This window comes from Meriones unguiculatus, chromosome 1, assembly GCF_030254825.1.
Source record: "Meriones unguiculatus strain TT.TT164.6M chromosome 1, Bangor_MerUng_6.1, whole genome shotgun sequence".
Taxonomy (NCBI): Eukaryota; Metazoa; Chordata; class Mammalia; order Rodentia; family Muridae; genus Meriones; species Meriones unguiculatus.
In genome coordinates this window covers 82,622,890-82,758,563 of record NC_083349.1, presented here as the reverse complement: position 1 = coordinate 82,758,563, position 135,674 = coordinate 82,622,890, and the positions used below count along the sequence as shown (strand labels likewise).

Genomic DNA, 135,674 nt, shown 5'->3' with positions numbered 1-135,674 from the left:
ACATCAACAGTTGTGCAGCAGAATGCCTAGCTAGGTAAGAAACAAGAGAAAATATTTCAATATACCCATCTGCTTAAACAAACAAAACTTTTTTTTGTTTGTTTTATGCAAATAATTTCTGAAGGCCATGAAGGTTCACTTTTCAAAATATGTCCTATTAAATGTGATTAAAAACAAAAAAAGCAAAAACCAAGGTCAGGTTTACTTAAGATACTTTAGGCTAAACAAAAACATTTCTTTTTTATGGTTGTTTTGTTTTGTTTTGTTTTTTGGGGGGGATTTTTGAGGCAGGGTTTTTCTGTGTAACAGCCCTAGCTGGTCTGGAGCTCTTCTAGACCAGGCTGGCCTTGAACTCACAGAGATCTGCTTGCCTCTGCCTTCTTAGTGGTGGAAACATTTCTTTTTGTAATTAAAGGATTTTTGGAAACTTCCATGTGGTAGTGGGCATTGGGAGTCTCCAAGAAGTAGATAAGCTTGAATAACACTTTTCTTTCTCTTTGGTCTTACCCGTTTTGGAGGAACAGTTGGTAGAATCGGTAAAGACACGCCTGGTTGGTATGGCTGAGACACAGAACAGCTTCTTCAGCAAAGTTGATGGGGACAGCAGGCTACCGCAGTACCGTCCCAGTGTTCGAGAAAGGAGGGGGGAAAAAGCTCTTCAGTAAGAATGCTCATTCGGGCTCTTCTGCTGCGAGATCCTTGACACGGAAGGGCTAGAAAAACGTCGAAGCGTGAGCCACTGAGATGGCTGGTGTTTCTCTTTGCACCAGCTGCTTTTAGTGTTTAACTCAAATAAGCTGGAAAAAAAAATCGCTTGTAAGTGGTGTCTGTAAACAGAAAAATATCACCTGATGTTCAGTAGTAATTGGACCGCTAAACATTCGCTTTCCAGGCTGCATGCCACTTTGTTGCTTAGTGGTTTCCATGGCAAGGCTGAGGGTGCTGTGTGGTACCCAACTGCGTTCTGTGCTGCGCTCTGCCTGCTACCCTCCTGGGGAGTTTTCATTCAGTGCACTTTTACAGTTGCTCTGTTTTGTGGGTGGTAGGTCAAAGACTCAAGTGTAGACCAGCACTTCTCAAATGCATTTCTGGGGTACTGGTCATGGGAAAAAGTTCTCTTGACCAAGTAAATCTAGGAATAGCTGTTGTACTTGAGTGCAGATTCTCAGTGCATATTTGCATAGTAGAGACTGCAGGAAAGAATCCGGTCTTTCAGGATCTTCCACCCCTGCCCATACACGAATCTTCTGGAATATTCTTTGAAAAAGTATTGGTCTGCAAAGGAGATCCAAACCCATCGGAAAAGGACCATTAGGGCGGCTGTCCTATGGCAGCGGAATTGGTCACTAGAGTCACGCAGCTACAGAGAAAGTGACACGGCTTCAGTTCTTTCCTTGTTGCTCTTAAATTTATTTTTATTATTTTTCTTTTTTAATTTATTTATATCCTGTACAGCCCAATCATAACCCCCTCCCTCCTCTCCTCTTGGTCTTACCCTCCCTCCACCTCCTTCCTCCCCTTCTCAGAAAAGGGAAGACCCCTACCCACCCACCCCAGCACATCAAGTCACATCAGGACTAAGCACTCTTTTCCCCTGGGGCCTGTCAAGGCAGCACTGCCAGGGGGAGTGATCAAAAAGCAGGCAACAGAGCCCATGTCCTCTTACTAAGGAGCCCACACGAAGCCAGAGCTGCCCATTGGCTACCCCTGTGTAGAGGGCCTAGGTCCAGTCCATGCATGGTCCTTAGTTGGTGCTCCAGTCTTCAGCCCCTCTGTGGCCTGGTTAGTTTGCTCTGTTGGTCTTGTAGAGCTCCTGGCACCTCCAGTTCCTTCTATCCTTCCCCTACTTTCCCTCAAGACTCCCTAATGTTTGGCTGTGAGTCTCCATTTCAGTCCGCTGCTGGGTGGAGCCTCTCAAAAGTCACCTGTCTGTGCACATAGCAGAATATCACTAATGGTGTCGGGTTGGCTCTCTCCCATGGGGTGCATCTCAGGTTGGGCACAGCATTGTCTGGACATTCCCTCAATCTCTGCTCCATCTTGATCCTTGTACATCATGTAGGCAGGGAAAATTTTGGGTCAAAATTTTTGTGAGGGGGTTGGTGTTCCCCTCCTCCCACTAGAAGTCCTGTCTGGTTAGAGGATGGATGCCTGCTACTGGGAGATCTTCCCAGAAGCCTACCCTGGCTTAGGTTGTCACAGAGATGCTCCCACCCACAGATTCTCTTCTCTCTGGGCCCTCTGTCTTCCTGCCCCCATTCTCCTGTGGTCTCCACCCTCATTCTCTCTGCGTTCCCTCTCCTACCTTATTCCCTCTCTTCAACCATTTCTGCTGTCTAATCTGTTTCCCCTTCTCAGTGATAATTAAGCAACTTCCCTTGGTTCCCCCTTGTTAATTATCTTTTTTGGGTCTGTAGATTGTATGTTGTACAATTTAGGCTGTACTATATGGCTAAAATCCACTTTAAAATCCATGGTGAGTATATACCGGGTGTTTTTCTGGGTCTGGGTTACCTCACTCAGGATGATCTTTTCTAGTTCCATCCATGTGTCCTGCAGATTTTATTGTTTCCTTGTTTTTAATAGCTGAGTCATATTCCGTTGTGTAAATGTCCCACAGTGATATCAAGGTCCACAAAGTCAAGTGATGTCCCAAAGGTTGAACACTCAGGTCAGTGACATGAGTCATGGCAGACCTAATTCTGGGTGATTTTGCTTTGTGTTTTTTGGGGAGAGTGTATGTCATTGTAAAGTTGTGGCTATCCTAGAACCAGACTGGCCTTGAACTCAGAAAATTCAACTGCCTCTGTCTCCTCAGTGCTGGGAGTAGATGGCTGCATCACCACTCCTAGCTTCTTCAATCTTTAAAGAAGCTTCCCATATTCTTTAAAATATTATATGGTGTGGTGGTTAGTGTTAATTTCAAGATCTGGTCCCCTTGGAGACACACCTGCAGGCACACCTGTAAGGATTGCCTAAGTTAGGTAACCCTCCAGGCCTACCTGGGGGCTTATGTCTTCATCAGATTAACTGAGGCAGGAAGACCAGCCACTGCAATGGCACAGCATACCCCCTCATGGGATCCTGGCCTGCATAGAGGAGGAAGTGATCCGAGCCGCAGCCTTCAGTCATCATTCTTCTTTTTCCTGACGGTGTATGGGATGTGATCAGATGCTTCAAGCTCCTCTTGCACTGAACCCCTGAGCTGTAAGCCAGAATAAACACTTTCTCCTTTGTGTTGCTTTAGTCAGAGCAACAGCAGCAACAGGAAAAACAGGCTATGAATGTCAGGCGGCTGTTTTCATCGGGAAACTTAGAGTATGAAGAAACGACAATAACAAGTATTTTTTGGTGGTTTGAGAAATGACTTTCTATGTAGTCCTGGCTGACCTAGTACTTACTGTTTAGCCCTGGCTAGTCTCAACTTTGCAACTATTTTCTTACCTTATTCATGAGCCACTGTGTCTAGAAGAATTACTGTGTGTGTGTGTGTGTGTGTGTGTGTGTGTGTGTGTCTGTCTGTCTGTCCCTCCCAGCTTAAACTCCTGACTCAGCATCCCAAGTATTTTGGTTTCTTGTACTGCTGCATCTGGTTAACAACAACATAATTTAAACCACCCTGATTTCTACCCTGATTTCAGTAGTTTTCATCAGAGTGAAAAAAAAAAAAGCTTTCTGGAGCTATCCATTTAGACATTAAGATATAGATAAGTGGGCATCTTTTAAGGAAAAGGAATATAGGGTGGATAATTGGTTAAATAAAAAAACTGATGCCCACATGGTAGTAGAAAAATAAATGTTGTCTTTTGACTTTTATGCACACACACACACACACACACTGTCAGCTGCAGGTGTCAGAATAGCAACTCAGTTACACAGCTCTGGCAGGTCTCCCTAGAACCACAGGGGGCTGTTTCATCCCCGGCTTGTCTTGGCTGCATGGGGATCACTGGAGAGCCCAAGCCTCGCTCAGGATGCCATCTCTGGCTGGGCTGAAGCATGAGCCTCTGTTAACAGTTCTCTGGGTCCTTATAACATGTGTCTCCAGCTGGGGCCTAAGAGGATCCTGTGACTTTAGAGACTCGTGAATGAGTCATGCAGCCACAGGTGTCTCATAAATGCTGTCTGCTGAGCAGGCTTTGCCCACACTAAGAACTCTACCTTTCTGTGACATCAGGTCACTCGAGCCGTTGACATCTAGGCAGAAACTTAGTAGGAGCAAGTGGACCAGAGTGGGGTGTCTACCTGGACAAGACCTAATCTTAAAAACAAAACCAACCAAACAAAAAATATCTAGCCTAGCTCATTACTAGGGTGACCCCACGAACCCAGAGTACCAAGGGCTTTGTTCCGGTGGTTTGCTCTCCCAGCGAGAATGTCCCAAGGTCAGATGTCCCCCGTTTTGGCTGCATACTCAATCATCCGGCAGACTGAAAGCCTGCTGCCCTCTTGGGTGTCAATAGCTGTAGTCAGGGCTATGGTCTGGACTTAGGGATGCCTGTGAGGGCCCAGGCTAAGAACCACTGTTTTGACTTTAAAAATGAGGTTCTGCCATAATTCCCCAGAGGTGTTCCTGTCAGTGAAGGGGCAAGCAGCAGGGCCACAAACAGACACAGGCTGTCATCTGCATCCCCGCCTGAGGTCCTGCTGGGCCAATCAAGGGCCAAACCCATCTCAAAAGTATTCCCAGCTTCTCTCTGCCCCCTTTCAGAAGTTTACATTTAACCAGAAGGGAGGCCACCAGCTCCCTTCCCCATCTGTGTGCACTCTTCTTGTTACAGTCCAGTCTCATCATGGTCCCATGGGCCTTGCTCTAGTTTTCTGGACAATCTGCGCTTTCTGCTCCCTCCCCAGCCACCTGAGACCTTGACCCCTTAATGACTTTGTGCAGATCTGCTCTGCCTTCACAGAATATCCCCATTACACTCCATCTCACCCTTGTGCCACTCCATTTAAAATAGCGCATGCCTACACTCCCAGCACTAGGAGGTTGAGGTCAGAGGGTGAAGAGGTCAAGATTTGCCCCAGATACTTAGTGAGATTCTGTCTCAAAACGCAAAATCAAATTCAAAGCCATTCTTCTACCTACATCACCCTCTAGTCCATGACGATTTTATTCCCTGGTAACATTGCAAGGTGTGGTAGTTAATGATTACATGGTGTGCTTGTCTACCCTTACACATAAGCCTCAGGAAGGTGAGCTCATGTCTCTGCTTAACGTTTCATCCCAGATTTTGTCACAGTTCTTAACTTATCACTTCTGTCTAGTACATTTTTTGTTGAGTTGAAGCATTAATTGATCAGACGGTACTGAAGTGTAGCAATGTGAAGGCCAGGTTGTAATGAACAAATAGGCCACTAGGTGGTGCCAAGACCTCATGAGTGAGCATAGGCTGAGGTTTTAAAAAAATGCAATTAAAATACAATTGGGGCTGGAGAGATGGCTCAGTGATTGGAAGCACTAGCTGCTCTTCCAGGGGATCCAGGTTCAATTCCTAGTACCACACGGCAATTCACAACTGTCTGTAATGCCAATTCCAAGGGATCTGACACCTTCACACTAATGCACATAAAATTAGAATAAATTAAAAACTACAATTCTGTTGTGTAATATCTTTGTTACTAAGGACATTTATGAGGCATTAAATTAATCAGTACTCTGCCTTTTAGAGAGCAGACTAATTTGATCAGAGTCCTAATTGGCAAGGTTTTGTTGTTCATCTGGTATGTGTTTATGGGTGTGTGTTTGTGTGTGTAGTGTGTGCAGTGAAGTGCACTCTGGAAGGAGCCCCAAACTGGCATGTACACTCTAAAGTCAGCTTTGCCAAATGCAGAACTGTACCCCTCAGTTGTTCAGCAAATTCTCAGACCCAGGGCCCTGGGCAATTTGTGACTGCTTCCCATTGTATACACACGGTAGTCATTAGAGACAAGGGTCAGGAAACGACAAACTGGAGTTCCCCTGCTGGCCTTGGACTTGGGTCATTCATTCTTGCCCAGCTAGCCTGCAGCCTCCGTTCACTCATTTTCTTCTAACTCAGTGGCTTCCCTCCGGGCCCTTGTCTCTGTTTCTCAGTAAGATGGGGCGGGAGGAGGTATTACAGAACAGTCTCATTTGTTCTGTGTTCCTGGGACCAGCAGCCTCAGCAATGCGACATTAGACTCTCAGGTGTCAGTTCCAGCCCTGGAGGAGACTCAGCATCCAAATCACTGAGTAATTCCCACCGGCAGGAATGTTCTGGGTGTTCAGAACCCCAGGTGTCCAAACATTGCTATCACACCACCCAGCTATCATCAGAGCTCCTGGGCACTTGCCAAAGGCACACATTTCTGAGCACCAGCCCCCAGAGAGTCCAGCTGCGCCAGGCCTGTGGGTGGCCTGCAGCCTGTGGTTTCATTAGTTCCGGGGGTGATTTTGTGGGGTGGCGTCAGAATCGCGAGGCTGGACTATCTTCTGCGTGTTTTCTACTTCTGGGATTCTAACATTAAACCATTGACTATTTCGAGGGTTGTTCTTTTCACACTCTTTGGATGCTAGAAATCAAGACAGGATTTGTGTTTGCTCTGACCACTGTTGTGTGCTTTCACACAGCCCTCAGTGGGCCTTGGTTTCTCACTGCAGACTGCTGAAGAGTCTGGTCTTTCCCCAGCATCTTGCAGTATCCCGAATTCCTGAGCCGTATTGCTCCCATGGCTCCCACACTGGGGACCTAAGCTCTGGTGTACTAGGATGGCCAGGACGCTCAGGGCTGAGCTGCAAGGGTTAGACTTTGGTGTTGCTACTGAGCAAAATGTCTGCTGTGTCCATGTCAAATCTAGAGTCATGGTAGTCGTCTGTACTGTACTGCCTGTGTGGATGCTAAGAAGGACGACTCTTGGCTGAGGTCTGTGGAGGTGCAGGTCCTCACGAGGGGGAAATCCAGTGGGCGAGGCAGCACTGGCCAGAGGTGCAGATCACCCGGGGCACGCAGGAAAACTGAAGACCTCCCAGGGCATCCTGCCAGGTCATCAGCTAAGAGGTAGCAGGAGGCTTCAAATCAGAACAAAGATCTCCTTAGAAGGCATTCCTGGCGTGGGGGTCCTCAGACCTCACCTCCCAAGCTTTCCCGAGCCCACTCCTGGGTGTTGTCTTGGGCCCTGTTCTTGAGATGGGGAAGGCAGGGGTAAGGTACTCCTTACCCCAGAAGAACTTGGTTCCCCGTAGGCTAGTCACTCATTCACCTGCTCTTTCTCCCACTCGGGGAGCTGTGCAGCAACACCTAAACCTGGCCCTGGGCATGGGGCCAACCAGGCTTGGGCCTGCAGTTTTATTTTTTCAGGGCCAGCTCCATTCAGCTCTGTTCTACCCAGAGGCTGTGCAGGAGGAGGTAGCTGATCTGAGGTACGATGTTGTAAGCCAGGTGGAAGTATCCACCACACCGTAGTGACCATAGAAGATAGCTTGAATATGGCCTTTAGCAAGAGTCCCCACACCCAGCCTGTGACCTCTTATGTAGCCTCATCTTCTCTCACTCAGTGGAAAAGTGTGGTTCTGTCAGCCTGGTATGTGGGCTAGGTCTGTAGGGCTCCCAGTGACCTCATTCAGTCACTAGCCTGAAAAGCGGAACGCTGAGAGTGTGATACCCCTTAGGACTTTCTGTGCCATGTTCCATCTAGTACAACCAGACTCTAAACAAGACTCCTGTTTTCCTTTTATAGACGAGGAGACCGACAAGGAGAGAGGTTCTCGGGCTAGCCGGCTGTGAAGGAGCACAACTCAGGCTGACCGAAGTCACACACCCACTGTGAGCTTGTCTCACCCGCCAGCCTTTCTACATCAGAGCCATGTTGGCGGCTCTCTGGTACCCAGCGCTCAGAAGAACATTAGAGCCAGACGTGGCCTTTCTCCTAAGGCGCTCAAGCTTTGGTGCCCTGTGAAGAGAGTTCAGGAGCTTGGCACTCAGGCTGTCAGTGAGATCTGGCCTCTTTCATCCTGATGTTTTTCTGGAAAGATGGCCACGGAGCCCTGATAGATTTATTTGCTTTGCTTTCACTTTGCCCTGATATGCTGCTGATATTTATGGCTCCAGCACCACCCACCATTCATCTTGCCCTTGTTAGGCATGTGTATATGAAATGTGTCCTAGTTGGCCCACTCATGTTAAAAACTCAGCCGAAAGCAAGATAATAACACACAGCCACCCCCTATCCCGGAGGAAGTAGGTGGCTGCATGGCAGTCTGGGCACTCTGCAGCCACAGCCTCTGCCCATGCGCTGCCCAGTGTGGGTCCTCCATGCTCGCTGGAGGCTTCTGATCTTGCCCATAAATCACTGGCCTGGCTCCCAGGCCTCCACAGACATTGTTACTCAGTTTCAGTGGGGATTAGGGGTAATCTCCTGCTCATGTGATAGAACCAGTTATTCTTTCCATCTGTCCCCAGTCCTCCCTGGGCAGAATTCTGGTTTCCAGGTGGCCCTGGTGACCCTCCCCAGATAGCTGGGGAGCATACGGAGGGCACAGACCTTGGAATGACAGGGCGTTTTGTTGGTTCCCTCGTCTCACTGGCCGTGGAAGAAGCTGTAGAGTGGACAGCATGCGTTCAAGTTGCTCAGCCACACAACATAGCTTCTGTGTGTGAGCTGCGGTTAGAACCAGACACAATGGGCACTCCTCTGGACCAGGGTTTAGAAAAGACACTACCCTCCCACCTCCGAGTAAAGATTTCACACCCGTAGTGGAAGGGAGTTGTGCTAGATTTAGGCCTGTGCCTTTCTTTTTCCTTTTGGATCTTTCCAACGTTTTCCCAGCAGATCTGCACTCAGGGACCTCCTTGGGATGCTGTCAAGATCTAGCAAGATGGTCAGGTCCTGCCATTTCCTGAGCGAAGGACCTTGGAGGAAGTCTCTTAAGCTCTCTGGTCCTCACTGTTCCTGTCAGCACAGCGGAGGTGGTACTAATGTTCCCCATCCTCCCACAGCGAGGCTGAGATGGAATAACAAAAACCTAAGTGCCTTGTGTTTATATCTGCTGAGTGCTTGCATGTGCCTGCCAGAGAGCTTTAGCTTATTTTATATGGATTATTTATTTTAATCCTCGTAGCCATTCTGTAAGCTGTATAATCTCTTATTTTGTGGAAAGGCTGCAAAAAAGATGTTTCACTGAGAAAGCTCTCAGAAACAAGATAATTGTCCAGGACAACGCAGCAAGAGGGTGGCATCCAACATCTGTCTGTCTTCATCCCGGCCAGCATGCTCTTTGGTAAAGGCTTGTCACATCCTATCAGTTCCCTTTATCTCCCTCAAATGTAACCTCTCATTAGCAATCTCTTGGCAAATGGAGACTTAGGACACAAAGGCTGGAATGGATTCTGAGATGTTATCGATGAAAGAGGTGGGGTTGAACATGGCCGTTTGGGCACCCTTAAGTACTGGTATGAAGGCTTGAGAACGTCCAGGGTTGGCCAAGGAGAATATGAAGTTCTCACATATGACCACAGGGTGGCAGTGTGGACCAACGGTAACACCCCTAGCGGTTCAGGCAGGGCAGCAACTCCAGAAATGAAGAGGCTGCTGTAGGCCAGGCACATGCTCAGGCTCGGGGTGCAAGGTGGGCAGGGCATCTGTCTGTTTAGATCCAACTGGTGCAGACCAAGGCCCACACTCGGAGAACCAGGAACTGTGTGATTGTTGCTGCCCCCAAAAAATCATCAAATGATGAGGAAGAAAGTAGGACATTGTGCTAGAGCCGTAAAAATAAATCAAAATTTGAATTTGCTTTGCTAAGGTCAAAGGACACTCCTCTGTTTTCATAGATCCACCAACCTTTCCTAGCTGCTCTCTCAAAGGTACCTGTCCCCAGAGCAAAGAGGACCTTTAGGGATGACGCAGGGCCCCACTGTCAAAAGCCTGTCCCATCATTCACAGCCAGTGCTGCTCATCTGTCGCCTGACTCGGTCAGCCTGGGAAAGGTTCTTTCTTCTTCACAATGCTGCCAGTCTGTGATTTTCTGCCAGCGTTGCTGCTTTCCTCCACAACTGCCTCTCCTGACTGTCACCTCCACGTTACACAGAATGTGTCCATTCACACAAGTGCCTCACTGGACTGAAATGTTACTGAGGGTGGAGTTGCTGTACTCAGCTCCTGCAACCTGTCAAGCAGGTAGGGCGCCTGCTCAGTGTGACTGAGCTACTGGAGAGAGCGTGGACACGCGCTGTTTTCACCCCACTCAGGCCCAGCTGCAGCCCTGTGCTTACTTTATAGATGTGGGCATGACAGATTCTTAGCTGCTGCCATGGCGAACAGACCTGAAGGCCTCCGTTCCTTAATGTATCCATGGGAGCTGGACAGCCTTCCACATCCTCCACCCAGACCGAGGCTGCTCTCAGGCTGGCTCTGGCTGCTGTGACAGAGTCCCACAGGCTGGTAGGTGGCTTAACAGACACGTATTTTTCACTGGAGGCTGGGAGGTTGAAGATCAAGGTGCTGTCAGACTTGGCGCCTGGTGAGAGCCCTCTTTTTCCTTTCATGCACCCCCAAATGTAAGCTATATTGTGTTCTATTTTGAAGAAAATGAGGAAAGTACACTTGCTGCAGCGTGTGCTAGAACATTCCACTCTCTCTTGCCTTTTCTCTCCCTCATAGGCTTCTCATCCTTCGACCTCATCTGAACCTGTTGCCACTCAAAGGCCTCATTTCTCAGTGCTACCACACAGAGTGTCAGGCTTCAACCTGTGTGGTGTGTGTGTGTGTGTGTGTGTGTGTGGTGTGTGTGTGGTGTGTGTGTGTGTGTGTGTGTGTGTGCGTGTGTGTGCGTGTGTGTGTGCGTGTGTGTGTGTGTGTGTGTGTGTGCTGTGTGTGTGTGTGTGTGTGTGTGTGGTGTGTGTGTGGTGTATGTGTGTGTGGTGTGTGTGTGTGGTGTGTGTGTGTGCGTGTGTGTGTGTGTGTGTGTGGTGTGTGTGTGCTGCGTAAGCTCACAAACATGGAGTCAATAACAACTCCAACCTCCACAGGGCTCTCAGTCAAGCTGCACGGCTCCAGAGGTAACTTGTTTACAATTAAGTTACCCAAGCTAGCCATGTTGCCGCAGCCTCCATCTCCTCTTCCTCCTCTTTTTGTGCAGTGGAGGGAGCCTGCACACCCTACTACACAATCTCACAGCCTGCATGAGTACGCCTACGTACTCTGGCACAAATATAAACAAGCGTCCTACACAGAAGCACCTGCAGTTAAAAAAAGACACAAGTGAAGTAACCGTACTAGAAAGCAAAAAGCCTGTGTGGCCTGACGACTTCCTCCCACTTCCGCCTAGCAAAGTGTGTGCTTAGGTCTGGGGAGAAAATCCGAGCAGCAGTCAAGGTGCTGGACAAAGGGGGATGGCCCTGAGCTCGCCGGTTCTAAGGAAGATAGCATTCTGGGGACTCCCAGGGAGCAGTGGGACATCACCTATGCATGGTTTAGTTCCCTTGCTTCCAAAGAGCTTGCACAGGGCAGTGCTCGGGCCCCAAGTCGGTCTCTGCTTCAGAGGTTGAACATGGCTCCAGGGAACTCGCTTTATTATGCTCTGGCATTGTGGTAGGTCTTTGTGGGATTTAAACTATTTGAATAAATTGTAAGATGAAATGTACCTTAAAGGAAAAAATAAGAAAAAAAAAAAAAAAAAGCTGTCTGGATTTGAAGCCTTTGGGAAGCCTGGGAAGCTTTAGTAAGGATTTGGGACTCAAAAGCATCCTTCTTCCGGGACTCTGCTCAGGAGGTCATGGGTCGCCTTGGAGTTCTTCATTCTCCTCCAGCAATCCCACCCACTTTGGTGAACAGCCATGTGGCAGCATGTGGCAGAGCATGGAGCCGCCTCTGTCTGCTTCTCCGTTGCACGGTGTTGGGGACGCCTTCGGCCGTTCTTGAGGTGGACTTCCACCTCTCCCAGGAAGCCCTCCTGATCTTCCCCAGCTGGAATTCCCCTCTGTGCTCCCAGCTGGCCCTGACCTCCCCCCCTCCCCGAGAATGTAAAGTGTGGAGGTCTGAGTCACCACTGGCTCCCCAGCATACTGCTGGTGCAAATAAGTCTATTCAGCACAGGGATGAATGGGCAGGGGAGCTGAGGCTGTGGCATTGAAGACCCTATGCAGCTTCTCTTCTTTTCTTGTCCCAGCCCCACTTCAGCTGGCCCATCGCTCATCCTCCCAGTAAACTTGTGCTTATGCCTGGGTGGGTGGAGGGAGAATCTTGTGACGTCAGCTCCAATCAGATGCGGCAGGTATGTAAGATTTAGTTGCTGTTCCACCCAGTGTACCCATCTCCAGGTGATGATGTGATGTCACAACAACAGGTCCAATCACTGGGCTCTAAGCAAGTCCCCGTGATCTTCATGGTACTCATGTACATGCACAGCCTGTTCTACACAGATTCACGAGTGGCCTGTGTGGTGACAAGACTATAGTGGAAGTAATTGTGGTGTGTAGAAGGCTATTCAAAGAGCACTGCAGCTGGACTCAACAGCACATGCCTGCAATTCCAGAGGTAGACTCAGAGGTCAGCGAGGATTGGGAGTTCAAGGCTAGTTGGGATCTATAGCTTAAGGCCAGTCGGGACTGCAAAATAAGACACAAGTAAGTAATAGGCAAGTCAATAAATAAGTAATCCATATCAAACAAAAGCAAACAATGGAAAATACGCTGGCCCTTGGCATCTATGGTTGCGGAAGCCAGTTGTCATGTATGAACACACTTTTGTGGAGAACGCCACATGGTCAGGGACAGAGCCCTACAACCAGCAAAGCACCAACTTGCTAGTCATCCACTGAGCCACCTTGAAAGGAGACCCTGCAGCCCACACTCTGTGTGTGAGTGTGCGCGGAAGCCAGAGGACAGTCTTGGGTGCCCAGTGTTAGGCGCCATGCAGTTTGTGTTTTGAGAAAAGGTCTCTTTCTTTTTCTCTCTCATATGCAGGTTTTATATGTGCATATATGTGTGTATGCGTGTATATATATATATATATATATATATATATAGAGAGAGAGAGAGAGAGAGAGTAATACAAGTTGTGAAACTAGAAATTGGACCACAAAAGGGAAAATAGGTTTTAAAAGAACAGAGGAAGAAAAACAGACAGAGTGACAGAAGACATGTGGCGTGGAAGAGACAAAAAGCTACAGGCCACTAAGGAATGCTGGGAAGCCCAGATAGTTATCCAATACTAAGGGGCCAGCTCCGAAACCATGCACATACGAGGAGATGTATTACGCGACATGACTGCTCCAAGGTATGGTTGAGGGGAAGATTTTATTGTAGATCTGAGGGAGACCCCTGCCAGAGGCATCTGGAAGAGCCCGGAGCCAGGAGAGGAAGTAACAGACTAAACGAGGCTAGTAGATTGGACCTGAACCATGGAGGGGTGTGGGGAGAGAGAGGAGGACCAAGAGAGGGACTGAGAAAGCCCATGGCCCAAATGGCAGGGTTAATGAGAATGAGAAGCTGGGGGAGGGAATCCTGCCAGCTGGACAAGTTTAGGGTAGGAGCGCTGTGAGCTGCCAGGATGCCAGCACAGACTCTATAACAAGTATTCACAAGGGTGAGAGAGCCCAGAAGCCAGCACGAGTTTTGTTATGCTATCTAGGCAACAGAGATGGCCTTTTGTCCTTTCTGTCAGATAAGGAAGTGGCTCCTTTGGTAGAGGGAGGTAGGGCAGCAGGATTTGGGAGAGTGGAGTTTCCTTTGGACCTGGCATTCCAGCCTTTTTTGTTGATGCTAAGGGTCAACACAGTATCTTCTGTAACTACTTCCTAGCTGAATTAGCAATGGGCCCTCAAATGGTCTGGATGCAGGCCCTCACGCTTGGAAGGCAGTCTACTGAGTGAGCTGGCCGTCTCCCCGGCCCTCCTGCCTAGACTCTGCAACCTTTGTTGAGTTTATTCCTATAACTCCACCAGGCACTCTGAGCCAGAACTGCCCAGTCAAACTGGCCTTCACTTTCTGACCCACAGACATGATACAAGCGAAGTATTGTTTTGGTTCAAGTTTCTCCAGTTTGGGGTTATTTGTTATGCAGCCTGAGTTAACTCGTACAGTCAGGGACTCAGCGACAGCAGCGCAGCTGCCTGCCCTGAGAGCATTTGTGGTGTGAGTGTATTAAAATCGCTTGTTGTCTGTGCTTCATGCTGCTGCCAGCTCCTTTCCCTTGGCAGGGCTGGTACTCCCTGGTGTCACCAGCACATGCTGGCCCCTGTCTCAGCACTGGGCCCTGTTGGCACAGCAACTCTTACGTACAGCACTCTTCTTGGTTCCCAGCTGGTTTGGGTCAGGACCATATGACTGCAGATGATTTTCTTCCTGAGACCTTTCAGAGGCTTCCTCATGGCTATGATTTTTTTGGGGGTGGAGGGAGGGAAGGATTGAGGGAGATAGGCTTCTCTGCTTGGGATCTGAAAGGGGGAGCTGAAAGTGTTGAAGAAAATGTCAATTATTTTCACTTAAATTTTAATTTAATTTTGTGTGTATGGTTGTTTTCCTGCATGTGTGTGTACCACACGCATGCCTGTTACCTTTGGAGGCCAGAAGAGGGGGATAGGATCCCCTAGGAGTAGAGTTGTAGACAGTTGTGAGCTGTAAGATGTCATGGGGGTGATGCGATTTAACCCAGGTCCTCGGGAAGAGCAATCAGCGCTCTAACAACTGAGCCATCTCATCATGTGCCCGCTCCATTACACCTGCTTACAACCAGGGCAGAGGCTGTACCTTTTCCATTAATTAACTTAATTAACTATCCATGCCCCGACCCATCTATCTGACCATTCATTCATCCATTCATTCAGTAGTGCACCTATAAGCCCCACCTTCTAGGCATGGTGCTATGCTCTGGGAGGTCGCATCAGTGGCACTCCCTCTCTCTGGAGGCTGACACTCTAGTTGGGGAAGCCAACAGTAAACGGAAGTACAATATTCTGAAATTTTTGGTCAGAAGTACTGAGAGGAACAAGGGAAAACAAGGGTCAGGTGGTGACTGACATTTTAGCACTACCTCGAGGGCTTGCTAACCAGTTGACAGAGGTGAAGGCTGAGCCCTTGTGATGGCCAGGGACAGAAAGTCCATTCAAGTAGGAAGCATGAGGAGACAGCAGGAAGCTGCAAATGGAGCTGCTGGAGCAGCACAAGGAGTGGCAGAGTAGTGGGGCTATGGCCACTGGGCAGGGGCTCCGGCCTTTACCTAGGTGAAGTGGGGAACTGTGACAGGGTGTTTGAGGACTTGTTACAGAGCATGCTTTCCCTGGGTTTCCTTCCTCCTGTGGCTGCCTGGCACACAGACAGGAGTCTAGCTACACCTGCCCACACAGGGCCTCAGCCCTTCATTTCCTAAGGGGGCTGAAGGTGTATTTATATTTTAGTCCTGCCTTCGGTTGCAGGTAACATAAACCTTGGTGTGATTCTGCTTATGGTGTCCCTGGCATCCCTTCTCCACAGGACCACTTGGAGCCACCCACTGTGGCTCTGCTGGCTCGCCTTGTGGGGAGCATTGGTGTGGGGTTCTGTGCCCACGCACACTGCTGTGGGAGCTGGATCACCCAGCTTTCCCCAGTGAGCAGTGCTCTGAGCTGGCCCTCTCCCACCTATCTGCCAACTCCATCTGCCAAGGCCTTCCAGGCTCACTCTCATGATCCTTTGGCTCAGCATGAACTCCACCCATCTTATCAGATACAGAAAGGCCTGGATTCTGGCAGGGGCTGTCAGCATCGGAGGCTGAGGCCCCAGCCAGATGGCCAAATTTTCTAGACATTCACATCTGGTCTAGCTGCTTTCTGAGGTCCCACCCCCTCTCGGCTCTCCGGTCACAGTTCCTGTGCCTGTTGCAGTTTGCTGCCCTCCCCGTGTCTCTGAGACACTACTGTCCTCCTAGGCTCTCTGCTTCTGCCATCCTTGCAAGATCCTGCCCTTTTGGATCTTCAATCTAACATCACTGTCACAAATAGGTGCCGATTCTGAAAACAGCCTAAGGCACCCGCTTCTGATTTTTTAGACACGTTAAGAACGATGACTCTGTGCTTATGATTTTCCAGTTGCACGTATATGTCTCAGTGACATGGGTTACTCAAGCCCCTTTGAAAAGTGGTTTTCAGGCTGGACTAATAATGTCCTGCTAGACTGACATGGAATCCATTATTTTCTTCTCCACCCTGCAGAACGCAAGAGAGATAATTCCTCAAGCACTCCACCTCTCCCCAGGCCCTGTGTGACTCAGAGGCCCCACGCTGGAGGACAGACAGGCCTTCCCTCCTTCCCACCTCTCCTCTGTGACCAGCTCTTTCTTTCCAGCGATGATGATATTGCAGTGATGGGCAGGACTTGGTCCTGGGATGGCGGCGTTATTAAAAACAGATTTAGTAATGCTCTAAGCAGTTAGCCTGCCTGGCCAGCGACAGTTCGTCATAAAGCTGACCGGGGCCACTGGGATCAGCTAATCTCTGCTTTCAGGCATAACCGCACCTACGTCATTCCAGAGAGATGGGATTATTTTTTATTTGTTATTTCTTAAAAACTTTCAGAGGGCTGGAGCTCAGAGTTCAACCTCCTTCAGAGATCACCTCTAGGGTTAAAATGTTTCCATGGCTAAACCCTGTGTGTGTGTGCACACACGTGCGAGCATGTGTATGTGTGTGTGTGTGTGTGCATATGTGTGTGAAAGAGAGAGAGAGTGAGTAAAGTACATGTGTTAGGGTTTCCATGGTGCCCTCTGTCTGCTCCAACATGTCCCCAGCTGACCTGTTCAGGCCGAGCCGACAGCAGTGGGAGGGTGCACCAGCAGTAGCTGTGCGGGCCCCATAGCGCCATGCCACCTTGATCATGCCTTGCTCTGTGATCTCGGTGGGCTGTTGCCTCACTGGGCCTTAGTTTCCTTGGCTGTGAAGGGGAATAAGAGCTCTGATGTTGCAGTTTTGTGGAACCTGAGTGGCTGTTTGCCGTGTGGCTTGTCCATTGTAGGAGCTCTAGCTACACCAGCGAGTGCTGGGGATAGAGAAAGACAAGAGAGTGGGAGGCACTGGTAACATTATGGTTTGAGAGTCTCTTGAGAAAAGACTGTGTGGTCTCGGAGAGCATTCATAGAACCAGTCTTTAGGGCGGTCTTTTAGCACACTGTGTGAGGCCCCTGGGGACCTCAAGGCCACCTAGACTGGAAAGGTGCTAGTATTATAGCCATTTGCATCCAGGATATTCAACTGCTAGGTTGGTGATTCCTGGACTCTGGCTGTGGAAGACATGGGCACATGTCCCTGTCTTCTGTGGGATGCAATATTTGTTGCTTGACTTGATGAGGACCCTGGGCTTTTGGTTTCCATGGCAACAGAAGAAAGAGGAACCACACAACCAGGAATTACACTTAAGGAAAAATAATAAGGCAAGATTTGATGATGGGAGGACCTAGTGACTTTGTAGCTATGTGCGCACAGAATTCAGAGATGCACTTATGTAACAAGTATTTACAAGCACACCATGATTTCCTGGGCTTCACAGATAACTACATTTTTTTAAGTCAAATGTGCAGGAGACCCTGTGTGAATGCTCACTCTTTAGCAATGTTCTCAGTATTGTATCTATTGTGATGACAAAAGATCTTACTTTTGTAACTGCTTTGGTGTGCCATAAATGTCACCATATTGATTGAATTTAATCTGTATATTCTGTAGTGTTTTTCTGCCCCACTGGCTGGCCATTCCCCATCTTTCTCCCTCCCCTGGATCCCTTTACATTCTGACATACAACAATATCGAAACTAGGCCAATTAATTATCCTACAATAAGCTTGCAAGGAAGAGGATTTACAGAGAAATGAGGAGAAAGGCATGGCGAATGCTGACATAGTCCCAAAGCAGGGCCGTTGGTGCCAGCCAACCAGCCATATTGTTAGCACAAAGCAAAACTTCTTGAAGGAAACTAAAAGCAAATGCACACGTGACAACATTCCTTTCAGCCAAGAGCAAGGTCCTGATTTCTTCTGTTCTGCGAAGGCTGACAGAAGTACAGAAGCTGCTGAGGCTGCATCTGCAGCCAGCAGAAGTTGGCTCACCACACCTAAAGAAAGGAGCTGTCTCCACAGCATAAGGCCAGGAGAGTCAGATAGTCCAGGAGAAGCAGGGGCCAACTCCAAAAGAGAGCTAGGCTAAGCAATCATCAAAATAGCTTCTTCCTGGAGGAAGAGGTCATCGGGACTTTCAGAGCTGCAGAAGAGAAGCCAAGGCTTGGTTTCAAAGCGCCATGACTCGCCTGGGGGCCTGTGCAGCGAGGGACTTTAAGGGAAGGCCAGTGCTCTTTGCTATTCCAAAAATGCCGGGGCCCTAACCGGTCACACTCAGCCTCCACTTGTGCGCTATAAGCTGAGCAGCAAAGCTTGCCTGACAGCACATCTGTTTACAGCATGGCTCTCTGAATGTTTTAAGTCCGCCGCTGAAAACAACTGCTCAGAAAAAAAGGGTTCCTTTAAAAATGTTACCACTCATTGGCAGAGCCTCTGGTCACCAAGAGCTCTGATGGAGACACACAAGATTAATGATGCTTTCATTCCTCTAACACAGCATCCATTTTTTATTTCTTTTTTTCCCTACAATTTATTCATTTTATATCCTGATTGTAGCCCCTTCCCTCCTCTTCACCCGCTCCCACCCCCCTCCCTCCACAGCATCCGTTAAAAGCCTATGGACTGAGGAGTTAAGTTTGAACTTTCAAGTCTTATTATTTAAAAATGCATTCCATGAGCCTGGAGCTAGATCTGGGCAAAGGAAAAATGTTCAGGAAAGGCTATACCATTCTAGATGTTAGCGATGCTTGTGGGGCTATAGGGTCATGAGGACCTGAGACCCACAGTGCCTGCATAAAAGCGGGGCACAGTTGTACACACCTGTAACCCTAGCATTGTGAGGGGGGAGACAGGCAGAGACCCTGGGGTTCACTGGCCAGTCAGTCTATGTGATGATGAACCCCAGCACTAGTGAAAGATATTGTCTCAAAAATAACAGAACAGCAGAGTAAGACACCTGCTATCCGCCTACAGCCTCCACAGGCAAACAGCCTCCACAGGCAAACATCCTCGCACACACATACACATGCCACACAAATAAAAGAAAACAAGACAGAAAGAAGAACATTTTGACTCATGGAAAAAGGTCACAACATCAGTCTTGACAGGTGCTTGCAGGTGCTTGGAAGCAGTTGCTAGCAGCCCTTGAGGGTGACTTTGAAGGAAAGGAGCTAGCTGGTGGTGGCGGGAGCCGCAACGGAGGTGGAGAGAAAGCTCAGCAGCAGAGAGCACTTTCCCAGCACATAAGGCCCTGGGTTTAATGCCTTAAAACACTTCAAGAAAAGCTGAAAAAGGACCAGTGAATGGAAAGAACCAAGATTCGAAGTGGAGTCTGAAGCTGCAGCTGAATTGCTGTCATCTCCTGCTAAAACCCTGTTGGAGGAGAACTTGTTGTGGACAAAGAAAGGGGGTGTTTTCTGGAGACAGACTCTATTCTTGGTGAAGATGATGGGATTGTTGTTGAAATGGCTACAGCCTTATACCAGGAGCATCACCTTAAGGGGCAAATCAGCTTCAAGAAATGAGAGATTGACTTTAAACTGAAAGAAGTTCTGCTGTGCACATTGCTTCCAAATGCACTCATACTGCAGACACGTCCCTCACGAAAGGAGGAGGGTGGGCACAGCGTACTTCACTGGTTCACTTACAGCCACCCGCCACTCTGACTAGCTGGCGCCCATTCACACGGATGCAAGACCTTCTGTCATTGGAAAGACTACAGCTCATTGCAGGTTCAGGATGCTGTTAGCATTTTTTAGGAACAAAGTATTATTAACATTTTCTTTTTATTTATGTGTCTGTGTGAGTGTATTCTCTCTCTCTCTCTCTCTCTCTCTCTCTCTCTCTCTGTGTGTGTGTGTGTGTGTGTGTGTGTGTGTGTGTGTGTGTGTCCCTAAAGGCCAGAGGATATTTTCGGAGTCCTCAGAACTGGAGTCACAGGTGGTTAAAAGCGGCCTGACACAGGGGCCGGGAGCTGGCCTCTGGTGGCCTGGGAAACAGAACATTAGAACCACTCACTTTACTGCAGTATTTATGCTGTGGCTACAGTCTGGAATGGAGCCTGCAGCACACCAGGCACAAGGACACATCAGTGACTGTAACAGCCAAGAAGATTGTTGTCTTAAGAGGCTGATCGTATGGCAGTCAGGGGTAGGTAGGCCAAGGACAGCACACAGAATAGGTCCACAGACCGTACAACTGCAGGCACTGTGGCTGAGCGTGGCTTTCTGCGGATAAGCATGAATTAGAGTGACTGCTGGGAAACCACAGACCCAGCGGGAAGACTGTGGGATTAGGCTTAGAAAGGGGGTGAGTCCAAGAGAGGACAAAGGGCTTCCTGAGGGCTGGCTTATGGCTGAACTGCGATGGGACAAGCAGCGCCAGAAGGCATGTGCCCTGCCTCCACTGCTGGTGGCCATTGACACACGTGAAACTGCCCCCACTCTGACGCCAGTGTTTCGGGAATGCAGTGTTAACTACCTCGGGTGGGGATGGAGGGAAGTTGTGTTTTCAGGGAGTAGAGGTCTCTGTCTCCCAGCAAGCCTGTTTGATAGTGGGGCCCAGACCTGCACCTGGGCATAAGTGCCAAGTGCTGAAGGACACAACAGCTCTTGTACTAATTTGCTACACCTACTGTGACAAATTACAGCACTTAAAAACAGATATTTCTCATTTTGTGGTTTGGAGCCTAGAATCTTGAAATCAGGGCAACACTGGGGTTCCCCTTGCTGAGGGGTGAGAGTGTAACCTGTGCCTTGCCTCTCTCTGAGAGATTTCTTCCTTGTTGGTGGTACTGCTTTGTCTGCACATGGCCCTAGTGCATGTATGTTTATGTCCAAACATCCTCTCTAATATAAGTGCAGCAGACATGCTGGGTGAGGGCTCCCCCTATCTAGGTCACATACTGAGGCAGTGTGGGCTGTGGAGGGCGTCCATGTGTCTCTCTGGGGGCTGCAGTTCAGCTCAGAGCAGTCCCTGTTGGTGAAGCTGGTTGGCTTTTTTGTTACTTTGCTTCATTTCTCTTCTACACAGGACAGGATTGCTTTCATACTGATGATTTTTGAAAGATATTTATGCAATTGACAATTTTTAAATTATGAAAATTAAATGTTTACCTTGCTGTTTCAATCATTCATTAAAAAAAAATGGTTAACAGGTTTGGGTTTGCTCTCAGCAATTTTCTGTTGATAAGTTGTAGCTCTAGTGTTCAGAGTATCCCTGGCCAAGGGGTAAATGTTTTTTTCCATTATTAACTTTATTCTTGTGGTACAAAAAACCATCAAGGAAAGTGATGGCGTGCTCACAGCTTTTGATGGAGACATGTGCAGCATGTGGGCTGTGGGAAGTGCCAAGTACCAATTTGCAAGAAAGACCTGTCACCCTTGGCCACCCAGAAATGGCTCGTTCATCACTTGGGCCTTCTGTCCAAACATGCTTGACATCCCAGTGGTTATAACACATGCCAGCGTGTGTTATATCTGATGTCTGGGGCACTGCTCCATCCTTTGCGTAGCTTTTCCTCCCTGGCCTGGGTGGGCCAGGGGTGAACTCTGATGTCACATGCCCGTCTTGCTGCAAAGGGAAAGGGCATGTTGGTGGCAGGCACTGGTCACAGGCTCCCTCACTCCTTTCACCTTTAGGTTATCTCTCTGCAATATCTTATCAGAAGCTCTGGCATAATTAGCTGTTGTTTATATGTGGGACCAGGAGGAAGTCAGCAAAGGCATATAAGCAGCAGCCGATCTGCCTCTCAGTAGTCCTAGAAAGAAGGACATGTGAGATTGAACCAAATAATTCCCCAAGTAAACTTGCATGTAACAAAAGGTGGAGGTATAGAAACATGGAAGAAAACAAAAAACAAAAAACTCCAGAAAGCCAAATATTTGGCTTTCTGTGTTCTCAGAAGAGGGGCTTCCTAGGCCAGGGCCAAGGAGACTGTGGAAAGGGTAAACAGGAAGTGCCAGGAAGTTATTTTTGTTTGGTGCTGTCTTTGCTTTACCTCAATTCAGGGGAAAATGAGTCTAGATTCCACAAAACTCCGGACTGAACAGCAAATACAGCTGGAGGCAGTACCAAAGCTGTCACTCCTCAGCCACGGTTTGGATGAAGCTCTCTGTGGAGACCTTGGAAGGCCAGGGCTGAGCGGGAAACGGGTGGTTCACTGTAGACAAGGCTGTGCCCCTGCAGACAGGCTGCTGCTGTCCTTTACAGACCTCGTATGCTGTCATTCCCTGGGGAGCAGCAGTGAGCTGCCACTGTGAGCTCACCATACCCGGGTGGAAGGTGACTGTGGAATGCCCAGCTCCCTACAGGTGGTGGGGAGCAAGTGGGTGGGAGTGAGGGCAAGAGGAGAGAGATGTCATCTGGTCTTGAAGGCAGAGTTTTAGAGTTCCCAGCTTGGTGTAGGAATTCCTAGCTGGCAGTGGGTGGTGTTGGTGGTGGTGGTGGTGGTGGTGGTGGTGTTCGCACTGCCTGGAGGGCTCTTCTTATTCTCATTAATTCATTTCTCTGGTTTGCCTTGACCCACCTGCTCAGTTGTCCACTCTCTGGTGGACAGAGAGGAGGGTCGTTGAAGGGCTCCTTTGTTGTTGCACTCTGGCTTCTACCTGTTTTTGTGACCAGGAGAATGATTTTTTTTTCTCACTTTGAAGAGTGTTCTCTTTCGACTTCATTTCCTCAGCACCCCTTTCTGGGCCTGCTTTTTCACTTAGCCATGCCTAACCCATCATTAGATGAATACTAGATATGACCTTGTGGTTTGAGTCTGAAATGTCCCCCATAGGCCTGCATTTTGAACATCCAGTTCCCAGCTTGTGGCAGTATTTGGAAAGCTGCAGAGTTTCTAAGAAGCAGGACTTGGCTGGAAGAAGCAGGTTTCTGGGGACAGACTTCTACATCCTTGTTCTGGCCCACCCTCTGCCTCCTTGTCTACTGTCATGTGGATGGTACCACTGTCACGGGGGGAGGGAAGGCACCCCTGCACTCTGCCTTCGACTATACTCGACTGAAACTTCTGACATTATGAACTAAATCAGCTTTTCCACTTGTGTTGTTTCTGCCATAGGTTTGGTGAACCAACCAGAAAGGTGACTAATGAGGGTTTTGTTTTTGCTTTTAGTGTGTGTGAATGTTCATACTGTGAATGCTGTGCGGGCCAGAGGTGAATTTGGGGAGGCAGGACATCACACATCTGGAGCTCATTGGCTGGCAGATTGAACTTAGGTCCTCACGTTTGTGTGACAAGCATTTTATTGACTGGGTGTCTCTCAGCCAGTAGAGCCCTGAGACAACATCCTTGTTCATGCTGCACCCTTAGACACGAAGCAGATGCCACCATTTTCTTCTCAAGTCTAATCCAAACTCTTAAATGTATACCAGATCCAGCCATGAGAGGCCTCTGGAATGGCTCTCCCCTTGCTACCAGCACATGCACAGCTTACCTTGAGCTACTATTCAGCCTGCTTGCCCGGTGAGGTTTTCTCCTGTGTCCTGGTGCTTCAGAAACCTGTTGATCGGTATATTCATTTTCTAGGTCACTGAAACAAGTTGTCCTTCTGGGGAAATAAATCCTAAATAAGGGGCTAGGAGAGAGTGAAAAGAAAATCCCCTAAAAGGGAGAGTTACCCTTGATTTCCTCTGGATTCTGTGGCTCCAGGCATTCTTTGTTATGATTTCAAGACTCCCATTTCTGCCTTCATTCTCAAGTGATTAATGGGCTTTCCCCTCTTCTACCATTTTAAGGGATACCTGCCACCCAAGAAATCCAGGTTGATTTTCCCTCCCAAGGACCCTAGTTATTAGGGCCAGGGAGATTGCTCAGTGGCTAACGGACATACATGAGAACCAAATTCAGATTCCCAGATCCACTGTAAATGCTGGGTTCTAATTTAGTAATTTATTACTTGGAAGGCAGAAATGGGAATTTCTGCAGCAAGGTGAGTAGAGTAGTCTGTCTCAATGACTAAGAGTGATCAAGGAAGACTCCAGACATCAACCAGGGGCGTCCACATGCATGTGTGGCTCTGAGCACACATGTGTGCTTACATATGTGTGAACTCAAACACAAACACATTATGAAAGGAGGGAGAAAGGAAGAGTCTTTGATAATTTTTTCAAAGAACCTTTCCCAAATAAGAGCTGTACCCATGAACTTTAAGCTTGTGGAGAGACCATCCATTTTGTTCCACTAACCTACGACCTATTCATCTGAACATCACCTAACCTATAGTGACCTTTTTCTCCATATAGCTCCTAAGTTACTTGTTCAAGTGCCCCAAGAAACACACTTCTGACATGTCATTGGGGCAATAGTGATAAGAATATTGTAAGAGTTACTTGTCAGGTTCAAATCCAAGCTCTGCTACTTGACATCTGAACAATACTGATCAAGTCATTCAAGCCCTGTGCAGGGCTGGGACAGAGTATGGCAAGTACGAGACTAGACCTAGGACTACCTTCCTCTTAACATTCTGTAAGCAGAGGACTGGCCTTCAAACAACCCTAAAAAAGATTTTTATGGCTTCCGTAAATGTTATGCTCTAGATGTCACTCTTGTCTTACCCTAATGTTGTTACTTGACCAGGTTTTCTAATATGGAAATGTAAAGAAGACCCTCCCTGCTGGATAAATTATAAGGATAAAAAAACCACTCAAATAGAAGATGAGGAATAGTGCCTGGCATGTACTATGGCACATACCAGTGAATAATACCTGTTATTTCCATGACTAGATGGTAAGCTCCCAAGACGTTGGTCTTCATGTCTTGTTCATTTTATGCTTGTAAGAACCATTAGCTGTCAAGATTGGAAGGCACGAAGATGTCCTCTGGTAGATGAATGAATAAACTGTGGTATATCTAGAGGGTGGCAACTTACTCAGTTCTAAGCAGAAATAAATTACCAAAAGGACATGGAAGGAAGATGAATACCAAGAAATGAACAAAGTATCAGGGCACGAAGGGCTACATCTTGTAGAAGAAAAACTGCATGAGTTTCCAGAAACAGCAAAACTTCCATGACAGTAAAAAGGCCAGAGGTTAAATGGGAAGGGAAGAGCTGGAAGAGCACAGAAACATTAGAGCATCTTTGATATGATACTGTCATGGTAGATGAATGTCCTAAGACCTTTAATCAAGCCACAGAATACAGTTCCAGTCATGGTTTCCTTGCTTTGAAGAGACATCATGACTATAAACAGCTTGCAGAGGAAAGGCTTTATTTTGCTATACTTCCATATCATAGTCCATCATTGAAGGAAGTCAAGGCAGGAACTGAAGCAGAGGCCATGGGAGAGTGCTGCTTCCTGGTTTGCTCTTCCTGGCTTGCTCAGCCTGCTCTCTCTCTCTCATACTCTTCTATCTCTTCCCTCCTTCCCTTCCTTCCTTCCTTCCTTCCTTCCTTCCTTCCTTCCTTCCTTCCTCTTTCTTTCTTTCTTTCTTTCTTTCTTTTTCTTTCTTTCTTTCTTTCTTTCTTTCTTTCTTTCTTTCTTTCTTTCTTTCTTTCTTTCTTCCTTTTGAGACAGGGTTTCCTTGTGTAAACAGCCCCAGCTCTCCTGAACTCACTTTGTAGACTAGACTGGCCCCAAACTCACAGAGATTCATCTGCCTCTGCCTCCGAAGTGCTGGGATTAAAGGTGTGAGCCACCATACCCAGTCCCAGGCTGCTTTCTTATAGCACCCAGGACCAGTCACTTTAATCACTAATCAAGAAAATGCTCCACAGGCTTGTCTACAGGCCAATTTTTTTTTTCTTTTTTGAGACAGGGTTTCTCTGTGTAGTCTTGGCTGTCCTGGGCTCAATTTGTAGACCAGGCTGGCCTAGTACTCACATCATTCCTCCTGCCTCTGCCTCCCTGCGTGCTGGGATTAGAGGTATGCCCAGTGAACCCAGCTACAGATCAATCTTATGAAGGCATTTTTTTTTCATCTGTGGTTCTCACCTCATGAATAACTCTAGCTTGTAGCAAGTTGACAAATAATGAATCAGAAAAAATACCTTAATGGAGATGAGGGACGAGGCATGATAAAGATTCATCAGTAGTTAGTACCATATTTAGATGGTACTAAATATGCCCCTATGAGGAAGAATGTTGATAAAGGAGAGGTTGTGCAGCAATGGGGACTGGGAGTATGTTGGAAATCTCTGCACTTTCTGCTCAGTGTTCAAGAAGCAATATCAAAAGTGCTCTAAAAAATTCATCAAACCAAATACACACTGAAAATAGTCAGCAATCAATTTTGATCTAGTGACTTCATGAGTATTTGCCAACTTGAGACACTTGGTATTTGGGTGAGTAGTCTATAATCAGGCAGCACCCTAAGCTCTGAGTCTCTGGATTAGGCACTCTCAAAGCTCATGATTTCTTTGCAGGTGCATTGTGTTCAGAAGGCTTTGGTGAGGTGTTCTGGACAGAGTGAGCAAGGCCCAAACTTCAGAAAATGTCTGAGGTTTGTTTTAAAATTAGAATCATGAAAGGAAAGGTTCTGGAAGTGCACAGCAGCTCAAATGTGCGAAGTGGCTTTGGTCCACACAAGCTGCTCCAATGGGAACAGGCCAGCTCTGTGTCCATCTGTGCACTTGCCAGGTCCTTTGGAAGGAGATCTTTTCCCGGAACATGGAGATTATCTTGCATCTTGCCAGGACTCTGTGAACTCTCTAGCAATGGCTTGCTCAACTGGTGCATCTTGAAAAACCATTTATTTGCTATGGGGTTGATATTCCTCCTTTATGCTGTGGTTGGGATTCAGTAACTCTCTCAACAAGGACCCAGACTGAAAGTGTTTTCCTAGTTGGGCCATAGCTCCTGTAACTGATTTGTTTTCCTGGCACAGGACAGCGTGTTGTGTAGTACCCTCAGGCTGGTAAGAAAGGGGGCAGATGCAAGAATTTCTGGGTGGGAAGGCTCCTCCCTGTATTTACAATTGCTAAAGCACTATTTAAAGCACTGAGTTCAATAGCCCCAGAATGGTCTGTATTTAATACTGTGTATGTGTGGACTATTATTATTTTTTATTTTTTGTTTCTAGATGACCATAATAAGAGCCAGGCTATTGATGAATATAACGATTAGAAGCAGTCTCAGAATTCCTCACACATTCATATTGGACTCAATTTTTAGCTCTTAGTAGTACGAAATGTGTGGTGTTTAGCAATCTTACTAAAAGACCATCAAGCCATGAAAGACAGAGTGTGTTTCAATAAATAAGAGAAATCAAGTTCAAAAGCCTTCATATTATAGGATCCCAGACATATGACATTCTGAAAAAGCAAAACTTTGACAGTAAAAAGGACTGAGTTGGGCAGAAAGAGGGATGGACAGGTGCCAGATACATGCATTAGGTTTACAGTTGCTTATTCAGAGTAAAGAAAACTGGATGGGTGCTGAGAAGGTTAATTTTACTAAGTGTTGTGTTTATGTCCTTCACATCACTATTAAATTGGCATCCTAAAGGCAGCCTTCACAGCGGCTGAGCATGTCCAGCCACTATTCCTGGATGTGCTATGTGCCTGGAAAACAAAGAGCACACAGAGGGTTCTTGGCTTTAGGAACTTAGCTTGCTATTTCCATTAATTTGAGTCATGTCCACCATCACACTTGCTTTCTTTAGAGCCAATTAGACCCTAAATGGGACTTAGGCATTGTCCTATTACTCTTGAGTACCATTGAACTTGTACTCGTCTACAAAATCTGCCTCCTTTCTTTTTTCCACTACAGAACAGAAACTCCAAGACTGCATGTAGGACATGTGAATGTGTGTATGTTGGTGGTCTCTCTCTCTCTCTCTCTCTCTCTCTCTCTCTCTGTCTCTCTCTGTGTGTGTATTTGTGAATACATTCTGAATCTCTTGAAAAAAAATTTTTTTTTGAGACAGGGTTTCTCTGTATAGCCTTGCCTGTCCTGGACCCATTCTTTGGACCAGGCTGTCGCCAAACTCACAGAGACCTGCCTGTGTCTGCCTTCCCTAGTGCTGGGATGACAGGCGAGGGCCATTGCACCCTCCATTTTTTTTTCTTTTTTTCTTTTTCTTTCTTTTTTTTTTTTTTTGAGACAGGTTTTCTCTGTGTAGCCATGGCTGTTCTGGAACTTGCTCTATAGGCCAGGCTAACCTTGACCTCAAAGAGATAAGTCTGCCTCTGCTTCCTGAGTATCGGAATTAAAGGCATATACCACCACATCGCCCAATCTTTTTATTGTATTATTTTTCAAAGGATTTGATAATAAAAAGTGTAATAGTGTAGGGAAAGCAAAGCAATTAGATGGTAGAGACCTCTGCATTAGTCACCTGCCTGAGAGATAATTCTTAAAGTTATTATCAGCATGGTGTGAGATTGGAGAAATTCTTCCAGCATGTTTAGTAGTGTCCAAAGAGCCAAAGTTGGACTCTGAGAATAAACTCAACAAATCCATTTATATCTTATATAAGCAAACTTATCTTAATGTAAATATCAAGTATCTGGTTTGTCATAAACATGAAGTATCAAAAAAAATTTTTTTTTCTCTTTTAGCTATCCAGTGGCCAAGAAACAAAGAAAAGAAAGTCATATATCAAGGGCAAAAAGAGTCTGGACTAGGGCTTGGCAAACTACCAACATGGATTGGTTACTATTTAGTTTTGTTGATAACTGCTGATGCACATCCATTCTTATTTGTTTACATATTGTCCATGGCTCTATTTGTGCTATGATGGAATATCTGAGTGTTAGGGGACAGATACCATATGGACAACACAATCCCCCAAATAATTCTTTAAGGTTTTACTGAATAAGTTTGCCAATCATTGCTCTAGAAAAATAGTCAGATGAGCTGAATGTTAGCCAAGGGTTCCCAGCTTACAATGCCAGAAGGAATGGATTGTCTTTGGTTGTTAGGTACTGAATACTAAAGAGGAGAAAAAAAACAACAACATATAAGATAAGCCAGCAGACTAAAACTTCTGTTCACCTTGGTTTGGGTACCACAATTAGTAAAATTAGGTCTAAAATATATTACATGTGTAACCTTTATTTCAAAAGCATTTCTATATCCCATGAGTGAATTTAATTTCTCAAAACCTCTAAAGCAAATATTGCAGCATACTGCAAATACTGCAGCATACTGTTGTTAAGTGTGTATATGTGCGAAATTCTACAGTGCTTTGGTCAAAACTGGGCACTGTAGCTATGAATGTGGTCCTAGGTCAAGTAAAACTCTTTTCCCAGTTTTTGAAACCAATGTCAAGATTTACTAGAAATCCATAGTTCAAAGCAATGGACACATAACTTATCTGAGCTTCCCAGAGCCAACGTATGTACCCATTCAGCAAAACATCATTAATTATATGACTGTTGCGTCTAGATTAATGGACACTTTTCACAGTGGCAGGAATTGTGAACAGAAGCCAGACATGGGCTTTGGGCTATTCCAGTTTGGTGAGGAGTTTACATTATAATAAAGAAAAAATTAAAGACTAGACATAGTTAAGGTTAGTATATCATTAGCTCCAAGTTTAGCACATGTGTCTTCAGTGACACTGGGATAGAATGGCTTGAGTGACCTGAGGTTTTAAAATGTCACTAAGGATGGGCCTCATTATTTGGTTACAATAAATGTGTCCCCTTTTCTCACTGTTTAAATGCTAGGTATGGCAAAAGGAAAACCATTATTACAGATTCTGTCTGCAAATTCATGTGAGTGGGCCCATGGTGAGCGGGCGCAGCGAAGTCACACGAGGCCTCCTATGTTCACATTTGACCGCTTGGCTGTATTCTAGGGCCAGAGTCAAGTAACTGAAACCCACTGTTCAAATCATCTCTAATTTTTCTAGAAAAATTGGCAAGGCCTCAGAGGACTTAGGGGGAGAAATTGCATGTAGTATGAATACCCTAAGAAACTAAATGCCACTTTGAGAATTTTATTGAAAGTTAATCTCACCTGATAAAGTGTAACAATTTAAGGTGTATGACATAAAGTTTTTCTCCAGTTTAAATGTAAATATAATAGGATCATAAGGTTGGAGAAAATGAGTTTTATTAAAAAAACATTGGCGTAACTTTTAACACTTTATAAATTTGTGTGTCATACTTACACAGAGGCCATGATAATATATGTATTGTTTGAGTTTTGGTATATATGCCACAGAGGTGAGCATAGTCATATCTTTTAAATGCTCCCAGTTTTTAGGCTTAAAAAAATGCCAGTAGCAGGTCTTTAAGTTTTTATCATACGCCATCACAGAACGCCACTTGTAAACTCTGTTTTTTAATGATGCCCTTTATTTTGAAAGGAAGATTTTAACAGGGTTGGTTTTCTGAGACGATGACTCGCCATCCTAACAGGGACAAGGAGTGAATTCCTTACAAGAGGCTTGTAGAAGACACCTGAGAACAAAGAGCATCAAACCTTTTTTTAAAGGCTAAAGCTGTAGCACTAGAGGGTGCTTTTGAAGCCAACGCGCAGACCCTGTGAGCCACATGCAGAAGAAACCCAGGCCTTCTATGGCCAAATTTCAAGCGCGCATTTTTGTGTGACACTCCTGCTCAAGCAGCCAGGCTCTCATTAAGATCCAGCCAGTCAGATGCTCGCTAGGGAGAGGCTCAGGGTGTGAGGAGCACTGAGTGACATTCCATGAAAGCATTAGACTGTGAGAGGTTAGGAAGGCCTGACTCTCCACAGGCGGAGAGGACTGAACTGAATGTGTGCATATGTCAGCATGAAATAGCTGCTGACACACTGAACGCGTGTCTTTAAAAGGTGGTATCGGGTAACAGGCCAACAGCCATCCCTCTCGGCATTTTAGGCTTCTTTCTTCTCTCCGCTTTGGCTCTTTGTTGAGTCACTTCCACCAGGCAAGGTTCCATAGGATAAGCCATTTGAATCTGGTTGTATTTTGTCCAACATTTGTTTCCCTGTGGAGATAATAATCATAAAAGACCTTCTGAGCTCTTAAAGATAAAAACATCCTAATAATTTCTCTTCAGCTCTGGCCACATTTTATGCCTTTAACTAATACTATGTGGTTACCCTCTCAATGAAGATAAAACATCAAGGAAGAAAAGGCCCACAAAAATCTCGCAGTGCTTGTCATGTGGTCACACACTTGTCCACATGATGTCTGCCCACCCTGTACTGGGCATAGAACAGGTTAGAGCAATCAGGAGAGCCACACAACGCAGTCCCTCATCTCTAAACCTTTCACCACAGTGTTTTCCCCCTCCCCCTCCCCCTCCATGTAACAGCACAGGAAACCAGGGAACAGAAGCTTCAGGAGCCACTACAGATCCTACACAAGAGGTTTAGTCAAGTGGGAAATAGTTTAAAAAATAAATATAAAAGCCCTCAGTGCTCTGCCTGCATGGCAGAAGAGGTCACTAGGTCTCATTATAGATGGCTATGAGCCACCACGTGGTTTTGAACTCAGGACCTTTCGAAGAGCAGCCAGAGCTCTTAACCTCTGAGCCATCTCTCCAGCCCTCATTTTTATTTCTTAAAGCTCCTCCCCCAAATCAATTTTAAACAAGCCATAATGAGTGCTGTTGCTACTAATGTCAGCTCTGTCACTGAGAACTCCCGATCAGGTAGCTCACATGGCACAGAAGAGAGGAGCAGATTCACTTTCTTGGCCTTCATTTCCCAGTCTTACAGGAACTGAATGATTTTTGTTTTAAAGGCATGATGCTAACAGGTGGTGGACAAGACTACCTCTACTACTGTATGGACACCTGTAGGTGAGCCCTCCCCCTGCCTGGGAGTGGGTGGGTGGGGCTAGGACGGGCGGACAGGAAGGACAGGCTGACTGTGTACTGTACATGCCCGAGGGGAGTTGCTTCGCAGTGAAGCTGAGCATGGGAAAGATGATACCCAAGGTCCCAGTCTGCATGAGTGAAGGAGGTGAGGAGGGAAAGGAGTGTTTACATTCTGGTGATTGTTGTGATGTCACTGTTGGGATCACAGTGAACAAGCTTCCTCAGGCCATCTCAGGAGCAATGTTCCTCAGTATTTGGACCACCAGTTGGTCTGCAGCTGTCATGGATTTGCCATCCCCAGGTATCCATGTCCTTTGACACTTTAAGAAAACCCAATGAAGATACCCTCCAAGTGGCCCACATCAAGGCAGCCTTGTCACTTCCTCAACAATCTCATTGTTCTGTACAAAACTGACTCTATAGATCATCAACATTCTACCTCCCTGGGCTTCATAAATACACTTCTTAAGGTAAAAATCATGTTTTTATGTTTTCATACAAAAATAATGCCAACAATGATTAATTTATAAGAATTTTTTTTGTTTTTGTTTTTGTTTTTGGTGTTTCGCGACAGGGTTTCTTTCTCTGTGTAGATTTGGCTGTCCTAGACTAGGCTGGCCTTGAACTTGCACAGATCCACCTCCCTCTGCCTCTCTGAGTGCTGGGATTACAGGCGTGTACCACCTTGCCCGGCTAGGATAAAATATTAAAAAAAATTATATTTATTTGTCAGTGTGTGTATGCATGCGTGGAGATAGGAACACTTGTGGGAAGTTGGTTATCTCCGTGTGAGTGTCAGGAAACACATTCATGTCATCAGGCTTGATGTCAAGCCCTTTTACCTGCTGAACCACCACAGGCCTAAGGAGAATCTATTATAAATTAGAGAAAAAATATACATATCTTTTTTTTTTTCTTACCAGGAATATTCCCAAAACCAATAAAAGGCTGTTGTAGATGTTCCTTTTCTCTATTTCTTGTCACTAAAAATACTCCAAGGAATGACAGAAAGCACCTGTAAGAAACATGTTAATAAAGATCACAGGAATACTGAAACAGCTTGTGACAATATTAACTGAGCTCTAACTTCCCCACAATGACATAAATTCCATCAGTTTTGTCTCCCAGTTTTTTTTGTTTTGTTTTGTTTTTGTTTTTTTCATTTTATGGTAGACTGCTTCAAACTAGTCTTAATTCTTACAGCCAGTAATAGTTATACCCAGAACCAAGGCTTGGGCAGTTTCCAATAAATCTCTGCCCCAGGTTTTCACCATCTGGAGGCTAATTCAGGCTCTAAACCCTTTGGGTAGACACTAGGTCTCGTTTTCTATCTATGCATGCCCAGACTCATTACTGGCATGCAATAAGAGTGCAAAGCAAGTTATTCTTTAATTTTCTAAAAATTCTCATTGTCCTTGGCCATAAGAATAGTCATAGTTTCCAGACCCCAGAAGTTTGGCTGTGCCCAACTGTCTTATGAAATTGAATTTTCAAGATAGATGGTTTCCTATGTTGAAAATAGACTAGGCTCAAGTTTGCATAACAATGGTCATGCTGAATAGCAGATCAAGAAGCAGCTAAGCATTAATGGGGTGTGCTTGGAGCCAATGGAAGTGGATATTCATTGGCAGCAAATCACAAAGGTTTGGCTCTCTGCTTGCTTGCAATGTAAGCAGTGACATCCACCACATCTTTAAAGGGGCTGAACTGGTGCTTTAAGACAGGAAGTCTTAACCTGAAGCTATCAAATCTAAAACTAAGGATCTACCACAGTCTTGACCTTTTATTTTTGGGTGATCCAAAAGGCATCCATGTTTGTCAAATTGAGATCTACCCTAAGAGTTCCCAAAGGAAAGGTGTGCCTGATGTAGTACTAAAAGGCTATGGAACAACCACAGAAACCAGTGGATTTATCGTGATTTTGTCTGCAACTAAAAAATCCCCAATGTTGGAGAACTCTCAAAGGGCACATAAGCCACAAAGCCAAGGGCAGAGCCTTGTGCAGAGTATTAAGTTGAAAAATGTTTCTTATAGTATGTTCCCATTTTCTATAATTCAGGTACAATGCCAAAAATCCTATACAAAATTAATAGAACTTCACAGACCTTACCTCTGAGACATTTACTCACCCAAAAAGATATATAAATACAGTGAGAAAAGCAGCACCAAGGAATTCCTGGTAAAATATGATGCCTATATAAGAACAGGAAACAAAGTCAATTTTAGGGTAGGGTCATTTACAATACCAACATATCATTTTTAAAAAATTGTGTTAATGCATTTTTTTCTATGTGTGATTTCCCTTAAAATGTATCTTTAGTATTTTAATTTGAAGACTCAGTATGCTATTCTTTTTTTCTGTTTATCTCCTTTAAAATATATTTTTATTAATTATAATTTATTCACTTTGTATTCCAGCTGTAACCCCTCCTTCATTCCCTCCCAATTCTGCCCTCCCTCTTCTCCTCCCATGCCCCTCTCCCAGTCCACTGATAGGGGAGGTCCTCCTCCCCTTCCCTCTGACCCTAGCCTATCAGGTCTCATCAGGACTTTCGGCATTGTCTTCTCTGTGGCCTAGCCATCAGGCAGAGGTGATCAAAGAGGCAGCCACTGAGTTCAAGTCAGAGACAGTCTCTGTTCACATTACCAGGGAACCCACTTGGACACTGAGCTGCCATGGGCTACATCTGTGCAGGGGTTCTAGGTTATCTCCATGCATGGTCCTTGGTTGGAGTATCAGCCTTAGAAAAGACCCCCTGGGTCCAGATTTCTTGGTTCTGTTGCTCTCCTTGTGGAGCTCCTGTCCCCTCCAGGTCTTTCTGTCTCCCCCTTCATAAGATTCCCTGCACTCTGCCCAAAGTTTGGCTTATGAGTCTCAGCATCTGCTTTGATACCCTGCTGGGTAGAGTCTTTCAGAAGCCCTCTGTGGTAGGCTCCGGTCTTTCTGTATGCTATTCTTACATTTTAAGTTACTCAAAAATTTTACACGGGCTTGCAGGCTTAATATAATTAGAAATATTATAAAACTAACATGGTTTTTGTAAGGAGAAATTTCATTTTTGTCTACATATGCATGTATTCGTGTATGCATGTGTAGTCATATGTCTGCACATACACTTGTGCTGTGTAGAGGCCAGGGCATAACCTCAGGGGCTTTTCTCATGAGCTGTTCACCACCTTGCTTTTAGAGGTAGGGTCTCTCATTGGCCTGCGGCTTATCAATTTGGCCAGGCTGGCTAGCTAGGGAGCCTCTGGGATCATAGTACAGCTTGCATGGAAAGCACTGTACTGCCTGGGCTGTCTTCCCAGCATTGGAAACAGAAATTTCTTATCCAGTCCAGGTTTTCTCTGTGGAACATGCAAGAGAACAAAACTCCAGTGTCCACTTTCTGCCTATGGTTTCATCAGGAGTCAGTAAACCCACCCTGAGAGTCTGGGTGGAACCTGAGGCCACTGGCATGAGTACCTGCTGCAGCCGTGCTAGCCCTTTGGCCATGTCCTGTGTTCTGTAATTCTGGCTAGATGCCCATATGGGCACTAGAAAAATCTCTGGCAACTTGGTGTTGCCCTACCTCCATTTTTCTCCATGAAGCTCCCTTCCATTTCCTTCTGGTTTTCTCCTGTAGGCTACAGGGAAATGCATATATCATTTGTTCCAATGAGCTTCTCTTTAAAAATGTTTTTATTAACTTCATACTATTTTTCTATAATGGCTATACTATATTTTTATTTATGTCATTTAGCAATGGTACAGGTGTTAGCATTCTAGTGTTTTATATCCTTGCTTCTTGGTTTTTGTTTGTCTGTTTGGCCTAGGGTTGGAGAAACTGCTCAGCAGTTAAGAGCATTAGCTGCTCTTCTAGGGGTCCTGAGTTCAATCCCTAGCACCCGCATGGTGTCTCATAACCATCCATAACTGTAGTCTCATGGGATCTAATGCCTTCTTCTGGTATGCAGATATACATTCAGACAAAACACCCACATACATAAGACACACGAGCAAACAACTCTTTGGTTTGGTGGTGCCACATTCTTTTAACCCCACTACTCAGGAGGCAGAGGCAGGCAGATTCTGTGAGTTTGAGGCCAGCCTGGTCTTCACAGTGATTTCTAGGACAGCCAACATTATGTAGAGAGACACTGTCCCCAAAACAAAACAAAACAACCCCCCAAATAGTCATCATTCTAATGGGCATGAACTGGAATCTCATTTTATTTTCTTGTAATTACTGACGTTGAACATTTTCATTTGCTTTTTGGAAATTTTATATTTTCTTTGCAGAGACACTTAGGTTCTTTGCCTGCCTGAAAATCAGGTCACTTGTGGTTTTGCTGCTGACTTGTAGAATCAGAGTAGAATTTTTTTTAAAGGTCCTTGATAAATACCATGACATTCAGTTCTAGGAGAGCAGTACTACTTCCCCAAGCCCATAAGGGTGCCTATGATTGTGCAGCCTTGTCCATGCTACTGTAATAAAACCACTAATTAACTCATTAGCAAGGAAATGGTGTCTCATTTCAACTTTAAGCTGTATCTTTTGTTGTGGGGAGGACAGGGCCATTGAAAAGCTTTACTGCCATTCCATAGGCAACCAGAAAATGAACTGCTATCATTCCCAGAAAGTCCCAGCAATAAATCATCAGTTTCTCAGTCTACTGAGCATTATATCTAACCCTATTAGCTGAAAAGCCTTCTGCTCAGGGAGCTACATTATTTTACATTTTACTGTATATTGATTATTATGCTGTAAGTCATGCCTGTAACTCTTTTTTTTTTCTGTAACTCTTTTTGCTTTGTTTTAATTTCCTGATGATTCTAGGAGGTACCAACATACAGTCTTTTCTCACCGTCACCAGAAAGCACCAGACACTAAGAAAGACAGATACCTTGGGATATAATCTTTTCTTTAAGCATTTCTTTGATGTTCAATTTGTTTTTTTGATTTTGTTTGTTTTTTTTTTTTTGAAACAGAGGTTGTATGAATTAATTCAAGCACTTGTCTGCTGGGCTGGACCTGGTGCTTCACATCTGTGATCCCAGCACTCAGGATGCAGAGGCAGGAAGATCATGAGTTAGGGGCCAGCCTAAGCTACTTAGCAAGTTCTAGGACAGTGTTGGACTATATAACAGTAGCCTGATGAGAAAATGACAAATACATCAAAAAGCCACTGAGCCAGGACCTATCATTATCAAGTTTATAAATGATTTCCTTGAATCTATTTTATTTTGATCTGGACCAATTTTTAAATTTGTACTTTTTAAGAGTCTTATCTCTGCAATGTAAAAAGTATTCATTAAAATACAAGAGAGGAAATAGCAAATGTAGAAGTCTGTCAGGCCTTCCCTGCAATGGTAAATTTAGATAAGGGACCCCATTTTCTCATTAAAGTGATGAGGAGTACAGAAGGATGAGTTTCAAAAAATTGGGGGTGTTTGCTTAGAGGCAAGACTCAAGAGGATTTTTCAGCCACTTTGATTAGCAGGAGCTACAAGCAGAAGACTCAAGAAAATAGAACAAAGGCAAGTATCGTGAACTCATAAGAAAACTAATTTGAGCTCCAATGCCAGGAAGCCCTTTATGGTCATTAGAACTCTCCAGCTAATAAGAGCCATCCCCAAAAAGACCTGAGCTGCCTCAGGAGGCAGAGAGCACTGGAGAACATTCACACAAAGGGGAGCACCATGGAGGAAGTTAGAGGCTGGTTGGAGGCTGGGGACATGGGCTCCCCAGAGCTTCCTTGCCATTCTTTCTGATTCCTGGGAGAATCCTGTACCTGTGGTGGGGTGGATTCACCGGCCGCAGAAGGCCAGCGCTCACCTGCGAGGATGGCACTAGTCGTAATGAAGACGTGGTTGACTGGCACCACTGTGGTCATCGTGTAGAGCTTTGTGGCTTGGTTCAGGAACCTAGAGAAGATGGCATTTATTGAAGCTCTGGTTTGGCAGTGTTCAGCAATGCGCTGACAATAACTTCAAGAGCTGTGTGCTCTGCAGCTATGACTACAAAGGGAAAGGAAGTGCAGTGAGAGGGCACTTCCAATCAGCAGTCACAGCTCAGACGCATCTGATGTACGAGATCAGATGTCAGGCTTTATGGTCTGTTTAAACCAACAACAATAACAATGAAAAGCAATTAATCATATTCTGAGGCCACAGAAGTTTGAGTTGGAAATGATTCAAGCTGCTGGACCAGTATCCCACCGGGTTGATTCGTTAGGATAGACCCTAGAATCTGTTAAATATCATATCTGGGAACATATAGCTATCCACTGACATGCCACGTGCCAAGAAAGGAGATGGAAAGGCAAAGGAATGTTTAGCGTTTCAAGAGCGATGCTGGGTGCTCCAGCTGCAGAGCATGTGTGCGAGCTGAGCTTCCTGCTGCGGCCGCCACCAGGAGCTCCAGTTCTCACGCTGGCTTTGCTGCTCTGGCGGTGGCAACGAAGTGCCGCCGTGCATGTGCATCCCTGGAGGTTTCAAAAGCGCTGCTGTAGGTAGGGCAAGTGACAGGGACTTGTCCAGCAAGGAGCAACAGATGTCTAAAATAACTAAAAAAAAAAAAAAAAAAAAAAAGCAACAACAACAAAAAAAGGTTTGTGGATAAAGCTAACATGTGTGTGTGTGTGTGTGCTAGTGTGTATGTGTGTGTGCATGTGTGTGAACACATTTGTCTAAATAAATCTTCTCAGGTAATTTTACTGGGAACTAAGGTTGAAGAGTATGCTTTTACTTTGTGATGGTGGGAGGGAGTTAAATAAGGCTGACAGGATGCAGTCTTCCTTCAATTGTGTCTGCCTTTAAATTCATGAAACATGGTGTAAGGATAATGAACTAATATCCCAAAAGGCACTGTCACAGTGCCAATTAATTTAGAAGACAGAAGTGTCGAAATAACAACATTCAAGTATGATAAACACACTCAGGCTTAGAAGGTGACAGATGAAGGCCTGGATTTCTCCTGTCACCCTCCTGCCATAGCCCTAGGACCTACTTAGAAAATATACAACTTAGACTTTGCTGCCGTCTATAGGACAAGCCCCCCACATTAGCAGCTTGAGCTCTGGCTTTCTTCTTGGAACAGGGGTGTTACTTTGCATAGCATTTTAGGGTGAACTCTGTCTAACTCAAAAGAACCTATCAGGCATAGAGCAGTTCACTTGCAACATGAAAGTGGGAGAGTGATTAAAGTAGATGGAGGTGGGACAGGGATTAAAACTGTCCCAGTCACCAGTATTAGTACTCAAGAGAAACATGAAACAATCATCCTGAAATCCTATGGGTATGAAGAAAAATCTGGCCAAAGACACAAAGTTATGGGGAAAGGGTTTTCCTCTGGGCCAAATGTCTGGTTTTGTCCATCCCTAGGCAATTAATGAGCATGAGCTAAGAGACGGAGGTGAAGGGTTCACGCATTTCTATATTTAGAATGAAACCCTGGACGTGGACCTGCCCCTTTGATTTATTGCTAATGACAACCTGTGTACGGGGTATTAATTACAAGCAGAAGAACATCAGGGAAGCATCAAGCACACTTAGCTGGACCAAGGCCGAACTTTAGAATTACAAGACACAAAGGCAGTGCTTAGTACAAACTAATTACTGACGGGAAGAAGAAAGCAAAGCATGCTGGCTGTGCAGAAGCTGGAGGTCCTTTAGCCTGAGAGACCCATTGCACTTCACCTTAATTATCATCTAAGCCAGTGCACAGAGAAGCACAGGAATCCTGAAAGGTCATCGAGTTTGTAGACACTGACTTACTTGACTTGGAAAATACAAGAGGCTATCATAATGACAAGCATGATATAGAAGATGGTGTCAGTCAGCTGCATTTTACCCGTCACAGAAAGGGTGATCATGCCTGAGACAGCTCTTACTGAAATCACAGTCAACGAGGCTGGAAGAAAAAACACAAATGAAATATTTGAGACAGATGTACAGATACATATCTTAAGTTTACTTGCTGGAGTGACAAATGTGCCGATTACTTTCAGAACAATGTTTGTGAGGGCACACACACACACACACACACACACACACTCACTCACTCACTCACATAGCTCTGCTCTGCTGCTCACACATCGCTGGCTTCATTCACCATGAGACGGGGTGCCCTCTACTGAAGTAAGGTGCTCACTTTCCAGCCCTGACTGTGGGAAGACTGTCATCACTAATGGATGTGAAAGGCAAGAGCCATGAAGGGAATCAATGGGTCTGAGTGCTAATGCAGCCTTACAGGGAAAATGACAAACACGTGAAAGTTCAGAGCTAAAACAGGCGAGAAGCCAGGAAATAAAGAGCTGCTCATTGAATAGCTGGAGCTTACTGAGGGTTGTGCTAAGATTTTGTTAGTGATGCTAAATCCTTCCTTGTCCATTCTGACAGACACAATAAAGAGGACCAGAACCAGAACTGGTTTCTCAGACTGAACCATAACTATGATGTCTACATGAGCAGTATCTACTGATTTCATGTGCTGAGGAGGGACTCTGGTGAACACACTTTTCATAGGTTCCAGAGAACAAGTAAGAAAAAGAGATTAGTAAGTGCACTGTCAGAGAAGTGTATTTTCTTCTCACACTCCTGTAGGATTCCAGTGCTTTCTATCTGTCTTAGATCCCTTGAAATTAGGTTGCAAACAATTCCATCATTTAGGGTGAAACCCCTAGAACATCCTCACATGGGAGCTCAGATGGCTCAGCAGGTGAAGTGGCTGCTGTGTGAACACAGGAGCTGAGTTTAGATCCCCAGAACTGCGTGCATGTGAGATGGGGTAGGGAAGACAGGGGGTCCTGGGGGTTCCTGGCCAGCCAGCCTCGCTGAAACAGCAAGCTTCAGGCTCAGTGAGATGGTCTCAGAGAGGCAGAGAAACAACTGAGAAAGACTGTTCAAAGTCCGCCTCAGGCCACTGGACATGAACACCGAAGCAAGGCAAACGCATGACACACACAGACACACCACACATAAAACATTCACAGATAATTTAACTGCAAGGGAAAGGTGATGTGAAAGAAAAGTACTCCTGTATTACTACTGCTCTACATGGCCATAAGACATCAGAATGTTTTCCTTTTTAGTTTTTAAAAAGGTCATATAAGAGACATAAAGAATGTGTTTAAAATAGGTAGACAGCCTCCATAACTTAATTTTTCAAATTCTGAAGATACACTATAAATTGAAAAGTATTAGGGCACACTTCCAAACTAGGCATTTTCTTTCAACTAAAAGTTACAGTTATCAGAGGAGATAGGAGATAAATTCTAAATGAATCTCCAATCTCAGCAGAGAGGTCTCCCAGCCTCGACCACACCATCTTGCAGTGTCTTTGCCTGGTCTGTTTACAGACGTCAGATATCATATCAGACTGATTAAGACAACTTTCTCATCTTAGCTCATCTACCAATTCTAAGCTCTATAGAGATTTGTAGGTTACTCAGTGGTTAAATGTGTTGAGCTTTTCAGAGACCCCAACATCCTCCTAAAACTCACTGATTGAAACTGGAGCACAATGGGGTTATGGGCCCATGGTCTGTATAGCTTGTTCTTTCAGTGAGCTAATTTTTTTCAATAGTTTTTATTAATTTTATTAATTAATTATTCACTTTGTATCCCCCCATAAGCCCCTCTCTCCTCCCCTGCCAATCCCACCTTCCCTCCCCCTTCTCCACGCCTGCCCCTCCCCAAGTCCACTGATAGGGGAGATGCCCCTCTCCTTCCTTCTGATCCTAGTCTATCAGATCTCATCAGGAGTGGCTGCATTGTCTTCCTCTGTGGCCTGGTGAGGCTGCTCCCTCAAAGAGCTAATTAATGGAGAAGGAATTGAATACATTGTTCCATTAGACTCAGAACCTCAGGGTTACAGATGGCCTTAGAGGTCAGCTAATTTAACCATCAAATAATTTCAAATTAAACTCGAGTAAAACAAACAAACAAACTAGAAATCTTTAGAAAGCTGCTAAACAAACTACCAACTTCTATAATTGATCATAGCTGGAAGCATGAACAACTGCTATTTTTGTAACTATGCAAGTTACTTCCTGGCTGGTATCAAGTACTACAAAGTACTTTTTTTTGCTACATTTTTTTAGGCTGAGGGAGAGTGGTTGATAAGAATTGTTGAAATTCAAAACTGTCACACAGTGTCAGTATAATGTACATCAGAGACCTACCCAAGCAAAAAGAGAAGGCTGGAGAACACTAAGATACTATCAGCTGTCACCTATGACACTGGAGTATAATAAAATCTAAATTAAAATATCTATAAAAGCTACATGTTCATTTAAAAATTAGAAAATGCAGAAATTAACTATCATCGTAACACTAACCCTCAAGTCATTTCTTAACATTTGGGCACATCATTATTTTACCCATTTCAAGGAAGAATGTGTTACAACATGTGACTCATACAGTTTACACACTTAGGAGTGTATTTTTCATCACCATTAAGTATTTTCTGTGACATGAAGCATCAAGCCTTGCATTGTCTGTCAAGAATGCCTTTGTGTAAGGTATATAATTTATTTTGACCATTTCCTATTTTTGGATACTTAGACTGAATCATTTCTTCTCTTACATTAAAATGAGGCTGCAGTGAATTTTCTTGAACATACTCTGCCCATCATCCTGCCTGTTTCTGTGGGAATCACTGAAGGGCAACCACTGTGTCGACAGCCACTGTGTGAGGCTTTGAACCAGCCTTGCACACAGCCTTCTGGAGAGTGGTGCCATGCCGTCACACTGCGGCAGTTGTCAGGGTGCTCACTTTCATTGTTTTCTATTTTCTTAGCCGCCGGTCATAAGCACACATTCCTGCAATTGTTGTCCCACATTTCCCCAGAAGCTTGGTCATTGCTGTTCTTGATGTCTGGCTCTCAGTTTAAAGTTAGTTCTAGGATTCTGGGTTCCCCAGCACTCTGATCCTTGAGTGGACTGTGTATAGAGGCTTCAGGTTTTGTTTTGTTTTTTAAAGAAGGAGGTCACAGATTGTCATTAATAAGATAGTACAACAAAACTCAAAACCACACCCAAGTAATAAAAACCCACCATATTTATCCTGAGATTTCACAGACGTTCAAAAATTGCTAAGAAAATAAAATTTCAATGCTCTCAGCACACACAAATGGTAAATGTTTGAGGTGATTGGTTTGAGGTGATTGGTATGCTGACTCTCCTGATGTGCTCCCAACAGTGCTTAAAAATTATACTACCCCTTTACCCCATAAATTAATATAGGTCTACACTATCACTTTAATTAAAGTCTCTAAAAATAGGAATATTTGAGGGGTATTATGGAAACCTAGTACAGTAGAAGCTTCTTAAATATATCCATCTATAGAGACAATCTAAATGACATCAGCAAATAATGGGAAGACACAGTCCCAGTGGCCATTCTTTGTCATCAAACAAAGCTTCTAGTCCTGGGATTGGGTTACAGTTAATTGAGTTGTTAGCCATGGGAATCCTCATGTAAACCAGGCTATCACTAAGACTATATGTTGCTCTCCACAAGTGATGTTAAGGGCTCATTGCTGAAGACAATACCCACATAGCACACTGAACATGGAGAAGCTGAGCTGGTGCCTGTATAGAGCCTTTACCCCTATATCCTAGAGTCTTTGATGTAGGACGCTACTATTCAGACTACCAAAAGAAACACAAATACCAAGGCAGCCATCTACAATGGCGTCCTGCCAGCAAGACATGATAGGGCAATGATGATACAAAGCTTGTGGGAGTAGCCAACCAATATTTGATCTGACTTAAGGCCCACTCCATGAGATGGAATTCATACCCAACACTGCTTGGGTGACTATGAATCTAAGAATAGCTAGCCCAGGGACCTAGAGCCAAATACTACTGGTCTAAAATAAAAGTAGCAATGAATTAAATGACTCCTGATGACATTCTACTCTGCTCATAGGTCAGGGCCTTGCTCAGCCATCATTAGAGAAGTTTCCTCCAGTAACAGCTGGAAACAAATACAAAGACCCACAGCCAGATGTTACACAGAGAGTGATAGACCTTGGAAAACTCAGCCCTAAACAGGATGTCTCCATCAAACCCCTCTTCTCAGGGATCAGGGTGCCCTGTGGAAGAAGAGGCAGAAAGCGTGTGAGAGCCAGAGGGGATGGAGGGCACCAAGGTTCTCTAAACCAACATGATGAAAACACATATGAACCAGGTCCTTTGCTTTGCATAATGGCTTCTGGTTTAGTGTTTTTATGGGATTCCTGAGTATGCCCACGAGTGAGTCTTTCTCATGCCTTTGCTCAGGCTCTTTTTCTTCTGGTTGTTTTGCCTAATGTGTTTGTTTCTGATGTGTTAGCTTTTGTGTTATTTTATTGTATCTTATTTTATTTTATTATCCTTTAGAAGCCAGTTTGTTTTCTAATGAGAGATAGAAAGAGAGTGGATCCAGATGGGAAGAGAGGTGGAAGAAACTGGGAGAGGTTGAGGGAGAGAAACCATAATTAGGATATGTTATATGAAAAAGTCCATTTCCAATTAAAAAACATGTCAAAAATTTGACTCTGTGTGTGTGTGTAAAGAAATGACATCATCAAGTACAGGCAAAGCCAGCTACTCATTGGAGACTCTCTTGTTTCCCCTTCCCTTTTCTTCCCTCCCCTCCCTCTCTCCTTTTCTTCTTCTTTCCTCCTTCTTTTTCTCAAAATTTTCTTTTCTTTTTTTTTTTTTGAGATAGGATCTCAATGTAATACAGGCTGGCCTCAAGTTCAAGCTGAGTCTGGCCTTGAACTCCTGATTTTCCTGCTTCCATATCTGAAATACTGAGATTATAGATATTTTGATATATTACAAAATCAATATTATTAGAGCAACAATGAAGACAAAACTACCCGGACACTTCCAACCCATCTTATTCACCTCAAACTTTGCCTCATGTGTGCCTTTTTATTTTTTTTAATTTTAGTTTTCTGTGTATGGATATTTTTCCTGCATGTATGACTGTGTATAACATGCATGCCTGATGCTTGGTAAGACCAGAAGAATCTCCTGAAAATGGAGTTACAGATGTTGTGGACCACCATGGGACTCAACCCAGGTCCTTTGGAAGAGCAGCTAGTGCTCTTAAACACGGTGTCGTCTCTCCAGCCCTTCATGTGCACTTCAGATCATGTACACAGAAGTACATTATATGCTACTTTCTTCATTTTATATAACAGTATAAAGTTTTCAAATCCAGCATGATTTCTATAACTAATTTTATTTTATTTTTTTGTAAAAGTCACTAGTGATCACTGTAAAATGTCCAGACATTGAGATGTGCACAGGCTATCTCTACTTTATTTATTTTTAAATTTTATATTAGTTTATTTACTTTACATCCTGTGGGTGCCTCCTCCCGCTCCTCCTCCCAGTCCCCCATTACCCCTCATTCCTCTCCCGTCTTCCTTTTTTGGGGGAAAGGGAGAGCCCCTTCCCCCTCATTCCCTACTTTAATAAGAAAACTTTTAGTATTTTGCCACCCAGTTCTTTAGCAGAAATGGATATTAAACTTAATGTGCCTTTTGACATATATTGAGACAACTATACAATATTTTCTTCTCATAAGTCCCAGGGACTGAACTCAGGTCCTCAGATTCAGCAGCAAATACCTTTACCTTTTGAACCATTTCCCTGGCTCCAATAATGAGTTTCTCTCAGAATCATCTTTTCTTAGTTAACTTAGATGTTTACTGAACACTCACTGGGCTTTCTTCTAGGTAAAGATAGTACAAATAAAATACACATTTTGTATCTTCACGGGATTACTCTGGCAAGGAAGCTAAGATCACAGCAATGTATTAAACGTATAAGTAGAATGCAAGTGAAAATGCCACAGAGGAAATCACCCAGTTTCATCAGGCTTCATGGTCCTGAGGCTCAGCTTTCTCTGGGTCCTACTGTTAATATTTCATTTAGGGTTTTTGTATCAATATTAGGCAGAGAAATTAGTTTATAGTATTCACTATTTGTGATATATATATATATATATATATATTCAGATTTGGAGGTCTGTATTATCTGGTCATTTTATTTTATTTTACTTTAATTTTATTTTTCTCATTAGTTACATTTTGTTAATTCTGTATCCCAGCTGTATCTCTCATCCCCTCCCCAATCCCACCCTCCCTCCCTCATCTCCTCCCCGCCCCTTTCCAAGTCCACTGATAGGGGAGGACCTCCTCCCCTTTCATATGACTCCCTTTTGTCGGGTATTTTCAGGACTGGCTGCAAAGTCCTCCTCTGTGGCCTAACAGTACTGCTCCTCCCTTGGGGGTGGGGAGGTCAAAGAGCCAGTCATTGAGTTCCTGTTAGAAATAGTCCTTGTTCCCCTTACTATGGGAAACCAATTGATTACTGAGCTATCACGGGTCACATCCGAGCAGAGGTTCTAGGTTTTATCCTTTCATGGTCTTTGGTTGAGTGTCCATCTCAGAAAAGACCCTGTGCCCAGATATGTTTTGTCCTTGTGGAGCTCCTATCCTTTCCACATCAAACTCCCCTTCTTTCATATGATTCCCTGCACTCTGCCGAAGGCTTGGTTATGAGTCTTAGTATCTACTTTGGAGCACTGCTAGGTAGAGTCTTTCAGATGCCTTCTGCTGTAGACTCCTGTCATACGTTCAATGCATATCCCATTTGTCTTTCTAAATGAGGATAGATCATCATACCCCATGTCCGCTTTCTTGATTATCTTCTTTAGGTGTATAGATTTCATTATGTTTATCCTATCTTTTAGGTCTATATAAGCGAGTATATTCCATGTTTGTCTTTCTCCTTCTGGGATACTTCACTCAGAATGATCTTTTCTAGATCCCACCATTTGCCTGCAAATTTCATGATTTCCTCCTTTTTGATTGCTGAGTAGTATTCCACTGTGTAAAAATACCACAATTTCTGTATCCATTCCTCCGTTGATGGACATCTGGGTTGTTTCCAGGTTCTGGCTATTACAAATAAAGCTGCTATAAACATGGTTGAGCAAATGTCCTTATTGTGTACTTGAGCAAATTTTGGGTATATGCCTAGCAGTGGTATAGTTGGGTCTTGAGGAAGCGCTATTCCTAATTGTCTGAGAAAGCGCCAGATTGACTTCCAAAGTGGTTGTATATCTGGTCATTTTAAAAGTGAAAGATTTCTTCCTGTGTCTGCATGGTCCCAGCATCAGAACAATGTCCCCTTAAAGGTTGAAGACATTGCCTTGGCACTGTCTAGACCAACTTCCTTTTAGGGCCTGGCTTTGGAGTAACTCTTTCCTCTCGTCCACCGTTATTTTCCTTTAACAATAAGTTATTAATTTTTATATAGGAAAAAACTAAGCAATTTGTTTATATTTTACTAAATATATATTTGTATGTCTATCTGTATTTCCACCCATCTATCTCTCCTATGTATTTTTGAATGTTTGTGATTTTTTTTTTCTGATGAAGAATTTATTTTATTCATTGTCTTTGAAGATCTGCTTCCTAGGTTTTCTTTCTCAGTCTGCTGTTTTTATGTTTTCTATTTCATTAAATTTTGCCATTATTTTAATCAACTACTATTTTCCACCGTCCTTGTATTTATTCTCTTTTTTTTTTTTTACTACTTCTTGAGCTCAGTGTGATTTTGGTTTACACCTAGAACAGTAATTTTCTGTGATCACAGTATTAATCGACCATTTGCAGGCTTTAATATTAAGCATTTTCACAATGATCTTGAATCTATGTGCTGCAACTAAACATGGTTTTGCATTGTGAGGCTGCATCTGGACACTATTAATGCTTACAGAGGCAGGCTTTTATAAATATCTAGTTTTGTAATTATTTTCTGTTTTTATTTCACTGTGAATGTGATTTGTTGTATTCAACTTTCTGGAATTTATTAAGGACCTTCTGGTTGGCCAATTATGAAATCTAAATTTGTAAATGACACATACCATAGGAAAGGAGGGACACACTGTTTTTGGGAGATAAAGATTCATTATTAGATGGTCCAGTTCAACAATAAGTGTCCAAATACTGTAAATACATTTGTATGCCTCTTTGTGTTCCACAGAGAGATGTCTCTTACCTCTTAGTGCACATCTCCGAGATTTTCTCATCCCATACTAGACACGATGCACCTCTGAACTAGACTCTTTTTACTTATTTTTAAATTTTTATTTGAGATAGGGTCTCACTATGTATTCCTGGATGTTCTAAAACTCGCCATGTACACCAAGCCAGCTTCGAATTCACAGAGATCCACCTGCCTCTACCTCCTGAGTGTTAGGATTTAAGGTGTACACCACCACGACCAGCAAGACTAGATCTCTTCTTAGCAGAATACTCTTGCTTGTCAGAAGTATTTAATAGTTATTGCCTGGTTTTTAACTTCGGAAATCACGACAGCTGCCTTCTTCTGCTTCAGGCATATGTTACACAGCTCTAGGTAAAGGACAGACGTATACAGACTCAGGACATTTCCTACCTAGCAAGGCTGACTAGAGATGGGGCTGGTCCTGAGGGAGGCCCCAGCACTAGCACTGTGTGCTAATCATGGCAGGTGTAGGAATCTGAGGAGGAGGGAACATTGAACAGACCCATTCTAGAAGACAGCAGGTGTGTGCATGTCTGTTTCAATAACTCACACACAGCTGCACCCACACAAATTGACTAAATCCAATTCAGAACCATTTTGAAGTTTAAACTGAGAGTTTCTCTGAAGCCCAACTTGAAAATCTTTCTTTTTAAAAAGTGGTTTCATCGAGGTATTGAATTAGAGGCTGAAACTCATAGCCAAACTCTGAGCAGAATGCATGGAATTTTATGAAAGAAGGGGGAGATAGAAAGGCTGGAGGGGACAGGAGCTACAAAAGGAGAGCAACAGAACCATAAAAACTGAGCCCTCGGGGGGGCCTGCAGAGACTGATACCCTAACCAAGGACAATGCATGAGGAGGACCTAAAACCCCTGCTCAGATGTAGCCCATAGACTCAGTTTCCAAGTGGGTTTCCCTAGTGAGGGGAGCAGGTGCTGTCTCTGACATGAACTCAGTGGCTGGCTCTTTGACCATCCCCCTCCCCTGACAGGGGACCAGCCTTGCCAGGCCACAGAGAAGACAATGCAGCCAGTCTTGATGAGACCTGATAGGCTAGGGTCAGAGGAAAGGGGAGGAGGACCCCCCTATCAGTGGATTAGGGGAGGGGCATAGGAGGAGAAGAGGGAGGGAGGATGGGATTGGAAGAGGGAGAGGGCAACAGCTGGGAATAAATTGTAATAAATAATAATAATTTAAAAAACTCCAAAAATAGTGGTTTCACTTACATTTATGTTCACAGTTGTTATGTATGATCTTAATTCTGCTATATTCCTATTTCTATTTTACTTTCAGTATTTTTCTATATACATATATACTATATACATATATACATATATACTATATGATACACATTTTCTCTTTTCTTGTTTGCTTTTATTCTCCCTATCTTGTAACTTGAAAAGAAACAAATACAAAATTTTTCCATATGTTTTTTTGATGCAAGACACTGGCAGATGGTGTTTGTACAGGGTACATTTGTTTCTAAAAGCAGCTGCCATAAATACAAATCCTCCTGCCCAAAGGACTAAGAGATGAGGTGGGAAGATGAAAAGCCAGAAGCTTGTTAGTGCGGTGAGGTGCAGCTTATCCCAATGGCATCAGGACAGCCATTAAGTTTGGTCCATCTAATGGCAAAGAAGTGTTAAAGGAAGAGTTTTAAATACATTATTAAAAGAAAATTACTCAGAATGTGCAGTGAGCTCTCCTAATGTTGGTCTGTAAATATATGAGACAGATCTAGAGAGATGGGGGAAGAAAGAAGGAAGAAGGGATATGTTAAAATACAGGTGCTTATCTAAGCACCAGGTTTCAAACCTTTCCAGGAGCCACTGGGACAAAAGTAAACAAAGAATGAAAAAAATATAGTGTTTAAGAAAATCATGCTATTCATGTTTATGTTCCATATTAACCATATTTAAGTTAAAAATGTAACAGGATGGATCTTTTTACCAAACTGAGCTCATTACTTTTTTCCTTTTAATATTTTCAGTTATTCTTTTTATTTTCTTAATTTAGACTTCCTTTTAAGGGTCAGAGTTATAAAACAGAAACAGTACAAGCACCTATCCACGAATTTCTCTTCCAACCTCCCTTCTGACTTAGCACAGTCCCTTAGACTCAGAACACAGCAGGCGCTTACCAAGGAGTGCCACGAGGGTGAGCAGGATCACTATGTGCTTCATTCCTTTTCTTTTATGAAAATACAGAAGGATGCAGAAAACTAGGATTTCTAAAATCTAAAAATGAAAAAGATTAAAAAAAAAAGAGTAAGTTTCTTTCCATTGGCTACAGGATGCCACAAATACCTGTTTGGGCTTGCCATGCCCCTCGTGAGCCTTGGGGCAGCTGAGGTTCCCAGTTGACTATAAATGTAGGGCAGGACCATGATCCTCAGTCACCCAAAGACCATGGATACCACCTGCCCAGCAGTGACACCAAGCCCTGCTCTCCAGTCTCATTTACCCAGCTGTTTCCTGTCCCTGTGTGCGCTGAGTAGACACACAGCCCTGCTAAGACAGGCAATCCCTTAACTCTTGATTTCTACCTTTGGCCAGGTCCTTCCATAGCCATGCCCCACTGCAGAGGCTCCCAGCTTCTCCATCCTTTATCCTTGGTCAGACTCCTCCTTCCCTTCCCTGCTTCCATCACTTCCTCTAGCTCTTTGTTCTTTCCAGATAGCTCTGTGCTCTGCCCAGAATGTTCTTCATCAATCTTCACACAATGACTCCTTCTAGTCATTCAGCTCTGAGCTGAAATGTCATTTCCTTAGAGGTTTCCCTTATGACTTGATCTAAAAGAACCAGCCTGTCATCCTGCCACACCCCTGGTTTTAGGTTGCTGTGGCCTGTATATCATCATCTGGTATGTTTCTTACTCTATGTCTTTTCTGTCTTCCTAACTAGAAATAGAAGAAGCCAACTCAATGAAAACAGGGACTTCATCTGTTCTTTTGTCACTCTGTCTGTGTCCAGCACACAACTAGTCATTCAGTGAGTATATATGGAGTTCATAAATCTATTTCAAATAGCTTGTCTGCCAAGTAGACCAATAAACTGAAAGTCTAAAATTTTGCTGTGCTTAAGAAAATCCTAGTAGCCAGGCATGGTGGTGCATGCCTTTAATCCCAGCACTTGGGAGGCAGAGGCAGGCAGATCTCTGTGAGTTTGAGGACAGCCTGGTTTACAAAGTGAATCCAGGATAGCCAGGGCTACACAGAGAAACCCTGTCTTGAAAAAAAAAAACAAAAAAAAAAACCAAACTAACAGACAAGCAAACAACAACAACCTCTCAGGGTTTTAGGTTTTTTGTTTTTTTTAAGAAACCTGAAACCCAGTTATGGTTACTTTTCAGTACGGATATCTCTGCAGTGAAATCATAACTATGAAGATTTGCTTTTTAGATAGAAGACAAAATAATTAAATTTTTCTTTAACAATCACTGAGTTAGGGATATTGCTATCCAGAATTAAGTTTTACTTCTAGAGCCTTCTCTAAATAATGTAAACATCTGTTTGGGCTCTAGACCCTGCCACTGGGCAGAGAGCTCTCAATTAGGAAGCTGGATGCATAACATGGAAGATTAAACCATCCTTTCAACTTTTCACTGGTAAATAAAGCCAATCATTGTCATTTTTCCGTATAGGACATATTTGCAAGGCTATTAACTAAGCTGCCCTACAAAAGCTGTCCAAGTGCTCCCTATGCCTTTCCTCCAAGAGTTCCCTATGCTTTCCCTGGAGCTGCCTTTGTGACCTTGGTGGTCCCAGTCTCCTTCCATCTTTAATAGGAAGGCCTTCTTGGCCCAATGTCCCTCTGGTAAAGGCATGCAGTTCTCACCTCATGTAGTTGTAACAATGCATTCTTTGCCAGGAGACAGAGGGTCCCTCCCCTCCATGGCACAGAGCATGGAGCACTTGCTTTATGCCTGCTCTAAATTTTGGTAAGGCAGAATATAGATAGTTATTGCCAGTTCTAAACATCATATAGACTCTTTTCCTCCTCATATTCTATCTCTGTGACTTCAAAATAAACAAAACATGAGTTCTCATTAAACAACAGAATGACTATAGTGGCATTGGGTTCTACCTTGTGTGAAGAGGTCACACAACACTCAGGGAAAAGATACTCAATTAATATGAACAATATCTATCCCTTTATACACTTTTCTCTCTGAAATACTCAGACAGCAGTGGCTTAATGGATTCCTGCACTCCATGGAGAAGCCGCATCGCTGACTGGCCCAGTGTGCATTGCTCTTGGGCTTCTTTTATTTAAACTCACAGTCCTTCCTACCACCTTAGGAGACAGGCATGTTATGGGTGGAGAAACTGAGGCCTGTTGTGTATGTGGGGCATGTTCAAGAGTATCTGGAAGTTTGAGCGATGCCACCCTATCCCAAGAGGCCCATGTTCTAAATCCCCAGAACGCTTGTTTCCATTATGACATACCGCATTGGGGCTTTACAGCTGTGGTTAAGGTTATGGATCCGAAACGGGAGGATGATTCAAGAATGTGAGTCTTTGGAAGAAGAAGCCACTATAGTCGGAGAGTCTTAGAATTCAGGGAAGCCTGAGCCAAGGAGGGCAGAAAACCTATAGGAGCTGGGAAGTGACTGATTCCTCTCTGGAGGCTCTGCTAAGGCACATAGCCTGCCAGCACCTAAATCCTAATTCAGGGTCCTGAGTTAGACTTCTGACCTGGAACACAGCATGGCAATACACTTCCATTGTTTAAAGCTGCTCCGTTTGTGGCAGTTTGTTATGGAATTCATAGAAAACTGATTCAGATTTTGGTTCCTGAAGTCTTTTCCAAAGAATCAGCTTCCAGATAAATTTTATGAGTTAGTTTTGGAGTTTTGTTTTATTTCTTTCCTTTCTTCCCCTTTCTTTTCCCCCTTGTCCCCCCATCCCCTCTTTGAGACAGTGCTCTCAACATAACCCTGGCTGGCCTAGAACTTATTATGTAGACCAGGCTAGCCTTGAACTCATAGAGATCCACCTATCGCTGCCTCTGCCTCTGCTGGGATTAAAGGTGTGGGCTACCACTCCTGGAACTTGGAAGTTTTTTAATTAGTTCTTGAATCTAATTAGAATTAAAGGTATTAGTTATCTCATTTTGGTGCTAAAGGAGTCAGTGTCAGTCTAGGAGATGATGTGTCAAAACAGACAAATTTCTCCAGTTTGAGTCTAAGTTTATTTCCCCATTCTCTCTCTCTCTCTGTGTGTGTGTGTGTGTATGCACCCTTGAGTGTGAGTGCCCATGAAAGTCAGAAGGGGATCTCTTGGAGTTGGATTTACAGGTGGTTGTTTAAACACTTAATGTGGATGCTAGGAACTGAAGCCCTTTGCAAGAGCAGTATGTGCTCATAACCACTGAGCCATCTTTTCAGCTCCACCCTTTTTCTTTCTTGAAAGCTCAGTCATTTAAAAGACTCTTTGTCTCACAGAAATAGAATCTGTTAAGAATCTCTGTGATCCCTGGCAGTCAGCAGTTCTGACCCTGAATAGGCAGAGAAATGCTGGAGTGTGCCCTTCACTGAAATGCCTTGCTTGGAGTTCTGACTCTCGGAATTTGTATTTATTGGTTTGATCATGTTATTGGACCTCTCTCTAGACCTCAGTTTCCTCTTCCAGGAGGTGAAGAAGACAATGTGTCTACTCAAAGGACTGCTGCACAGATCAAGTGTAGAATGAGACCAGAGCAGGGCACAGACCCTGCTGCTCTGCCGGAGTGTTCCACTGTGCATGCCCTGCTGCAAGCACAGTTGTTTGCATCTAGACAATAAAGCAAAGAGACCTAATGCACGAGATGCCTAATAAAAACATAGTTTTCTTCCTCCGGCTTCACAGATGGTGGGTTGTATCAGCTTTATCAGAACCACAGACTCAATAATTAGCATTGGGGCACAGAATTATTTCAAATGATAGGTTTAGCTCCTGCTGCTGATGATTTGAGGAAAGAAAATGAGCACTGTGCAGATTATCATGTGAAGGATTTTGTTCAGAATAGAGGTTTCAATTTGAGTAGTTTATTGGAAAGTCTGGGTGGGCAAAACAGCCACCACCAAGCCTGCTAAAGAGCATGCTGTAATTAAGGCTTTGGGCTGTACCTCCCATATGGGCTGCAAAGAACACGTTAACAGGTGTGTTGATCAAGGAGTGGCTCTACAGCAACCGGGTCAAACAGCACATATGGAATGAAGGAAACCAAACCATCCCCTTCCATAAGGACATAGCTTTTAGCCCACTGACATGGGTGACAGATTCCTCAGGGGATTGTTATGTAGTTCCTTTCCAAATTACTCTGACCTTGAGATCCCATTCAGCCTTGACTTCTGGAAGGTTTTGCTGAAGAGAACTATTCCTCTGTGGCAGATGGGCCTGGAAAAGCTGGGCCACCGGGTGAGCAGACAGCTCTCCCTTTCCCCCTGGCCAGCAGATACCAGGCCTCTCAAATCCCTTTCCTGTACAAGGACACCAACCAGGGAACAGGCCCCTGACCTTGGTGTGGCCAGGCTTCTGCTGAGCAGAGAACTAGACAACAATGGGCACCCATGGCCCATGTGAGCATGTGAGCGAGAGATGAGCTGGGTCTCTAGAACTGTACAATTCTTTGGTGGAAAATGCAAAACTGATTAAGATTTTTGAATATTTTTATTCATTTGATATGTGGTTCTAATCAGCCCTAAAAAGCAAGTGGGCTGTATTTATATTTGGTGGACTATAGAAACAGACAAATGACTTGTTCAAAATTAGTCTTTTGGGGGTGGTATTGAGACAGGGTCTTTCTATGTATCCCAGTGTGTCCATGAACATGTGATCCCTCTGCCTTCCTGAGTGCTTTGATTACAGGCACATGTCATCATACCTAGCTCAAAGAAGAGTCTTAATATCATTATCCCCTTTGTAAAAAAAAAAAAAAAAAAGCAAAAAACCAAACAACAATAAAAAACTCAAAGTACTAAATCTACCACAACTGAAAATTGAACATTGAATATTTAGACGTTCAACATATTTAACCCAAAATTCAGCTCACAAGTGATCACTTCTAGAATTCTTAGAGATGCAGTTATAAAATGGATTAGATTCCAAACCAATATAAAACTGATCCATTCTCCTAATGGCTCAAGTGCTGCTCCACTGTAACTTACTAAAGACTTATTGATGCTATCTCACAAATACTTGAAAGTAGTTAAACTTGTCTGTGTGGAATTTATTTTGAAATAGCTTTCATTATTATAATATGCTTTTTTGTAAGCAGAGGGCTCTCCTAGAATGATAAGCTTTTGTCTATAAGAACCCCTCTCTATTGCCCAGGTTACAGTGTCTTCTATGTTACACTGTACTGTATTATGCTATATACTATAGCGAATGGCTGAGTAAACACAGGAACTTAAGCGTTACCTTTGAGGACATTTAGTTGTGAAGGGGGTGGGGATTAGGGGTGAAACTAGGAGGAGTTAGGGGGAATCCAGAGACTATAATCAAAACACACTCTATACATGTATATAGTTCTCAAAGATTAAAAATATTATATAAAAGTTAGATTTATAAAATAACAAAATGTAATTAAATTTAGAATGTTTTTGTCCATCTTTAAAATTTGATAACTAGTTTGCGGGCAGGGTTATGGCTCAGCAGCAGTCATCTACACGCCTAGGGTGTGCTAAGTAAGCCAGTGCCAACCTCCAGTACCACAGAGAAAAGTGAAAGTGAAGATTTAAAAAGGCAGCTTTGTCTGTTGCAGATGTGTTCCCTGGTATTAAAAACAATACAAGATACATCATCATTAAACCATGCAGTTTATTTCAGGAAAGAAGGCTTGATGCATCTTTAATCTCCAGAGGATCCAACTCAGGCTATTAATTTTCTGGTCAGAGGCTATGTCACTCTTTTGTTACTAGATGAAGCATTTGTTTTGCCTGTAGGCAAAGAGTCGTAATGTGTTGGTCAGATTTCAAGCCTGCCCTACCATGAAATATTCAATAAAGTGTGAAGAACAGAAGTAAACCCGAGATTCAAGCTCCTTCTAGCACTAGGGTTGACTGAAGAAAGCTGTGGTAGTTAGAAGACTATGCCGATGGGCAAGCAGGAAAAGAAATGGGGCAGAGTGAGGGCACAGAGTATCAAAGACTCTGGGAGGCTAGCTTGACTTGGGACGCCCAATGCCCAAAACTGAGGTACGAGCAAGGGCTACAGAAGAGTTGGGAAGTGACAGAGCCTGGGTAGAAATTATGCAAACAAGAATGAAAGCCTGGATATTAATACATCACAGGTGTTTCTATAGGAAGGACACTGATGGGTTAATGGATTGACTAATTAACCAATAATCTTTTGTGGAATGACATTGCTGGAATAGAGGACAGGTAAATAGGTAATTAAGTCATAATGTGACCTGTAAAAAGCATAGCAAATGGAGAAATTAGTTTTGTAATATTTCCACGGATGAGGCTGCATCAGAGTTCTGTCCATGAGAGTGAGTTTGCAGGAATCTAGAAGGGGAGAGTTATAGGTTAGAGGAGGTAGGGTATTTTCCTGGTAGAGGAACCACAGGCACAATGACACCTGAGTTATGTTGTTGGTGGGATGATGCCTGTAGCTATGGTACTCATGATGACCAGCAAGAGAGACATGCTTCTTAAGACACTGCTGGCATGGCCTAAGAAATAGACGATTGAAAGCTTGGATTAATGGAATGGCAATGGAAGTATAAAAGAAAAATCAAGATCAAGAGATTTTATAACATGTAAGGATGGAGAGTGGGGAATCAAGATGTGAAAGAAGTCATGTAGCTCAGGTTTCCAATATGGCAGACTGACACAGAAAAGATAAGAGATGAGAGAGTTTGAGGGGAAAATACTGAGTTCAGATTCTGATATATTGGCATTTGAGGTACCAGTGGGTGAGTAGTGAATGAACAGTAAGTGAATGCAGACTGCAGGAGAGTCATGAGAGGCCTGGGAAGGAGCGGTGGATCTGGCCTGCAAGGAGCATGATGCTGTGTGAACGACGGTATCTGTGCTCCATACTTTATCAACTTGACACAGACTACAGTTGCCTGGAAGGGAACCTTAGCTTAAGAATCACCTCTACCAGGCTGGCCTAGCGACAGGTCTGTGGAGGCATTTTCTTAATGACTGATATGGGAGGACTCAGGCCAGTGTGGGCAGTTTTACCCGGACAGGTAATCCTGGGTTGTGTATGAAAGTAAGTTGAGAGAACTGGTAAGCAAACCAGTAAGCCACATTATCCTGTTACTCCATGTTTTCCTCTTCATTTCTTACCTCTAGGTTCCTGCTTTGAGCTCTTGCTTAGCTTCTGTTGAACATATACTGTAAACTGTAAACCAAATAACCTCCTTCTCCCCCCCCCCACTTTGCTTTTGGTCATGGTTTATCACAGCAATAGAAAAACTAGAACAGGATCATTTTAGAAGACCTTGATAGCATAGATTATATCAGTGGACATTGGCAGCAGTTGGCAGAGAAGGAGCTGCTCACAAAGAGCCTGAGATACACTATTCAGAGGACAGATACACTATTCAGAGACACACCAAGAGAGGCAATGAAGAGGTGACACTCAAGGAGATGATAGGAACATGGCACAAAGTTCAAGAATTCTCTCTCTCCCTGTCTATACTCTGTCAGCAATATATGGAGAGAGATACTAATGAGAAAGAAGTGGATGGGAGCTGAAAGAGTGGCTGACTTGGAAGGCTACAGGATGGTTTGTTAATGGTGTATGTAATACAAATGCTTAAAAACAGAAATTAACTTTTTTTATAGGGTAGGAAAAAGGAATAAACAGGGAGACGGCAGAGAATAGTTATAAGTATTTGTGTTCTAGGGGTGAGGATTATGTTGGAGATAGTGAGACAGAGAACTCTTGTCATGTAGACTGCTGTTACATGAGCCTGAGTTATACAGTTATTCATACGAGCAAAGTTCACCTGTAAAACCTGTAAATGTCAACAACATGTTTTAATATTAAGTCTGTAATCTTTTCTTTACATTAGATCAGATACCTTTTGAGGTCACTTCTAATTGTAAGAAGTCTTAGAATTAGTATGAGTCTGTACGCTTTATCCTTCATTATCAAATTTACAAGTTTTTTTTTTGCCAAACTAATTCTTAATGCTTAATGCTTAACTAAATGCTCACTTAGACAATTCCAGTTTTTTCTACTACTTCCCCCTTTTAGAATGTTCTTTTCTCCAGTCTTAGCTGCATTCTGTAATAAGTTACATATCTACTGTTTTGATCTAGTTCTTTCTTTATACTTGCCAGATGCAGCCACTATATCAAATAAAATACCCCAATTAATGTCTTCAAGTGCCTATTACACCAGCTCCTTCCTTCCTTCCTTCCTTCCTTCCTTCCTTCCTTCCTTCCTTCCTTCCTTCCTTCCTTCCTTCCTCACATCCCTTGGGTGTGTACTACTGTTGTTGTTTTGACCTCAATAAGGACTTTCTGTGAAGATGTTACAACAGTCACTTAGTATCTCAAATCCTTCAGTACTGATTATTGTCTGGAGACTCTGCTGTTAACATTGCAGTCTGTCATGGTGAGAAAACCCTGAGCTCAGTGCAAAATGGAGGACTTCCTTTGTCAGGGAGGCATCCTCTTTTCTCCCCAGGGACTGAGACCTCCACAACTTCTACCTGAGGAATGTCATGTAGCCCTTAGGAAATTATAGGTCCAACTCCCTTTCTCCTGATAAAAACCCATTCAGCAAACTCCCAGGATCCCTGGAATGCCTCTCCATGTAAATGAGGCATCTCAGTATTTTAGCCCTTGAGCCAATGGCCTTTGCCATCCATGAATATCCCTATACCCTTCCCAAAGTTCTATACAATCTTTGTTTGCCCTGAATAAAATTGATCTGCCTCTCCAAAGCTGGTCCCAGGAAGTTGTCATTTCCATCCATGCTCTCAGGGCTTCCAAACTCCCTGTCTGTCGTCCTTGCTCCATCTGCCCTTGTGGACCAATAGCAGCCACAATCCCAAAAGGCAGGGAAGGGCACAGATCATATATGCTTATATTTTAGTAAATCACTATGCTGAGAAGAAAGGGTTGTGTAGCTTTAACACTGTAGCTACCAGTGGTCTAGAGATTATACTTGCGAAACAATAAGATATTTAGAACTCTTACCACATAGACCAGGAACTGCCAGCCAACAAAGTAATACTGTACTGTTCTTGCTGAGATAGCCTGGGTGATATTTGGAGCAAAATTCACCAACAGATATGTTCCAGCAAATGACAGTGTCATACCTTTGAATAAGAAAAGAAAAGACAAAGCAAACTGAAAAAAAATTAAAAATTTTCTTTATTCCTCTTTCTAATCTGGACAGGGTCTTGCTGTGTAGTCTTAGCTGGTTTGGAACTCATACGGGCTGCCCTTGAACCCACAGCTCCTCCTCCTGTCTCAGTCTCCCAAATACTGGGATTACAGGTGTGCATTATCAACATGGTTAGCTTAAAGCTTTTCTTGACACAACCATTACCTCAAGTGGTACGTTACTGGTTAAAATGAAGGCAGTTCCTGACCCTCAATCACAACTGGTCTCATTAAAATACAGGCCACCAAACTTTTCCTAAAGAGCATCACATCCTTAAAGGACAATAAAATCCAGGGAGCAGACAGAGCAAGACATAGTTTCAGACTTTCTCTGTCATTCCAGGTGAATCCTCTCTTCTTCATCGAAGTTTCCCCAAAGACAGAGAAAATTAAAACATGCACACATGGAGAGGTAAAGGCACACTCATTAGCCTATTTCCATACCATGAAGTGAGAGAGTCTGGCTAAGTAAGTCTGATCAACTCCACAACAGGTGTCATTTTCTTGCTAGACAGAACAGGTCTAAGAGTTACAGGAAAAAAACCACACAAAAAGAAAAACCAATCAGAAACAGCCAAGGCATCTGGCTTTGGGAAGATAAGGTTGCTTAACTACTCATTTGAAAAGCACCTAAATCCTGACCAGAGTCACATAGCTTCCATGGAGATCAACCAATCTCAATCAAGGTTATGTAGCCACAGTAGGAATTCCTCTTTCTGGCTTTAAAAGGGGCCTTTGAGCTCCCCTTGTGGTTGCTGCCATGTTATAAAGGTGACAACCCAAGCATGCTGGATTTCTGAAAAATAAATGCCCTTTATTGCTTGCATGCTATTTAATTCTGGGGTCATCCTTTCAGTGTACTCCAGAACCTAACATCTGATGCATTGGCCAGGAAGTAGGGCGTTATATAGGCTCACTCATATAGACATATAAGATAAACCTACTAAAATCTGTACACCTAAAGAAACTAATCAAGAGCGAGGACTCTTGCTAAAATGTTCAATTCCTATCCAGAAAGGCAAAGAGGCTGGACATCAGAAGAAGGAGAAAAGAGGGAACAAGTCAGGAACCTGCCACATAGGGCCTCTGAAAAGCTCTGCCCTGCAGACTATCAATGTAGATGCTGAGACTTATGGGCAACCTTTGGGCAGAGTGCAGGGAATCTTATGAAAGAAGTGGGAAACAGTAAGATCTGGAGAGGACAGGAATGCCACAAGGAGAGCACGAGAACCAAAAAATCTGAGCACAGGGGTCTTTCCTGAGACTGATACTCCAACCAAGGACCATGCATGTAGATAACCTAGGACCCCTGCACAGATGTAGCCCATGGCAGTTCAGTGTCCAACTGGGTTCCATAGTAATGGGAACAGGGACTGTCTCTGACATGAACTGATTGGCCTGCTCTTTGAACACCTCCCCTTGAGGGGCAGCCTTACTAGGCCACAGAGGAAGACACTGCAGCCACTCCTGATGAGACCTAATAGACTAGGATCAGAAGGAAAGAAAAGACCTCCTCTATCAGTGGACTTGGGAAGGGGCATGCGTGCAGAAAGAGGAGGAAAGGGGGGATTGGGAGGGGAGGAGGGAGGGAACCACAGGGGGGATACAAGGTGAATAAAGTGTAATTAATAAAGAATTTAAAAAAAAAGAGAAAAAAAGAAGTAGGGCATTTAAGGGGAACCTCTGATTTCTCTGCTGATTGATGAGTTAGGAAGGGTGCCCCATCAGAGAATATCTGTTTATGTTTTGTGTTTCTTTGTGCCTACATTCTTGTTTTTAGTTTCTTTTTGCAAAAGGAGTTGGAATTGGCCCTTGGCGTTGGTTAGCAGACGTTCTAGAAGCCTCCCAACCCTGCCCAAGGCAGCAGAAGACATTCTTGCGAAGGTTCTTCCTTGGCTCTGGTTTTGGGTCCCTCTTTGGGAAAGTATGAAAGCTCTCAGTTGGTTCTGGATTCAGCAATTGGTACCGCAACTCCTTGGTTGACCAAGCCTTTGGCTTTTGCTTATGAGTTCCCCGGGAACATGTCTGTATCTGTTCCTAAATGTCCTTGTCGTTGGTGGGGCTTCTTGAATTGATTTAACCATGGGTGAGACTTCATCTAGCCCCTTGAGTTTAGTTCTAGGCCAACAGAGCTGTAGGTGGTGGTGACCCTGCCCGTTCGGCTCAAGCACAGTTTCCTGGCAGGTGACTCCACATGTGACTAGCTGCGTGACTCTAGCCATGGTTGGGAATGTGCCTCAGGTCCAGGGTGGCAGGCTCATAAGGCGGACATCCACTTCCGCCGCCGCAGCAGTCCTGCAGGATCCGAAAAGTGCCGAGATGCGGTGGGGGGGCTCTCGCTGTTGTGACTAGCGCTGCTTGTGCATCATCAGCATGCCTGGCCTCCAGGAGGGGAAGTTGCGTACTTCCACCGTAATGATGCCTACTTCTCTTCCAGGGGCGCTCAGCAGCGACGGCGGCAGCGGGCATGAACGGGCAGAGTGGAGGAGGTGCCAAGGGGTGGCTGTAGTGTGCAGTGTGCAGAGACCTGGAGTCTCTGTAAATGCCGCAACTGATCAACTCTCCTGACACGCCCCAACTCCTGCCTGGATCCAACAGGTAACAAAGTGCTTTCTCTTGAACTTACAGCTGCAGGAAGTAAGGAAAGCTTTGTCTGTCTGCTTTAAATGTACGCATGGCCAGTACATGTTTATTTCTGACTGATCTGAAATGTATATGGTATTACTATGCTCTGTTTGTCTTGGTTATAGAATACTGGTTATTGGATATGGTGTTTAAAGTTTAATTTCAAACCCTTGTTTAGAACATATATGTGTGTGCACATGCATTTGTAACATCTATAGAAACACAGATGTTTTTAAATGGCAACCATGTGGCCCACATGGTCTACAGCCTGCCATGTGATGTGACTTCGCCATCTTGAAATTGGCACATGGTGTAGGGAAACAATTACAGAACCTCCTGGTTGTAATGAATTCTGTTTATTATCCTATCTCTTTTTAGACTAAGAAAACAACAAGTCTCATTTTAAATTGGTATGGATTTTTTTTTTAAATTTGAATGGTCAAGGTTATATTCTTACCTATACTATGATGCTAAAAATTTAAAGTTATACAATTCAATTCAGATTAACAAGAAACTGTATTGGTGACTCTGAAAATAGATTCTAAAGATTCTAAAGATACATTAAGTTGGGATATATTAATTTTAGAAACATTTAATTGTTTACAATGTTAGAACTGGGTTACAAGAAACTGCTAATGTTCCACAGGTGAATACCATGGGGGACAGCAGAACAAGCAGTGACATCTAATGGCTATGTTTTAAATTGCCCGCCATGACCTGTAACACCACATGGCTGGCCACCATATTGACTCAGGGATAAAGAGGGTGGGGCCATGGTTTCATCACCATCTTAACTAAGGGCAGTGATGTGACTGGCAGACATCTTGGTTGTGGGAGAGTCATGGTCTGCTGCCATTTTTTGTTGAGGGCTGCCAACTGTGTTCAGTACCCTATTTAGAGCCAAGTGCAACTTCTGTCCTGTAAGCTTTTGCTGTTCAGTCTTAATAATGCAATGCAATGGGATCAGCAAGATTTGCCAGTCCCTCTATGAACTGTATCTATGATTGAAAGTTTTGCTTTGATTTTAGTTCAGAAATATATTTAAAGATATGCTAATAACTGATATAGTTGATTACAAGATTGAGCTTTATCTAGTCTCTTGTTTACATTTTCAAGGTTAAGCCTAGGATGGGCAACTACATTGCCTATTTAGATCTACTTGAAATAGATGTGGTCCTAAAACACTTATTTACAGAATATGCCATAACTATAGATTATAAGGTTGACAGGATGTAGTTTAGAGCAGATAACTAAAGGCAGACAAATATTAACTCAGATATATGACCCTCAAGCTTCTCAGAGATCTGCTGACTATGGCATTTAACGTGTGTGTAAGCTTAGTATGACAAACAGAGAGTCCTAAATCCTAGCAGTAGCTCCCTAAGGTCTCTGAAAAGATTTGGGCACAATGACAGATGACTTCAACTCTGGATTGTGGTATCTGACCATTGGGCAAGACTGTGCCAACTGGCCCACTGCTAAGGCTCAGCCTGAACTGTGGACAAAACTGGACATCTGGAGAGTTAGTGTCTCACATTGCTGAAAACAAGGTGAGGTCAGTCTCGTATGTTCTTGTTTTTTTTTTTTTTTTTTTTTACAGAAACAGGCTCTCATCTTCTGTGCCTGATGGCTGGACTGCCTCTACCGTGAAACCGGGAACAACCGTTTCAGTGGTGAACTGACTAGTTACCTCTGTCATTTTGATTGACTCATAGATTTATTTAGGTTACAATTTATCCTTCTCTGATCACATTGATGGCTAAGCAAATGGTAGCTTTGTAGCCCTAAAGAACAGCCTTACTGTTCATCAGTCAATTCTTTAGCTAGTTAAAACTAGTAGGTACTAACTCTCTTATCTAAAAAGGCAAACAAGTTTGCCTTGCTTATAGGCTTCATGTTAAAAGGTAAACAGATTTCAATGTAACTTTTTTACTATTCCTTCATTTAAATGACTGCTTTCAGTAATCAACCACCTGTGCCTGGAAGTAAGTAATTGGATAGAAAAAGTATAAAGTTTATGTAAAGTCTTAGGATATGAAAGTTTAAGTTATAAGGATCTAAAAAAGTTTGTGGGTCTAAGAATGTATTTCAAGGTTAGTAAATGAAAGTTACGAAGGAAAGCCTCTACGTAAGTGTTGAGAGTCTACGAAGTCGTAAGTGCAATGTGTAAAGACTGGAGGGTCTAAGAAGGTGCGCTAAGTATAACGCTGTAATGCTAGAAGAAAATGATTTAAGACGTAGAACATGGAAAATGTTTCGGGTTTCTTCCTTTTACTGAGTAGCAAAGGCATGAGTCTACTGCTGTCTTACAGACACCTGTTAACTAATTTTTCTAAAATATGGATCTCAATACAATGGTGATACTAATACACTTCCTTTTGTAAACTAAAATTCATATGAATTTTAAATTTCATATGAAAAAAAAAAGACATGGATCTGTCACAGCTCAAATAAACTCCAAATAAGTACACTCACCTGATCTTGAAATGGGATTTTTTCCCCCCTCCATCTTGGGATTTCTCATTTTCCTCAAATACTAGATAAATTTTAACTTTTGCCTCTAGTCTATATTTGTCTCAGCAGATTTTCACCTGACTGATAGACTCCATTCAGGGATCACCTGTGTATTTCGAGCTACTGAGATCTGGACTTCCTGAAAGCTGATGTAAACCAGTCCAGCTGATGTGATGGCTACCTGTCTCTTCAACCGGATCACTAATCAGATGCTTCTGATAAGGGACCCATTGCCTAACTCTGACTAGCTTTTCTGCCTTGAGCCCTGATAACATCATCCTAATGTCAGGTATAAGAAATTACAAAAGAGAATTCGTTGCCCATTGTCCCACTTAACAGGCTGAAATGTTAAGTCAAAAGAAACTCTGGCATGGGGGACAAATGGCTACCTATTGACATAATAGGCCCTTTGGTCTATTTCTGCTGGTCATGCTTTGTGCCCCTTGCATGATTATGCCTAGCAATAGAAAAAAAAATTGTTAAAGATCAGGTCTCCATGGTCTGACTAATGGTGTCAAAGTCTCAATACCGGCTCTTGGACCCATCTCAAGGATTTGAGATGGAATCCTCTTTGACAGGGGGATGAGAGAGCTTGGCTAAATAAGCCTGACCAACTCCATGACAGGCTTCATTTTCTTGCTAGACAGAACAAGGCCTAAGAGTTACAGGAAAAACCACTGAAAAAGGGCAACCAATCAAAACAGCCAAGACACCTGGCCTGGGGAAGATAAGGCTGCTCAATTACCAGTTTGAAAAGCACCTAAGTCCTGACCAGAACATAGCCTCCATGGGCACCAATCCCAGTCAAGGCTACACGGACACAGTAGGAATTCCTCTTTCTGGCTTTAAAGGGGGCCTTTAAGCTCCCCTTGTGGTTGCTGCCATATTGTAAGGAAGCCCAAGCTTGATGGGCTTCTGCAGAATAAACGCCTTTTGTTGCTTGCGTGCTACTCTGGGTCATTCTTCAGCATATCCTGGACCCTAACAGAAGTACAAGGTGAACCTATACAGATCTAGATCCTCCAGGTTTAGATGAAAGCACCTGGACCAGAGGATGGGGAAGTCCATCATGATGACTAGCTCTCCACTCACTTATTTCTGGAGCCTATGACCTAGGGTGATCTAGACTTTGAAACTCAGCAATGGCACTTTAGTCACTGTCAGTGACATCAGTCCTTCCGGAAGTAACTGTGTCAAGAGGGACCTCACTTTAGTATTCTAATAATGTACTGGGAACTAGAATTCCAGGGTTAGGTTAGTAGAGACAGACCACATCATAAACCTAATTACTATCTGGTCATGATTTTTAGCATTACTTAGAACCATGGAGAGAAGAGATGTGCATGGGAGGGGCAGCAACAGGAGGGGTGGGAGGGAGGGTAGGCTCTTCTGACAAGTACTAAAAACTGCCTATTTATATATAATTAGAAGCTTGGGAAAAATTTATCTAAGGAGCCCTTTTCAGATACTACACTTGAAAAGATCCCTTCTTTCACTACTGAGCATGACTCTGTTGTGGATATAATTTACAAACAGCCTCCACTCCAGCTGGACCAGCCAGGTCTGTCTGTAAAATCTTACAGTTTGAGGTGCTGATTTTCCACCCGTCTTAATTACACGGTCTAGGTTTTGAACTCATTTTATGAGAACAGTCTTTAATGTTACATAAGCTTGATAACAACCTATTCAGGGTATTGTAAAGCTACCAATAGGTTTCCTTTCATTTATCCTATAATATACTGTGAAGACAAGGTTGTAGACATACTTTTTAAAGCTATTTCTTTTTTAAAGCAATTTAAAATTTTATTTATTTATATTTTATGCACACTGGTGTTTTGCCTATATGTATGTCTAAGAGTGTCAGATCCATTGGAATGGAGTTACACACAGTTGTGAGCTGCCATGTAGGTTCTGGGAATTGAACCTGGGTCCTCTGGAAGAGCAGTCAGTGCTCTCAATGGCTGAACCATCTCTCCAGTTGCTTTAGGGCTATTGTTAATGCCAACTTTTTTTTTTAAACACGATTTGTTTATTTTTTAATATAAAATTCAAATTCAATGAAAAAAGTACAAGGTGAGTCAATTGTAGAGGTGACCTAATTAATTTACGGAAAAGAACCTCAAAATAAACTTTGCCATTTATATATTAAACCTACAACTGGGCTTGTCTGGAAAACGGCCAGGTTATAAAACCAAAGAGGCTCTCTAGCAGGTTGGCGTTTTGCCTCGATGTTCAAATGAACTGCTGGAATAAGTCAAGTGCAAAGCATCTGAAAATTCTAAATCAGGACTTACAAAACGTTTACAAAGCATCATTTAAATGAGGGCTTGAATTCCAGTGTGTCACCTGCGTGCTGGGTTAAACAGCTTTTACCTAGAAGAGTTGCCTTGTTCAACAAACTGTGAGGACGAAAAGTTAAGTGATGGCAGCATTTAAATGGCTTCTAGTTCCAGTTACAGGCTCACTCTGTGACACAGGTAATCTTCCTGCCTCAGCCTTCTATGTATCTGACATTACAGACCTATATTGCCAGGCCTAGCTTACATGTATTTTCTAAATGCCAACTTTTAAAATGAAAAAAAAAAAAAATATATATATATATATATATATATACACACATTATTAAACTGCAGGAAAAGCAAAACAATAAAAAAACACATTTATAAGCTTGGGAAAATATTGGTTAGTCATGTTCTTTCTTTGGAAAACAAAGGATTATTTCAAATTAGGCTCCTAGGAAGAAGAGATTTTTTTTTTTTAAATAAAATGAGTTTTCTGAGTCTGATATGATAAAATAGCATAAATCCACAGGGCATACTTTAAAATGTCTCATGGCTTCCAAGTGTTCTACTTTTGTGGAGCCCAAATTCATATTGACTTTTAAGTTCCTTTACCAAAGTTTCTTCTCACCACATGACCCAGTACCCACCAAGCTCCCGATGTTGTGATGTAATTTGGAGTTGGTGACATGCATATGTGGTACAAAATTCCAGAGGGTCATTTAGGGTCAGCCAAAAGCCAAGTGTCCCCCCTGGCCGCTGATGGCCCGCCAGTGGTCCAAGCACTGAGCTTCTGGGCTTTCTTGTTAGAGATGTGTGTGCACGAGTTTTGTTGGCTTTATGCAAGCATATTATAGAAATTGTTTTGCATTCTACTTCTCGCTCACAGAACATTGTGAAAAAGGGCTCCTTCTTTTTAATCTAAGTATCCCACCATTTGAAGGTAGTTTTATTTATTTGACTTCATTTTTGATGCTATTTCATAGCTGCTTCTACATTTTTTCTATAAAGACACTTTTCTTTTTTTGTTGCATTTCAAAACAAAACTCCGGAAACCTGCTGTTCACCTTCTGCTGCCTTGCGGAAGGAGTCTGAATTGGAGCCCAAGGAAGCAGGCTCCATGGGTGTGCTCCCCTCTGCACCCCTATCAGGCTGGGATCCTCAATTCGATATCCTCACAAAACTCAAATTTCACTGTTATTTCTTAGCCACAAGAGTCCAGGTACATGATTCATCCAGGCGGAACTGTCTCATCTCTACACATGCATAAGCCATCATACCTTTTAGACCTGGGAGGTGTAGTTCTCTTAAGAGGCCAGTTAAAGCAGCTGAATATTCTAGAAATGCAGATAACCTAGAATAGATCCATTTCAGGGTATTCACTACCTGCTGTGAGTCATCTGAGTTCACCCTAAAAATTCATTTAAAATTGTATTTCTAGTCCCAGCTAGTCCTGAAAACTGATGGATGAGCATAAGATTTGGCTATCAGATGTGATAAAACAAACAAACAAACAAACAAACAAAAAACCCCCACTGTGTGTGGATGCTGGATGATCAGCATTCAGAGATGGGCCCAATCTCTTTCTTCATGCCCTACCCACCAGCAATGTTGTTTCTCATTAAACCAAAGTCAGTTCTCTTGACAGGCATATAGGGAGAGGGCAAAGACTAGATAAAGATGGCAAGCTTCCAAGATGTCTGGCTTCTTGCTCAATTTCCTGATCTGAGACAAAAGCTGTTGGTTGAAAACAAAGGTCTTACGGACTTTTTGTCTGGCCTGAAAAGAGCTCTGCTGATGGCTAACCTGGAGGAGTTTATAACAGGTGTTGGCTGGGGAGAAAGACCCTTCAAATACTTAAAACAAAACAAAACAAACAACAATAACAACAAAACAAATACACAAAAAACAAACCCAAGAGACTGGATTTTCTGGCTCCTGAGTCCCTGTCTGCCTTGCAAGAGGGTTTTTCTCTCTGTGCTTGCTGCATGTGGTGTGTGTGTGTGTGTGTGTGTGTGTGTAAATGTGTTTGCCTGTGTGTGTGTGTAAATGTGTTTGCCTGTGTGTATGTGTGTGTGTGTGTGTGTAAATGTGTTTGCCTGTGTGTGTGTGTGTGTGTGTGTGTGTAAATGTGTTTGCCTGTGTGTATGTGTGTGTGTGTGTGTGTAAATGTGTTTGCCTGTGTGTATGTGTGTTGTACCTATGTGTGTACATTTCCTCATCTCAACAATGGCAAAAAAAAAAAAAAAAGAAAATCAGTTCTCTTCAAAGACTGTGCTCTTTCCCATGCAGTTGATATAATATACAAGTAACAATACCTTTTCCTGTAAAATTGTACAATGTATAAAACAGATATACAAGCTAGTCCTTACTTTTTACAGCAGGGAGAGCAATCGGCCTGAAGGGAGGATGGTATCTTTAGGATGCCCAAACTAATATTTTATAAACCAGAATGGCTGACACGAAAGGAGTATTGTGATCAATATTGAAATTGGTGGCACTAAGAATACTACAGATTAATAAAAGGGGCAGGAATATGGTTCAGTGGTAGAGTGTTTGTTGTTCGGATATGAGAGCTGAATTGAAATTCCTAGCACACACACAAAAAGCTGAGAATGGCTATGTACACGCTGTTAACCCATTCTGTGGAGGATGGGGACAGGAGGATATACTGGGTTTGTTGGTAGCCAGCCAAGCTCTAGTTCAGTGTAAATACTGTTTCAGGGAACTAAGAGGGGGCTGGAGAACAAGGTGCTTGATGTCCTCCTCTGGCCTCTGCACTCATGCAATTACATGAATGTGCACAGACACAAGTGCACCATACATACTCACCCAGGCGAACAATCACAACTCTAAATGTTTTATACATTACTAACTTAATGTTTATTTTTAAAAACCTGTGAGGGATGATTACAGTTGTCCTGCCTCACCTGTGGGGATACAACCCAAGGCCTCCCGTGCTTAGACTCTCTGAAAGGACCACCTTCAGATTGTGTTCATTTACTATGATCAAGCTTAACTTAAAAATAGCACAATAAATGATGGCCAATAAGTAACAACAAACAGAACAGGCAAAGCAACATACTTTAACAAGTTACTTAGAGCTTACAAATTTCTTACTTCTGCAATTTTCTACGTAACATTTTTAGACTGTAGCTGACCATGAGTCACTAAATCCATACAGCAAATATATGCATAAGAGCAAACTGCTTACTATTTTCTAATTATACCATTCCAACATATATTATAGCTAAATCCTATAGTATATAACATATATAATACATACAATGTATAATATATAATCATTATTACTACCTACTTCTGACAAATGAGGAAAATGAATCAGAAGCAGGGTAACTATTGCGCCAGGTATTTTCCAGCCAGTGAGCTGGGTCTGACGGCCAGGCAGTCTATGTTCTTGACTGCTAACATTCACACCTCTCTGAATGCTGCTGAGTGGAAAGCACACGCCTTGGTCTACCTGAAGGGAACCCTCGCGCTGCACAGAGCACGTGCTGAGACTAGACAGACAGAGCCTTTTGGAGCCTTGACTAGTTTTGGCTATTTTTAACCCTAAATATCCTTTAGGAGAGCATTTCCCAATGAGTGTTTTCTAGAATAAGTCTAAAGAGATTTATGCTTCAACAAACATTCCTAAGACATCAGATATATTCGTGAAGTTCTCGAGTAGTTCTTTTTCCGGGAGCCTGATCAAAGGCACCAACATGTTGGCATTTACTAGGAAGACAGCCTAGAAGTCAACAAAGCTGTCTTAGTTCCGAAACATATTTGACCACTTATATTGCTCCGAAGTAGTGTTTTGAGGAGTAATTTATATTGGGAAATGCTTGACATTTAACGAGCCTGCTGTGAAAATGCAGCCTTTTTGTCTCAGGAGGTTACTTATCTGCCACAAGTCTCCTGGAGATATTTATGGATGAGAAGAAAGCATGAATGGAATGAAAAGGCCAGAGCCTGGACTCCAGGTGTCCTTGTTCGCTGCCTCCTCAATGTACCACATAGAAAAGGATGTAACAGTTCCTCACTGACAATCCTGTTTGCCAGACTATTATTCTCTTAATTAAAATTCTAAACTTTAGTTTTCTAACTTCTTGACCTGACTCTGGGAGCCTTCAGTTTTAAATTTTTTCAGGTAAACCTAACCCCAAGCAATTCTTTTGGGCACTGTATTATCTCTTGATTGATGAGAATCCAAGGATTACTTCCCTGGAATACTGGAATACTGAACTGGATTCTTAACACTAGGGGAGCAATCTAGTCCGGCTTCCTCAGGCTCAAGTCATAAGTACTCCTGGACTCACCACCAGAAAGGCTCCCAATCTTGAGGCCTCTTTGAAATCAAAATGGACACTGTCCTCTCAACTACAATGATACTTCACTTAGCTGGACTCCTATTCTAGACGCATGAACCCAGCCATGTTGATCTGGGAGTAGGCATAAGAAGGAAAAGAAATGGCGCTGGTCTCACCACCCAGGGAAACCATTTGTAGTACTTAAAGTAATCAAGTTACACATCTCTGGGGAGTGCTGAGGACTTTACTCATTTGTATTTTGATGAGATTATTACTGGGCCTAAATTAATGTGGCTCTCACAGACTATTAGTTTTGATACATTTGATGACTGATGGCGAAGAGGAAAACATTATAGTTTTTGGCTGGATGAAGGAAAGAGGAAAAATCTTTTTTTTTTTAAGGAAAAACAATCATTAAAATAATTTAAAATTATTAATCCACTAGGATTCAGAGCAGGAGCCAAAGCCTGAATTAATAATGGTTGGTGAGTCCATTCAGACAAGGCTTTTGGGGGGTCATTTTCCAAGGCTAGTGGTAAAAAGCTTCATGGCCAGAGCAACATTTGGCAATAAATTAGTTCAGCTTGTTTCCACACAGCCTCAAACTCCATCAGGAAAAACAAGCTTTCATATGTTTGAAGCAAGGAAGAATAATGCAATTCCTCTTCACATTTTGACAATTCAATTTTTGGCATGCACACATGCTGACCTTTAAAGACCACTAGCTACTCTCTCTCCTGTTTGGTTTTAGTTCCTATAAAGGGGAAAAATGCATTCTTAACTTATAACAGCAAGAGACACATTTTCTCAAGGCAAAAGTAATGAAGGCACAAGGAAAGTACCATGTACGTTAACCCATTAGCAAATGAGGTGGTGAAAGGCCTTCCCAGCGTAGAATTACCACATCTCAGATAATGATAATGTCACGCCACTGCTTGTTGAAGGAAAGACTACAGAATGAATGACTTGCCCCACTTTCTCATCTCTAACACTACATTAAAAGAATGTAGTAACAGTAACGGAATAGTGACATCTCCACTCAAAAAGCATTCAGTTAGAAAGGTAAACCAAACCAAAACAAAAACACAGACTAGAGCTGTGGGAAACCACTCAAGTAAGGGCCAACTGAGGTTTCCTCTGATTAGTTTGAGTGTGTGGTAGTGGTTGTAGTAGTTATAAAAGTAACGGCTAACATTTTTGAGTATTATATGACAAGCCTTGTTCGAAGAATTTTAATACATGCACTCATTTAATTCTGTGGGGTAGGTAATAGAATCTGACTTTTAAAGAGGAGGAAATTGAGGCTTACAGAACTTGTTTAAATAACATCACACGTCACATGGCTTTAGAGGCATATCCTCGACCAAAGCCCCTGCTTTGTCAGGTTGCCATAGTCAGAGTGGAGCTCTGTCATTTGCCAATTATACAACTCTGGGAAAGTTCTTTAACCTCTCTGAGATGCAGATTTTGCTTCTAGAAATGGGTTATTCCCACATTTAAACAATATATTCCATGTAAAACACAGCATAGTACCTGGTTAAAAAATGTTTAAGACATGCTAGCTGCTATTACATACCCATCAAAGGGTTACAGAAACTAATGTGAGGCTTCATTTGATTTTGTTGTTTTCTTTTTACATTTATTTATTTAAAATGACAGTTTATTCACTTTGTATCCCTGCTGTAGCTCCTCCCAATCCCGAAGTTCCTCCCTTTTCTCTTTTCATGCCCCTCCCCAAGTCCACTGATAGGGGAGGTCCTCCTCCCCTTCCATCTGACCCTAGCCTATCAGGTCTCCTCAGGACTGGCTGCATTGTCCTCCTGTGGCCTGGCAAGGCTGCTCCCCTCTGGCGGAATTTTGTTGTTTTCTTGATGTGTGGTGCTGGAGGTATTCCCATCCTTTGTGTAACATTTTTAGCATTATCTTCCGGAAAGCTCTTGGAAATGGTAGTGATCATAGTAATTGTGTCAATTATAGTAAGAGATATTTGTATTTCTAAAAATACGACTACCCTGGCCACAAAGAACACAGCAAAGCTGAATCCATGGGAGGAAGACTGAGTTTTTGCTCTTAGGAATATTCAGCTGATCTTAGATTTTAAGACACAATGAAGTCATCTGAACATGCTAGTGTTTCTATTTTTCCATTCTTCACAGTTAGGACTTTCACTTACGTTCTCCCTAGCTCTTTAGGAAACAGCTTCAATACCTGTACTGCAGGAAGAACTTACTTTACTTTTCTAATTCTTATTTTTTTAAGTTAAAATTTTATTTACTTTATCCTTTAAACATCTTGGCTCCATGTTTATCTGTGCTCTACAAAAGGGTATCAGATACCCTGGTTTTGGAGCTATGGAAGGCTATTGTGGGTGCTGGCACTTGAAACAAGGTCCTCCACAGAAGTGACAAGAGCTCTTCACTGCTGAGCCACCTGTTCACACTTTTGTGGTGGTTAGTTAGTTCCTGAACCGTGCCCTTCTCCATAGCACACATCTAGTCTATGCCAGTCCCATTAGAGCACCTCAAATGTCACTACTGTCACTCTTCCCAGCCAGAGCTAGGAATGCTTTCAAGTCAGGTGATTTTCCCATCAGGAAACATTTAGTAATGTCCAACAACAGCTCTTGTTCTAATTGTGAGTGTGTGAGAGGCATCTAGTAAGTAAAAGGATTACAGTCCTACAAGTGAAGATTTATTCATCACATAGGTCAGTAGGCCTGACTTCAGAAACAGTGTTTAAAATGCCCTCACCAGTATGTTACATATTATTATTTTTTATTTAAAAACATATTTATTTTCATATTTTATCATGGAATATAAATAATTTGCAGTCAGGGTGCAACATTTTAACTGTCAACTTGACAGTAGGTTGAATCACCCAGAAAGAGAGTTTCAGTGAGGGACTGTATAGATCAGGTTAGCCTGTGGGCAAGTCTGTGGAGGACTGTTTTACTTATACTTACTGGGAAAACTCAGCCTAGAAGCGGCCAATGACACTCTTTGGGTTTGTGTCCCGAGTTGTGTGACAATGGAGAGTGAGTGGGGCGGCACCCAGGCATGCATTCTCACTCTATGCTTTTAACTGTGGATGCGAACAGCTGCTTCAAGTCCCTGCTGCTATGACCTCCCTGCAGTGATGAGCTGTAACATGGATTTGTGAGCCAAGGAAACTGTCTCTCCCTTAAAGCTGTGTTTGTTGGAATACATAGCTTAATCACAGCAACAGAAAGAAAACTAGAACAAGGATTCAATTATAATTATCTCCTTATTGCTAGTAGTCAAGACAATTTTCTCAGTAACAGTCAAGCTAGGAAATCCTCTATTACCCATCCATATGAACTTATTAAATTGGGTAAATTTAGTCGGTAACCACACATTAACCACAAAAGATGTCAGATGTCAGATGAAAGGATTTGAAGTTTCCTTGCGACATTTGATAAATGAGAAAAATAATATAAAAGCTAACTTTTTAGTTTTTATAACCCAGCCATTGGTTGTCCTTATTTCTGATTTCATATGGATTTCCCAAATGATCCAATAAACTACAACATATAAAAAAGGATGTATAAAAATATGTTGGAAAAGATACAACCACACATGAATACATTTAGAGAAACATTTTAACCATTAAAAATTTGACAATGTTGACTAAAGACTCTACCAGAAAAATCAAACCAAAGTGAAAAGGAAAAAGTGAGGGCACTATCAAGACGTTATGTTCAAGGGAATCAGGATCAGGGGCCACAGGAGAAATGCTCAACATACCAACACTAGTGTCACATTCTAGCTCACATTAAAACATAAAACAAAACAAAATCCCCTCCCCCAATAATAAACATCCTGGAAGAGGGTAGGCATTGTTTTGTTTAAAGTTCACAAAGTGTCTCTATTCATTATCATCTATCAGCAGAGGTAAAGCAGTCTTTTGTCGAGGAAAAAGGCGTGGGCCTCTATGAGTCTCACAGTCTTCCCAATAAAAGTAAAAAGGTACAATGAATACAAGAGAGCCTTGCTATATAATGCAAATCTTTGTTATAGAGAGTAAGGTCACTGTTAATTTCCATTAATAACTATATTTCCAAAGAAAGAAACTTACTGTTTTTATTTTTAAAGTGCTTATTTATGCTTGGTGTGTGACTGTGGCAGCTCCACGGTGGAGGGTCAAAGGTCAACGCCTGGCTGTCTTTCTGCAGGCCTTCTTCTTCATGTCTTATTTTTGATAGCACAACATTTCTCCCTTCCCTTTCTTTCCTCCAAATCCTTCCACGTACTCCCTCTTGCTTTCTTTCAAATTCATAGTGCCTTTTCCATTGCATGTTATCCATGCATATATGAATATGTAGACACATACACATTTCTAAATATAGGCTGCTCAGTCTGTAAAATGTGTTTCAGGGCTGGCCATAAAGTCTGGGATAAAGACTTGGCGTGCTCTTCCCCAGGAAAGCCTACTTCTCCAGCTTTCAGCATTCCTTAGTTGCCAGTAGTTCTTGTAAGGTTGAGGCCTTGTGGTCTTTTCCCTTTGGTATGTCTATCGATGTAGTCCTTGTTCAGCTCATGTTTGGGCAGTCATGTTGGTGACACTTTATGGGTGCAGTTCCTGACATTACTACTCCTATTACACAACCCCATAGCAAACTCCCTGATTCTCTGGCTCTTATATCTTTCTGTTCTCTCCTCTGCAACGTTTGAGTCTTAGGTACAGAATCCTTCATTTTTCCAGAAGGGATCTCACTGAACGTGGAGGTTTCTGTTCAGCTAGACTCTCTGGCTAGGAAGCCCCAGGAGCTGCCTCTCTGCTTCGACAGCCTCTGCAGCACTGAGGTTATAGCCACATGCCACCAGGTCAGGACTCTGGGAGTGCTGGGATCCTAGTCCAGGTCCTTATGTTTACATACAAAACACTTCACCCACGGAGGCATCTTCCTAGAACCTCTAAGTAAAATCTTGAAGAGAAAATTGCTATTTTTACCTCTGGAAGGTACTAAATACAACAGGTGCTTACTTGCTGGGACTAATACTTTGTGACTTTTACTTTTAGTCAGTATAAATAGAATAATACAGCCAGGCGTGCTGGTGCATGCCTGTAATCCCAGCACCATGGGAGGTAGAGGCGGGAGGATTGCTGTGACTTTGAGGCCAGCCTGCTCTACAATGTGAGTCCAGGACAGCCAAGGCTACACAGAGAAACCCTGTCTCAAAGAAAGAAAAAAAAGAAAAGAAAAGAAAAGAAAAACATACCAAACATAGACTTTCAAGTGGACAGTCTAGTAGGTAATGCAGATGTCGTCCCTGAATCTTATTATGCTCATAACAGTATCGCAACAATAATATTGCAAAATAACAGTTTGTTCTAGCCAATGACACTAGCAGCAGACGTGATAAAACTGGAGGCTCTGTGTGAGCAGAGGCAGCGGCTCCCATACATGATGCTCACTCCTAAATGAGATCTGCATCCATTTCATTAATTTTTCTCTTTTTAAGTATGAAATTGTATATATAGTATTTATTTATTGATTAAGAGGTGTGTGATTACATGAATTAAATGGTTACTTACCTAGTAAATCCGAGGCTCTCAAATTTTCTTTTAGAAATATAACGGAAATGATGGCACTACCTATAAAGAAAATTGCCATTAGTGGTGGTTCCTATATAAAAACGTGTTATTCAGTACAGTTTGAAAGACGCTGAGCATTTCATGTCTGTGCCTCACTCCCTGTGTTCTGAGCTGTGGCTGTAAAAGTGATTTCTTCCATGATGGAAGAAGACAAACAGAAACGGACCAAGAACAATGTGCTCGGGGTAATGCCCGTATAAGGGGAGGGTTTCATAAGCTTCCTGAGGTGGAGTGAGAGTGAGAGATGGAGGAAAGAAGAAAGGGGACAGAAGGAGAGGAGAAGGGAGGAGAGGGGAGAAAAAAATAAAATACAAGACAGAAAGTGCAGGAAAAGATAGAAAGTAAGCAAAAACTAAAAGTTAAGAAAGCTGAGGGTGATTTAAAATTTACATAATTAAAATATACTCCATACTGTTGCTCACCAATTCTCAGCATCCCCTCCAGTGCCTCTGGACTCCCAGTCCAGAGTTCCTCCCGGTTCTGTCTCCTTCATACAGCATGTCCAGCAGGCTGCTGGACGCAAATCTGCATCGCACCCTGCCCTCTTCACCCTGTCACTGTCCCAGCTCAGGCTTAGGCCTCTGCTTAATAGTACAGTAGCACCTGCCTTGACATCTCACTTCTCGCTCTTTCTCCACACCAGCACCAGAGTAATCTCTCTAAAATACAAAGCTCATGTAAATTTGCAGTTTTACATCTGAGCTGCTGACTATGGCCTTCAATGACAGCTATGATTTCTCTCCTGTCACTTTTCTCACAGTGATCCTCAACTTCTCTTCTATTCTGTGCTTATCCTTTCTAAAATACATAAATTCCCAGTTCCACCATGTGCTTTTATGTTCATGACTTCTACAAGTGCCCATTTTGTGGTCAACTCTGGTCTCAAGATCACTTTTAGATCCAGACTGAGCTGAACATGCTGCTTTTATGTTGTTTTATGTTTTATGTAGTTTTTCATTTTATCTGGGATTTATTTTCTTGTCTTCATCTTTTTTTTTTTTTTTTATTACACTTCCAAGAGTGACTCACACTGGTGGACTCTTACAGCTGAGCCTGCTGCTGTGACCTCAGGGTCAAGGAGTAAGTTTCACATCTGAGTTGTTCCTCTTGTAGGCTCATTCCTTGATGAATTCAGGCATTGGAGAACTCAAAATAGCAATCAGAAAAAAGAGATGTAGTATAATCTGAATTTAAAATTTTTATTAAAAAAATTAGCTGAGCTTTTAAAAGTAATGTTTTCATAAAGGTACTACTGTTTAGAGAAAACTGCAGTTGATATGTTGATCAAACTAGAAAATACTTTCTTTGGTTAGTATGGAAGCAGCAATTTGCTATGTCATTAAAAATTCTTTATTGAATAATTTTAATGTCTGTATAATGACCCATTAATGTAGATGCTACAGTTACATTTTGAATATGACTATGCCTGATGTTCTGGTGACTTATTTAAAACAAAATAACAATTTTATATCCAAGGTTTTCACTTTAAATAAGTTGGGATGTTCATATGATTTCCACCCCCAGATTCTCTCATTTGCATTGATCTTTGCTCTTGTCTTATCTTCCTGGGCAGGTTATGTATTTGAATGTAAGTTTCACAAAGAATAATCCAGGTGGAGAAATGTTTGCCAAGTCCATATTTAATTGGGCAGTTTGGTTCTAAAACATTAAAACAAGATTTTCTATAGACAAACAAATATGAATATTAAATTATCAAATTAAATCTATTAAATTAAGAGTTGAATTTATGATATGAAAATATATTTAAAATTTCTATCCCAAGATAGGAATAATTCAAGAAATTTTAGAGAGGAACACCAGTGTCCTATGTTCAGAGCCTTAGAAAGGCATGAAGACCAACACCTTTACAAATTGAGTCATATCACTGGCTTTTACAAAACTGGACAAATAATGTTTTCAACTGGAAAAGGGCAGATTAACAGTAAAAACAAGTGCTGCGTGGCTGCAGGAACACAGACCATGCACCTCATTACAGCAATCCTGGTGATGAGATTTCACAGCTGGGGTTGCAGTAAGGTGGATCCCACGAAGAGGGAAATGTAGACTAGTAGGGACACCTACCTAGTTCTAAACATCACACACGTGAAACTTCAGCCACAAGGAGCTCGTGCATTTGCTCTCTGATATTCGGACAACACTCCCCAGCCCACGCACGCTGCTTCCCTGACATCAGAAAGGGCAGATTTCCTTTTCCTTTGTTGCTAAGCCATAAATAATCTAATTTTCATATGGAAGTAGGGGAAATGTCATGTGGTAAATAATTTCATTGCTTCAAGCCAAAAGGATGTGACTGTAATAAAGACGTAAAATACACAACATGACTGGGCTGTACCAACGGCCACAACTTACCCATTTCAGGAAACAAATACGCTCTTCTTCCTCTCTAAAAGCATTTACAGCTCTAATGAACTTCTATACGTATCCATTTCTGAATGTTGTCTCTTCTGTTGTAAGGGAATATGAAATTTTTCTATCAAGGTAGTGTATGTGTGTGTACATGCGTGTGCACGTATGTGCTACTCTTGTGTGTGCATGTGGAGGCCAGAGAGGCTGATGATTGGTGTCTTCCTCTATGATTCTCCATCATATTTAAAAAAATAGTTATTTAGCCAGGCACGGTGGTGCACATCTCTAATCCCAGCACGCAGGGAGGCAGAAGCAGGCAGATCATTGAGTTCGAAGCCAGCCTGGTCTAAAAAGCCAGTCCAGGACAGCCAAGGCTACATAGAGAAACCCTATCTCAAAAAACAAACAAACAACCCAAAACCTAAAAGAACAGTTATTTTAAATTGTGTGTACGTGTGATTTTATGTGATGTGTACAAGAGTGCAGATGCCTGTAGACATCAGCGGTGTCAGATCCCTTGAAGCTGGAGTTGCAGGTGTGGGTGATTAGCTGCCTGATGTGGGTGCTGGGAAACCCAGTCAGGTCCTCGGCAAGAGCAACATGTGCGCTTCCTGCTCAGTACGTTTTTAAGCCCTCCACCTACCTCAACCTGGAGCTCGACAGCCGTCAGTGAGCCCCTGAGACCTGCTACCCTCCCTCACCTTTTATGTGGGGAAAAGGATAGGCACCACCATATCTCCTTCATTGCTTTAGTGGGTGCTAGAGAGACCCTCTGCCAAACTTTGACATAGAATAAAATATTTATTTAGTAAAGTAATAAAAATAACGTGTTACTATGATGAATTTACTTGTATATACAACTATGGGTGAAATACAAGCAAACTGACAGTGTCTGAGCAACAGCTAATGACATGGCTTCCTAGTGGAGTAGAATATTTTTAAAACGAGCAAAATTAAACCAAAGTATTCCCATACATCTCTAACCAGAGACTTGCCCAGCTCAACTACTGTTTTTCCAATAGCCACTGCCTCATGAACAGGGCCAATTTTATTGCTACAGCAAAATTTAATAATAACAATTTGAAAGATCATAAAGATCACTAGTTTTTAAAAGCGTCAACATAGCATGCCTGCACGTATGTGCCAGGTAGAACTAAACTACAGCTACCATAAGGTCTTCCTTCAGCATGCGCATTTAGGGTCAGAGGCTTGCTTGGGCAGAGGCTCATGACTTCTTTGCTACTTGACACTCCAAGACACAGAACGCTCATAGAAGTTGCTATTTAATTGCTAGGTATGTATCCAGGAAAAAAAAAAAGAGTGCAAACAAAACTAGGAACAAAATATATGCTTTGCAGGCACTCAATAGTTGCAGAGTTAACAATGCCCACCGTTCAGACATGTGATTTTCCCAGGCAAAGCTCAATGTTTAAGGTCAATGAACTGCTCTTCTTGTCAAGTGGAGAGTGTTTATAGAACCAGCCAGCTCTGTCCCCAACTTTATTAACTTCTGACAGTGGATGACAATGCTGCAGCTGCTCAGAGGATCAGCTTATCTGGGGCCTGTATATAAAGTTTGCAAATGGGGCCTGATCTGAGCTGGGCTGTCTTCAGCTCCTCATTTCATTATCCTTAAGGAAATTCTCAGTTAGAAAGTATGAGGCTGGTTCATGAAGATGTCACAGAGTAAGGAGTATTGGAATCAGCCTAAAAGATTTTCCTGCTGTTTAGTGTTCAAAATGTCTCTGAGGGTGAAAATTAGAAGTCCTGAGGGGAGCTCTGGGCTGCCAGGCTGCAGAGGACATAGCAGGACACTGGGCTGAGAGGATGAAACTTGGGTTCTAGCTTGTGTCTGTCAAGCTGTGGGAGAGCACACCCGCTAACACGTTGTCTTCATTCTGAGGCTGGGGAGACGAAGCACACGTGCTTCCTCGTTGCCAGCAGCCCCCCTCTGTTTGCACATGATCTAGTAGTTTACGAGCACACAGATGAAGCCATGGCTGTGTGCTGTTTAAAAGCGGCTTAACAAGTATGAAGGAAAACCAGGAGAGAGGCTACCTGCTGTGTGTGATAACTGGGTTCTGTGGGTGAAGGCATGACTGAACGTTCCAGGAGCAGTACACTGCCCTCTCCTTACTAACAGATGATGCAGGAGTGCTCACCTAGAGGAAAAAAAAAACTCACCCTTACTCTTTAGTAGTTAGTAAATGGCCACAAATACAACAATTCACAAAGCAGAGCAGACAAGCATAGGAAAAAGCCCAGCTTCAGCAGTCATAACAGAGAGAAAGGCAAGGCCTAAAAGCAGGTGCTGCCGGCAAGGAGGGGCAGCGGCCATTTCCCGCGCCAGCCAGGCTTAGTGCTGACCCGGTGCAGTCTCACCCTTCTATAACGTGGCCCGGCTGGAGAGCAAGAGAATCTATCTGTGTAGAGAGTGAGCTCACGATCTTCTTGTGAACACTGAACTGTTCGGATTCCTTGACCTGCATCTGGGAATCTGTCTTACTAAAAAAACTGGAAAGAGTCCCAACCTATCATTACAAAATTACTTTTCCAGGATTCAGTAGTAATGGATAGTCAATAAAATTATAATAAAAAGAAAAAGTATTTATACAGTAATATATTTAGAAATAAAAATATTCTTTGTATGATATAAAATATATAGATAATAATGGTGATTATTCCTTTTTGTGAAGATTTATTTACAATATTTTTAAAGTTCTGTATGTATGTATTTATGTGTGTGTCTGTGTATGGGTAGTGCACATGGGTGCAGGTGCTCTTGGACACAAGAGGTATTGGATGCCTCTGGAGCTGGAGTTACAGGCAATGGTTTTGAGTTGCCCAGTGTGGGTGCTGGGAACTGAACATGGGTCTTAGGTAACAGCAGTATGTGGTTTTAACTTGAGCTATTTCTCCAGCCCTATGATGACTATTCTATGGAGAATTCTACATGGAACAATTACTCCTGGAGACAGGCATTGCTGTAAATGAAGGTTAAGCTCATTACAGTGTCACACAGGCTCCAAAGACAGGCACAGAATCACACTACCCATGGTATCTATCTAAAAAAAAGTCAAGGCTGGGCACGGTGGCACACACCTATAGTTCCAAGACTCAGGGAAGCAGAGGCAGGAGGATCTCTGTGAGTTCAAGTCCAGCCTGGTCTACAAAGCCCAGGACAGCAAAGGCTACACAGAGAAACCCTGTCTCGAAAAACCAAAATAAATAAATAAATAGTCAAAAGTAGTATACCATGCACACAGAATTTCATTAGCTAGGATGCATGTATTTCAGTATTCTTTTGCATAATGTAGTGGTCACAGTTAATAATATCTATTGCATATTTTTAAATGGTTAAATAGACCTTAAATGTTCTTTACAAAATACATTGGTAAGCTGACTATTTGACTTTATCATTCTATAAAACATCACATTGTACTTTATAAAGATATACAATTATTGTTCACCAATTAAAATATAATTAAAAATTAACTTCAAGAGAGAAAATATACCAAAACATAAATCATTTTTATAGGAGCTATGGTGGGGCAAAAGCTTTGATCAAGAATATTATCCATAAGGAGAAAGGATATAAAATCTTCTAATAGAGCAAAATAGTGCATTCAAGGGAAGTTTATGTTTTAGCTTAGCTTTGAAGTTACAATGCTCTTTGGTCAGGCTGACTCTCAGCAACAATTACACCATAACATTTGTCTGTGAGTCATATGCTTTCTTTTTGACCATGGTGAACCATTCAGGTTAGCGATCAAAATGAAGATTCATTCTGCTCAAAGTTGATATGAGACAAGCAACATGCATGCACACACACACATACTGATTTAGACTTCTAATAAAAACATACGCTGCCAAAGCACATTTTGGGTGGCTTCAGCCAAACGTGAGATGCCGCAAAGGCAGTCTCAGTAGCGGGTATGCACACTAGTATGGGGCTCCCTGATTTACAGAGAAATGAACCTCAGGGTTTGGCTCCATTCTCCTCTGCTCTGAAACTAGGGCTCAGTGCAAAACTGGCTATTACTTTTTTTTCTTTATTAATTACACTTTATTCACTTTGTATCCCCCCTGTGGTTCTCTCCCTCCTCCCCTCCCAATCTCTCCCTTCCTCATGCATGCATGTCCCTCCCCAAGTCCACTGATACAGGAGGACTTCATTTCCTTCCTTCTGATCCTAGTCAATTAGGTCTCATCAGGAGTGGCTGCATTATCTTCTTCTGTGGCCTGGTAACGCTCATTCCCCCTCAGGGAGAGGTAATTAAAGAGCAGGCCAATCAGTTCATGTCAGAGACAGTCCCTGTTCCCATTAGTATGGAACCCACTTGGATACTGAAATGCCATGGGCTACATCTGTGCAGGGGTCTTAGGTTATCTCCATGCATAGTCCTTGGTTAGATTATGAGTCTCAGGAAAGACCCCTGTGCTCAGATTTTTTGGTTCTGTTGCTCTCCTTGTGGAGTTCCTGTCCTCTCCAGATCTTACTATTTCCCACGTCTTTCCTAAGATTCCCTGCACTCTGCTCAAAGGTTGCCCATAAGTCTCAGTATCTACATTGATAGTCTGTAGGGCAGAGCCTTTCAGAGGTCCTCTGTGTCAGGCTCCTGACTTGTTCCCTCTTTTCTCCTTCTTCTGATGTCCAGCCTCTTTGCCTTTCTGGATAGGAATTGAGCATTTTAGCAAGAGCCCTCCCTCTTGATTTGTTTCTTTAGGTGTACAGATTTTAGTAGGTTTATCCTATATTATATGTCTATATGAGTGAGTATATACTGTGTGTATCTTTCTGCTTCTGGGATAGCTCACTCAGGCTGATCTTTTCCAGATTCCATCATTTACCTGCAAATTTCATGATTTCCTTGATTTTTATTGCTAAATAATATTCCATTGTGTAGATATGCCACAATTTGTGCATCCATTCCTCCACTGATGGGCATCTGGGCTTTTTCCAGCTTCTGGCTATTACAAATAAAGCTGCTACAAACATGGTTGAGCAAATGTCCTTATTGTGTACTTGAGAATCTTTTGGATATATGCCTAGGAGTGGTATAGCTGGATCTTGAGGAAGTGCTATTCCTAGTTGTCTGAGAAAGCACCAAATTGCTTTCCAGAGTTGTTGTACAAGTTTACATTCCCACCAGCAGTAGAGGAGGGTTGCCCTTTCTCCACAACCTCTCCAGCATGTGTTGTCACTTGAGTTTTTTATCTTAGCCATTCTGATGGGTGTAAGGTGAAATCTTAGGGTCATTTTGATTTGCATTTCCCTGATGGCTAATGAGGTTGAGCATTTAAGTGTTTCTCTGCCATTCGATATTCCTCTGCAGATAATTCTGTTTAGCTCTGTACCCCATTTTTTAATTGGATTACTTGATTTTTTTGCTGTTTAACTTCTTTAGTTTTTTATATATACTGGATCTTAGCTCTCTGTCAGATATAGGGTTGGTGAAGATCCTTTCCCAATCTGTAAGCTGTAGTTTTGTTCTGAGGACAGTGTCCTTTGCTTTACAGAAGCTTTTCAGTTTCATGAGGTCCCATTTATTGATTGCTGCTCTTAGAGCCTGTGCTGTTGGTGTTCTCTTCAGGACGTTGTTTCCTGTGCCAATGAGTTCAAGGGTATTCCCCACTTTTTCTTCTAAGAGGTTTAGTGTGTCTGGTTTTATGTTGAGGTCTTTGATCCTCTTGGACTTTAGTTTTGTGCAGGGTGATAAGTATGGATCTATTTGCATTTTTCTACATGTAGACTTAAAACTGGCTATTATTATGGAATTTATTTAGTGTAATGTGGTCAAGAGCTATGTTCTAAGATTCATGAAACATCAGGATGGAAAGGCAAGGGTGAGGAAGGGAGGGAGAACAGGAGGGGAAGAGAAGAATAGGGGAAGAAAGCAAAGGGAGAAGGAAGAAGGGAGCGAGAGAGTAACAGGTGTACATCGATTTAAGTTTATTTCTGTAATTAAGCACAAACCTTCATTCACAGTTAACCTCAAAGGAAATTCTAACATGCTAGTTTAGATCTTTGTGCTTTTATAATAGGTAAACAAGGGGCTCGAGAGGTAGCTCAGTGGTGAAGAGCACACGCTCTTGCAGAGGGCCTGTGTTCAGTTCTCAGCACCCCACTGTGGCCCACAGGGCGTGTGACTGTTGTGGACCCCAACTCCCCGGCTTAAGGGTCTCTTTGTGTTGTATAGATACATGTGCAGGCAAATACTCACAGACATGAAATAAAAATAAGGAAATCTTTAAAAACGAAAAGGAGTAAAAATGACTGTTCCTTTTTAAGTATATAACACTAAGATATTTGTGTCCTTGTAGCTTAAACTATTTTCCTTCCAAATAATTTTTTTTAACTAAAAGTTTAACAGTAAGAAACTTCAAAAACTACCCAGATGTGCGTGGCAGGATTAATTTTTAATGAGTTTGGACAGTTTTACTTCCTTTCCTCCATCTTTAACCCTTTATTTTCACTTTTACTTTGGTGGTGCCAGGAGAACCAGGGAGGGCCTCATGCGTTCTAGACAGTTACTCTGCCCCAGCCTGTACCCACTGTTTTTAAAAGATAAACATAGCCTCCAGCTCACACACACTCACACACCCACTTTTAAACACTTTGTCAAAAGGCTATAAATCCTAGTACCTAAAGGTGTTAGGTAATTTTAAAGACGAAAGAACAGGGGCTGTTGGGCTGTGGTGATGGAGGGGTGGCTATAGTGCGGTGCTGGGTGAATGGTGGGGATGGTGAGTGGGCTGTGGTGATGGTGACTGGGAAAGGGGGAGGGGCTGTCTGTAATGATGAGTAGTGGTGGCGATGAGAAGCTATGCAAGATCCACAAAAGATTCCACTCATGGTTCAACCTAGCTAACTGCAAGTCCAGGATTACCAAATTGGATTTTCAAAGAACAGTTTGTGTGACATGGTCAAATTTTAAGCAGAGGGACATCAATTCATCTTTAAAAGCACTGTCTGAGTCAAACAACACAAAGCACTGGCCAGCTGTAGCAACAGGTGCCAATATTGAAAATACTGGTCTACAGATCCTAGCCTAGGCTACAAGCGAGAAGTTCACCAATTTCAATTCGTAGAAAATCTGTGTGTTGATACTAAGAGAAAGCAGAAGGCAAAAACAATAATGAAAATTCCTTTGTTAAAGAAATCTCAAACTCTATGCATGAAAAGGACAAATTGACATAATAACACTACAAACAGACTCTAACAAGTAAATGCCTGGCTGTGGTTTCTGGCCACTGTATGGTGGCTTTATTGCACTGCTAGAAAGCAAACCACCAGATCACTTCCCTGCCAGCCACAATCAGGTCTCACTCCTGTGGACACAGTGAGTGTGCTCACAGGCTCAGTCGGCTCCAGCCACATCGAGGTACTGCTCTATAATCATCATTCCCCACTAGTACAATTTTTAGAAAGAAAAAAAAAAAACCTGTCAATTGCAATGTATTTCAGAGTTAGGATTTGAAACTTTGAGGATGTGACAGTTTGAAAAACGTTTTCTTATGCAGAGAAAAGTTGTCCTATCATCTATGCTGGCAGGAATGAAAGTGTCAAGAAACTCATTTTGATGAAAATAGTTCTATTTTATTTATTGAGGATAATAAAGATATAACAATTGCTCAATGGTGGTTTGACTAATTCTAGATAAGGAATTTACTTTGATTAAGAACAGTAATCCCTTCTTTTCTACATTTTTCTTGGCATGCATTAATGACTAGACCTGAAAAGCCCCCCCACTGCCAAAATAAATAAAAAGGTAAAAATACTATCACTGACAACATTAATTCTGTATTATAAGTTTAATAGCCCATTACTTCACCATCAGCAATTTGTCTAGACATAGTTTGTGGCTTTCTCAAAAAAAATAAAGATGGGTGGAAAACATGTTTCAAATAAAGCTTTAGAATTCAGCAATGCTTTCTGCTTGAGAGTGTATGAGCAGATATAAAATTTAAACATCAGAGCTTTAGTCCACAAGGTTTATATAAGCTGGGTTTTAGACAAATGTGCTGAAGAAAAAAAAATGCAAGCCATGTGTGAAAGAGGTCTCTTCTACATATTTCAAGCACTAAAACCAACACCCATGTGAAATGCTGTCGCAGACAGCCATCACAAACATCTTCAGGCTGCGACGAGTTGATTACATTAGCACATGGCTTGTTCCAAAGGACAGAGACTCTGTGGCACCAAGATTGGTACAAGACTACATGTCACATGCTTATTGGTCTGCTTGTGTTTCTGATAAAGGTCTTGACTGACTTCTCTTGAATTCCAAACAACCCCTGTAGGGCTACAGGCTATACTCTGATCGTCCTCTAACGGACTGCAGACACAGTTCGGTCAGGCTTCTTAAAAGCTGCCGAGTCACACACGGGACAACAAGAGATCCCATGTCAGGATGAAGGGTTCCAATCAATTCCAACAGACATCTTATGACAGGACCAGGCACAGGTCCGGCTCTCACTGCCCTCTTAGTTCTAGTTCCTGCCTTAATCCTAATCAGTTGGGCAACAGGGTAACTGGTTTTAATTTCTGACAAAGTTATTCTGGGCCAATTGAGAGCTTGCTGCTACTTGTTTGTTCACTACAAAATTCCAAGTATTTCATTTCATATGATGCTTTCTAAATTCAATCCATCTCTTACTTCTCTTGACCTTCCCTAAGATTGAGAATGGTGTTAAGCTTCTATGTCTCACACAGCACCTGACGTGGATTCTCATTCAGTTTGTTCCTTCCTTTTAACTGTGTATCGTCCGAAACCTCTCTTAGGCTGGAAATCAGTATGCTGGTGAGCACGAAATTGTTGGTGCTTCCCACTGCCTCTCTGAAGCCTGGGATCAGTTTCCTTCCACACCCTCCCACGTATGCCTTGGATTAGTTGATTTTATACTGAGTGAGGTTCCCCATGCATCTCCTTATTTCCACATAACCTCAACTTATTTTTAACCATCTCTAAATCTACATGTAGCATAGAACTTAGATAAAGGCATAAAACAGACAACAATTAAGAGTGAGGCCTTATTGTATAGATGCATGAATGGTCTGATTCATCCCATCTGGGATAGGCTTAGGAACTTCCAAGCATTCACAGGAGTGAATATTCTCGAGTTTCTTGCAGAAAAACATCGCATAACATCAGAAATTGAACTCTTAGGTTGGAGAAAGGGTAATTAAGAGTATATATGGTTTCTGCAGAGGACCTGAGTTTTGTTCCCTCACCAATGTGGGTGTATCTGTGTGTGTGTGTGTGTGTGTGTGTGTGTGTGTGTGATGGATGCTCACAACCAAGTGTAACTCCAGTGTCAGGCAATCTGATGCCTCTGGCCTCTGTAGGCACATGTACATACCCATTCTCTTCCCCCCTATAAATTAAATCTTAAAATTAAAAATAAAGGAATCGATTTGGTTTTTAAAGAACTGATGCCCATTTTATCAGTTCATCATCAAATCCAGACCAATTCTGCAGGCTGTGCTGTATGAGTTTCTTGTGTCACGCTCTCTCAGATGATAAGCAATAAGACACAGTCGCCCATCTCCTGGGTCTCAGCTGAATAATGAAGCAGACACTTGAGTCACTGTGACTATGCAGAGCACTGCTGAAGGGCAAGTGCAGATCAGGCCACTGTTCACAACCGTGCAGCTTAATAGTGCACAGTGCACAAAGACTCCAGCTGCATTTTCCTTAGGATGGTCACAGAAATTTACAACGGATGGAAATAAAATATCATACGAAGAGGCCATCTTCTCCTACTTCACAAAATTCCACCATGTAATTGAGAAGTGGGTCTGTGTAGAATGCAAAGAGAGTAGAGAACTGGATTGCTTAACTCAGTCTACAAGACAGGAAAGACCTCCTGAGGAAGAAGGGTTAGCCCAGACAAGAAGGATTAGCAGGTCAAAAAACTTATTAAAACTCCACAGTATAGAATTTCTTTCTTTCTCTTTTTCTCTCTTCCTTCTTCCCTTCCTTCTTCCCTTCCTTCTTCTCTCCCTCCCTCCCTCCCTCTCTCCCTCCCTTCCTCCCTTTCTCAGGTATCATTTTTAAGGCTCCACCTACCTTTTCTTTGAGACAGGGTCTCTTCCCAGCCTAGAACTCACCATCTGGCCCCAGGGATCCACCAATCTTCCCAATGATTGCATTACAAATACACCACCCTGCTGAGCTTGCTTACTTGTTTCCTTCCTTCCTTTCCATCTTCCTTGTTTCCTTCCTTCCTCCATTCCTGGGGCTCAGGGGGTTGAACTCATCTCCTGATTGAGATATTGCACCAGCTACTTACCTAGCATGTCTTTTTAATGGATTTCTGGTGCAATAATGGTTTCTAAAAATATCAAGTGATAGTTGGTGATGAAAAACAAATCTGCCCTACTTCCTTAATACTTAATGTACAGGCACCAGAACTGCTATGAACAGAAAGCAGGAAGAGGCAAGCTACACATTTAATGCTTTCTTCATCACAAACTCTCTTTAGCTCTCCCTCCCCTTGTCTTCCCACCATGATTTTTGTCTTGCTTTGTCTTTTTTTAAAAAAATAATTTTTATTTCTTTCCTTGAGAATTTCTTACAATATACTTCTATCATATTCATTCTCCTAGACCCCTCCCACCTCTCACTACTCCACAATTTTATGTCCTCTTTTTTAAAAAGTCCATCAACTCCAATCGGTGCCCACATTCTACTGGGTGTGGGGCCACCCACTAAACCATCATGGACTTACCAGAGGCCACATACTTAAATAAAACTGATTCTTTCTCTCACAGATGCCATTAACTATCGACGGCACCTCAGCTGGGGATGGGAGCACACTAGAATGCTGACTGGCTTGACCTTATGCAGGTCTTGTGTAGGCAGCCACAGGTGCTATGAGTCATGACTGGAACAGTACTACCGTGTCTGGAAGACACCATTTTATACCGGTTTATTCTGGTTCTCTCTAACCTTTGGCTCTTAAAATCTTTCTGCTCCCTCTTCCAAGATGGTCCCTGAGCCTTGTGGAGGAATGCCTTTTATTTATTAAGGAAGGGTCTTGGTGTGTAGCAGTGGCTGGCCTTGTTCTTATCACATAGCTCAGGGCAGCCTTGAGTTAGTGGCATTCCCCTGCCTCAGATTCCTGAGTGCTGTATATCAGGTGTGTGCCTGCACACAGGGCCCTGAATCTGTTTTATAAAATCTGCTTTGTCTCGATTTGTTATTTAGAAACTCTAGAAAAAATTTTAAAACATGTTCACAAGGAGCATGTGGAGGAGTTGAAGGGTAATTGCTGCTTCGTGGATGAACAAATGAGCTGAGAGGATTCTACTTTCTGCCCCCTGCAAGTTAACCACTGCATGGACAAGAACAATGCAAAGCATTCCTGAAATTGGCTCACCCATTAGAGCAAGGAACAAACTCCATTGTAAAGAACACTGTACTTTGTTCCTATGTAATGATAATAATAATTATAAGCACAGTGACAATAGCTAGTGCTGCATGTCAGACTGTGCTCTTAGGTAGTTAAGTCACTTAGGTCTTCACAAGCACCTCTGAAATGCAACTGTTTTTTGCTGACATTTTACAGATTGCTGACCTGAGGCATAAAAATGATTTAAATTATATGCATGAGGATGCAGAGCTGGCCAGGGGCAGGAGTGAGACCCAAGCTTGCAGTGTGTTCCCATGTGATCATGACCGTCCTCCTGGCCAGTTTACTGGAGCACTAGCCAGCCTAGGCTCTGATGAAGTTAGAAGCCCATGAACTTCCTAGGAGAAACACCAAAACAAACAGACATCCAGAATTAATTAATCCGCAGCACAGCTAGCAATTTAGTCAGAATCAGCTTTAGGAACTGAATTGTCTATGGAGAATGAAAGTGACACAAAGGCCTGGGTACACAGCCGCACGGGAACATGAAGGCTCTTCCCCCACTGCGAAATGTCTACTGCTTTGCATGGGGGGGGTATTTAGGCTGAGTCTTTAGAAGCTTGGGGTGTTTGTGAGAAGCACCTCAAGGGTTTTCTACAGAAACTAGTTTTTTAAGGTGCTCTACATAAAGGCGCCTATGGCCACTGGGTTCTGGAGACTGTTTACTTATCTTCCTTTGAAGATACATAATGGCTTATGCCCCATGGAACTTTCTACCTTCCAAACTTCAGATACCTGTGTGACTACAAAATTCTTTATAAAACTTTCTATTAAATTTATTTATTTGCAAATGTATGACAGTCAGAGGACTGGCTGCAGGAGTCAGCTCTCTCCTTCCAGGGATGGGATTACAAATACATTACCATGCCAACACACACACACACACATATGCACATACACACCACACAGATACACACATACACAAATTTAAAAGCAAAAGACAGAAGAAAAATAAAAAAAGTATGTACTATCCACGTAAAATTCTAGCATATGCTATGCTTTTTTCAAATTCAAAGGGAAGTTTCATTCCTTTCTTAAAGCTCTCATGGAGAAAAGGTGAGGAAACTTGGGCAGAGAAAAGTCTGGAAGTGTCTTCTTGTATGCACACACGACTGTTTGTTTTGAGAACTGTTCTGACCATTCCTGAAGTCTCTAGCATCATGGTCTGTTGCTCAGGGGAAATCTTTCTTTCCTTGCAGCCCTGCACCATCCACACACTTCACCTGCAGCTCTGGAGAGCCGTGGAACAGTGTTTATGAACATATACTGCTGTGTGTAAAGGTTGCAGAAGAAGAAACGACTTGTATCTGAGGCTGTAAACTCACTTCTTTTGATAGCTTTAACTGGTCAGAAAGGAGGTAGCTGAAAATGTTCTCCAGTAAAAACACCGAGACTAAGGACACACAAAGAACAGTGGCCTCCATTATTATGAAAAGTTCATCCATACAGGCAGAGGGAGCAGTGCAGAGCGGGGAGGAGGATACACTAAATGGCAGGGTGGAAAGTTTAAGTTCCTAGGTTTTTCCTTCTCTCTTTATTTGTTTCCCCCTCAAGACAGGGTTTCTCTATTGTTGAACTCACGGAGATCCACCTGCCTCTGTCTCCCGAAGGTGTGTGCCACCACTGCCTGGATCAAGTTACTAATGAGAGCTTCGAGAAAGCACAATGACATAAAAAGATTCACAGCTTCCTTGAGGGTCTTTGAGGGTTATCACTACCCACTCCTGGCAACTTGGGAATTTCATCTTAATCTCTCTTCTACAACAATTTTGCAATAGCTAGGAGAACATGAGGTAAACAGAGTAAATACATGTAAATACATTGTTCTCCTCTGGGTATCCACTGACACCACTCATACGCTCTTTCCTCGGATATTTCATGGGGAGAGAGCATAAGGCAGAAAGAAACAGTGAAGTGGAGAGATGCTCGACCTGAAGGGAAATGCTGCACTTTGGGAAACCGCAAAGACCTATGTCCCATGGCGACAGCCAACAAGAACTCCTACCTGTTATTTCTTAGACACCGAGAAGGAAAAGTCTAGAAGATCTATAGATGTTCAATAAAATAGGAGGCATACTCAACTTACTCATTTTATTGGGATGTTACAAATGGAAAATGATTGTGGAAACCTTGCCTCCCCAGTATCAGTTTGTGGAATTTTTTATATGCGTACATATACATGGTGTGTGCATGTGTGTCCACATGTGTGCAGCTGCGGCACGCTGTGTGTATATGTGTAAAGGCCTGAGCACAATGCAGGTGTTTCCTCTATTTCTGCCAACCTTAGTTTCTTGAGACCACGTCCCTCAATGGACCTGTGTCAGTATCAGCTAGACTGGCTGACCATTGTGTCCTTGGGATCGACTGTCTCGGTCCCATCTGTGCTGAGCTTACAGGCAAGTACTGCTCTACCTTGCTTTACATGGGTCTTGGGCTCCAAACTCAGGTTCCTCATGCTTGTGAGGCAGGCATGCATTTTTAGCCCCAGGACCATCTTTCCAGGCCTCGGTAAGGGGGTTCAACTGTTTCTAGGAAGTGAAATAAGCATTCTTTATTTCTATATATTTACTAGAATATAACCTTACTATACTATCTTATTATTTACTATATATTAGCTATAATATTTAATATAATATAATCTCAAAAATTTGAAAAGTGAAGAAAAGAAGAGGCTTCCAAAAGAAAACAGAATTCTGTCTGAATATACGTCAGTTTAAGCTACACTTTCTTGAGAGTGCCACATCACGCTCTGGAGAGATGTGAAGCTCGGGTGTGTGAGCGCATGACGTGCTTGATCTGGTCATTCACAATGACTACACGTTGTTTCTATTTCAATGAAGAATCTAAATTCAGAGAGACTTAGAAATATGGTGTTTCCACAGCAGCAGATAAAGGACAAAACTTTAAGAATGTTTTATTAGTTTTTAACAAGGCTTATAGAATTTATCCTCCTTGTTAGCAGTAATTTTTGTTCTTTAAAAAAAAACACCTCATTTTACTCATCTCTAAGTGTACTTAGTCATATGAATTTTGAAGGAGGTAATTGTGACATGACTATAAACTGTACAATCTGAAGGTAATGCAGAATGATTAATACTTAATTTTTAATGTTAAAGAGAGGCTAAACTATGGCTTCAAGATCAGACAGCAGTGATCCAACTACATGTATTGTCAGTTTAACATAGAAACAAAATATAACTGTACTATAAGTGGTTTTAGATAATCCATTAGTGATCAAAACACAGTAGAACATTTAAAGTGACAAAATTTAATTGATTAAGATTCAGATGTTGAGACTATAGCCTTTAAATGTAAATGGAACAGCTACAGAATGCATGTTTCTATATTTTAGTGTGGTGGTGTGGCAGGACATAATAGATTAGAACTGTAATCCTATGTTAACATGCTCAGAAAACCAGGAATAAGACATTCTTCTGTGTTGCGTTTTTATCAATTATTCTAATTTATGAACATTTTATTTGCCAAAATAGGGGTAAGTGGCCCACCTGTAACTGACACACACCCCAATGGTGCGATCAGCGTGATGGGGGCAACTCCATAGGCTGCAAAGTTGCCTGTCTCCCCTATGGCCATCAGCAGGGCTCCGCTCCACCACAGCACACTCTTGAAGCAAGGCTCTGGCTGCTCCTTCTGGGCCAAATGAAGATGAGAATATTTCTGGAAGCAAATCAGAATATAAGCAGAAAACATTTTCATCCACTGAAAATTTGCTGTCAAATTTCATTTTATTTTTTGAGGCAGAGTCTCACCGTTTAGCCCCGGTTGGCCTGGCACTCAAGAGCTAGGCCAGGCTGGCTTCAAACTTTCTGAAATCCCTCTGCCTCTGCCTCCTCAGTGCTGGGATGAAAGGCATGTGCCACCAAGCCCCGCTTCCTTTGAGAGTTTTGATCTCATGAACTTACATCAGGGCTTTCTAATTTATTTGCAGAATATTATGGCTTTCTGTTTGTCCCAAGTATAGCAGAAACAATTCATTTTTATAGCATTCTCTAGTTTGTAAGGTTTTTTAATAAAGAACACTGTTTTTGTTCCCCCTTAAAATAACTCTGTAAAATATGTATCATCTAAAAGTAAGTATCTTATAGAGGGAAGGCACTATGCCAACCAGCTCTTTTTCAGTTTAAAATAGTTCGAGATTCCAAGAGAAACATTAACAAAGTAAAGGCAGTGAAGTATGAAAGAGGGTGCTTTTAGAAGGGACTGAAGCATTTGCCACAATTAATATAGCAGGGCAGAATACAAGTGGCTGGGAATTATGGCAGGCAGACTCATTCATATATGGTTTGAATATTCCTTTGTATTTAAAATATAAATGCAAAATGCTAAGGGTACAGTTCAGTGGACGAGTACTTCAGGAGCCTGCACCAGGCTCTGGGTTTCATCCCTAGCACTGTAAAGCAAAGCATATCCACGAATTCCTGAGAAACTCAGTAAGTACACTTTCCCTAGATTTTATGATAACTGAGCATATTTTCTTATAGGACTAGTCCAGATTATCTATAAAAAAATAACTAGAGGTCTAGAAGAAAGCACGGAACATGAAATAACTTAAAGTCCTATGGCTGGAGGTGTGGGTCAGTGGTGGAGTGCTAACCCAGCGTGCACAAGGCCCCACTTTCCCCACCTAGTATCAGAAAGCAACAGCAGTAACAACAAAACTAGATCAGGAACACCTTTCTAAGTATAGCAGAAAGTTTGTGGGCCAAAAAGCAATTATTTTAGCATGCTGAAATCTGTATAAAATATGAACAAAGTTAAAATACAAGTAGAACAGAGTAGAATAAAACATTTTCAATAATACTATAATAAATGTTCAAGGAGATATTTTGATATTCAGACTTATTTTAATTCAGTAGCTTCAGAAACTATATTGGTTTGATTCTATTTCAAACTGACTTATTAAATGATTTAAAATTTAGACGGAATTTATGGTTTGGTTTAAAATTCATAATTGATTCCTTTTTAATTTAGCACCAGCAATCCTTCCAGGTTTATCATTCATGTTTCAGTTGAAGTTCCTCCTCTATATCCTACATTCTTCAAGACCTGTAGTTCTACAGTTGGATCACAAAATGCGTTTACTTTTTTCTTCTTTTTTTAGTGAGAAAAGGAAAATGCTGCAGAAGGAAAAGTGATCTGACCTGTGACAGGTGTACGGCATTCCCAGATCAAACTACAATCAGAAAAGTAGAGTTTTTCTTACCTGGATATTTAGGGAAATGCTGATAACCAGGTTTCCTAAAATAGCCAGCAAAACTCCAAAAAGATGAATCTGTAAAAGGAAAGATTTTCTGTAAATGGCATTAGGTGGTGAAATGGGGTAGGCTGATGTATTAATTGAGTTACGCATCCTGCTCAGATTTGCGTCACATACATTTGCCAAACCTACTGTGGGAATAATACTTGATTAAAGTGAGAAAGTAGAGACAGATACCAGCTTTTAGAAACAACTGGGTGAGGCCAGTGAGATGGCTCAATGAGTAAGAACATGGGCCGCACATCCTAATCCTCTGGATTTGATCCAGAGAGTCCACAGCAGAAAGAAACCCAGCTCCTGAAAGCTGCTCTCAGGCCTTCACACACGTGTTGCCAATGCATGTATGGATGCATGTATGTACACATGCCACACACACAAACATACCACACACATACATGCGCACACACATATGAATAAAAATAAAAACAGTAACTAGGTCATGGCCAGGTGTGGTGGTTCATGCTGGCAATCTGAGTATGAAGGAGGCAGAGGTGGATAGAGTAGGCAAGAGGGTCCTGAGCCCGGTCTGAGCTGCATAGTGAGATCCTATTTTAGAGACAAAGTAACTCAGTGCTTTACTAGATATCCTAGGCATTTTTTCTGCCCCAGTTGCTAAAGCAAATAGCCACCAGACTCTGACTTTTCCATGAAGATGGTTCTGACTGAATTCATTCTGTTCATTTTTTTTCCTCTTAATATACTCAGAAGAACTGAAGTATGAACAGTTACAGGACTTGGAGTCAAATAAAAATCTGAGACATAGATCTGTTATTTTCTGATTGGGTAACCTTTCCTGGCCTCAGTAAAAAGAAGATGTTTTGTGAACATTTTACCTCTAGAGTGTCCCCTAGACAGGCTGCATTTCCTGCCACTCCTCTGGCTACAGGCTACCATGTTTCCTTTTGAGTTTGTTTCTCTTAGCATGTAAATAATTTTTTTCAGTGACTATTTCATTTTTGTATATCTTCTTTGGAAGATAACAGAATAAGACAGACTTGGAGAAAGAAGAGACTGAGAAATTAGATGCTAAATTAAAGGTTACAGACAGAGGTTGGAGGAATCTTTTGAACCAAAACAAGGAACCTTCAGAGAAACACAATCTGTAACTTACAGTAACACCAAAAAAGGTAGCGCCAGCTGAGGAAAAGCCACAGAAGCTTGAAGAAATTGCAGAATGGCAGGCCTTTGAGATGCTGGGTAGAAAGTCTTCAGCTATAGGCCATCATGGTCAGACTGGGTTTTTGTGTGTATTGTGAAGGTCCAATTACTGGATGAAGGTCTATATGCTGAAGTAGAAATGCAGATCCTGTTTAGTGTTTAGTGTTGTCTTGGAACAAGGTCATACAAGCTTGTGTGCTCCATTTTACAGAGTTTGGAGAACTAAAATATGCCAAAGGTTCATATTCAGAATTCCAATGGGCTTTTGCTTTAAATTCTGGAGAGTATGATTCTAAGGTTACACATTTGTTAAGAGATTATGCCTCTACAAATTGGGGCTGATGGTGTTTCAGCATGTGTATCCATTGGAATACAACATTTTAAAAAGACATTATGACATGAAACCTGTCACAGATATAAGTCATAATACTATAGGTCAAACAATTATGAAAAGATCGACCAATAATTTTTTAAAGGTGGTCATAAAACAGAAGGGAAATATAATATCTCCCCCAAATTAGTGATTTATTTATCAATAAATAATGATTTATTGATTTTAAAAATTTTTAAATGAGACAAGTAGCATACCTGCTAAGATACACTGTATTTTAGAAAGGATTGCTAAATTAGATCAGCCTATAAAGGTGCTAATTCAAAAATGGAAGACAGGAAATGTATTGCTTTGGGGAGGAGATTATGCTCTTTTCTCAACAGTAAACAAAAAGTTATGTACTCCATCCAAACTGACAGACATCAGATTTGACAGGGGGAGACCTCCTGAAGATCTTAGCTACAGACAAAAGGAAAGAAATCAAGAAGACCAAACAGGACAGGTAACATAATTTGCTGATCCTTCCACAAGGCAACAGCTCTGAGACCGACTGAGACATGAAAATGTCTCCAGCCAGGACTTCAACTATGCATGGCCAATAAAATTCTGGCTATAAAATCCTCAGGACTTATGCCATTCTTTTAAATGGCAGAGATGAAAATTTATTTTACAGAGAATCATCTTTAACTGAACTATGTTCAATGCAAGTCCATAAATATATTAATACAAAAATGTATAATACCTTTGAAAGTTAATATTTTGCAGAGCAAGAGGACCACACATCATAAAAGACAAAACATTTAGCCCAGGTGATCCTACTTCACACTCAAGCCTCAGTGACTGTTTCCTCAAAAGTCTGCATCCGGGACAATTTCAAAACAGCTAGCTAAATCGACCAACAGCATAGACTGTTCCAGTCCTGACTTCAGTGAAACTCTGAACTTTCTCAGCATGCAGAGGTTGGACAGCAAAAGTTACAAGACTGGACAATATCCCAATTCCCGCCCCCTCCCCAAAAACCCCCTATGTCCCAAATCAGTAGGAAGCAATTTAAGAAAACTACGCCCTGTTCTTAAGAGGGTTTGGATGGCTTTTGGACATTCTATTGGTGATAGATGTTTATTATTGTTTTAAGGGGTTGGTTATAGGAATGATAAGTAAAGGGGTACATTACTGAATCTACTTTTAGACCCAACAACATTAATAAAAATAATTATATTTGTATAAATCTTTCTGTATTAATACAGATTTAAGATTATATTTGGTTACACCATGCTAAGGTATTGTATTGACGTAATTCTTAAAACTGCAATGTTAAATTCTAGTTCTTTTGAAAGCTGCTATTACCAACTGTTTAGGGTAAGTAAGAAATGCATATTACCAGTCAGACAATACAATAAAATTCATGGTCATGTTAGATATTGGTTTAGTTAATTACAAAAATATGTTTCCTAGATTGATGGATAAAAAATAGCTAGAATCAAACAAATCAGGTAAGATAGACAGATGGTCTCAAAAACCTCAGAAATCTACAGAATTTAAAGATTTTATTAACTTAAGGCTTTTTTGACCACAAGATAGGGTCTGCTTCTGGCAGCACCTCCATTCTACTTCAAAGAGCATTAATGGTATTATATGTGGCAAGGTAGCCCCTGGGTGAGAAAATGCCCTTGTATCAGTTACAGACAGAATACTGTCCAAACTGAACAAAATGGATTCAGGAAGGTTGATTGCTGAGTTTTGCAAGGACAAGGTAGGCAAGTTCTTTATAATTCCTGGTTCACAGAAAAGTCTGTCAAATATTCTGAGCCAGAAGGCTGAAGACGATGCTCCAACATTATAAAGAAATTTTGGGGACTGTCCAGGCAGCCAAATATCTCTGTCGTTTCTATACTTTTGGAAGCTGCTTGCCTGCACTTCCTACATATTTAGGTAACATTTACTCCCTCTTAAATCTCTGATGGGGTTGAAGACTAGACAGTTCTAGTCTCACAGTTAAACTTAAATTGTTTAAGATGATTGGAATTGATAGGTATTAGAATACTTTATCCAAGGGTGTCAAAAATACAAATGTAAATCTTACCTAATAATTTTCATAATTGTATTACATATAGTTTGTTATTGTAAGAGAAAGAGCCTTTTATTAGACTAAAAAAGGGATATGTAGGCATAAGGTTAGTGTGTAACTCAAATGCTGATTTCTGTGACCCTCCCCCCCATATCTGGTTGTAATCTTTGTTCTGAGAATCTCCTGTCTCAATGTTGTGTAAAGACTGTTTCCTAATTGTCCCCTGGCATGCTAATAAAGCAGCTTACAGCCAACTGCTGAGCAGGGGAGAGAACAGGGCTAGATTTCCTGCCTGCCAGGAAAGGAGGAGTTAGAGGAGAAAGTAGGGGATTCAGCCACGGGAGAAGTCTAGGAAACACCAGGAGAGGAGCTGGAGCAGGGAAAACCACAAAATACAAGTATCTGGGGGATTTACTCTGAGAGGAAACCAAATTAGCTTAAAGGGTTAGGAATAGAGTAATAACTGCTCAGTTCTTGTACTGTGAAGCTTGTTAAAAATATAATAGTTGCAATTATTTGTGTAATAGCAAGGGTTAAAAGAGAAACTGAGAAACAAACAGTTTTATAAAAATAACTTTAATATCTACCTCTTTAATTAAAATGTCATCTTGAAATAATTGTACATTCATATAGTATGTTGCAAAGAATTCTACAGGTAAGACCAATAACCTACATGTTAACATCTTACAAAACTAGAACAAAATATTCAATATTCAATGGCCTTTATTCAGTTATATATGCACTTACTTGTGTTCTATAACCACCACAATGAAAATATTCATTAGTTCTACCACCATCATACCTTTTCTGTTACCCTTTTACAGAGACACAAACCTTTCTTCTGTCTGAGCCTCACCCATAGCAATCACAAATCCATTCTCCATTTTCATGTTACTTCACAAATGTTATACAAGTAGAATCATGAAGTATTTCTACTTTTGAATTGGCTCTTATAAATTGAGCATAATGTTAAGTTGCCCAAGGATGTCATATCAATAGTTCATTCTTAATTATTGAGTAGTGTTCTAGGTTATGTGTGTATCACATTTTATTTAACTATTCACTTGTTGAATGACCAGTTTAGAGTGGTTATAAATAAAGCTGCTATAAATGTTCATGTATAAATTCTTATATAAGTCTTAATTTCTCTGGGATAAATGCCCAAAAATGTAATTGCTGGGTTGTGTGATAAGTCCATTTTTAGCTTGGCCAGAAACTGCCAGACTGCTTTTCAGAGTGGCAATGTCTGAGTAATCCAGTTTCTCCACAAAGTCATCATTTGCTCATCACACACATTCTAAACTTCATCAATACTCTCATTCTCTGTAGCATTATTAATGCTTGCACTTATTTTAACTGTAATATGTTCTTCACTACCTTATATGTTGCTGGTTACTATGATAGGATATTATCTAGTATCTAGTTCAATTAGTCCTTGTGATTACATTTTAAATAAAATTTATTTCTAGAAGTTTTAGGTTCACAAAGAAAACTGAACAGAAATCACCAAGCTCTCCTATATGTCCCCTATTCCAGTAACATGTATATTTTCTCTCATCATCAATTTCTTTTACAAACCTAAATGGTACATTTTTTACATTACCACATCATCATTATCCAAATTTATAGTTTATGTTAAGGCTAGCTCTCTTTCATTGTTGCTAACATTCCACGGATTTTAGCAAATGTATAGTATGTATTAGATCATGCTACTGTCTACTGGTCATTCTCAGAGGCCAGATACCACAGACTGAAAAAATTAGGCCCCCTAATTTTTGCAGCTCTCTCCCTAAGATATTAAGAAACTTTTCTGTGTTGTAAATTTTATGCTCATAATATATGGCTTTAACCAGTACCTGGGCTCCTTGTCAGGTAAGCTATCCCAAACAACTGCATGGTATTAAACATCCTGCCAGTTCCCTCTACCAAGTTACACAAGTCAGACCTCATTCAAATGGCTCTTTTCCTTGTTTCCCCCACCCATTATCCTGTTCCTGATGGCTGTCATTCTTATTTTAAGCTATACTTATAAGGAAGCTCCTCTTCATATGGTGCCTCTTCCCTTTAAAGCTCATCATGTTGTTTCTGAAATATTATATTGTTCCCTTTTGCAATTTTCTTCTGCTTCAGGGCCTGATCATAGTTTGACCCTTCCTCCTGACAAAGCTAGTTCCAGAATAAAAATTATGTCTCAGCTCCTTTCAGAACCAACAACCATGCCACTTTATATAACAACACATGTCCACCATTATAGAATCTCCTGGGTAGTTTCACTAACCTAAAATCCGTCTCTGCTTGATGGGTTTCAGTCTTGCTTTGGTCCCACCCATCCTTTCTATGCTCCTTTCCTCTCTCTTGGGATGGAAATGTTTACTCTACACCACTGTATATTTAAAGTATGTAATCTGCATTTTCATTTTTGCAGGTGCCCACAGATCACCTTGAGTCTCATAGAAAACCTTAAATTTGAACTTTTAAATGATGTTACAACTGTAAAAACTTGGGAAAACTCTTAGAGATGAACTAAATTTTTTTGGTATTATGGGATGAACATAATACTTTAGGGACCAGAAGTGGAATGTTATGTTTTAAAGTGGTGCATTTGGTATTAAGTTGGCAAGGGATGGATTTGTAATGGTTAATTTTGATTGACAACTTGATTTCATTAAGAAAAGCCTAAGTGGATTGGAAATAGCTCAGAGGTTAAAAGCACTTACTTGCTGCTCTTCCAGAGGATCTGGGTTTGATTCCCAGTGCCAACAAGCAATCTTCGTAACTCCCCTTACAGAGGATCCAAGAGGGCCTTTGTGGGCACCAGGCATGCATGTACATGGACATATATGCAAGCAGAATATTCATACATATTTGGAAAGAAAGTTTGAAAGAGAAAGAGAAAAAGAGAGAGAGAGACAGGCAGACAGATAGATGACTTAGGGCATTAGTGAAACATACACCTGAGTGTGTCTGTGAGGATGTTTCCGGAGATAATTAACTGGGGGAAAGATTTGTGTTGGATATGGTTGTCTTAGTTAGGATTTTATTGCTTGAAGAGACATCATGACCACAGCAACTCTTATGAAGGAAAACCTTTAATTGGGTCTGGCTTACATGGTCCTGGAAAAGAAGCCGGGAGGTCTACATCTGTATTAGCAGGCAGCAGGAAGAAAGAGTGGGCCACTGGGCCTTGCCTGAGCTTCTGAAACTCCAGAGCCCACCCCCTGTGACACACTTCCTCCAACAAGGGCACACCTCCAATAATGCCACTCTCTATGGGCCTATGAGGGGCACTGTCATTCAAACTGCTACAGGATGGCACTATCCCAGGTACCCATGGGATGGTACCTGACTTGCATAAAAAGGGAAAAAGGAGAAAGTCAATTCAATGTGGCATTCTTTTTATTTCTTGATCTGCTGAGATGTGAACAAGAGGCCTCCTGCACCATGGACAGCTGACCTCACTGCAGTGCCTTCCTATAAGGATGGACTATATCCCAATTGGTAAGCCAAAATAAACTTTCTCTTCTCTTATGATACATGTCAGGGGTTTTGTCACAGTGACAAGAAAAGTAACTAATTTCATATCTGTGGGTAATTAGTTCCAAGGCCTCTGCGGGTGCCAAAGTGCTGCTCAAGTATCTTATATATAATAACATATAATAAATATGTATTATTATTACACATGTTAACTTTAAACAATGCCTAGTTTACTTTTTAAAAGTTATTTATTTTATTAATTAATTCAATTTACATCTCAGTTATATGTCCCTCCCTCTTCTCCTCCCAGTCCCACCTTCCATCCTGAATCCCCTCTTCCCTATTCCTCAGAATAGGGGAGCCCCTCCTATGCAGACACCCCAGATCATCTAGTCACATGAGGACTGAGTTTGTCTTCCTCCCATGTGGCCTGGTAGGGAAGTCCCATCAGGGGGAAGTGATCAAAAAGCAGGCAACATAGTTCATGTCAGAGATATCGCCCACTCCCCTAACTAGTGGGCTGACATGAAGCCTAAGATGCCTAATGAACTTATTTTCTTGGAGTTGTGCTTTATAGTATGTCTATCTTGAACAATATGACTAAAATTTGCTTATAAGTGAGTATATACCATATTGTCTGGTTAACTTATATTGTTTCAGTATAACTTTTTCCTTCAGGATACCATACTAATTGTCATGTTAGAGCAGTGATTATTTTGACTCAGTATTAAGGCAATGGAACAAGCAGAACAATAATGATAGCTAGCTGAAAAAGGCTAGTGGTAATGAAGTTGACACTCCCTAGTGTCCCAGGTTCTCCACCTGGGATTCAAGCCATTGCCATCACTCCATTTTGTCTGTTTTCCCACATATTGAGAGACAAATGCTGCAATATAGAAGAAGAAGAAGGAAGAGGAGGAGGAGGAGGAAGGAGGAAGGAGGAAGGAAGAGGAGGAGGAGGAGGAGGAGGAGGAGGAGGAGGAGGAGGAGGAGGAGGAGGAGGAGGAGGAGGAGGAGGAGGAAAAGGTTAATTGAGAGGATTCCATGTCTCAGCATGGGGACATCTCCTGTGGTGGGATTTTGCAATGATGTAGCTGTGTTTGGATCCCCCCTCTGTGTTATGTGAATGTTTTTGTTTTAAGCTCAGGTTTGGGGTAGAGGCCTGCTTCAGCTAGTGTACAGCCGTTAACTAGGACAGTCTTGTGCTCCAGGAGGGATGTGATTTTTACTAGCTGCAGATAGTTTAATTCCAGGGACTCAGGAGAGGGTATAAATGGAAGCGCCCTGAGAGGGACCATGGCAGCTGCTGATGGTCCCTGCTGCTGTGTTTGCTTTTGCTGTTTGGTGGTTTGCTGGATTGTGGATATTCTGACAATGAAGACTGGACTTGCTCCTAGGAAGCCGATACTCCTAATCAGTAGGAAGTAGTCTGAAGAGGTCATATGTGCAGAACCTTCTTTTTCTTTAACCTCCTTTCTCTCCTGCCTAGTGCTGGGGAGTTGAAAGGGGTTAGAGTCGAAGAAGGGTTGGAAGGGTGGGAGATATAAAAACCTGATAAAGTAGCCCCAAAAGTATGCCTATACCCTGGTCCACCAAACTGAACTTTGGTGGAGTTGTTACTTAGGTCTGCCGCAGGTGCCTATCAGGACGAAGGGGTGTTTGTTCACATCTCCCCAGGGAAAATTAATACAATAGTAACACAATGGAAATGCCAGACCCATAGCTGTTCTACAGTATCACTTAGGGAATAATCGGGGGAAAATCTATGCATATTTAGTATAGACTTGTAGTTTACAAAATATTTTTGACTCATGATTAACTGATTCTGTAGATACAGAAACTATTTATTCAAAGGGCTCACTGTTCTTATGCAAATACATTTATAATAAGTTTAATTGTTAAATTAAGCACTGCAAGGGATCAAGAATTAAAAATTGACAGCCTAGTATAACCTTAGTAAAGATTTTTGTGAATGTAAACAAACAAAGAAACAAAAACCCCCAAACAAGTTGATCTGTGTTTGTTCATTCCAATTCAATCCAACCCAACCCTTGAAAAATATCATTCCCTTTACTGTCTCATTTCCATGTCATGTAGCTGGAGCTATCCAGTGGATACACTTCCCAGGCTGGCTTCTTTCTGTTTGTAATAGCAGGGAAGGTGCCTTCACATTCTTCAATGCTGTATTAGGTCCAATTTTACAGTACTGAAAACATTCCCATTGTTTGGATATACCCCCGTTTATTTATCCATTCACCCACTAAAGGGAGTCTTTGTTGCTTACACATTTTAGGCAGCTATGAACAAAAGCTGCTGTAAAGGTCATTACACAGGCTTTTGTGTGGCTATGTTTTTAGCTCCTTTGAATAGATGCCAAACAATGTGAGGCTAGATGTGTGGTGCATTTAGTTTTTAAAGAAACTGCCACACTGTCTCGGGAATGGCTGTGCCATTCCCCATTCTCAACACCAATGAATGAGCATTGCTAGTCTTTGTTAATTTTATTGAGCACTTGTCTTGTCTATCCATTCCTTTGCTCATCACGCTACCTTTTCCAAAAAAAAAAAAAAAATAGATTTGAGATAGAACTCAGGTTGCATAATGGCCATTTTTCAAAGTACACCTTTCAATGATTTTCAGTTGAGCAGACATCCCTGTGATCTATCTCACTTCAGATATTTTTGTCTCCACAAGAGAAACTTCCACCCATAAGCAGCCAATTCTCATTCATCCCTCCTTCCAGTTCCTGGCAACCAATCAACTTTCTATGTTTGTGTCAATTTACTTGTTCTAAAAAACTAAAACAAAAAAACCTTACACAGATGCATACACAAATTATATAGCCTTTTGTTTGGTCTCTTCATTTAGTATAATGACTTCAAAGTTCATTAAGTTATACTGTGTACCAGCATGTAACATGGATCATTTCTTTTTGAGGCTATGTGAGAATTCAGTGTATGGATACAGCATGTTTTATTTATCCATTCATCAGCTGGTAAATATATGGATTGTCTCCATTTTTTGGATTGTAGGTTCTCCAATCTTTTTTGAAACTCAGTGTCCTTTCTGGAGAAAGTATCAGTAGCTTTTTAAATAATATTTTAATTTTAAATTCTCTGCAATTCTGTAAATATACTTGTTAATTATATCTGTTATGTTATATTATATACTTATATCTGCCCTGCTGAATTTAGATGCAGTAAACATTTTGAAATGTCATTTTTATTGGGATGCTGAGATGTCCTCTGTTATCAGCTGCACTTTTACTACAACTTTCCAGGTACGATTTTCTTTGTGCTGCCTCAATGTAAGGATTTGCTGGGTTATCACTAATTCTTTCATTGAATGCTGTTCATCTGCTCTTTGTAGTCTCCATCTGGAGGTTCTTTTACTAATATGCTCAACTTTTCATTCCATCATTCTAGTTCCTCAGCATCTCTCATTTTCCAACTGTTCACCACTGTGCACTGAATTCTGGGTAATTTTCTCAAGTCTGTCTTCTAGTTTACCTGCAGATGGCTCTCAAAGGGAGTAAGCTATTTTAAAATTAAGTGGGGTTTATATATATGAAATGCCCAGTTTGTATGAGGTCAAAAGTTTGTTCCAGAATTCAGATCTTAATAACTAAGAGATTCCATAACTGTGAAATAAATACCTGGTTTTCAATACCATATGAAAGAACAAGGAATATATTGGTAAAAGCAAGTGTCAGCAACAGCTTTCTGATAACATTACACATAAGCTTATATATTACTATTTTCCCAAGATTTTTCTCTAAATTTATTGCATCCCAATTATATTCAAATTCATACACACCTTAAAACAGCACTAACAAATATTAATAATAGTGACAAATATTAATTACTCTTCCCACCACTGCAACAGAACACCTGACAGGAGCAACTTAAAGGGAAAGGGTTTATTTTGCCTCCCAGCTTCAGGGCACGTCAGCACACCAAGCTGGAGAAGGTATGGAGGGGTGACTTCATCGTGGTGAGAGCAGCAGAGAACCAGACACAACTGGAGCACACAGGGCAGTCTAAGGGCCTTCAGTCCTTTGTTCTCCAGGCACGTCCAACAACCATTCCCAACAGTGCCACCAGCTGGGGGCACTTGAGCCTGTGGGGACATTTCATATTTGAAGCATAATTTAGAGTAAGTCCACAATAATGGTTGCCATGGTTTGATGCTGAATGTCTTCCAAAACCATGTGCTTTTGGTTTTTGGGCCTCAGAGTGACAATATTTTGGGGGTGCTGTTGACCTTTGGAAAAAGAGGCCTTGCAGGAAGGCCTTAGGTCACTGAAGGGATGCCCTCACAAAAAGCTGTAGGGCCCTCATTCCTTCGCCCGTCTCTTTTACCTTCTGGCCATGCAGTTAGTGTGTTCCACTACCTGCTGCACATCACTGCCATTATGGCATGCTGCCAGAGGCCTAAAAAGCAATGGGTTTGCCCAACCCAGACTGGATCTTCTAAGACCATGAGCAAGAATAACCTTTTTCTTTTATAAGTTCCTTACCTAGGGTATTTTGTTAGAGTTAAAAAGCTGACCAACAGCTTTTTACAATGATTCTGAAAGAGCCTGCTTTAGTGACCTTCAAGGTCATGCAGGAACTTATTAGAACCACATGTAAATACCGTTTAATTCTGATTAGATTAATTTTGATAAATGTTATTTAATGACTGACATATTCCGCTTCATTCAGAAATTTCATTTTCTTAATGTGAATAGAGCTTGTTAAAATCTCTATCCAATTAGATTAAAAGATGTAAAGATGTCTACATCATTACTTGCTATGTCACCTGCTTCCTAATATTTAGAACCAGTGGAGGCTGAGGCTCACACCCACTCTCTTCCACCCTGCCTTGCCCGTGTTGTTTTACCAAAATTAGTTAGAAAGAGATGATCAGAGAATCAGCAAAGCAAAGTGACTTATGCAAAGTCACAGCCTAATTCTTTTTGGCCCAAGAAAGGTGGGTTAAGTCTGTGAGCCACTTTTCACGGTTGTTGGACCTTGTAGGTAACCTTTTGACTGGTGAAATCAATGCTTCACATTTGCTTTTAAATTAGCACAGTTTTTGCTTCTTTAGTTCAGAGAAAATGAAGTAAAACAAAGACAATCTTAGGAGAAAAGGTTATTTTTACACCTTAATAATGGCGTTATAAGCACAGGCTGGAAACATAGGAGGAAACCCTTTTAATGGTGCTGCGTTGCCACTATTGTGGCTTTATTTCTGCCATTTCCTGGATGTCTTGGCAAATAGATGGTGGCAGCCATAGCAAACAATTCATTAAAAACAAAGTTCAAAATAGCAATACTGACAAATATTACAGTGTTTTATTTGAAATAAGAATCCTGTAGCCTACTTTTTTGTGTGTGCCAGAATGTTCTTTAAATATTTTACAGTGACCTGCATTCTTGTATTACTGACCTGTAGTCCCTAAGTGGGCCAATCTGTCCAGCTGGAGCTGTGATGTGATAACATAGGAATGTATAGAATTAGTAAAAGTCTGTCTGAGCCCTGACTTTGAACTCAGTCATACTTTTGGCTCTATCTTCAAAACATATTCAGAATCAGACCAATATGGAGCTAGTGTGTGACTGAAAAGGACCACAGACCCAGGGCTGATCTTGAACACAGTTAGAGTTAGAGTCAACTCCTGATTGTAATAATGCTGGCGTAAGCTGGACATGAGATGTACTTTTGATATCAACGATGGGCTACACTGAGGGATTTAAGCCAACAAATCACTGCAGGAATGAAGAGCAGACACCTAGACTACTTCTAAAATACCCAGCCTGGCTCTAAACCACCCAGAGTCTTAGAGATGAGACTGTGCATATGTGAGCAAGTTACAAGGGAGACTCAGCGTGTGCCACTAAGTTTCAAACTGTTCTCTGTGTTTATGCATGGAGAAGAACCAATTAGATACTTCACATTATTAACAATTAATCAATGTCTAGGTGAGGGACACATGGTGTTTATTGTCCTATTTCTTTTTACTGTTTCATATGTTTGAAGAATTTCAAAGTAAAAAAAAAAAACTGCTTTGCAAGCTCAATGAAATTAAGAATATGGATTCACTTAAAAATGCGAGTTTAAAGGGAAGATAACAAGAAAAGAAATAAAAAAGGAAGCTTGTAGAACCAAGAAAAGATGTTAAGGAGAAAAATAAAACCATTGCACTACTTCAAACCACATGTAGACACAGCTTGAGAAAAAAACATGATGTGGAGGGAAAGGATGTGAAATGAAAGTGATCTGAGAGAAGATGGGAGATATGGGAGACAGACAGCTCAAGGAAGCTGGCGTCAGATGTTACCTGTGACGCGTGTATAGCATGTGTCCTTTGGAGCCCCCAGGAAGAGAGAGCGTGCTGTGTGAGTGTGCCGAGGTTGCACATGGATCCAATATTGAGGCTGCTCCACTTGGTGACTAAAGCCAACAAAATTTATCCTTTCACAGTTCTAGAGTCCAGAAGCCAAAATCAATATTGTTGAGATGAAACTATGGAGTTGGGAGAGCTCTGCTCCCCCTGGAGGCTCTAGAGGAGAGTCTACCAACAGGCTCTGTGTTCACTCTTTTCTCCTCCTCTGTGTGTCAATCTCCCTGTGCCTTCCTGCTCTATGAACATGAGCACTGACATTTGGGGCCCAACTGATTGATTTAGGAAAGTCTTCCCAATGTAATTAATTACATTTGCAACATCTTTTATGCTGTGCAAGGAACATTTACAGCTGATTTAGGGATTAGGGTGTGGTTCCTTTAAAGAGATTATTCAGCCAGCTCATTCTTGTGTGCATTCTTGGAAAGGGCGGAGCAGGCAGCATCACAAAGTATACAGGAGCCTTGCAACAGCGATTCATAGCACAGCTGACTGGAAAGGCAGGCAGGAGTCTTTGTTCCCATGGATCTCTGCATAGGGCAAGGACAAAATGGACTCTAAACTAGACGAGAACAGGCCAAGGTTTAAAGGACTCACTCATCTCTCCAGATTTTCATCTTTGTGGAAACACCCAAATTATCAACTTAAAGGAGAAAGGGCTTATTGTTAGTATTTAGGCAGCCTGCTTCTGGGTTGCCTAGCAACATATGATGTCATCATGGGTCACTCGCCAGGTAGTCGCACCTGGCAGGCGAGGTTCAATTGCTCCATAAAAGGACCAACCTGCCACTTTGTCACTCTCTTACTCTCTTATTCTCTTGCTTTCTTGCTCTCCCCTCTCTCTGTCAGGGTACCCCCTCCCCCCATCATGTCTCTCTCCTTCCCTCTCTCCCTCCATCTCCATCTAATAAACCTCACTGGATTTAAGATGGGTTGTGTGTGGCATTTTTATATAAACACTAACTTATTTTTCTCACAGCTTCAGGGTTTCTGCCCATGGTTGCTTTTGGGTTTGTTGTAACACAGCACACCATGGCGGGAGCATGTGGCAGAACAGAGCTATTTATTTCTTGGCTGACATGAATCAAAGAGAAAAGGAGAGGCCTGGGTCCCAATATCCCAGTCAAGGACATGCCCCCAAACAACCTAACTTTTTTGCGCTAGGCCTCATCTCTTATAGATCCCATCAGTTCCTCATAGGGCCACAGGCTAAGAACCAAACCTTCAACACATAAAGCTTTGGGGACGTTTGAAATTCAAACTATTGCAAGTGCAGAGATAGATAGTGGGGCGGGAGACCTAGGAACAGAAGAGTAACTGGGAGATGGCTTTTACGGGTTTAAGCAAGAAATAGGAGCAATGAAGAGATTAATTGCAACAGGGTCATACAGAAATAATATCCATAGCAGCGAATACCAGCAACAATCTGGAATCTGTGGTACATTCTAGATTACTGGATGAATCAGACTCTTACTATTTACCTCCTCGACTCTTGAGATAATGGAGTTGCTAGTAGTACTGATCTGGAACAGGGTTAAAACTATGGTCTCATATGTGAAAAAGAAAAAGAAAAAACCCTTCAATCAGAAATAGGTCATGCTACAGGAATTTGTTATATGCTATAGGGTTATTATATTCCTATTATAAGTAAGTCTCATGATGTTGGATCCAAATAAATAAAGAAAAAGTGAGGGTTACATAACACTGTGTATTCTTGCTACATGCAATTCTGTGCCAGTTTTTAATCAACCTTAAAACCTCTGCAGACAACCCCAACATACTGCCTCCCCATGTATTTAACAACTATTACATTTTGTCTTTTACTAGGGAACACATTTATTCCCACAATTGTATATTCCTCAGTAATTAATTAACAAACAGACAAACAACCCACCCCCATAAAGTCAGTTAAGGATCAGCTTTAGTTTTACTGGGATGTCATCATGTTCTTCACTTCTGAGAAACTGAAGTTTCAGGAGAACAATAAGTAGAAAATGGAGTATATTTGGTTACTCTCTGCAGGAGGCTTCTAACATTTGGTTAAAGGGAGAGAAAGAGAGAGGTGAGAAAAAGCAAGATTGTAGTTCAGGAAACTTTAAACTGAGCTCTATACAAAACAACATAACCCTGGAAGGGACTCTCTGAAATCCCTGATACACACACTGAACACAAAGGATGTTGCTGTTCACCCCCAGAGCAACAGAATCGTGATTTTGAAACCTGTAATTCTTGGTAAAGAGTCAGGACTACAGGCTGCCTTTTGCAGGAAAAACCACTCTGAAGCTGGATGTTGTAGCCTTCTTGGCTGCAAGGCCTTCCTCTCCACCTGCCTGGGTTTCCAGACCACGTAGTGCTTGGGGAACAATCCCTGACTTGAACTCCAGCAGTAGTTTGCCACAAGCTGCCCTGAACAATGGCTCTGTTGACTCTCAGATGCCAGCCACTGAGTGAGTTTCCAGAGGGAGCATGATGTTGCCTCAAACTGTCTGTTCTCTGTCAAAGCCCTTGCATCCATCAGACCAAATCTTTCTGAAGCTAAGGTATGAAGCCAGTTTAAGTATTCTATATGCCTTGTATATTGTGATATGAACTGTCCTCTGCCTCCAAAAGGCCAGCCCTCAAAGCCAGATGAATTTCTCCTACTTCAACTCGTATTCTAGAAAAATTCCTCTATCCCAGTGGTCTAGTAGCCATGTCCTAACAAACCTCATGGTCAACATGCACACAACACCCATAGGACTTATTAATGGTAACTGCTAAATGGCTCTGCATGTAAATCACAGCTTCTCTTCATGGACATGGCAGCTGCTGAAAGCAGATGTGCTTAAATCTTACCCGTTTGTTTCTCTACCACAATGACTCAGGCAACCTCAACCAAAGGTATCTAATAATATTTCCTTTCTGTTCCTATTCATTTATTCAAAATCACATACAGCATTAGTTCTGGAAGTTTCATGTATGTAGTCAGTTAGAGAATATAAACAAAGATCACTTCTTTAAATGTTATTCAAGTACTTTTAACCTTTTTATTATGAATTTACAATCTGTATAAGTAATGTTATGATTTATGGCTGGGAAGTACAATGATAAAATAAGGCAGATTAACACCTATCACTTCACATGCTTATCATCCTTATGCTAAGAAAATTTGAAATTTACTCTTTGCTATTTCAAATGTGTAATAACACATTATTAGCTATATTTATCCCTGTGTAACAGAGTTAAAAAAATCCAATCTTCCTCCTCCTGAGACTGTATTTTTTGGCCATCATCACTCCAGTCCTTCCACTTCCCAGCTTGTACAATCGGCATTCTGCTTTGTGCTTTAGGACTTCAGTTGTTTTAGATTCCACACATAAGTGAGAACATGTGGTATTTGTCTTTCTGCAGCTGTCTTATTTCACTGAGCATAATGTTCTCTAATAACACACTGTTGAAAGTGAAAGAATTTCTTTCCCTTTTAAGGGTTACTAGTATGATGCTGTGTATGTATCCCATATTTTCTTTACCTAGTCATCTGCCAGTGGACACTTACATTGGTTCCCTGACTTGGCTATTGTGACTAATGTCACAAGAACTTGAGGGGTAGTGCAGAAATCTATCTCCTCAACATACTGATTTCAATTTTTTGGGTAAATACCAGGAAGTGGGATTGCTGGATCATATGGTAATGCTATTTTAGAGGGTTGTTTTTTTTTTCCTTGGGGGTGGTAATTTGTCAAGTATTTTTAAAGCATTTTTATTCTTTCTATCTTTCTGTCTCCCTTTCTTCCCTCTCCCACCTACAAGCTCAACCATGTCACAAAAGTACAACTACATTTTAAGAACACACTGCATGTCTTCTGATGTTGCTGTTCTTGCCTACCCCATAATATTGAGAAGGGCTCTCAGCAGTCTGCTCATAATTTTTATCGGGTGGACTGATGAGGACAGGTAGCTGGATCCAGAGCATCAACTTTGGGGCTTCCACACTAGACAGGACATCCCAGGGGTTGGAGCCAATTGGATCCCAGCCCCCGTGACGGTTTCCTGGGTCCAGGAGGCATGAACTGTGGATGCCCTCTACTCCCTGCATACTCCATGTCCCAGCTCCAGAGATTCCCCACTTTAGCAGCCAGACATCACATCCCTCTTGCTTCCCTAAGGGCAGCTTCAGGTTTCCCAAGACATTTGGGGTCAATCTAGTTGATCAGATCCAGCTCCCCTCCCCCATAGCTGTCTCCTGGGTCTAAGAGTACTGAACTGTGGGACCCCAGAATTTTCTGCATACTCCAGCAAGTTCAGAGCCCCAGGTCCAGGGACCCTCCTCTCTAGCAGCCAGACATCTGATCCCTCCCTCCTGCCCCCCCCCAGGGCAGCATCAGGATTACTGGGACAATGTTTCCAGCATCCATGCTACAGTACTGCTAGACAACCCACCCCATGGAGACCAGGCAAAAAGTAGAAGCATATGGATCATGTATCCAAGATGGTGCAACCCAGATGAGTCTAAGTAGCAGAAGCACAGAGTCTGGCAGGCATGTAAACTGCAACCCAGCTCCCTTCTGAGGTAGCCCACCACTGCCACCCATGCAGAGCCCATTAAGACACCTGTGCGTCTCCACCCCCATCTGCACCCTGCCCTTCAAGGCAACTGTGCACACTTGCACCCTGACCCTCAACTCCCACTCCTAACACCTGTGCCTGCACCGGTGCCTGTACTTGCACCTCACTCTTCAAGGCTCCCTCACTAACATCTGAGCCAAGCCTATCAAGACAACTGTGCCTGCACACTCCCTTCCTTAGCTGCATCCGAATTCCAGCTCCTATTCTTGAGGCCCTGGACCTCTCTCATCTTCCTGAAGACTACTCCAGACTCCAGAAACAGGAGGAACCAGTCTACAATATAGGCTCCAGGAACAAACACTCAAGGCTATGGACAACCAGACAGCTAGAGGCCAGCGTAAGAATACAACCAACAAAAACCAGGACATCATAGCTTCTCCAGAACCCCTAAGTCAATGGATATTCTAATACAGCTAAATACAGGAAAATGATCTTAAATCTATGGTTATGAAGTTATTAGAGGTATATGAAGAGGAAATAAATCTCTCAAGGAAATACAGGCGAATACAACCAAACAAATCATGGACAGACAGGAATCTACAATTAAACGGGTGAAGAAAATGAATAAAATCATTCAAGACATGAAAACAGAATTAGAGTCAATAAAGAAAACACAAACCAAGAAAATCCTGGAGATGGAAAACTTAGAGAAGAGATCAGGAACCACAGAGGTAAGCATCACCAACAAAAGAATACAAGAGATGGAGGAGAGAAGCTCAGGCATTGAAGATACAATTGAAGAAATCGATACATCTCTCAAAGAAAACATAAAAACGAAAAAATACCTGACACAAAAAAAAAAAAATCCAAGAAATCAAGGACACCATAAAAAAGACAAAACCTAAGAATAATAGGAATAGATGAAAAAGAAGATTCCAGGTTCCAAGGTCCAGAAAATATTTTCAAGAAAATCATAAAAGAAAATTTCCCTAACCTAAAGGAGATTCCCTTAAACATACAAGAGGCTTACAGAATGCCAAATAGACTAGATGAGAAAAGAAATTCCTTCCATCATATAACAATCAAAACACTAAATCTACAGATCAAAGAAAAATATTAAAAGTGGCAAGGAAAAAGGGCCAGGTAACATAAAAAGGCAGACCTATCAGAATCACACCAAATTTCTCAACAGAGGCTATGAAAGCCAGAAGGGCCTGGCAGATGTTATGCTGACACTAAGAGACCACAGATGCCAACCCAGGCTATTATACTCAGCAAAACTTCCAATCAACATAGATGGAGAAGGCAAAATGTTCCATGACAAAACTTAAACAATACATACATAGCAACCCAGCCCTATAGAAGATACTAGAATAAAAAACTCCAACCTAACTACACCCAAGAAAATGCAGGACAAAGATAACTTCATAATAAAAAAGCAAAAGAAAACAAATAGACAAATACACGGTGACCACCAACTCCATAATAAAGGAATTAACAAACATTGGTCACGAATATCAACAAAAAGTACACAACTCTCTGATAAAAAGAGAGACTAACAGAATGGTTTCAGAAACAGGATCCAACATTCTGCTGCACTTAAGAAACACACCTCTGCAACAAATATAGATACTACTCAAAGTAAAGGGCTGGGAAAAGGTTTTCCAAGCAAATGAACCCAAGAAACAAGCTGGAATAGCCATTCTAATATTGAATAAAAGAGACTTTCAAACAAAATTAATCAAAAAAGATGAGGAGGGACACTTCATTCTTATCAAAGGAAAAATCCACCATGAGGACATCAAAATCCTGATCATCTATGCCTCAAATACAAGGGCTCCTGAATTCTTAAAAGAAACATTATTAAAGCTTAAATCACACATCGATCCCAACACATTATCAGTGGGAGACTTCAACACTCCACTTTCATCAAGGGACAGATCATCTAGATAGAAACTAAACAGAGAAATAATGACACATACAGAGGTCTTAAATTAAACTAATAGATGTCCACCAAATTTTTACCCCAAAACAAAAGAGTACACCTTCTTCTCAGCACCTCATGAAACCTTCTACAAAACTGACCATATAGTTGGGCACAAAGCAAGCATCAACAGATACAAAAAGACTGAAATAATCCCTTGTATCCTATCAGACCACCATGGTCTAAAACTACACCTTAATAAAAAAAGAGATAGCAAAAAGCATGGAAACTGAATAACTCTCTACTCAATGACAGTTGGGTCAGGGAAGAAATAAAGAAAGAAATTAAAAACTTTCTAGAATTCAATGAAAATGAAGGCGTAACATACTCAAATTTATGGGACACAGTGAAAGCAGTGCTAAGAGGAAAGTTCCTAGCACTAAGCGCCTTCGTAAAGAAATTAGAGACATTTCATATGAGCAACTTAACAGCTCACCTGAAAGCCCTGGGGGTGGGAGGAAGCAAACACACCCAAGAGGAGTAAATGACTGGAGATAATCAAACTCAGGGCTGAAATCAATAAATTAGAAACAAAGAGAAGAATTCAAAAAGTGAATGAAAGAATCAAGAGTTAGTTCTTTGAGAAAATCAATAAGACGGACAAACCCTTAGCCAAACTAACTAAAAGGCAGAGAGACACTATCCAAATTGACAAAATCAGAAACGAAAGACCAGTATCTCTTATGAACATTGATTCAAAAATACTCAATAAAATACTCACAAACCAAATCCAAGAACACATCAAAGATATCATCCACCATGACCAAATAGGCTTCATCCCACACATGCAAGGGTAGTTTAATATACAGAAACTGATCAGTGTAATCCACCATATAAACAAACTGAAAAAAAAAAAAAAACAACAAACCATGATCATCTCCTTAAATGCTGTAAAAGTATCTGCCATTCATGTTTAAAGTCTTGGAGAGATCAGGGATACAAGGCACATACCTAAACATAGTAAAGACAATATACAGCAAGCTTATAGCCAACATCAAACTAAATGAAAAGAAACTTAAATCAATTCTACTGAAATCAGGGATAAGGCAAGGCTGCCCACTCTCTCCATATCTCTTCAACATAGTACTTGAAGTCCTTGCTAGAGCAATAACACAACTAAAGTATACAAATTGGAAAGGAAGAAGTCAAAGTATCACTATTTGCAGATGATTTGATAGTATATATGAATGACCCCCAAAATTCTACCAGAGAACTCCCCCAATTGAAAAGCACCTTCATCAAAGTGGCTGGATACAAAATTAACTCAAATAAATCAGTAGCCTTCCTGTATACAAAAGACAAACGGGCTGAGAAAGAAATTAGGGAAATAACAACCTCAAAGTAAAGAGCTGGGAAAAGGTTTTCCAAGCAAATGAACTCAAGAAACATAAAGTACCTTGGTGTAACTCTAACCAAGCAAGTGAAAGACCCGTATGAAAAGAACTTCAAGTCTCTGAAGAAAAAAATTAAAGATATCAGAAAGATATGGAAAGATCTCCCATGCTCATGGATCGGTAGGATTAACATAGTAAAAATGGCCATCCTGCCAAAAGCAATCTACAGATTCAATGCAATTTCCATCAAAATACCAACACAATACTTTACAGACTTAAAAAGAACAATTCTCAACTTCATATGGAAAAACAAATAATTCAGAATTGCTAAAAAAAATCCTGTACAACAACAGATCGTCTGGAGGTATCTCCATCCCTCATCTCAAGCTTTACTTTAGAGCACCTGCATGGTACTGGCACAGAAACAGAATGGTGGATCAGTGGAATAGAATCGAAGACCTGGAAATGAACCCACACACCTATGAACACCTAATTTTTGACAAAAAAGCCAAAACCATACAATGGAAAAAAGATAGCAACTTCAATGAATGGTGCTGGTCTAACTGGATGTCTACATATAGAAAAATGGAAATAGACCTATTCTTAATCACCCTGCACAAAATTAAAGTACAAGATTAAAGACCTCAACATTAAACCAGACACACTAAATTCTATTAGAAGAAAAAATGAGAAAAAGCCTTGAACTCATTGGCACAGGAGACGACTTTCTGAATAGAAGAACACCAATAGCTTAGGCTCTAAGACCAACAATCAATAAATGGGACCTCATGAAACTTAAAAGAAAAAGAAACTGTCAACAGAATGAAACAATGGCCTACAGACTGGGAAAAGATCTTCATCAACCTTACATCTGAGAGAGGGCTAATATCCATAATAGATAAAGAACTCAAGAAATTAAACAATAAATCAAATAATCCAATTTAAAAATGGGGTACAGAGCTAAACAGAGAATTCTCAACAGAGGAATATTGAATGGTGGAGAAACACTCAAAGAAATTTTCAACATCCTTAGTCATCAGGGAAATGCAAATTAAAACAACTCTGAGATTCCATCTTACACCAATCATAATGGCTAAGATCAAAAACTCAAGTGACAACACATGCTGGAGAGGATGTGGAGAAAGGGGAACCCTCCTTCATTGCAGGTGGGAATGTAAACTTGTACATCCACTTTGGAAATCAATCTGGCACTTTTTCAGAAAATTGTGAACAGTGCTACCTCAAGATCCAGCTATACCACTCCTGGGCATATCCCTAAAAGATGCTCAACCATACAACAAGGACATTTGCTCAACTATGTTCATAGCAGGTTTATTTGTAATGGCCAGAATCTGGAAACAACGTAGATGTCCCTCAACTGAAGAATGGATACAGAAATTGTGGTACATTCACACAACAAAATACTACTCAGCTATTAAAAGCAAGGTTTCAAGAAATTTGCAGGCAAATTTATGGAACTAGAAAAGATCATTCCGACCTACACCTAGAAAGACATGCATGGTATATACTCACTTATGTGCGTGTATTGGCCAATAATATAGGATATCCATACTAAAATCTATAGACCTAAAGAAGCTAAACCACAAGGAGGACCCTAAGGAAGATGTTTAATTCTCATTGAGAAGGGCAAATAGGATAGATACAGGAAGCAGTAGAAGAGAAGGAACAGGACAGGAGCTTACCACAGATGTCTTTTGAAAGACTCCACCCTGCAGATGCAGAGACTCACAGCTAAACTTTGGGTAGAGCACAGGGAGTCTTAAGGGAGAAAGGGGGAGATAAAAAAGAACGGGAGAGGTCAGGAGCTCCACAAGGAGACCAACAGTGCCAAAAAAGCTGGGCCCAGGAGAGCCTGCAGAGACTGATGCTTCAACCAAAGACCATGCATGGAGAGGACCTAGAACTCTTGCTCAGATGTAGCCCATGGGCAGCTCCATCTCCATGTGGGTTCCCTAGCAAGGGACAAGAGACAGTCTTTAGTATATATAGTGTATACATAGATATACATAGTGAGCATGCCAAAGTAAAGTGTTGTCTTATTTCCTTTTGTACTGAGTCCCCAGAGTACTGAGAATTAATATATTTTTATGACTATATATATATATTTCTATATAAAAAGACAGGCTTTTCCTACAGCACAGGTTGCTTGTATTACCACTAAAATGGGAACTTTCTATGTTGGGCATTTTACTATTTGACATGTATTATTTATTCTTACCACATCTGTGTAGGGTATGCACATCATCATCATTTCAGTAGGGAATCATCAGAACATCTTCACTTCAGTAGAGAAACAGGGACATGAAGAAGCCCACTACCACACCCAGTAAAGAGGCTGTGCTTTACGGCCTTGCCAGGCCACAGAGGAGGACATTGCTGCCAGTTCTGATGAGACCTGATAAGCTAGTGTCAGATGGAAGGGGAGGAGGACCTCCACTATCAGTGGACTTAAGGAGGGGCAGGGAGGAAATGAGAGAGGGAGGGTGGGATTGGGAGGGAATGAGGAAGGGGGCTATAGCTGGGATACAAAACAAATAAACTGTAATTAATATAAAAATAAAAATTTAATTAAAAAACTATCCAAACCAAGCCTGCCCTCCACGCCACAGAAGAACAGCCCAGGAATGCCATGCCTGCAAGGATGCAAGCCCAGGGACCAGTTTAAACAAGCATCAGTGGTTTAGAAAGAAGCGAGCAATATCCTACCTCCTGCCAAAACAACACTGGCCTGGCTTGGTGGCAGCCACTCCTCGGCTCTTCCTAGAAGGTTCTCGTGCAGACAGGCATGTATCCTGGCATTTCAATGCTGTCTTTTCCCCTCTTGTGTATCTTCTAATACTATTTTGATCAACATCTCCTCTCCTTCCTCTTATAAAAGTGATTTTTGAAGAGAGGGATCCATGTAAATCTATAACTTGGAAAATTTTCTACACCCTAGATTTGGCAGTTAGGGTATGAAAATATTATAATTAGTGTGAAATGAGCCATGGAAAGGTGTCAGGTAGATTTAAATGCAAACATCTGGTCCACAAGAGCATTAAAACTAACGAAAGTCTTTCCTTGTCTTTTTCATTTTTTAAACAAAAGCTTCAATAAAATTGTTTGATGCTTTGTATATTTGCTGTTAAAAAAGTCTGATAAAGAAAAAAATGCCATATCAAATACATAAAATAAGTTTAAAATTTCAGTAAGTATAAAGAAAACAAAATTAAAAAAAAAAGATTTTTCCTAGGAAAAATATGGAAATGACCAGCTGTCTCTACCCAGGCCTCTGAACATTTAGCATTTTTCTTTCTTCTGGAGAGTAGGCAGCCACTGGCAGAGAAGAGATGGGTGTCAGCAGGCTTTCTTAAGGACAGTTGAGACAAGCCATGCTCATCTCTCCTGCCACGTTTACTCTTTAACACTGAATTCATTTCAGGCTTCATCTCTAGCAATGGCCTTTAGACATGGACGACAAATAGCTTTTGGCAAGTTGTATCAATTTCCTTTGAATATGTTAACTTTAATAATTCAAGCCATTGCAAATCTAAAGTTCAAATAGAAGACATTAAAAATTCTGAATGTTCATCTTATCCTATGCAGAATAACCCTTTTAACCATGTCCTTGTGAATCAGCAAATCTATAAATGTAAAGATGTAAGATGAAAACCTTTTTTTGCAACAGTCCCTACCGTCTGCCTTTCCTGTTCACTCCTTATCTTTCAATTCTGCTTTTTTATTCAACACACAGTAGGAGTGGATCTGAAGATCTCATACCTAATCTTAGCAGCAAGAAAATTGCAGCTTGGGGAGATGAAGTGATTCACTCAAGTGTAATCAGATAGTTAACAGTGATCAAGGTAACAGGCTCAATCACTGGCTGGAAACCAGATGGTTACATCTGTCAGCAGCTGAAAGAAGGGGAGAGCAGAAGGAAGGGTCAAGGTGGGGAGTGCACTATGATCCTGTGGGGAAGAAAAACTAGAACCTGGATTTGTTTTTAAATTTTTGTTGCACGTGCATTTTCTGTGTGGTGTGCTCGTGTGCGTGTGTGTGTGTGTGTGTGTGTGTGTGTGTGTGTGTGTTATACATTAAGATCCTGAAGCTGATGTCAGGTGTCTTTCTTGAACTTCTAATGTTTGAGGACATGATGGAAACTTGAAATTTTATAACTAATTCATTTTTAAAATGTATTCCTTGAAACACAGCCTTAGTTCCCAATTTAAAATGGCAACATGTTGTCATTTAAATGTACTTTATTATGTGCCAATAATGTTATAGGAGTGTGACAGTCCAGACAATTCAACAAATGTCTTCAAAACTGAAAAAGCCAGATGCTTTATATGATGGAAGATGGATTCTGCCCTAACCTTTAAAAAAGAAAATCTGAATCATACCCTTAAATATTCTGCTAAAGGGGCTATTTTAAAATCCTCAGGTTTGATCTTTGATAAAACTTTGGTTTGTATTTATATAAGTAAAGGAAAGTATGTGTGTGTATATATATATATACATATATATGTAAATGGTGTATTTTAAATATGACTTTTAGATAATAAACATCATACTATGATATAGTTTTAATCTTTTGTTTGTTTTTGTGTTTGTTTTTGAGACAGGGTTTCTCTGTGTAGCCTTGGCTGCCCAGAACTTGCTTTGTAGACCAGGCTGGCCTCAAACTCATAGTGATCCACTTGCCTCTGCCTTCCTGAGTGCTGGAATTAAAGGTGTATGTGATATGGTTTTAATCTTAAAAAACATTTTACTCCCAGTTTTAAAATTTAGGTGTATGTGTGTGAAAGAGGCTATTAGATCTCCTGGAACTAAAGTTATAAACAGGTTGCGAGCCATCCGTAGGCACTGGGAAGTGAACCTATGTACTCTGCAAAAGTAGTAAATGCTCTTAAATGCTGAGCCATCTCTTTAGGCCCAGCTAATCTCATTTTTAAATGTTGGCAACGTATTAAATACTTTACAACTTCTCTGAAGGTCAGACATGACACATCGTATTTATGCAACAGAGTTAGCCACACCTGGCTACTTCCAGGCCGTTTCCTCCTGTTATATCCTAATTGAAAATTTAAAAATCTTATTATTGACTCTTTGTGAGTTTCACATCATGCACCCTAGTCAATCTCATCTCTGTCCCTCAAATCTGCCCTTTGCCCTTGTAACCTCCCTCCAAAATAAAAAAGACACACACAACCAGCCATCCAAACAAAAACAAAACAGAGCACAGAAAACATCTCATCATGGAAGCTGTAGTAGGTCACAGTGTGTTCCACAGACTACCCCCCTGTCCACACATCTTCACTTGCAAATATTCATTCCAGTGAATCATCGGTCTGGTTCAAGATCTCTGGCTTCTGTGACACCATCAATATTGGATCCCCACTGGGCTTCCTCCTGGTCATCCAGTTGTTGCCCAGTGTCATGGAGATCCTGCAGCTTTGGATCAGCAGAGCTGGCCCTTTCAAGAACCCCAAGAATTTGCAGATGATATAGATTTGGGTGGGCCAACTCAAAGCCTGGGTGGTAGCTGAGCTGGTCAGAGTGCTAGCTCTCCCTTACCCACAGCATCACAGCAAGCTCTCCAGCACTCCTCCGGCTAGGTCACCCAATGCCACCATTGGCAGGAGCCAGCATCAGCTCTCCCACTCTCATGCCCTCAGGGCCAGCTCCCCTGCACCTATGCCTCCAGGAACAGCTCCACTGTGCTGCCCAGTCAAGGTGTGGGGCCCACTCTCCCAAGTATTGCAGCCTGCAAGGGGCTAAGCCAGCTCTCCTGCTCTCGCACCTTCTAGGATGGCTCACCTGCGTCTTTACCATCAGGACCAGCTTCACTGTGTTGCCCAGGTGAGATCGGGGCCCATTTTCCCAAGTTCTACAGCCAGTGAGGGGTAGAGCTAGCTCTCCCACTCTCACGACTTTGGGTCAGCTCTCCCAACTACTGTAGGTGACAAGGCCTAAGGACCGGGAAGGGAATCACTGCCTTGCCTGTACCATCTCCCAGCAGGTAAGTGGCAGAGTCAGCTCTCCCACACTCTCGCCCTTGGGGCTGGCTCACCAGCACCCCTTCCACCAGGGCCAGCTCCACTCTGCTGACCAGGGGAGCAGCAGGGCCCACAACAGCAGTGCTGCCACTGGTGGGGCCAGCTCTCCAGTGGGCCACAGACAGTGAGGAGAGGGACCAGTTCTGCAGAGCCCCTGGACATTCATGTGGTTCCCGGCAGCTATCCCAACTAGGGATGGCTCCAGGCACTGAGCCACCTGATCTGTTCCCCAGTGACATAAGAACACCACCACCAACCATCTCTACAACCGAATCCCTGACCTGATGTTAGCTGAACACTCCATGGCTCTGGACTTCCCCAGGCTTTGATACCACTCACGTGGTACCACATGGCCCCTGTTTGGGTTTGGAGATACATACCTCTTCCTAGTCATCTCATAACATGAAAGAAAGGTTTCGGTCTTGGACCACACGAAATATTCCCAAAATGTTTTGTACACCACAGTGACCTCCGTAAACACCTTAAGAATATTAGCCTTTTGTACTAAAAATGTGTAGGCACATTACCAAGCAGGCAGAACTCTGTCACATCTAAGCTTTTTTTCAAGTGGGACAGGTTCTCAGTGCAAACTATAGCGGCTTCTTAGACACTTACCCAGAGTTAGGACTATTTGCTCTGAGACTCTCTGCTCTAGACATTTTTCGTCTGTCTCAGATAGCACCACTTAGTGGCTACGGTTACATGAGAGCTCTTCAGGGGCATCAGGATGTTTTAACAGGGGAAGGCTAACTGAAAAGACCTAATGCAATCACTGTGAAAGCCGGGAGCTAGCTGGGCAACCAACAAAAGGAAACCGTGCAAGCGTTTCAGATGTGACAAAACTGAGGGAAACATCTGAGAGCCAGTCCTGGCCTGTTGGTTGCTCCCAGTGCTAATTAGACGGCGGGGCTTGGAACTCAGATCTCACACTTGGTTTTTCTGGAGCTCACCCCCATGTTCAGCCATCTCTCCATTCAGTTAGTGTTACAAAGGAAAAGCTAGATTTCATTTTACTTTTACTGTCCTGGACAGTACCAGTAGCACTTGATAAAATATTTGTTGAATGGATTTTAAAATTCATCTGTACTTTTCCTTGAAACAAAAGCAACTATCCATTCAGCAGAGCAAAAGGATAAAACACTATGGTTTCTAGGATGACCTAACTGCACCATGCTGGGGAAAGCTGGCACAGGCTCAGCTCAACCAACAAGAGCTGAATTGTCAGCTAAGGAGCTCTAATTAGCATCTTCTGACGTACCACTGTGTACTACCAAGGGCAAACATTTATGTCACATGATAATCTGTGTTTGAGAGAGCAGAGCCAATCAAGAATTCCAGGAAATGTTAAAGAAAACTAATGTCTGTATAAGCTCTTTCTGTGAAAACAATGCGTTTCTGTTTCGGATGATGCCATGGGTGGTCACTTCTACTAACTCTAATATTTTACCATAGTAATATCTAACATATACTAAGGAAGTCTCAATGAGAAGAGAGTCTGTTCTTCGTAATTACAGTGGAAGCAGGGAGAAATGGGATGCATCTCTAAGCAACAACACCTTCCCCATTTTATTATCCTTTGTGACAAAACAGACTCAAGGCAATGACATCTCCTGTACCAAAAATTAATAAGGAGGACTAAGCTTATTTATTCTTTATACAAATTTCCTCCAAGTTCAGAAACTAACATTCAAGATAGTTTTCACGCATATAAAGGATCTAACCTGTAATTAGTGGTTGAAGTCTCCCACTTAGGACAACAATAACACTTCTATGGATGTACTCAGGTAAAAGAAAAAGATTGATGGCTTTGTTAACGCACAAGAACAAAGTAACAGGCTTAGGAAACCTGGAGCAAGCCTTAAGCTACCCCATCAAAGCTCACGTGCCCCACTTGAAAGACTATAAATGTTGCTAGAGGGAGGCAGGGGGGTGGGTGGAACTTTTCTCCTCTCCCTGATCTTGGGGCCATCCCAAACAAAAACACCTCCAGTCCTCTCTGATGCTCTTAGATGTGTATCGTCAGCATAAACCCTGTTGTTTAGGCTGCCAATGTTTTCCCAAACAGCGAGTGATGAACTATAGTCAGAGAATATCGCAGGAAAGGGTGCTGCTGAGATCTTGGGGACACAACTCTGCCCTTAATGAGTTTCTGCTTTTGAGAAGGGTGTCACTTCTTCTTCTTCTTTTTTTTAAATTGGAAAGGAACCTGGGGTGAAAATCCACCCCTACAACCTCAGATAGTTACAGAAGGGGACGGAAGGAAGGTGGGAAAGGCGAGGTCCTTGGGGGCCCAGAGGCCCAAGTGATATGGGGGAGCAACCTGAGGGTCCGCCGAGCGGTGGTAGTGTGTGTGTGTGGTGGGGAGACATGTGGCGGCGTCACACATCGGCCCTGCCCGCTGGCGCGCGGAGGGCTGGCAGGAAGGCACCGAGGCCTGCAGCCTCCGCGGGGCCCGGTGGAGTTGGCGGCCTTACCTGGTTTCTGCGGTACCAGGCGCTCGACAGCGAGCCGTTGCCCGGGCCCGGTGCCCAGTACGTGAAATTCCGAGACAGCTCGTCCAGGACGGCCGAGGCGTCGTCCCCGGGGCCCACGGGCGCGGGCAGCGCCGCCATGGCGCCGGCTCTGCGTGTTGGGGCTGGGCGCCGCACTCCCGCCCGCCGCTCCTCCCGCAGCCGCCGCCACTTCCTGCCGGGCCGGCCGCCGCCACCTGCCTCCCGCCGCGCAGGTGCGGTCCGGGCCAGGAGGAGCCGCCTCCGCCCGCGCCGGGGCGGCTACACCTGTCAGCTCAGGGATGAGATCATCTCCTGTGCATGCAGCAAATGCTTGTCCCAGTGCACGGAGGAAAGGAGCCATCGGTTAACCCAGTGGCCGTCGTCCTTGGCTGTCCCAGTTCTCGCATTTAAAAGGTTTAAAATGGTCCACATGTGGAATAAAGAAAAAGTCATGATCTCTCCCTCTCCCCAATACTGTGAGCAGTGTGGGAATTAAGAGCCCATCAACTGACCGCTCCCTAGGAACTATCGGTCAACTAGAGAAGGGGACACCCTATGGCAGCAGTGTATACGGTGACTGGATGGGCTTTCTGTCTGATACCTTCACAAAGAATCGCTGAAAAGGTGCCAGCTGTTGTGTATAAAGATTTGGGTTGGGACAGAAATCTTAACAACAACCTTAACTCATACCGGATGTTCTGGTCTGACCTGTTCTTTTTTTTTAATCATTCATTACAATTTATTCACTTTGTAACCCAGCTCTGTCCCCCTCCCTCGTCTCCTCCCAATCCCACCCTCCCTCTTCTCCTATGCCCCTGCCCTAGTCTACTGATAAGTGAGGTCTTCCTCCACTTCCATCCGTCCCTAGCCTATCAGGTCTCAACAGGACTGATTGCATCATCTTCCTCTGTGGCCTGGTAAGGCTGCACATTCCCAGGGGGAGGTGATCAAAGAGCCAGCCACTGAGTTCAAGTCGGAGACAGCCCCTGTTCCCCTTACTAGGAACCCACTTTTATACTGAGTCTATGATCTGTTTTTGACTGTTTCACTACAAATGATCTTTGCCATATCTCTCACTTTGAGCATTCTGATTTTGTACTAATACCTGAAGTGTCTGCACTGGGAATTCTTTTGTTTGCAGGGTGCTGAGATTCGTGTTTTGTTGTTGTTGTTTTGTTTTCTCTTTTCTTTTTCAAAGAGTTATTTATTTATTATGTATATACAGTGTTCTGCCTGCCTCTATGCCTGCATGCCTGCGTGCCAGAAGAGGGCACCAGATCTCACTACAGATGGTTGTGAGCCACCTTGTGGTTGCTGGGAATTGAACTCAGGACGGTTAGAAAAGCAGCCAGTGCTCTTAACCTCTGCGCCATCTCTCCAGTTCCTTCTGCTTTTCTTTTCTTTTCTTTTCTTTTCTTTTCTTTTCTTTTCTTTTCTTTTCTTTTCTTTTCTTTTCTTTTCTTTTCTTTTCTTTTCTTTTCTTTTCTCTTCTCTTCTCTTCTCTTCTCTTCTCTTTTCTTTCTTTTTTTTTTTAAGTTTTTTTGACACAAGGTTTCTCTGTGCAGCCTTGGCTGTCCTGAACTCGCTTTGTAGACCAGGCTGGCCTCGAACTCACAGCAATTCGCCTGTCTTTGCTTCCCTGAGTGCTAGGATTAAAGGCCACTGCTTCCAGCTGGTACTTTAGCTTCCACAACTATGACTTCGAGGGAGAGGAGGAAAGAGGAGAGGAGATGAAAAAAAAAAGAGGGAGAGAGAAGGAATGAGAGAGAGAGCTTCAAGGAAAGAAAGCTGCTTAGCTGGAACCTGGTTTCTTGGGGGAAATATGTAGATGAGAGAAGAGAGTGTGAACAAGTCATTAAAACAATGCAAGTCATCGTGACAGTTGCATCGTTTCTTGCTCGAGTAACCAAAATGTTGAGTCAACAATTAACTATTATAGCTAACTATGCTGAATTTTTTAAAAAGTTATTTATTTCAAATATATACTTTAAAGAAAACTTATCTCTTTGCTATATTTCGTTATTTTCATAAGTATATGGTGCTGTGAGCTGAACCCATTGCCTCCTTCATGTTAAGCAAGCGCTCTACCCCCAAGCTACATGCCTGCCATATGAGTCTTTGATGTCACTTCCGCCATTCTTCTGCTCTGCCATGCCTGGTATCTGCCCACCCTTTATTAGAAAGTGTTTTTATTTTTTGTTTTTGTTTTTCAGAATCTCCAATCTTTCTCCTTTGACTCCATTGGAAGGGAACAGGTCACATGCCTGGTTTTACCTGCATGTGATTCTTGGGCATTTCCAGCCGGAGAGTGGGATGTGAACTTCTCCAGAAAGAAAAGAACAAGGATGGGGTGGGATGGCAGAGGGAAAGCAGCAGAGCTTGGCACAATCACTCGTTAGTGTTTTCTGTCAGCCAGACTGTAAGTAGGCATGCAGGCTCTAACATGCAAAATGCTAAACAGACCGACTCCAGTTTGCCTCCCTACTGACAGGGGCAGGCTTTCTGACCCTTATGATCAGCCCCCATAATGTGCGGCACACACCTCATGCCACTTTATTTCTTACGTTAGAGCATCAGTTTTGATTTTTAAAAAAATATTTGTATAAAAGCTCCAGTTTTGGAAAAAGATAGCACTTGATGGAGAAAATATGTGACTTGTAGCCTGTGATACGTGGTTTAGTCATCGACAGGTTCCAGAGTGCCGTTCCACCACTGTGGCTGTCCTAATGTGTGGGAGCGGTTGAAACAAGCAATTCGTGACCAGACTTCCTTCCCACAGGGCTCACGGGAGGCAGCAGGGATGCTTGTGAACTATTTTGGTCCCAGCCTTGTAGGTGGAGCTTTGAAGACTGTTCCTACTTCTGATGGCCTCTTCCTCTCCCAAGGCTTCTCGAGGGCGGACAGATTTCATTTCACCGGACCTGATCGGCCTCACAACCTGGAGGCTGACTTCCTAATTCTGGTGAAACAGCATTTGAAGCTAGGCTTCACTGAGCACTTGAAGAGTGGGTTCCATTTAGCCCTCTTTATTTGGGGTAATTTAATTGCAAAATTAGTAAAACTTTAAAGACATCTTTAGCAAGATTCAGTTAACACTAGTTTTTTTTTGTTGTTTTTTTTTTGTTTTTGTTTTGTTGTTATTATTTTTACAATAAGCATCTCCCAAATGGAGGGTCGAAGGTAAAGACCGGTTCCAGTGTCTCACTTCCTTCTGCAAGTGAACTCCAGATTGGAGACTTTAAGAGAACGGTAGAACTTCACACGTGTCACAATAATGCTAACCCTGAGAATGGTAGAATGTTACACTTGTCGCAATAATGTCAACCCTACAAGACATGAACCCTACCAGCAGAGACTCGGCGGCTGCCTGTATGCAAATCCTCACAACTCTGCTGGTTTGCTGTGTGGCTTTGACCCAATAACTTCACTTCCCTGAGCTTTTCAGTCTTTCCTATAAAAGGGAGATGATGAGGAGCAGGAGAGATGCTCAGTGGTTATGATCACAGCCTGCTATTTCTGAGGAGCCAGGTTCAATTCCCAGCACCCACACGAGAGCTAACAACCATCCACAACTCCAGTGCCAGGAAATCTAAAGCCCTCTTCTGGTCTCCTAGGGTACCATATGCACATGGTACACAGACATACATGTAGGCAAAGCACTCATACAAAGAAAATAAAAATTTAAAAAATGGCAAAAACAATTTTAAAAAGGAGATAACAAGTACTTAAAACATTGAAAATATTCAATAAATGCTGAAGTATTCAATAACTGTTGGCTGTTGGTACCTATAACCTTAAAATAGGGAAAACAAAACTTCCTTAAACAAATATAAAAGCACAACTGTACAGGAAAATTTGACAAATTTAATTACAAAAAAAACTGAAAACTTCCATACATCAATAGACAGCATAGCATATAAAAGGTAAGCCATGAACTGAGAACTCTAATTTATGAAATCCACAACTGACAAAGAAATTTCAAAGAATGCACAAGTAGCTTTTAGAGACCAATAAGAAATAAAATAGCAGATAACCCAGTGAATAGTCAAAATTATAAAACACACATTTTTTTCTCAAGAAAAATATCAATGGTTAATAATAATAATGCAAAATATTTACACTCAACAATAGACAGAGAAAATGCAAATTGAAACATTCAGGGACAACCATGTCCCACTCACTAGTTCAAAAAGTAAAATTTTAAAGATTTATATATCATAACAGTGCATGTACAAAATGGGGTTTTATTCAGCCATGTAGAAAGTTGAATTAAGTCATTTTCAGGAAAATAGATGGAATCAGAGATTACCATGTTAAGCAAAATAAGCCAGATGCAGAAAAAAATGGCATGTTTTTCTCTCAAATATGGAATATTTTTTAGTGTGTGTACATGTGTGTGTGTGTGTCTATGATACTTATGAGTGGGTGCCTGTCTTAGAGTTTTATTTCCGGGAAGAGACACTATGACCAAGGCAACTCTTTTAAAGGAAAACATTTAATTGGGGTGGTCTTACAGTTTCAGAAGTTCAGTCCATTATTATCCTGGCAGGAAACATGGCAGCATGAAGGCAGACGTGGTGCTGGAGGAGTGGAGAATTCTACGTCTTGATCTGAGGTAGCCAGGAGGAGACTGGAATTCCACAGTGGCAAAGCATAGGAGACTTAAAAGCCCTGTACCCACAGTGACATACTTTCTCTAACAAGGCCATACTTCCTCCAATAAGGCCAAACCTAACAGTGCCACTCCCTATGGCCAAGTATTCAAACATATGAATCTATGAGGGCCGTACAAATTCAAACCGCCACATTCTACTACCTGGCCCCCTTAGGCTTGCAGCCATAACATAATGCAAAATGCATGTAGTCCAACTTCAAAAGTCTCCATGGTCTATCACAGTCTCAACAATGTTTCAAAGTCTCTTCTGAGATTCATGACATCTCTTAACTGTAATCTTCTATAATATTAAAATAAAAAAGCAGATCACATATCATGGCACAGAATATACATGACCATTCCAAAAGGGAGCATAGTGAGGAAAAGCAAGACTGAAAACCAGCTGGGCAAGCTCTAAACTCTATGTCTCCATGCTGATGTCAAAGCCCTCTTCAGATTTCCAACTCCTTTCAGCTTTGAATGCAACATTCTCCCTCTCCCTGTTAGCAGTATCCTTGGCTTCTATCCCATGGCAACCTCTAACTCTTGGGGTCTCCAAGTCAATTAAGGCTTCACCTTCACAGCTTCACACAGTAACCTCTCTGGGCCTCCATGCAGGACACCCCTGTCAAATACCTGGCCTCAGCAGCTTTCCTTAGTTGTGGAGGGAGATTCCATTCTTGAGGGAGATTCCATTCTTGATTCTAAAGCCAGAATCACATGGCTGAAACTGCCAAGTTCTGCTTCTTGCTGGGGCTAGAACATGGCCCCCTCATTCAATTACAACCTCACCGTCTTTCTGTCTTCCACAGTTTCCTTCATTGTCTAAGCTTGGCTGTCTTGGAACTTGATCTGTAGACCAGGGTGAACTTGAACTCAGAGATCTGCATGCCTCTGTCTTCTGAGTGCTGGGAATAAAGGCTCCTTCTGCTGGGATTAAAGGCATGTACTACCACATCTGGACCTAAGCTTTTCTTTAATTCCTTTTCATTATAGATCTTTATAAGCATGGCCACTTATGCTTCAACATCTGGATTAAAGTGTGTTGATCCCCATCAAAAGCCTGTATCTTTCAGTCTCAGGATCTGGATCAGGTGTGCCCTCCATTTCTGGATAGAAGTTCATTCTGACAAATGAGACTAGTCTCACAATCCACCCCTTGTCAACTGGACACATAATCACATCTCCTTATGTCTAAATAAAAACAGTAACTAGATAATAATAATGTATAATATGATATAACTATTCCTTGTATAACCACAAATGCATTGTAAATTTAGACTAGATGGCAATGTCCCTTGGAGAACATCCTTTACACAAGATGGAAGCTTAGCTGGGTGGGATCTTGTCCCAAGGTCATCACTCCCTTAATTCCATTTAATATCTTTAATCTGTTTATTTCCTTAAACACAAGATTTAGCTTCATTCCACTTTCTGGTGCCTCTTTAGCCCTTGAACAATACAGTTTGTATTTTGATTTTTTTCAGCTTGCTGTTTGATCAAAATATTCTTCATAGGAGTAAACCACAGGACAGAGTCTATGCTAGGCTGTTTCAGATTTTGTTTGTCAATGCAATTAATCTAAATCTCTTCATTTTAGCCTCAGTTAGACTCTCTAAACAAGAGCAAAAACAGCCACATTCTTCACCAAAATATCACAAGAACAATCTCTAGACAACATACTAAAAGTCTCCTCTAAAACCTCTTGATCCAGGTTCCCACTAATCACCCTTAGTACCATTTTCTTCCATATTTCTACTAGTATGGCCCATTAAGCCCCCACTTTAAGCATTTCATTGCTTTCTACAGTCTCCCAATACACATTCCCTCAAACAAAAGCATGGTTAGGCATATCATAGCAATGCCCAAGTACCTGATACCAACGTCTGCCTTAGTTAGGGTTTTATTGCTGTGAAGAGACACCATGACCAAGGCAACTCTTTTTTTTTTTCCCCAAGACAGGGTTTCTTTGTATAGCCTTTGCTGTCCTGGACTAGCTTTGTAGACCAGACTGGCCTTGAACTCACAGAGATCCACCTGCCTCTGCCTCCTGAATGCTGGGATTATAGGTGTGTGCCACCACATTGGCTCCAAGGCTACTCTTATAAATGCAAGCATTTAATTGTATCTGGCTTAAAGTTTCAGAGGTTTAGCTCATGAACATCATAGCGGGAAGCAAGGCAGTGTGTAGGCGGACATGGTGCTAGAGGAGGCTAGAGTTCTGCAATTTGATCTGAAGGCAACCAAGAGGAGCCTGGAATTCCACATTGGGCAGAGCTTGAGGATAGGAGACCTCAAAGCCCCTCATCCACAGTGACACACTTCCTCTAATAAGACCACACCTCCTTCAATAAGACCACATCTCCTTCAATAAGGCCACGCTGTAGACATAAGATTATTGTGTAACTCAAATGCTGATTTCTGTACCCCCTATCTAGTTGCAATCCTTGTTCTGAAAAATCTCCTGTCTCCATGTTGTATAAACACTGCTCCCCAATTGTCCCCTGATATGCCAATAAAGCACTTACAGCCAATCACTGAGCAGGAGAGAGAATAGTGCTAGACTTCCTGCCAGCCAGGTGAGGAGAAGTTAGAGGAGGAAGTAAGAGATTGAATCATTGGAGAGGACCAGGTGACATCAGGAGAGGAGTTGGATCAGGAAGCAGAAGTGTAAGTATCTCTGTGATATACACTGGGAGGAAGCCAAATTAGCTTAGAGGGTTAAGACTAGAGTAACAACTGCTCATTTATTATGTTGTGAGGCTTATTAATAAGAGATGTAAGAGAGTATCAATTGTTTTGATGCTAGCTGGGTTAAGAGACAAACTGAGAAACACTATTTTTATAAGAACAACTTTAATAATTGGTGCCCAAAGTGGGACAATAATTGTTGAGGACCAGTGGCTTATCTCTCCTGGGGAAGAAAAAAAGAAAAAAACGCTGTCCTAGGGTGGCCTTTAAACCACATAAATAATGACACCAAGACCTTCTAAATTTTTTAAAACTTAGGCCTTAGCTGGAGAGACTCTCAGCTGTTTCACTTAATCCATCCACCTTGTCTGGCCCAGCCATGTGGCCAGCTATCCTCCCAGGATATGTCTGTCTTCCTCCATGTCTCCTGGTGAAAGGGCTTTTCTCTTTTCCCTTTCCAGAGTTCCTTTCTCTGTACCAGAAGTCCCACCTTCTACTTCCTGTCTTTCTGCCCAGCTAATTGGCCAATCTGATTTTTATTGACAGCTGTCACAAGATATTTCTCTAAATAACACTGCCTAATAGTGCCACTTTGTATGGCCAGGCATTCAAACATATGAATCTACGGCGGTGTACCTATTTAAACCACCACAGTACCCAAAGACACCAGAAGGCATCCGATCCCTCAAGCTAAAATTATAGGCAGTTGTGAGCCACCTAATATGGCTACTAAGAACTTAACCCTCTACAAGAGCATCAAAAAACACAGAGCCATTTCTCCATACCATATGTAGACTCTTATAAAAAGTGGCCATAGGGTTTATATGTAACTTATACACATCCTTTCATATCATTTACTTCACTTTACATAAAATCTCCAATACAAAGTGAGTGTTCTGTACATAGTTGCTATGCTTTGTTGTTTAGAGAATAATGACAGTGGAAGTCTGAACTTGTTCAGCACAGAAGACCAAATATTTTTAATCCACAGCAGCATGAATGCAAATTTGTGCCATGTGCAGACACAGAAAGTTAAACTGAACAACAAGACCAGGCAACTGGGTTCTTGCACAGTGAAGCCAGCATGGGAAGTATGCAGGCCCTTAGGTGAGGAGGTAGTAGCACTGGTGGGCACTGTAGAAGAACCACTAGAAGCCAGGGAGGTTCAAATGGCGAAACACCAGAACTGACGAGTTAAGAGACGGCCATGGTCCAACTTCTTTTAGAGGAGCTTCAAACTCCTATAAAGGGCTTTATAAGAAGTATGTTACTGTTTGTGGGCACATATTCAGTTATGCCACTGCAATGTGAAAGCACCCAAGGACATGTAAACAAATAGATGAGATTGTATTCCAATAAAACTTTATTTACAAGCACAGAAGGCTGCTGGTTTTGTCCTATTCCTTGCTCTGTGATCACAACTGTTCACACTACAGGTATTTTCTTGGTGATGCTGAGATTGGCCAGGGGAAATGTGACAGAGAGATAGTTCTGGGCCAAGACCTTCAGATGCATCTCTGTCTTGCCTGCTTGTTCTGTGCCCCTGGTAAAAGAAAGCTCCGAGTAGCCACTATTAGGGGAGAATAAAGGAAGCCATGAAGCAGATTTTAGGACAGTCCTTATAGTCTTCAGCAGAACTACATCTATCCTGAAGATTCTTGGTCAAGGAAATAAATATGGATAGTTAAAAGTCTCTATAATTTGGAGGTTGAATGTTATACAGCACAATTAATTAAATGTTGTGGCATGGTCTGGGCCTACTATGTTAATTGTCGCTCAAGATGTTTACTGTTCTATGAGCAAATGTTCACGTATACCAAGTGATGCTGTGGAACTTTGCCTCCAAATTATCTCCAATTGGCCAATGAAAATGGCTACACCTGAGCTGGGGAGAAGGGAGGTATGTGGAGCTAAGGGTTCATGAGCTTGAAAGACAGAGGATCACAGGAGAGAGAGGAAGGGAGAGAGGTACAGGAGAGAAGAAAGAAGAAAGCAGAGTACCACGGGTTAAGTATGAACTAGAAGTTCATGCTGGGACAAGACTGCTCTAAGGACTGGCAATTGGAGAGAAGCAGCCCCAGATGAAAAATATGTGCAAGTATTCATGGGAATTATGGATGGGAAGTAGCCCAGACAAGAATAATTAAAGCAAGTGGTGTAGGGTGTGGGGCTGGGAGATAACAAGGTAGCTGCCCAGTTCCAATGTATAAGCATACTAAAGATCTGACAGGTGCCTGTGTCTTTTATTGATATGACAGCTGATTAAATAATAACTGCTGTAATAATTATATGTATTAATAGTAAACATTAATAACCATTCTATTACAATTAAGGGCATTTAAAACCAACTTTGGATAGAAAAATCTAGTTAAAAAGTCTCATCGATCTGATATTGAACATGTGATTTACCCAGCACCAATCAGTGAAGGCAGAGATTTAGGGTCATGTGCTCACTCTGTTTAGGAAAATGGGATTGCTACAATGTAAGCAGAAGTGATGCTGAGCAGATGCAGCAATAGCCAACACTGTAGCAAGCTAAGGAAGAGTAGCGCCGGAACTTGAGCAGGGGGCAGACTGAAAATCCAGGGCGTGTAGAATAATACTCTCAGTGGCGAAGATAAATGAAGTGTGTTTATTGTCTTTGGAAATAATGGGGGTTATGGAAACCGCTCCCTGAGAGGTTCAGTTGACTCAATGTTGACAGATTACAGATAACTATTAAATGCCAAAAAACCCTATAATTAATTGAAAAAGACTTTAGATAAGGAATCAGATAGGGGAGAGCCAACAGTTTTATTTATCGCATGGAGGAGAGACTTCTGCAAAGGGGAATGTTGAGATCAGGCCACCCCTGAGGCAGATTCTGAGTGGATAAGCACCCTGGAGGGCTGGGTGGACAAGTTCAAGCCCAGGATGACCCTTAGGGCTTGCAG

The 135,674-nt window shown here is 42.2% G+C and overlaps 1 protein-coding gene and 1 non-coding gene across 3 annotated transcripts; both read right to left on the bottom strand.

Moving 5' to 3' along the window:
* Nucleotides 1–28,209: 28,209 nt before the first annotated feature.
* Nucleotides 28,210–125,620, bottom strand: Nipal2 (NIPA like domain containing 2). Of its 2 annotated transcripts, XM_060392924.1 has the most exons (11): nucleotides 125,379–125,619; nucleotides 95,513–95,581; nucleotides 93,795–93,966; nucleotides 76,444–76,503; nucleotides 58,968–59,089; nucleotides 49,960–50,056; nucleotides 39,516–39,651; nucleotides 37,576–37,664; nucleotides 33,886–33,949; nucleotides 32,677–32,771; nucleotides 28,210–30,919 (listed from the first exon to the last, which is right to left on the bottom strand). In XM_060392924.1, exons 1-11 carry the CDS (start codon nucleotides 125,514–125,516, stop codon nucleotides 30,807–30,809), a joined length of 1,155 nt encoding a protein of 384 aa, XP_060248907.1. In that variant the 5' UTR covers nucleotides 125,517–125,619; the 3' UTR covers nucleotides 28,210–30,806. The 2 variants fall into 2 exon arrangements, with proteins under 2 accessions (XP_060248907.1, XP_060248914.1); XM_060392931.1 differs by lacking the exons at nucleotides 49,960–50,056; nucleotides 58,968–59,089 and having other exon boundaries at nucleotides 125,379–125,620.
* On the bottom strand, nucleotides 30,059–30,162 carry LOC132651368 (U6 spliceosomal RNA). Its single transcript, XR_009589073.1, has one exon. It is a non-coding gene; the product is annotated as a U6 spliceosomal RNA (small nuclear RNA).
* Nucleotides 125,621–135,674: the final 10,054 nt, after the last annotated feature.

Coding starts and splice junctions, on each gene's coding strand:
- Nipal2 (XM_060392924.1), bottom strand. CDS start 125,516: ATGGCGGCGCTGCCCGCGCCCGTGGGCCCCGGGGACGACGCCTCGGCC. Junction 93,967..95,512: donor GCATTTCCCTAAATATCCAG/GTAAGAAAAACT, acceptor ATTTGCTTCCAG/AAATATTCTCATCTTCATTT. Junction 32,772..33,885: donor GTATTTATATATCTTTTTGG/GTGAGTAAATGT, acceptor TGTTTCTTACAG/GTGCTTTCTGTCATTCCTTG.